At 40.2% G+C, this 121,896-nt stretch overlaps 11 protein-coding genes across 28 annotated transcripts in view; 6 read left to right on the top strand and 5 right to left on the bottom strand.

The window, feature by feature from the left end:
- Positions 1 to 8,623: 8,623 nt before the first annotated feature.
- LOC115027195 (5'-nucleotidase-like) lies at positions 8,624 to 15,911 on the top strand. The gene is made up of 9 exons (XM_029460335.1): positions 8,624 to 9,176; positions 9,334 to 9,556; positions 9,729 to 9,917; positions 10,554 to 10,751; positions 11,054 to 11,208; positions 11,588 to 11,696; positions 11,807 to 11,956; positions 12,395 to 12,595; positions 13,921 to 15,911. Exons 1-9 carry the CDS (start codon positions 8,742 to 8,744, stop codon positions 14,076 to 14,078), a joined length of 1,818 nt encoding a protein of 605 aa, XP_029316195.1. The 5' UTR covers positions 8,624 to 8,741; the 3' UTR covers positions 14,079 to 15,911.
- On the bottom strand, positions 15,304 to 32,418 carry snx14 (sorting nexin 14). 13 transcript variants are annotated; one of them, XR_003834365.1, is made up of 32 exons: positions 31,997 to 32,397; positions 31,649 to 31,832; positions 31,393 to 31,513; positions 31,055 to 31,128; positions 30,542 to 30,620; positions 30,409 to 30,452; positions 30,218 to 30,305; positions 30,043 to 30,127; positions 29,803 to 29,959; positions 29,536 to 29,611; positions 29,248 to 29,292; positions 29,047 to 29,127; positions 28,707 to 28,821; positions 25,998 to 26,153; positions 25,770 to 25,894; positions 25,033 to 25,091; positions 24,449 to 24,475; positions 23,438 to 23,584; positions 22,619 to 22,751; positions 21,764 to 21,950; positions 21,330 to 21,413; positions 20,977 to 21,077; positions 19,242 to 19,353; positions 19,013 to 19,053; positions 18,669 to 18,788; positions 17,978 to 18,101; positions 17,233 to 17,397; positions 17,040 to 17,135; positions 16,821 to 16,912; positions 16,461 to 16,517; positions 15,933 to 15,996; positions 15,304 to 15,652 (listed from the first exon to the last, which is right to left on the bottom strand). XR_003834365.1 is itself a non-coding variant. In XM_029460326.1 (32 exons), coding segments are annotated over exons 1-31 (3,039 nt in total). In that variant the 5' UTR covers positions 31,998 to 32,398; the 3' UTR covers positions 15,304 to 15,655; positions 15,933 to 15,955. The 13 variants fall into 13 exon arrangements, 11 of the variants coding, with proteins under 11 accessions (XP_029316186.1, XP_029316188.1, XP_029316183.1 ...); XR_003834364.1 differs by having other exon boundaries at positions 15,304 to 15,655; positions 31,997 to 32,396; XM_029460326.1 differs by having other exon boundaries at positions 15,304 to 15,655; positions 15,933 to 16,018; positions 31,997 to 32,398.
- A 1,005-nt stretch (positions 32,419 to 33,423) lies between these two features.
- On the bottom strand, positions 33,424 to 42,034 carry LOC115027196 (heterogeneous nuclear ribonucleoprotein Q-like). 3 transcript variants are annotated; one of them, XM_029460337.1, is made up of 12 exons: positions 41,853 to 42,034; positions 39,936 to 40,095; positions 38,814 to 38,932; positions 38,447 to 38,554; positions 38,060 to 38,173; positions 37,590 to 37,766; positions 37,167 to 37,302; positions 36,517 to 36,722; positions 36,269 to 36,418; positions 36,062 to 36,183; positions 35,621 to 35,946; positions 33,424 to 34,940 (listed from the first exon to the last, which is right to left on the bottom strand). In XM_029460337.1, the coding sequence occupies exons 2-12, from the start codon at positions 40,081 to 40,083 to the stop codon at positions 34,912 to 34,914; spliced, it is 1,635 nt and encodes a 544-aa protein (XP_029316197.1). In that variant the 5' UTR covers positions 40,084 to 40,095; positions 41,853 to 42,034; the 3' UTR covers positions 33,424 to 34,911. The 3 variants fall into 3 exon arrangements, with proteins under 3 accessions (XP_029316197.1, XP_029316198.1, XP_029316199.1); XM_029460338.1 differs by lacking the exon at positions 41,853 to 42,034 and adding an exon at positions 40,646 to 41,737; XM_029460339.1 differs by lacking the exon at positions 39,936 to 40,095 and having other exon boundaries at positions 41,853 to 42,033.
- Positions 40,611 to 48,763, top strand: cga (glycoprotein hormones, alpha polypeptide). Of its 2 annotated transcripts, none has more exons than XM_029460341.1 (4): positions 40,611 to 40,737; positions 46,956 to 47,067; positions 47,217 to 47,401; positions 48,485 to 48,763. In XM_029460341.1, the coding sequence occupies exons 2-4, from the start codon at positions 46,974 to 46,976 to the stop codon at positions 48,557 to 48,559; spliced, it is 354 nt and encodes a 117-aa protein (XP_029316201.1). In that variant the 5' UTR covers positions 40,611 to 40,737; positions 46,956 to 46,973; the 3' UTR covers positions 48,560 to 48,763. The 2 variants fall into 2 exon arrangements, with proteins under 2 accessions (XP_029316201.1, XP_029316200.1); XM_029460340.1 differs by having other exon boundaries at positions 47,217 to 47,407.
- A 1,017-nt stretch (positions 48,764 to 49,780) lies between these two features.
- On the top strand, positions 49,781 to 61,646 carry znf292a (zinc finger protein 292a). The gene is given in 9 exon segments (XM_029460701.1): positions 49,781 to 49,963; positions 52,048 to 52,202; positions 52,884 to 52,962; positions 53,278 to 53,413; positions 53,557 to 53,759; positions 54,120 to 54,256; positions 54,693 to 54,834; positions 54,983 to 60,775; positions 60,777 to 61,646. Coding segments are annotated over 9 exon segments (7,125 nt in total). The 5' UTR covers positions 49,781 to 49,813; the 3' UTR covers positions 61,107 to 61,646.
- An 819-nt stretch (positions 61,647 to 62,465) lies between these two features.
- On the top strand, positions 62,466 to 68,900 carry orc3 (origin recognition complex, subunit 3). Of its 2 annotated transcripts, none has more exons than XM_029460820.1 (20): positions 62,466 to 62,680; positions 62,826 to 62,877; positions 62,961 to 63,058; positions 63,465 to 63,603; positions 63,802 to 63,906; positions 64,017 to 64,183; positions 64,261 to 64,400; positions 64,660 to 64,819; positions 65,528 to 65,641; positions 65,766 to 65,899; positions 66,174 to 66,237; positions 66,331 to 66,447; positions 66,563 to 66,642; positions 67,047 to 67,180; positions 67,347 to 67,438; positions 67,552 to 67,649; positions 67,755 to 67,896; positions 67,982 to 68,098; positions 68,354 to 68,433; positions 68,644 to 68,900. In XM_029460820.1, the coding sequence occupies exons 1-20, from the start codon at positions 62,657 to 62,659 to the stop codon at positions 68,747 to 68,749; spliced, it is 2,163 nt and encodes a 720-aa protein (XP_029316680.1). In that variant the 5' UTR covers positions 62,466 to 62,656; the 3' UTR covers positions 68,750 to 68,900. The 2 variants fall into 2 exon arrangements, with proteins under 2 accessions (XP_029316680.1, XP_029316679.1); XM_029460819.1 differs by having other exon boundaries at positions 62,469 to 62,680; positions 67,344 to 67,438.
- Positions 68,901 to 69,330: 430 nt separating this feature from the next.
- On the bottom strand, positions 69,331 to 72,118 carry akirin2 (akirin 2). The gene is made up of 6 exons (XM_029460822.1): positions 71,944 to 72,118; positions 71,447 to 71,620; positions 71,089 to 71,232; positions 70,822 to 70,971; positions 70,117 to 70,188; positions 69,331 to 69,958 (listed from the first exon to the last, which is right to left on the bottom strand). Exons 2-6 carry the CDS (start codon positions 71,616 to 71,618, stop codon positions 69,948 to 69,950), a joined length of 549 nt encoding a protein of 182 aa, XP_029316682.1. The 5' UTR covers positions 71,619 to 71,620; positions 71,944 to 72,118; the 3' UTR covers positions 69,331 to 69,947.
- A 1,029-nt stretch (positions 72,119 to 73,147) lies between these two features.
- cnr1 (cannabinoid receptor 1) lies at positions 73,148 to 76,854 on the bottom strand. The gene is made up of 2 exons (XM_029460682.1): positions 76,520 to 76,854; positions 73,148 to 75,573 (listed from the first exon to the last, which is right to left on the bottom strand). Exon 2 carries the CDS (start codon positions 75,495 to 75,497, stop codon positions 74,076 to 74,078), a length of 1,422 nt encoding a protein of 473 aa, XP_029316542.1. The 5' UTR covers positions 75,498 to 75,573; positions 76,520 to 76,854; the 3' UTR covers positions 73,148 to 74,075.
- An 18,491-nt stretch (positions 76,855 to 95,345) lies between these two features.
- On the top strand, positions 95,346 to 98,853 carry LOC115027408 (peptidase M20 domain-containing protein 2-like). The gene is made up of 7 exons (XM_029460733.1): positions 95,346 to 95,868; positions 96,504 to 96,652; positions 96,753 to 96,895; positions 97,344 to 97,498; positions 97,844 to 97,970; positions 98,114 to 98,221; positions 98,391 to 98,853. The coding sequence occupies exons 1-7, from the start codon at positions 95,470 to 95,472 to the stop codon at positions 98,561 to 98,563; spliced, it is 1,254 nt and encodes a 417-aa protein (XP_029316593.1). The 5' UTR covers positions 95,346 to 95,469; the 3' UTR covers positions 98,564 to 98,853.
- Positions 98,854 to 100,797: 1,944 nt separating this feature from the next.
- On the bottom strand, positions 100,798 to 115,854 carry LOC115027278 (gamma-aminobutyric acid receptor subunit rho-1-like). The gene is made up of 10 exons (XM_029460505.1): positions 115,476 to 115,854; positions 107,852 to 107,902; positions 107,644 to 107,750; positions 106,712 to 106,779; positions 106,156 to 106,379; positions 105,385 to 105,467; positions 104,659 to 104,799; positions 104,094 to 104,246; positions 103,035 to 103,231; positions 100,798 to 101,857 (listed from the first exon to the last, which is right to left on the bottom strand). Exons 1-10 carry the CDS (start codon positions 115,580 to 115,582, stop codon positions 101,555 to 101,557), a joined length of 1,434 nt encoding a protein of 477 aa, XP_029316365.1. The 5' UTR covers positions 115,583 to 115,854; the 3' UTR covers positions 100,798 to 101,554.
- Positions 115,855 to 119,785: 3,931 nt separating this feature from the next.
- The window catches only part of tonsl (tonsoku-like, DNA repair protein), a 12,833-nt gene continuing 10,722 nt past the window's right edge, over positions 119,786 to 121,896 (top strand). Inside the window, exons 1-5 of one of the 2 annotated variants that reach the window (XM_029460627.1) lie at positions 119,786 to 119,866; positions 120,114 to 120,229; positions 120,347 to 120,442; positions 121,313 to 121,455; positions 121,627 to 121,810. In XM_029460627.1, the coding sequence (XP_029316487.1) occupies positions 120,205 to 120,229; positions 120,347 to 120,442; positions 121,313 to 121,455; positions 121,627 to 121,810 (448 nt within the window). In that variant the 5' untranslated portion in view covers positions 119,786 to 119,866; positions 120,114 to 120,204. Of the gene's footprint in view, positions 119,867 to 119,926; positions 120,230 to 120,346; positions 120,443 to 121,312; positions 121,456 to 121,626; positions 121,811 to 121,896 lie in introns of those variants that run through there. The other variant, XM_029460626.1, reaches the window with a different exon arrangement.

The following is a 121,896-nucleotide window of genomic DNA, read 5'->3' as shown; positions in this document are numbered from 1 at the left end:
CATATACGTGGGTAATTTCATTCTATGTTCCTCATCTGTTGTTTTGCACTTGAATTCCCGTGCAGGCAGAAACAAACAACAGCTATTTCTCTGTATCCGAGCTCAGTAGAGATTATCGCGAGGCAGTGCTCAGTGCAACACACCCTCCTGTGAGTTCATGATCGTACCCCTTGGCTGACCATGACCACCCGGTACAGCTAATGCATGAGAACTGGTCACAACACGACCACCATTACCACCGTTTACACAAAAACACATGCCCTTTTCTGTCATCCCAATCTGATACTTTGTTTTGTTTTCTGGTTGTAGTTTTCTATTTGAAAAGGCTGCAGTTTGAGTGACCCAGTTCAGGGGCAGCAGCAGCAGTACAGGGCAATTTTTAGTGACTCTGTCTCCGTTATCTCCCCTCATCTCTAAACACATTGCAGCACAGCACAGTAGCGGCTACATCCAATCTCATACTGGCCCTGAAAGTCCTATTTTTAGTCGGGTAATAAGGTATCCAGCAAGCCTTAAAGTCGATACATTGTACCACATACAAGCACAGGGCGATGTGGATTTCTTTAAAGCTTTTTCTTTACAATGCGATGAATGATACATGAATGGATACCCAAAGAGTTCCCTAGATAGTTTGATGAAAAATTTCTTATTGTTTTACAATACAATGTTGCTGAGAAATCTTTTTTTCTGAGTAATTTGACATAAATAAGAAATAATAATTAGAGCTTTCGACATCTTACTTGTATTTTATTTCATTTGATTTAGCTGAACTATAAGTTCTTTGCAGAGGTTTTTATCTTAAATACTGGAAAAGGCAATGTTGATTTTGGCATGAGTTCATCATTGTTCAAATAAAAAGTGTGTTGAGATTAAGCTTCTTGGCAAGTAGTTCTTGCCAAGAAGCTTCCACAGGAGAATAGTTGGTGGTGAATATCAGCTGTAGGTCTGCAGTACAAGATGTCTGAGATTTGAAAAGTACATTGTGTTCCAGGTTAAATTCCACATCAAAAAGAAAACTTTGTATGTTTCACGTTGAAACCTGCAAATATACTTATAAACATAACTGACTAATGACATTGACTTATTATCTTCTTGTTTGTATGATAGTTAACTTGTTAGAAAACAATTGCTCCAACAGAAAGAGCAACATTAGTATTTATTTCTGTTTCTGTTCATATTGAGATTTAATATTCACTCTTATTTTAGCTCTGCTTTTGTCTCCACCAAGTCCTGAGACAAATATCTGAATTTTTAGCTGCTAAATGCTCAAATATGTTCACCAGCTAGTCCCTAACTTTGTCTGAGAAGTTTTGATCCATATTTGGTTGGAAATTTTGCTGTTAAAATACTACATTCTCACTTTATAAAGTTGATATGGTGAATGTGTTAGCACTCTCCTATTTACACATCAAACAGACACAAAGCATGTATATGTATGCAGTTGTGTTTCTGGCCACCCGACGAAGGGAAGTCCAATATTCATTCCCTTTTAGCTCTGTTTTTGGTCACCACCAGCTATATGGCTCTTAAGCTTCTAAATGTTCCTCTATGTTCACCAGCTCGTCACTAACTGTCTGTCAGCTGTTTGGTTCTAGGCAGGTAGCGAGTAGTGGGTTGAACTAAGAGCTGAAAGATGCTAAAACAATAAAAGAGCTGAAAGATGCTAAAACTCACAGAAGAGTTGAGAGAAACTGCAGTCAGCTGATAAATATCTGTAGGTTTGTCACTCTTGGGGAAATATTTCACATTATACGAGATCATTTTACCTGTTGTTCATATACAAATATGGCTAGTGCAGCTTTAAACTGACAGTAACAAATTATAAAGATAAAGTTACATCAGCAAGTAGATGGTGTCTCTACAAAGACTTAAGACACTTTTCAACACTCTTTTTCCGACTAATGTTTAATCAAGAGAACTTTTAACACATTTTTGGGGGTGACCTTTTAGTTATTGGTAATCTATTTCCATCCTTAACTGACAGCTGTAGCGACTGAGACCAAATGGGGCAAACCCAAATGAGGGCAGATCCCTTGTTGTTATGAGAGTCAACCCTCCCTCTCCACGTACCCAAAGCCATCGCTGTAGGGATGGTTGCTTCTTATCCTAATGTTTATGAGATGAGACACGGGAGAAATGACCAAGCTGAGCAGCTAGGTCAGCCATGTTTGGAACCTGGATTCTAAAAGTATCTCCTGTGTACAGCTGTGTCGCTGTAGGAAGTCAGCATTTAAAAAGCATTGAGTCTGTGTATGCAGAAGCCGTTTCAGGTTTGTCATCATAGTAAGAGCTGAAACACATCTGAAGACTGCATAATGATACACTTCAGAAAAACGAGCAGAAAACTTCTCAGATTTCTAAAATGTCAGTTAATAATGAACTTTAATGTATTACGCTTCCCTACGTTAAGAATATACTTCCTCATATAATATGTTCTTATTGTACGATAACAATGAATATACAGTACAGTTAAGCTCCTTGATATTTAACCAAGAATGTTAAAATACAGCTTCACTGACAAAGTTCAAAGTGTTAAACTGTTTCCTCCAAAACATGATACACTTGATGATATATTGATATAGATAAAACTACTGTAGTTCTGTCACCCCATATAAGGGGCAGATGAGGTGGTTTGGCACACGTAAACTTTGAAAAGAGATGTTAAAAAAAAACAGGTCGATAAGTAGGAGTAGTTCAAAAGAAAAGTGGCATTTATTAAGAAAAGGTTTACTGAAACAAAGGACAAATATGAAACCCATGTATTTAAAAAATAAATAAAAAATACATTAAACTGACAGAACCGATTACCAAGCTTACCAAGCAAACCAAAACTGCAACCTTCAGTAAGCTGCCAACGCCTTTCTTCTCTTTACTCCAGTGAAAGCATTTTTAAATTCTCAGCCTCACCTAACTGGAATATACCATATGTAAGCAAAGGGTGAGCAAAACCTGAGCAAACATCCAAATCACACAGAATAATGACCATACCATTAATACAAGATCGTTATGTTACTGTGGACATGACAATTTATCTTTGGGCTCCCATCCAAACCAATGAGCACATCAAATATCATATAATGTCATTTACTTCAGTATCATCTCACCTATATTCCTACATCTTAACAGTGCCCAGCCCCCTCCTGCTAAGAGGACATAATTAGGCACACCTGTGAGCACTTCCCTTGATTAAGCAGCTGAGCAGCTACCCAATTCAGGCAGAACAACAACAACAACAATCCTGTGAACCCATTAAACAAACTAACTAAACCAGGTTGTTTTCATTTATACACCCAATTGATAATGATGTCTCAACTAAACTGAAACATTGGACTGAAATGAACAATTAAGCAGAAACAAATTTATTTTGAATTTTGGGCAACAGGGCTGATTACTCGACTAACATGTAAATCATTTGAGTCAGAATCAGTTGGATCAGGGCTACATTAGCCGCTACTAGCACACCACACCCGAGTTGCATCGTGGGTAATGTAGGCGCCAGGTTTTGACAATGAAGACGAATGCATAGAATAACAATGATGATATCGCTGGTTCTGCTGCATCAATGTTTATCCTTTTTTTTAATTGTCCATCTAGAGTCAAAGTTATACTAAATCAGTGGAGCATCTTTTAAAATGCTGCTTACAAATGAATGCATGGTAATGATGATCCAATAATACACAACTACTTTTATTTTCTATACTTAAATACAGTTGCCAGTAATACTTCTGTTCTACTTGAGTGAAATTTGAATGTAATGGAGTAGGCCAACATTTTACTGCAGTGCAGGATCTGAATATTTCCTCCAACACTGTTGAGTACAATGAGAGAATCAAATATAGGACACATGTGGAGTTGCAGCCTGGTCTGATGGCATATGGTGCCTTCTGTGTCGCCAATCAGCCCTTGGAGGCCCCCCTGCTAAAAAATGTATCGGGAGAGATATGGATTGGAGGCTTTTTGGGGTTCTTACTTTCCAAATCTGGTTGAAGGAGCTGTTGCCACCATGTAGCGGACTGTGACACTTTCTGAAGGGCTAGTGCCCCATTTTTGGGAGACCCTCGCTATGAATATTGTGTGGGTCACTCAAGGGCTGCTTACTTCTAGATCATTTCAGCCCAGAGCTACCAGGAAGGAGAGGGAGGAGTGTATACTTAAATGCACTATATAGAGCAGAATTATATTCCCTGGAGGAAAACGTGAGAGGAAATGAGCTGAGTGGCGATGATGACTGATTAGTAACAGGCTTGTTTTACTGCGGTCAGACTCATTTTGGCTTTAGAGGAAGTGGCCGAGTCCATTTGGAGACTGCATTGTCAGATGGGAGACTGACTGCAGGCAGTCATGAGTTTTAGTAGCACTTTTAAGGGCTGGAACTGGTCCACACTTTGAGGAGTGAGAAAGAAGAAGCGTAGAATTGATTTATTAAGCCTTGACAATGATGCTGCAGTGATATCATTGTGTTAGTCACTGAAGTTTTGTTGCATAATGCATATCATTCACAGCATGCAGCTGCAGTATCACAGATGGCCTCATTTGAACATTTAAAGGAAGATTACCCAGCGGTATATCTTGCAAACATTGTAATTGACTCTGTGATATGAGGAGAATAGGACTTGAGATTGATTTACTGCGTGTGTGTGTGTGTGTGTGTGTGTTTACGTATATACTGTACGTGTAAGTTTTGTGTGCAGAAAGAGAAAGAGGGTGATAGCGAGACGAGACACCAGCCTATTTCTGAGTGGGCGGACAAGTGCTAATAGTACATATCAGTGCTGTTATGGGTGATGGCTCGTGGAGTGTGAAAAAGAGAGGTTATTGGGGATACAGGAACAAGCATCACTTAAATTCATCACCCTGTTAGCAATATGTGTATAATCTTGGAGAAACATTATGTAGTGTATGTCAGTGTAAATGTTAGAAATGCAGAGTTGTGGTCGCAACTGCTGCTTCATTTAAAGAACGGCGTGCAAGAGAGTGCATCAACAGATGATTTATTGGTTAAACACTTATCACTTCACTACCCATGAAGACTTATATCAAGGACATTAGAAAGGTAACCCACTGTATCACAGCTGCGCTTGCTCAACATTTACTCGACATGAAAGATTGTGCAGTAAAGTGCTTTTAGTGCCCCAAAGGAGCACAACACAGGAGAGAGAAGAGGACAGGGGGATTCAGCGTTCCTCAAAGGCTGGAGAAACCCAATATCACTGTGTGTGTTTACACTTTAGCTTCACAAGTACAACGCCATCTGTCTAACTGTATCAACTCCTGAAGCAGATTTCATCGAGTTGATCTGCACTTTGCGGTGGAATGTAACTAAGTAACATTTACCCAAGTGCTGTACTTAAGCATACTTCTGCAGTAGTTGTAATTTACGTGGGTATTTCCATTTTATAAAACTTCTCTACACTTTAGAGGGAAGTATTGTCATTTTCACTCCACTGTATTTATATAACAACTAAAGTTACAGTTACTATTACTACTATTTGTATGTTTTTTTTAAATAACACATTTCATATTGCTCTAATTTCTTTGACTATATATTGTTTCTGTTTCTTGTCATCAGTCTATTGGAGTTATTTATGCATTTAAAGCCTGGCTGCAAACTCAATTTAAAGAAAAATGTGAAAATCAGCTTTAAAAACAAAAATGTTTTTTGAAGAAGGAATACCCACAATGCAATATGTGTACCTTTATATAATGTATGCATGAGTTTAAACATGGCTAAGAGCTATGTCTGGCTGGTATTTCTGATCTGCCGCAGTGAACACTGGAGGATACTTACTCAGCGTTTCTGCAAAGGCCAATGAGATTTATTAATGATTTAAAGCACAAACCTTTTGGCAATGATGCATGCGTCATTCGTTCATGCTTGGGTGTTCTTCTATTGAGTTATTTTCAGTTTTCATCGCTCAATGGGTTTTTTTATACTATTGTGTCTAGTTTTATTGATGTTGATTTCGCTGTCCGGCCGCTGAGAACTGTCTCTTTTTGTTTCTCACGCTGTCTCTCACACATAAGACATTTTCTGCTGCTCAGGGGTCCAAATAGTCTGCACATGTACAGCAGTTTAAGGAAAACTGAAATGAAATGACAGAAATTATTTTTGTTATTCGAATTGTTACAAGGGAAATTGTGTTTTAGAAAGGCTGCCACAAATTTAAAAAATAGTCTTCAAAGACCAATCACACCTATTGTTCCCCCCCCCCCCAAAACTACAACATTAAATCATAATAAAGATCCTTGTTGTTTCTGAGGCTTCTTTACCATTTATTATGAGGTTAAGTTAAAGTTAAAGTTAAAAGTTAAAGCCTTTTATTGTCATTATACAAAAAGTACAACGAGTGCCACTCTGTCTCAGTGTGCAAAAAATACAAAGACATACATAACATTAAAAACACGGCAGTAGGACAGACAACATAAGCAATCATACGGGGGAATAAATAGTTAAAAATATTGATTAAAAATAGTTTATACTTTTTAAAAGTGCAATCAGAGTGAGTATATGTGTGAAGGTGGTTATGGTTATGTTGTGTTATGTTATGGTTAGGTTAGGTTTACAGTGGTGGCATTGATGAGGATAATTCAACCATTATTGAGTTATTGGCCTATACTATTAGGTTGTTTATCTTTTAATGTATTTGATTTATGAAAACAATATTTGGGAGCCACAATGCTATTTTTTGAGTAACCACTGATTACCCTTAGTGTTTTAGTCCCAGTCTCTCCACTAAGTGGTGCTGCTGGGTGAGGAGCTGTATTCAACAGAGCAGACAAATCAGTGCGGCCACTTTTACTCCTTACATATAGTAGAGTGGTGATTCCTTCATTCATGAAAAAGAGGAAATACAACAACAACCCCTCAATAAATGCTGGAGAGTTGCAAATAACCAATATTTTGTATCAGAGCAATTATTATGATTTTGTGGAAAGTATTTGCATTTTTTCTTTTCTTAAAATTAAGTTTTCTCTTGAGATGAATTCCAGCAAAAATAAATATTCAATACATAAATTTAGGGATGATAGAAAAAGAAAACACTGAAGGTAAAAGTCTAAATTATGAGCAGCAAGGTTCAAATTATCACATCCTAAATCAACATTTTGACTTTCTTAGTCAATGTTATTCTGTAATTAAAGTTATTTGTCAGGAGTCGTGTCAAACATTCATGGCAAAGAGAAAAGATGCTGTCCAAGATTGAGATACTGGCTCCTACATAAACCTACTGAATGTGATTTACAGTGACAGTGAAGGGATTCTCAATGTGTCTTCTTCATCTGTATACAAATATGAAGGAATGTTGATATGCATCTCAAACCTGCTTAGTTTAGTAAGTCCACTTTACAACATCACTGAAAGGTTAGAACAGGGGTTCCCAAACTTTCTGTGGTCAAGGCACACCAAAGACCAAGCCAAAATCTCAAGGCACACAGTGTTCAAATCCGGGAAAAATCCCCTCTATAACACAAAGTATCACTGTTATCACTCTGTGAACATTTATTTAGCCTTGTCCTTGTAAGAAGCTATTCTCCTTCACACTAGCAGAGAGCCTTTGATGTGTCACACTCTAATATTTCCCACCATGCGCAAATGGCTAAAACGGCTTCACTTTGACAGATTTCTTTTTTTAATGATTGTTTTATTTATATTTAGGCCAAAGCATATAAGACCTATTGTTTCTATATTGTGAAATAAGTGTGTAGGACAAAGTACCGATAAAGTACAGTGTTTCCCTGCACTGCGCCCCCCCTGAAATTCAAGACGTTTTTAAAATATATATATATTCACAACTCACTTTTCACATTGAACAGGTGCTCTTTTATTAAATAAACTAAACGTTTATGTCATTTATCTAATGTATGTGCACGTTTCAGTTGCTTTGCATATTTACATTCTCTCCTCTGCTTTGCTTCGTGAACCCACACACGCGCGCGAACGCACACAATTACAGTCAGAGACACAGTCGAGAAAAGGTGAGGAGAGAACCTAGGCAGTATACCTAGGGGAAACACTGAAGTAAATAAAAGTTGCAAGTTGAAACTGTGACTAATCTTTCTCATAATGTTAACTGCTAGTTTAGTATCTCACGTTGGTGCTACTTTCTAATAAGGTACCCTTTATAAACTAATGGCTTTAGTTTAGTTTAGTTTAGTTTACTAATGTTTAGTTGCTATTATGAACAATATGTCAGTTTTATAGGAAACATTCAACGTGGACGTTTATATATTTTAAGTAGAAGTCAGACCTATGCTAAATGTGTCATATAAAGTTAGAGATTAGAGAGTATGTAACAGATAGTGTCCCATTATAACATATTAGGCTGGAAATCCGGGCTGAGTTGAGATAAGGGGGGAGGGTATTGCAATTTTTGTTAAAAGGAAAAGGGAAGGTCCACACAAAATATTAACAAACCTGGGGAGGGTCTTGCTTTCCTTTCTTTCTTGTTTTAGTCAAACACAAGGTTGAGACCCCCTCCCTGTCCTAATAAAGTCTCTAATAAAAACAGATTGGGGGGGGGGGGGGGGGGGGGGGGTTGTGGTATTTGTGTATGTTAGTAATCATTAATAAATGTAAATATTTGGTTTGCAACCTGGCAACCCACACGTTGTTTACTGCTGACCTATACAGCTGAAAATACGTATTTATCATTTATAAACAGCTTATAAACGATAGCACGTGCTTTAGCTTGTCAAATTTTCCAGACGGGAATTATGTAACATATTTTGACCGCAGTATTTTCATGTGTTACAACACATCCTACCTCAGATGTGCCCACGCCTTTTTGGATGTGCTTTACATTCTTGGTCCCTGGTGCGTTTTTACGCAAAACGGCACGATGAGCGGCTGGGTGTCTCGGTGCGCTCTCTTGACCTCGCTCTGTCTCTTTCTAAACTGTACGGGCTCAGCGTCGACTTTCGAGGTGACACTGCTTCACACCAACGACAACCATGCACGGATCGAGGAGACCAGCGAGGACTCGGGGAAGTGTCCAGCTGGGGGGCCCTGCTTCGCTGGGGTCGCCAGGAGGTTCACTAAAGTATCGGAGATCCGGAAAAAGGAGAAGAACGTGTTGTTTCTGGATGCTGGAGACCAGTTTCAGGGAAGTGTCTGGTTCAACTACTATAAAGGCGCCGAAGCAGCTCACTTCATGAACAAACTTGGTTATGATGCTATGGTAAATACTTGTGATTTTTAATGAAAACACACAGATGAATATGGTTGCTTTTTTTTGGGGGCGTTTTCTTAAGAGACATTGCTGCAGAACTGTAAAGTAAGTTTAGATTAAATAAATTAGTTAAAACATTAAAAATCTATGTTCTTTTGTATTTAAGGCTTTTGGAAACCATGAGTTTGACAATGGAGTGGAGGGTCTGATCAAGCCCTTCCTCCAAAATGTAAAATGCTCTGTGGTGAGTGCAAACATAAAACCTGACCAGACTCTGGCCGCAAATCTCAGCGGCTACTACCAGCCCTACACAGTCCTAAATGTGGGCTCAGAGAAAGTGGCCGTGGTGGGCTACACCACTGCAGAGACCCCCTTCTTATCCATGCCAGGTAAAAGCATAATCTGTTGTTTGATTGATGAAGTGTTTAATGTATTTTTGGCACATTGTTGCGTGCAGCAGCTCATGTGAGTTAAACGGTTGTTAGCTCAATCTGTTCTTATGCACTACAGAGGTTTCATTTACTTTAGTTCCAATTCCCCCCCCCCCCCCTTGTGTTTTAGGCCAACACCTAAAGTTTGAGGATGAGGTGGAGGCACTTCAGCTTCAGGTCGATAAGCTGGAAACCTTGGGCTATAATAAGATCATCGCCCTGGGTCACTCTGGCTTCGACATGGATCAAGACATCGCCAAGCGTGTGAGAGGCGTTGACGTCGTTATTGGAGGACACACCAACACATTCCTCTATACTGGTACTTTTCATCCTATTTTGTTCCATTTGGGTCTGAAGTTTACAACAGATCAACTATCTTGTATCTTTTAAAGGAATAATGTGTGACATTTCCAACTATTTTTAAACCTAGTGACATTTTTTAATCCAGTTACATTATTACCAGACACTTTTTAGATCTTGATCGTTTTTTTTAACATAAAATGGATTTTAGTCATCTGACTTCTGGAGCATGCAGCCCCTCTATACCGTGTCCTCTAAGAAACACTGATTTTAAACGGGTAACTGCTTTATATTGTGTGTTTTTACTCATCATGTCCGTTTGTTTTGGAGGGAGACCTCTGCGGCTCCAGGTAAAACCTCCTGAATGATGAACGATGAAGTAATCATATCTGGCAGAAGCTGACTGCAATCACAAACTTCTATGATCCGCGACGCCGCCGAACTCTGTCTTTTGTTATTGTTTTGATTGAAAGTCCCCGAGTGGCAGAAAATTATTATTTCTGTTTTTATTCAATTTAGCTGCAGAAGTCTGTCTTTTTTTTTTTTTTTTGCATTCATAGATACAACAAATAATTTAAAAACTACAAGATCAAAACATGGTTACCTTCACTGCAACAGGAAGTCAGAAACAGTGCACCGCAAACTTTCTTGGCAGGAAACCCCCCATCTACTGAAGTGCCGGCAGGTCCGTACCCTTTCGTGGTGAGGTCCAACGATGGGAGAAACGTGCCGGTGGTGCAGGCCTTTGCCTTTGGGAAGTACCTTGGATACTTGAAAGTTACCTTTGACAAGGATGGGAATGTGGTAAAAGCTGTTGGAAACCCAATCCTAATGGACAGCAGCATACCTCAAGGTAGACCCCAATGGCAGTCTGACTGTTAGTAATTACACGTGGCCCATGTTTGACTTTTCAAAACAAGATTTAATCATGTTAATCTTGATGTGACGTGAAGTGATTTGAATCGCCATGTCTGCAAGTCAATATCTAATGTTAAATGTTAGAATAATTGTGGTATTAACTGCGATGTGTACACAGGTGTTGAAACTAAAGCTTCAACTACTACGTGTAGATTATTCATGAGAAAAATCCAAATGCATTTCGATGACTCCTGTCTCATGTTTTCATAAAGCGTGTTTTCATGTTGTACCTCTCAGACCCAGAAGTCCTTGCCGACATTGAGAAGTGGAAGAAAGACTTGGCTCAGTATTCCGTACAGTATGTCGGACAGACCATGGTCTATCTCAATGGGACGTTTCAAGAGTGTCGATTTCGCGAGTGTAACCTTGGAAACCTAATCTGTGATGCTATGGTAATAATTGCAGGCAAACGTTTAGTTCATTTTAAAATTAATTTGCAGTATATAGACAGCCTTAGTTGCTCCCTCACTCTGGTGTTCACTTTATTAACCACTGACACAAAAGAGAACACATTTTGTCGCATTTTTCCTCAAAGGTTAACCCCAAATTAGCGTGGTTGTAACCTCAGATCCTGCCTGTGCATGTTTAGCATTGGGTGGGAATTTGTGGAATTGAAAGGCCTGCAGGGATTTTGGGAGGGGAATGACATAAATACAACATCTTTAGGCGCAGTGACACGGCGTCAATCATCACAACCACAGAAGAGCAACTCTTTCCAAGACATGGCGTTTGACTCCTGTATAACATTTCTGTCTCTTTCCTCATTGCCAGATTAATCACAATATAAAGTATTCAAGTGAGCTGCAGTGGAACCACGTGGGCATATGTATGCTGAACAGTGGGGCCATACGGACAGCTATAGACGAGCACTACAACAATGGTACTTTCATTCTACACAATTACTGAGTACTTCATTACAAAGGCCACTTTGCACTGGCTGCAGTTGTAGTTTATTTATTATAATGTACCTGTATTTTAACTACCTTTTAGGTTCCATAACCATGGAGGAGATCCTCACTGTCTTACCATTTGGAGGAACCTTTGACTTGGTCCAGATAAAGGGATCGACAGTGAAGAAGGCGTTTGAATACTCCATTCACAGATATGGAGGCATGTCCGGAGAGTTTCTTCAAGTCTCAGGTTTGTCTTTTGGCCCCTGTGCTCCTCCACCGACACCTGTTTCATCCACAGTCTCCTAGAATAATGTTAGCTGTTACTTTCTCTCGTCACATTTTCATTTGACATTTTGGTAAATAGACTTATTAGCTTTCTTGCCGAGAGTTGGATGAGAAGTTCGATACCACTCTAATGTTACTCTCACAATTTGCATACCAGTGACACCAGGGTTCAACTTTTGTTAGCCTGGGACAGAGCCAGGCTAGCTGTTTCCACATTTCCCGTAGCTTCATTTTCCACGGAAAGAGATGAGATGAGTTCTCCCTTTCACAAAAACAACCAGAGTAATGTCAACTGTGGAAACTCTACCCGGCAAAAGAGCCTCGTTGACGAAGGAGTTAAAGAATACTGTCTGTTGCCACTTTAACTAACATTTCCTCATTTTCTCTTGGTCATTTCCAGGTATTCACGTTCAGTATGACCTCTCCAAACCAGTGAACCAGCGTGTAGTGTCCGTGTCCATGCTCTGCACTGAGTGTCGTGTGCCCAAGTATGAACCGTTAGACCTGGAGAAGACGTACACTGTGGTCATGCCTTCATACATGGTGGGCGGAGGCGATGGCTTTACCATGATCAAGGACGAGTTACTGAAGCATAACACAGGTGGGCGGCAGAGGTGGTTCAGTGTGTGTGAGATAAGATGAGCATTTACTTTAAACTAAATGTTGTTCATATGATACATTTGAGTAGTTGAACTGTATAAAGGCAGCCAGATTACAATTCGATTCAATGCTTAACAGGAAAAAATATATTAGCGAAGCAAAGAGAGGGCAATTACTTTTAAACCTTTAGAAGTCTCTGAATGGACTCTGTGGAAGAAGATTTGGAGCATAACATAACATTTAAACATCTGTTTGTGTTTTGGATGATTTATATGTTCATGCGTACCAGATGTGTACAGTTGCCTGGGAAACATTTGGAGAATAAAATAGACTCTAGCAGCGTCAGAATAAGCCAGAGTTGACCTCTGATCTTTCACTGTTTTACTGCAAAAAGCTGGTTCTCAGATTAAAATGTGGCACCTCATGTCAAATTCAAATGTCTATGCAAAAACATAGGAAAAGTCCGTTTCAAAAACAGATCAACAAGCGGACGCAAAATAAAGAGGGGAAGCCGATTAGCGCAAAACCAGGATGCAGGATGTTGCCTTGGGAGGAGCGCCAAGCTTGAAATGTGTCGCACTGAAGCAATTTCCACTCCAAACATGGTTCTAAAGATTGCGATGACGATTAGTTGGTTTATCACATTTGCTCAAATGTAAAAGTCACTACGACGCATTGCAAACATGTTTAATTTGTCCAACACTTTGATTTATGACTAAATATTTGTGAAAATGAGGTTCTGATCAGCCTTAGCTGTACTTGCTGTTGATTGCAAATGTTAGCATGCTGATGTTAGCATGCTGATGTTAGCATTAGCTCAAATCAGAACTGTGCCTAAATACAGACTCACAGAGCCGTTGGCTGTAGACTTAGTTTTGTTTTTTGTGCAGATTTTCTTTCTAATCAATAATAAATAACAATATATATGTTTGCATTGGCTACTATCCCATTCATCTAGACTATTTTAAGTCTGTATTTCTCTCGCTTAAAATGAATGCAAGGACATTATGACTGCAGCTGTCCTAAGCAAGGCATGGCAGGCTGCAGTTTATCCATCAGTAATCACGTCTTGGTAAAGAGTCCCTGTTCTCTCGTTTGAAGAGGTCAGCTCTTGGTGAGCTTATTTAAACTCCTTCTGGAGGGAATGTTTTATCTAAATTAGATGCATATTTTTAAAATTGCTCTGCAGCTGTCTCTCACAGATCTTATAGCGCTGTACAAATAGAGAACAGGTGGCTTTAAGCATGGAGATACAATTTTATAAGGAACATATCATAAAATACCAATCAAATACTAACTATGTCGTCATTTTCCCGCCTCTTGCAGGTGACATGGACATTTCTGTTTTATCCAAATACATCTCGGACATGAAGCGTGTGTACCCTGCAGTGGAAGGCCGGATCACGTTCAGGGATTCGGCTTTCTTTACAGGCCACAGCCTTGGTTTAGTGCTGCTGGGTTTATGTCTGTCCCTGACGCTCTGATGCCTGTAAACACTGTCTGGATAAACTGAAGGGCTGCTTGTAAACTCCCCAGGGACTCGGTTGACTGCCTTTCCATCTCGTTTCTTCAAGGATAACTAGAAGACAACAGGATTGTAGATTCAGTCAACGATTTAATCGGCTGATTTTAAGGAGTGGAGAGAACAGAAGTTCTGTATTATAACATCGTTCACACGTGTGCGAGACGGTATAACTTAATGAAGAACGTGAATATGAAAGTGGTAAATATATATTGGATATTACTAATGTTGTTGATTTAAAAGTGCATGTAAGTACGTTTTTCTTGTGAATCTAAAGGAACTGAATTGTTATGAACGTCTAAAATAAGATGCTTCACTATATAGTATGAAAGAGCCCAAAGACTACAAGGCAGCTTCTTAGTGAGTAAATAAACAGGAAGGGGAGCCTGTCTGGCTGCTACTGTATATCTGCCTCCCTTCACTGAACAGATTGGAGCAAAACCAGCCAAAGCATCAAAGTGTTCATGCACCTGAATGTGAACATACGTATTGTCTGATGTATTCCAGTTTTGTAGACTGTCTTCCATCTTAAACTCAGGTCAATTTCATTTGACACCACTTCTATAGATTTCTTTTTAAAACAGCTCTGTGACTTCTCAACTAATCTAATTATTATGAAGAATTATTGCTGTTTGTCCATCATCCAGTTACAGAAACAAAGGTATTGCTACAGAAGATATATTGGCGATATGGTCTGTAAAGAGGCAGTTTTTCATGTGTTCTTATGACCATTACCTGTTTGAGCCTCTCCCCGTATGCACTATGCAGAGAAAAAACACCCAGAACTGATAGAATCAAATATTTGTACAAATTGAACACCGCTGTTCTGGTTTTTGTCATTGCTTCCTTTGTTTATAAAATACTTTTGTAAGCCTGTTAGAATAAATTGAAAAGGGAAATGGAAGGCATTTTCTACATTATTCATGTAGTCTTGATTGACAAATGGCAATGTTTTTAAATTATTAGTTTGAATTATGTATTAAAATATGTTTTTGGATTGTTTCAAATAACAATTAGCAACAAAGTCCCTCCTGAATATTTAGAAATTGTCCTGCAGACCTTAGTTTCATTACTTACTCACTACTTATTCAAGTTGCCAAGCCTGAAGTGAAGTGTTGTTCATTTACTTTTACACTGTAGCTAATGTTTTATCTTGCATTTTACATGAAAAATAACTTTAGAACATATTCGTCTCATCTTTTTTATTTTTATGATTCCACTGTGAACACTTTTCAAGCTCGAGGTGTTACAGGTTATAATGTGGAGTTCACAAATGTGACAATACCATTTTTCAATTCATATGATTTATTTAGCAAAGTAAGCTAAATGACACACACAGCAGGAGAATCCTCTTCTTGCTGTGGCATGTATCCAGGTCAGATACTGTACGTGTGATCTACATGTTCATGAAACCGAACTAACACAAGTCTGTGAAGCTGTTTCGTCTGGTTTAATGCTGAGAAACAATGTCAGCTAATGTCCAGTAAAGTGTTCATCTTACATCCATGGAGCCATCACAGAGGTCTCTTTCTGTACCTGCTGAGGAAACAAAAGCACAGCATGAGCACTGAAATAGACATTTTGATCCATTATATACAGCATATATTTATCAGTTAGAGTTACAGATGATATGTAGGTATGTAATTATTGACATTTGATTTGAAGATGTAAATATAAAACAAAGCATGTTATTATTACACAATGATTATATTGCTCTGTGAAAAAATGTATCTTATTAATGAAAATATCTTTTACTGTAAATTAAAAGAATTTCAATGTTCAAAAGATTAAGGAACTCTGTATCACCAATTCTTACAATGTCATAGGTTGCAAACTTTTTCACATGCCTGGTATCACTGCAGCCAATCTTAGCTCTGTAACTGTCAAGAAGAATCCAAAACACTGAAATGTTAAATTGAGATATTACGACATAAAACCAAGATAATTACAGGCACACTTGAGAGCGTACAATAGAAGTGATTAACTGCAGTGAGTTCCAATCACTTAAACGCAGTTTTAACGACTTTGGCATATTCATTATTAGTAAGCATCATTTTGAATTATAATCATATTCTCCTAAAGAAAATACAGCAATTTAAAATGTTACTTTTTGGCGTCATACGGTATCGCCACATCTACTTTTAGCGATTATTTGTCAGAAATGATACAATCATAGGGTTGTACTTGTTAATTAATGCCAGGTGGAATAATAACCTTTACAGATATGATACAGATACTATAATAAATACATTTATGCAGCCCTGCAAAGGATAAACCTGTATAGATAATGTCTGGATGTTCAGACTCTACAGTTCTTTAGAAACCAAGGCAAGCATCTGTTTACCTTGTTTAGCTCGGGGAACAGCTCTTGAATGGCGATGTCCAACAGCACATATGTCAGCTGAGAAAGTCAAAAGCAGGAGGAAGATGAAAAGCATTTAATACAAACCTCAAACACATTTTAAAAACAAGGAAATATGCAAATGCTGAACTCCAGGAAAAGTTGACACTGCAATCAAATTACACCAAACACTTGTGGTTTGACACATTCCTTGTTAGTGTGTGCAACACCCGGGTAAGAGTTTAGATATATGTTTTCCAGCAGTGAAGTGCAAACGTGCTGGGACAGGGATTGTGTTCTACATGCTGTCTGTGTGTGTCTGTGTGTGTATGTGTGTGTCCTAAAATGGACTTGAATCTATACCTGTTTGTTGAGAACTGGCTGTTGCAGTCCATCGAAGAGGAGACGTACTCCTTCATACTTGGCCTCCTCTCCGATACATTTCCCCAGAAAGTCTAAAGATAAGTGGCTTATGAATTTCTTATGAATCCACATTTTCACATTTGTCTTGTAAGTGGAAATCCTGGTCATTAAGTTGTTCTACAAATTACAAAACACTTTGTGGAAGAGCTTAATGAATACCTGGAATGTAGGCCATCATCTCCTCAAATGTCTTCTTCGCCCTCCTCTGCTTGTCTTGAGCCGAGCGCGGCAGACTGCTCTCACAGAAAACTGTGTCTGGAAGGAGAAAGATTATGCACGTCATTCCATCACATTAAATTAGCACGTTTAAAGGAAGAGTTCAACATTCTAGGAAGTACACACGTTCTCTTACCTCTAAGCAAGGTGATGAGCGAGACCAGCCGGTGCTCCTGGACCACCTGGTTCAGTTTGCACTGAAGGTAGTAATCTGTGTAGGCTTCCAGTGTGTTCTTCACCAGGATCCTGCCGGCCATCAGCAGGTGGTGCAGCCAGTCGGGGATGTGGAAGACGACTCGGCCTGACAACCATGAAGAAGAAGAAGGAGAGAGTGAGTATGTAATGGGCTGTACGTCAGGGGTCCAGGGGTGAACACCATCAGGTGGAGGGAACACCCCTACTTCAGTACATACACTACAGTTCTGCAGCAATGCCTTGTTATGCTCTTTTTCTAGCACCTTTTTATTCACTTTATTTTATTCATTGTATTACTGTAAAGCCATTTGTGACTTTGTTTTTGAGCGTCACTAGATTTAAACTGAATACTATTTAAATACAATAACTGCATTTCTTCATAATCACAATGCAGATGTCCCATAAAGTTAATGGTGGTACTTTTACTTGCAGCTAGCATTGAAATGCTATGAAATATTACATTCGATCATTTTGTGTCATTATGCCGATGTCACTTCAACATGTGGACAGGGGGCTTTTGGGATCGAAATATCAGAGCTCCTGTCACGATCTCCTGAGCTACAGCAAGAAAAACAGAAATCCCAATACACAACTTCATCGACTGATAAATCATCAAACCTATCAAATAATTGAAACGGATGCATTGAACATATTGCAATAAACAAACTCCACGAGAACTCTCTTACCCAAAAACATCAAGTAGTCATACAGCCCTTCAACATTGATAATTTCCATGAAATAATTCTGATTGTGTCTCTTCTCCGTCATCTCTGATCGGTTGGCGTTGTTTTTGAAGAGATCGTTGAAGAGCTAGAAGAGAGATATTTAAATCAGACTGAAGCCTATTTAAAGCCGTAACATATTTTCTGTGAGTGACTGACGACTCTGCTGAGGTAAATATGTAATGAAAAGAAAAATGAACAATGAAAATATTGCAACAAAAGTCTTCCTTTATCTTAAACTGTATGACAGAAGGTTAATTGCGTTCATCCCTGCATTTGAGGGAATGACACATTTGTTGTAGCGCTTTAGTTAAGTGTAAGTTCATATCAGTCAGCCAGAAACGGGATAAATTGTGTTTAAACAGGTCGAGACTTTTTGGAATCTCACCGATTCAGCCTCTGGCAAGTTTTCATGTTAAATGCTCAGAGGATTTTTTTTGACCAAAATGATTGAGACCATCACTGCATCTCAGAGCAGATAACTATTTTAAACATTGACATGATCTCTAAAACATTTCATTGTAAAGCTCGATGCGATGGTGGGGTTTTGCGCATCAGACGCAAACTGTATTCAAAGTTGTACAGTAATTCCTTGCGGAAAGAGAGAAAGAGAGTTAGTATGAACTTTGGAAGTTATGAAACTTGAATCCTCAACCTTTTTATCATTTTCTGAGGTTGGGCTCAGGATAGTGAGCTCAGGGCGGCTGGGTTTGGGTTTGGGAGATTCACAGGAGTTGAAGAAGGACTGGATGAAAGGCTCCAGATGCTGCCCTTTCTGACAGAGAACGCACAGGACACACTCTGTATAAGTTACATTGACAGTATTATTTATCTTACAGGTGTACTTGTCATACAACAATGTTTAATAGACTGTTAAGGATGTAAGAAATACACAAATTTGATGCGATGTAACATTTGTATTGTAGAAAGATGAGACATAAACCAGACCACACACACACACACATATACACACACCACTACCAGGAAGGCATTTCTTACCTCTTTTATCAGTTTGCTGGGAACTGACTTAATGATTTTCCCTGTGAAACAAAAATACTTTATCTCAGTGATGTACGGCTCTGTCACATGTTGCCTTTGTCTGAAACACAAATATATTTTCGCTGCAACCCAAGGTCAAGGCTGTTCAAACATTTTCACAGTGTGTTTGACATTTTCTGCTGTTCAAACATAATCCATCTCACTGGTCTTTGTCACAGTCATACTGTACCCAGGTTCACGTCAGGTAACATCTTGTCCAGGAACTGAGACTCCATACTATGAGGGGACAGGAAGTCGGCGAGAAGCTGACTGTTGCTCAGCTCCGGGTGCTGCAGAAGTTTCTGCAAAGAAACCACATGTAAAAACATTAGAAGCAACGCTGAGTAAAAGCAGGTACAGTATATTACTCGGGTTGCTGTGTGGAGACATTCAATCAAAGATGAAGTTTTTCAAGGACCATGCATGTGGTGTTTTGTATGTTTTATAGCCTAGAGTTTCTATCATTGTTGTTGACTATTTTACACAGAATATAATAGGTTTTTTTAATACATTTCTAGCAATCAAAAAAGCCTTTTCTGTCCATTGATTTCAGCATGCTGTAAAAATCTACATGCAGAGAGTTATTTTGAGGTTCATCTATCACAGTGAACTGTTTGCCTGCTCTTCAGCCATGCTGGCGGCATGTCTCTAGGGATGGCAATGTCGGCTGGCAGTCTCAACAACTACAGGATGGATTGCTATTAAAGTCTGTCCAGACATTATTGTCCCCCTCAGGGTGAATTGTAATTACTTTGGCAATCGGTTCTCTATTAATGTCTAGGGCCACTGTGAGGTCAAAACTTTCATTTGTCCAATACTTTGGTTAATGACAAAACGCTGGACACTCCCATCAGCCTCAGATTTAACTTGTGTGTTGTGCCAATTAGCATGCTAACACGCTAAGCTAAGATTCTAAACACTGCTAGACATCAGCATTATAATTGTAAATTAGCATGCTGACATTAGCACTTAGCTCAAAGCACCACTGTGCCTAAGTGCAGCCTCACAGAGCTGCTAGCATGTCTGCAGAGTCTGTGTCTGTTATCATCTTGTGGTGATGCTGCACCTCCGAGCAGGGACCATTTTTGAAATCCTAATTTGTTTGTCAAGGACGCTCCAGTTCCAACACATCTGGGATTTGTTGTTGTTTCTGACTTTGAGCATTTTTCTGCATAAATATTTCACAGCCAAGTCTCAAATCTTGGGGGACCTTGACTGCTCTGCTAAAAGAAAAAGGTGGACCCTGATCACAACTAAGAGGCTGAATTGTGTTTTTAAAAGCTGCAGCTGCCCTTGTGCCAGATGAGATACAGTGCCTGTTGTTCTTCAGAATTTCATAATCGCTTTTAAAAGGTTATTTTCTGAAACTGGAACTCGTGTGTTCCTGGAACAAATGCTCCAAAATTGAGTTGAAATCTAATCTTGATGTCTGGTCACTTGAGTGCTGCCTGTTAAAGCCAGCTGCAGTGAGTGGAGAGATTTGTCTGGAGCACTGCGTGTGTTTGTGGGTGTGATACGCGTGGGTGTGGGTGTGAATACGTGTGTTTGTGGGTGTGAATACGTGTGTTTGTGGGTGTGATACGCGTGGGTGTGGGTCTGAATATGTGTGTTTGTGGGTGTGATACGCGTCGGTGTGGGTGTGGGTGTGGGTCTGAATATGTGTGTTTGTGGGTGTGATACGCGTCGGTGTGGGTGTGAATACGTGTCCTCACATAACCTTCACTATCACATTCCAGACAACAAGTACTGTAATGACGAAAATGTCTCTGATCAAAAGGTTAATCATCATTAACATCTGTGGAGCCCCCTTTCACAGCTGTGTGTTTATATACTTTCCAGCTATATATCATCATCTACCATCTATTGAGTATACAAGTCTAATAAAATTCAGTGAGACATAGTGTCCCATCTTCTCAGACATGTACCTGAAGGTACTCCTGGAACTCCTCCCGCTTTGATGTGAGGAACTCGTAATTCTTGGGGCCGATGATTCTCTTCGAAGGCAACTGTGCATCTGGAAATGAACCTGCAAAAATATCAAATTAAAATAAATATTAAGAAGAAGCTTCCTTTTACTTTGAGCAAAATAACAGTTGCACGGTTTCCAAAACGAGTCCCTAAATTATGCAGGCCATTTAACTCGCTTGACTCCTAAAATTAAGGTTTATTTGCAAGTAATGTTCTGTGAAACCTCTGGAATCTGTGAGAAAATGCTTTCCATATGACAATACATGAAAAAAGGACAGTGCACAGGGCCCTCGTGTGCAAACAACCTTACCATGAAACTCAGTAAGCTTCGATTCAAGGACATAGAACTCCAGATATCTTCTGTACACAGACCAGTGCTCAGTCTCATGTCCCACTGCAGACAAACACGAACTGGGGAAAACAAGCAGTAACATTAATCATTCAGGCAGGCAGTGAGAGGTAACTCTTAGCTTCTGCACTATCACTTATAAGACTGTGTGACTGTGTTTAGCACCAGGATGTCACTCGGGGGTAATCTATGAGGTCTCAGTTATTGTCTGTCATAGTACTATGTTTTCCATTAAAGGAACAGTTGGATATGTTGGGAAGCATGCATATTTGCTTTTGTGCTGAGAGTTAGATGAGAGGATTGATACGACCCTTATGTCAAGTTTAGCATGAAGACTGTAAACAAATAGGACACAGCTAGCCTGGCTCTGTGTTATCAGGTCTGCTATGTCTCACCTGCCTTCCGGTCATTGCGCTCTACATCGATACAGAACACAGGTATCCTCTCCCTCTTCACATCATCGTCATAGAAATCAATGTACGGGATAGTGATGTTCCAGGCCGAGAGGTTTCGGGGGGTGCTGGGGGTGGAGGCTGCCTCCATGGGCGAGTCATCCTCCAGCACCATCATAGCTTCCTCCACCTTGAATGGAAGGAAGTGAGAGATGTCAAGGTCAAGAAGAGTAAGCGTCTGCAGAAGAAATAGGTCATGGTCAAAACTGCTGTCCATCAGCTATGGAGGACACATTTGTACATAATGTTGATTTTCCTACACACAATGTTAAAACAGTTAAACAAGCTTCAGTGGAGCTCTGGACAACTAGATATACTTCATGTATTTGATTATGTGTAGTGTAGAAACAGGTTTCATCAAACTAAACCAAAGGTGAACTGAGAACAATAAAGTTCAACTGGCCTCTACTAGCACAATCACTTTCTAGGAATCCTGCAAATGTCTTGGGGATCCAGATGGCAGTCGTCCAAGACTAAAACCTCTGATATCATCTAAAACGTAAAACTCTGGAGTTAACACATGGGAGGCTGATTTGTTGAACAGTGTGGCTTTCCTTTCCTTAACTCACCAACGCCGCCAAGTGGTAACTGTAGTCATGGTGTAGACGAGTGCTTTAGTTTGAATTTGACATTATCTATTGTTATTTTGAAGTATTGCTTTAAAGTGTACATGAATAAAAGAAACCTGTAAAAATGAGGAGCACACACATGTGTGTTTAAATCTAGACTCTAAAGGAAACTACTTAAGCATGTAAGCATTATAACATACAAATGAAATCATCTACAAATGAGCCTCACCATATCGTCCTCTCCCTCCACCAGCCCATAGGATGGCAGCATGGCTCCCTCCATGGTTGTGCTCTTGAACACTCCTTTGATCTTACTGCCAATGCGGCTGATCCCAAAGGACTCGCCCCTCTTTGACGTGCTCCTGCAGGCCAAACGGGGAGCTTATTAAACAATGCGTAATGGAGGAGATGCGCATGGCTTCAGCAAAAAAGCATGCCGCTTAAGAGAAGTGTCAGGGAAGGAACTGTGGACGACAGTAAGGGAAGCCATGAGCAGCGTACTGCATCGGTATCATCACGTACAATGGGGAGACAAAGCTAAGGTAGCCAAAGCCAAAATGTCACATCACAGCCATCCCACAATGAAATGCCTGGTTTGTTGTTAAAGCGCTGCAAAGCCAAAAGCAAACACGGACACACAGCAGTGACTTCATGAACAGATGTCTAGTTCTACACATTTTAATGATCGCAAAAATGCTGTATAATCAGTTACCGGTCAACCAGAAAAGACACACAACATCAAAGGTGCTCTGTGTGACTGTCTGTAAGATTAGGTGAAATAGAAATCCCCATATGGCACATGGTGATATACCCAGTACATGAGAAACTGAACAATGAAAAGTCACTGCATTGTCAATAACAACAGTTGAGTCTTCAGTCTAAACAACACAACGACGTTGGAGAAAGGGCACATGACAAATAAAAACAGGATCCCATGCATGAGTCCCACCATGCAGGCGTTTGGCTGGGACTGGGGTCACGTATGGGGAGGTGGACAGCATGACATCACACTGAGCGACCGGAGACACACAGATGGACCCTGACTTACTTGGGTGATGAGTGGCGGTGGGATAGCGAGCCGTATGGGAAAGTTGTGAACGTGGACTGGGCATGGAGGGAGTTAAAAGATGCAGGTGAAGAGCTGCCAGATGCGGTGAACAGTGAGGACGGGGACTCGGGGCTCCAGTCCCAGGAACTATAAGCAGAACAGGGTCAAGTCCCCACGGGCATGAGGAGGGAGAGGGCCGTGGATCATACCAGGGCAGGCAGTGAATCATAGAATCAGAGTGGATATACAGTCACAGACACAGCACTGTGGTGGCAATACATATATGGAGTAACAGGCGGATAGACAGGCAGAGTGGAAGGGGGGTTACTGAATTGCAGACATGGAGGGAGTTGAAACTCGGAGTTGGTCAGCGTTTACGAATGGAGTGCAAGTGAGAGCTATTATCTTCTATCTCATCTATCTCATTTGAGTGGCATAATTCATGCTGCTTTGAAAACTGCGTTCATAACAAGATTACTTTTTTTAACCAGGTAAAAAAATGGAAACATAAAGTCAACCAACATCCTTCCTGAAGTTCCCCTGATTTTTAATTCTGTCATTTAGGATGCGAGCAAAGTTAGAAAATCATTAAGAATAAAGCCTAAATGTTCCAAAACTAAGATCTCATGTTGCATGTGTTCAGCACTATCACTCTTGATAAGATTGATTAACATATGATTAGTGATGAGTCATGCTATGATTAACATGATTAGCTGCTAATGGTCATTTTTCTCTGTCTCCTCTCATTAGCATTTACAGCCCAGTCAACAGATACAAACAATTATGTATGGGTGAAATTAGATTAGCAAAATAATTATATATCATTATCATATTATCAACTAGTGTATATTAAACTGAAGCCCTGATTGCAGCGGACCCAGAGGGAATTTGTCAAAAAAGGTAGCACATGTTTCCAGTCAGGCAAGAATGATATGTCGTTTGTAGCTTGCGTGCAGCAGCACTGCTCAGCCAGCCACTGTTCTTATCAGCACACTGATGCCTTATACTCACCGAATGTCATCCAAACTGAGGCTATTTCTGGAACAATATGCACAAGGAGTTAGTGGCAGGGCCCCGTGGCCACATACACACCGCACCCTGTCATGTAATAGAAACATGACAGCTGATCCCTGGGCTCAGGCCACTTTACTTCTTTTTGAAGTTTCATTATATCACAAGTGAAAAAAACTATTTTTTAATGCTGATTTACGGCTTATTTTAGGCTGCATTAAGACACCAATTAAAGTGAATTGATATTTATATTTGATGCAGCTGGCACATACTATATTCTGCCTTCACACTGTAGTGGTTAGTGGGATACAGAGAGTCGTGAATTTCTTTTTTTAAGTTGGATAAATGATCAGTGGAATTCAAATTCAAAAGGAACTTGGGTTGCATGTGGGGTCAGACACATCAATCACTTTCTGCCTAAAATAAATAAAGTACAAGTGAAGCCCTCTGTGTTTTAACTAGATTATCAAAAGTCACGTGTGTCTTCTGTCAAATACTAACTGATGACTTAATATACTGATAAACATTACGGTCAAGGTTATATTGTTACGCAAAAGCACAAGAATTGGTAAAGTGAAGCCTACCTGCTCATCCTGGAGTTCCTGGCAGGGGACTCTGCCCCTCTCAGAAGCTGGCGGAAGTACTGGAGAAAATAAAGATATGCACGTCAACGCAGCATTTGCAAATTCTTGAACAGTATACAAGCAACATTCTGCTGTTATGTATTGAGTGACCTTTTTATGCCTTTATAATAATCATGACCGCACTGTTTATTTTGGAGCAGGAACAGGAGTGGCAACAAAATATCAAATAATATAATTATTTTGTGGACACACTATTCATGCAGGGCAGTGGCCTGCTGTGGACAATGGCTGAGCACTGGTCCAACCAGCTGTATTTAATGAAACAGCCTCTGAAGGGTGAAATTCGGCTTGGCGGCTTGGCATAATGCCAGTGTCGGCTCATTGGCCAGTTGCACGCTTGGTATTGATGACGCGGCCGACAGTGGTTGGTGGCTGAGACATCGGAAGAGGATAGCGCAAGAGGGTCAGTGAATTCCAAATCAACTCTAAAGCAGCATTTGGAAGATGTAGTTCTGTTTAATCTGACACAAACACAATTCTAATGGTAGATATTAACATTGAGTCTGTGCTAAAACAACCATATTTTGAAAGAACTGTATTTAGAAATCATAGCATGATGGACAGATGCAAAACAGATATGAAAGAGGGGATTCATTAATTGGGTTGAGCCTCTGGCGTGTGTTGTCAAGCAGAGTGACAGTGAGTTGATTGATTTATTTTGTGGTGTAGACGCTAACCTCATCACTGTGACAGAACATGGGGGTGAAAACATTCTCCAGGAGGGACAGGACGTGCTCATAGGCTTCAAACAAACACCTCATGGTCTGCAGTTTCACCACCTCTGCATACGGGCCCTCTGCAACTGGGAAGTTCAACACAAAATGATGTTAATAGCATAAACACTTTTCCAAGTGGGTAATTATATGCCCTTCTTTGAGAAATTGTAATTTCAGCGATTGACATACTGTTGCGTATTTCTTCCACTATGAAGGGGTCGAAGCGGATCTTGTCAACGCTCTCGTCCAAACAGTACGTCTCATAGATCTTCTTCACCTCCTCGTGAAGCATCATTTTCTGTGTGCCAGACAGCTCTGGGCACAGTATCCTGTCGTTGAATTCCTCTGAGAAGTTAAAAGAGTTAGACATACTGAGTTTTGCTGATGCTTTCCAACTGACTGTGTGTGGTGAGAGGTGAGCGGTGAGAAGTGAGTGGTGAGTGGTGAGCGGTGAGTGGTGAGCGGTGAGGTGAGAGGTGAGAGGTGAGCGGTGAGAGGTGAGAGGTGAGAGGTGAGTGGTGAGAGGTGAGTGGTGAGAGGTGAGAGGTGAGAGGTGAGAGGTGAGTGGTGAGAGGTGAGAGGTGAGAAGTGAGAGGTGAGAGGTGAGAGGTGAGTGGTGAGTGGTGAGAGGTGAGAGGTGAGAGGTGAGTGGTGAGAGGTGAGTGGTGAGTGGTGAGAGGTGAGAGGTGAGAGGTGAGAGGTGAGAGGTGAGAGGTGAGAGGTGAGAGGTGAGCGGTTGAGAGGTGAGAGGGGTGAGAGGTGAGTGGTGAGAGGAGAGTGGTGAGAGGATGAGTGAGAGGTGAGAGGAGAGTGGTGAGAGGTGAGAGGTGAGAGGTGAGAGGTGAGAGGTGAGCGGTGAGAGGTGAGAGGTGAGAAGTGAGAAGAGTGGTGAGAGGTGAGAAGTGAGAGGTGAGAAGTGAGAAGAGTGGTGAGAGGTGAGAGGTGAGTGGTGAGAGGTGAGAGGTGAGAGGTGAGAGGTGAGAGGTGAGGTGAGAGGTGAGAGGTGAGAGGTGAGTGGTGAGAGGTGAGAGGGTGAGAGGTGAGAAGTGAGAGGTGAGAGGTGAGAGGTGAGTGGTGAGAGGTGAGAGGTGAGAAGTGAGAAGAGTGGTGAGAGGTGAGAGGTGAGTGGTGAGAGGTGAGAGGTGAGAGGTGAGAGGTGAGAAGTGAGAAGAGTGGTGAGAGGTGAGAGGTGAGTGGTGAGAGGTGAGAGGTGAGAGGTGAGAGGTGAGCGGTGAGAGGTGAGAAGTGAGAGGTGAGAGGTGAGTGGTGAGAGGTGAGAGGTGAGAGGTGAGAGGTGAGTGGTGAGAGGTGAGAGGTGAGAAGTGAGAAGAGTGGTGAGAGGTGAGAGGTGAGAGGTGAGCGGTGAGAGGTGAGAAGTGAGAGGTGAGAGGTGAGAAGTGAGAGGTGAGAAGTGAGAGGTGAGAAGTGAGAGGTGAGAAGTGAGAAGTGAGAGGTGAGAGGTGAGAGGTGAGAAGTGAGAGGTGAGACGTGAAAGGTGAGAGGTGAGAGGTGAGCGGTGAGAGGTGAGAGGTGAGAGGTGAGAAGTGAGAGGTGAGTGGTGAGAGGTGAGAAGTGAGAGGTGAGAGGTGAGAAGTGAGAGGTGAGTGGTGAGAGGTGAGAGGTGAGAGGTGAGAAGTGAGAGGTGAGTGGTGAGAGGAGAGAGGTGAGAGGTGAGCGGTGAGAGGTGAGAGGTGAGAAGTGAGAGGTGAGTGGTGAGCGGTGAGAGGTGAGAGGTGAGAGGTGAGAGGTGAGAGGTGAGAAGTGAGAGGTGAGAGGTGAGAGGTGAGTGGTGAGAGGAGAGAGGTGAGAGGTGAGAAGTGAGAGGTGAGAGGTGAGAGGTGAGAGGTGAGTGGTGAGAGGTGAGAAGTGAGAGGTGAGAGGTGAGAGGTGAGAGGTGAGAAGTGAGAGGTGAGAGGTGAGAGGTGAGAGGTGAGAGGTGAGAGGTGAGAAGTGAGAGGTGAGAGGTGAGAGGAGAGAGGTGAGAGGTGAGAGGTGAGAGGTGAGAAGTGAGAGGTGAGAGGTGAGAAGTGAGAGGTGAGTGGTGAGAGGTGAGAAGTGAGAGGAGGGCTACAGTAGGGTTGCTTCTATTACATTTCTCTGCTATAGAGTCAAATTACTGTGTAAGTAATAAAACCGAAAAAGGAGAAACGGAATACTTTATTCTTATAACTTATTTTGAAGAGCATTTAGAATGTAAAATTTTGAATTTAAAACCAGAATTTCAGGTGATGTTTGTCCCAGTGGTGGTGTCTTGACTGGCTGATAGCTAGGTCACACCGTGCATGTAAAGGCCGTGACACACAAAGCCTATCGGCCATCGGTCAATATCTGTCGGCCTTTATTTTTGCCGTGTGCATTGTCGACACACTTCGGCCCTGCCCCGATGTTGAATCAGCAGCGGGAACCTTTAGCAAAATAAATCACTCTGATTGGCTGCAAATCAGTGCACGACAAGAGAAACAGATGTGGGGAAAACAAACAAAGGACTAAAGCCAAGAGGGCACACACAGAGGCTCTTTTTTTTATCTCACCTGATCATTCAATACTTGGATATTTTCACAGCGACATGAATGAAGCCACATGTGATGAAGCTAAGTGGCGAGCAAAAGTGGTGTGAAAATGGTCGGCAAACGCTGCCTTGTTTTAATGTGTGTATCTTAACAACGACCGCCATCAGCTGTTATGGAGTTATTTCCTCTCACGCAGGCGCAGATCATAAGCACTCATTTGCTGTTGGCTGTAGTCTTTGCGGTGTGTTCAAATGCGACTTTTTCGCCAAGACGCAGGCAACGTGAGGCGACAGAGTTGCACTTGTTGCACTTGTTCTTTAATGTCTGTTTGGTGTGTCACTGCCAATGTATCTGTTGAAACCATCTGAAAGGTTCGGGACACGCTTACCGACTGCAAGGCAGAACTGGAGCACATGAACAGCTCCTTCTTGCTTCAGGAAGTTCATAAAACGAAAGAGAAGGTCTTGCTGTTCTCTGATTTCCTTTAACTCGAGCTTCAATACCTGAACGAGAGAGAGCAGTGGTCACAGTTAACAAAGGCAGCGCTCTTTCAACAGTTAAAAAAATATGTTCTTCCAACTTCTTGTGAAGCTTGGTGTAATCTGGTATACTGAGCTAAAACACACAGCAAACTGTGATAACAGTATCACAGGATAACATTCAGTACAAACAGTATCTGGTGGTTTGTTGGGGAGGTGGGACTTATAGGTGTGGATCTGAGGACTCACAGAGGCCTTTTTGTTGCGAATATCAGAGTACTTCTGCAGGAAAGGAACCAACGTTGAAGAGGGCTCTGTGGCTTCTTCAGGCTAGAGGGACAGAAGTAGATTCTTATTAACCCATGAATTACATACACACTGTGCATCAATATGTTAAAATACACAGAATGTAAATGGAACTGCCTGAGCATGTATACAGCATATACTTACAGGAGAGTTGTCGATGAATATCAAAAGTAAATGATTCACTGTGTCCTGAAAAAAAACAGCAGTCAGTGAGTTCAGAAAACTCACGTAGAACACGGTGGCACTTTAAATGTTATGAAAAATACACATCTTTGTCCACCAGTTGCCTGCTCTTGGTAAATAACTGACATGCTTACGAAATACAAATCAAATATAGTCTTAGACTGACAAATTGTAGCAACAGAGGGCTTCAAGTGACAAGTTTTGGATTCAGAAAATCCATAATTTGTCCCTTAACGTGTCTACACTCACAGGATCAGCCAAGTAGTCCATTGAAGGAAGGAAGACAGAACCAGCCAAGACTTCTCTTATCAGGAGAGTAAGAGATCTGAGAGGAGCGAAGAGATAAGGCAGCAAGAAATAAGAAAATGAGAGAGTAAAGAATGATCCTTTTCTAATTGTGTATGTCAATACTGTCAGACTTTCTCTTTAGGAGACAATTAAGCACCCTGATGCTGTGATGATTTGTGCCACACAATATATGGAACCTCTTCCTTTATTGTCACAGCACTAAGTTACCTGCAGTCTGTAGCCTTGGGTGGCAGGATGTAGGGGAAGAGCATCTCAGTCAGCTTCCTGAGGTAGAGGAGCTCATCTCTGCGACTGCGAAGGGCTACATGGAGGTCAGGACCGTATTCCTCCAGGGCAGCTTGTTGAAGATACTCTGCGTTCTTTACTACAGAGGAGAGAGGTCTGGTGTTTGCTTTTTCATGGTGAGCACAAAGATAAGACTCAGTGAGGGATGCATGTCTGCAATACCTTTCTGTCTTGCTTTGCTTATTATTTCAATGTGCTTCATGGAAACTTTAAGTAGCTTTTGTGTGATGAGGGACGCCACGTCCACCTGAGAGGAAAACAATTTATTATAATAATAATTCATGTGTGGTCAATCAGCATCCCAGTAGTTGAACTCCAAACCGTCTTAATTTTTCACCTTCTGGGTTCGGCGGACCAACACAGCTGCAAAGAAGCGCAAAGTCACTCTCAGCTCGTCAACAAACGCCTCATCATCCGTGATGTCTCTGTAAAGAAACACTGTACCGTCACTTCTGTCACTACATACAAGACATTGTACCTTCTCACATTGTTTTACGACATACCAAAGATACAAAAGAAATGGCTTACCTGTACCAAGGATACACAAAGTTTTCCAGAACCAGCTCCAGAATCTTGAAATACAACAAAACTGGACGATGAGATCATTTGGTGTATTTATTTAATAATAACTTTTAAAATGTTTAATCCATGCATATAATACCTCTGAAAGAGAAGCATCAACCTTAGAGGGAACTTTCAGATCAAGCCATGGTTGATAGTTTTCCAGTAATAAAGTTGGTCTATCCGTAAATTGAAAAATATCACAGTGTTAGAGAGAAAATCTAAATAATCCTTTCTGACCACTAGAGTGCAGTGTAACATCTTCTATAACACTGAATGTATGTTGATAATGTTAAAGCGGAATTATAGAGTCTCTCTTCAATTAATCCAGATGACCCTTGTCTCCAGTTTACCTTACCGTTCGCTTCCAAATGAATCACTTTGTTTGATTTTCACCGTATTTTACTAGCACAAGTTAACCCCAGATATCTGATAGCATAGTGACAGTAATATGCATAGTCACAGGAAATGGCCGGGTCTATGGAGAGCCCTCGTGTCTGGCAGCATTAACAGTTATCCTTATCAGCATAACTACTGTTGACGCAAATGATAAGGTCATAATACAGCCACTTCCTCAAATACCACTGCACCACAATATAACCATGTATCTCACCTGTGCCTTTTGCATTTGATTTTTCCACAAACAGCACAGCTGTGGCCCAGTGGAAACAGCTCCTGTTGGTATGACTGCAAGAGAAAGTTAACAAACTGACGTTTAACAGCTTTTGATTAAGTGCCTTAATCATAGGGAATTGTGTGTACAATCAATTAAACATCAATTCATATATCGATAATAATTAAGTTATTATAATGAAGTAGTAATAATCCTAGATGTGTAAAAGCAACACAAATATTGTCAAATTGTAATAATAAAGACACTAGGGCACAACTACTCTGTTATTGTGTCCGTATCAGACAACTCTATTCAGTATTTCTTGCTTTTTGAGGTACCTTGGTTTTTAGTTTGATGGAGACTAAGATGTTGGGCAGTAGAGACTCAGGCCCCGAAGAGCAGTAGAAAGTGACTACTCCAGCCAGGAAGGACCAAAACACCATCACAATGTGAATATATCTGTCAAAACAGAAGAAACATACAGCCATTAACTGGGTAAAACCATTTTAGCATAAAAAGGGAATAGATATCAGGGATGTGATAGCTATATGAAGTAACAATGATGGGTAATTACTAGTTAGTAGACCTACTTACTTGTTTAAAAGCACAGTGGACAGCAACAGGAACAGCAGCAGAAAGCAGAAGACTGGGTACTGTCGGCCCAGCTCTCTGAACCGGTCCAGCTTCACCCTGCTTCTAATTTTCTGCAGAAAAGTCCTGATGCATCCCATTTTAGTTGCTTTAGGGAGGCAGTTCACGTGAAACCTAATGCATATCACTGTAAAATAAAGAAGACACCGTGGAGCGACTGTCTAAATAACGGCGTGCTGCAGCGACACATGCCAGCGTCACATTAAAACCATGTCATTTTGTGCTACTTCTTCATTTTTAGTCTACATACAAAGCAGGTTGTATATGTTATTTATCGACTCCAGCACTTACTGTAAGGGTACGGTGGACATTAAGGGCCATTTTTCATTGTAGTCCAGGAGCGACACCATCATGAATTTGTAGAATAAATGCGCAGGTTACCCGTTTATAGGATCAGCGTAGGAGAGCCGAGGACGGTGCCGTACACAGCTGTAAACCACAGCAGGATTAGAGCTAATTACACAGCATCATGTGTACAGACGGTCCTATAACTCCGATGCTGTTTGCCTAATGGCTGCGCTGCTTTAGCTGTCATTTCTGTCCAGAGGGGCAACGCTTGAAGACTGAAGACGCGTGATGTCACCTCCGCTGCGCTCACAGCAGCCGCGTGTCATACTGGCTAACATTTTTATATATATATTTTTATATATATATATTTAATTATATCAGCTAACACATTACATTACTTCAAATAAATAAGGCAGAATGCATGACTAGGTGTCCCAGTTTAACAGACGGATCCAAGGTGGGAGTGGTCTTCTTCAAATGATGTTGATTTTTTCATTTTGTTAGCTATGAAACGGACGGGACGTGCATTAGCTGTTAATAACTTACCTTGACATTTTACCCGAAAACTATACAGAAACTGAAAATCAATTTTTTGATAAGCTCACGTGAACTAATTAACGCTAATTTAGTTCAGCTGTACTGTTACTATAGTTATGTGGTTAATGTTAGCGTTAAGTAGATTGTGCTTGATGTGTAAAGATAGGCCATTAACATATTTTGGCGACACCAGACAGTAATTATGGCATGCACGGTATGTTACAAGCATGGCCTGATAGGCAAGTAAACAGTTTAGTAATTAGCCTAATGTAAATGAATTCCAAGTTGCTCTCCACTAATATAACAATTAAAGAGCAGCCATAAGAACCCCATCATTGTTTATGCAAGTCAACATGTAATAATTTACATTCATTGCCTTTGTGGTTTTCAGTTTTCTGAATAAACTATTCTTCCTGCTGTAATTTAGAAATGTCAAGGCAGTTAAAGCACAGATGTAATTAGTAGCAATATTCTATTTAGTTTCAGGACTCAGTATTGTGCATGATGGCTCAATGTTCTGATACATTTAAAAAAGGAAACATGTCTGCTCTGAAGTGTATATCGTTAAAAATATATATGTATATATAATTTAAAAAACGCATACTGGTCTGTTTATAAGTTAAAGCCTGATGTAATGTCATTGTGCTTTATATTTGATTATTGAATAGATTTCTCAGTGACATTTAAATCTTGTAATACTGGTCAATTTAAAACAAAAACATAGAAAACAGCTTGTTACTCAAAAGATACATCATTAACCGTTGAGATTAACATAGTAAACTAATTTCTTGACATTGCACAAAGAGACATTTAAATCACTGGCTAACCACCAGGAACGTAATAGCAGAGCATTTGCACCGCATGAAGCTTGTATCCAAAGACTAAGACACAGATAGAAATCAAAAACTTTATTACAAAAATAAGTTACACTCACCTCCATTTTACAGTATAAAACAATTTATTTGCAGGAATGCAAAAAACGTTGTTGGCCACCAACAATAGTTTAAAACTGCTAACATCTTTTTTTCAAAAGGTGGTTGTTATGATTTTATTGAGGGAGTTAACTGTATAGAAAACTGGGATTGAAGAGCAGTTTCCTTTTGCTATACCCGGGAAATAGAAATCCTTCACTGCAGTATCCCTTCTACCACTATGTGACTATGATCCCTCACCAAATCATATGAGGCTAACTTTAGACACACATGCTCACTGGCTGGGCAATATGGCAATTCAGTCATCCAACAAGATTTACTGAAAAAATCTTTTCCAAAGTTGCAGTCTTGGGAGCTGGGAAGGGATCATTCAAGATTAACATGATTTTATATGATGGATTGGATTAGGTTGTTTTACATGATTCTGAAGTTTGAAAATGTATTGGTATCAATATAAAAACAAACCCACTGGAATAATACAGTGGCACAAAAGGGACACTGCAGGGCTTTATTTTTGTTTTTTATTTTTTTTTTAATCAAAGGCAGTTGGATGCCTGTGATGTTGAAGCCTTTACAAAAGTAACATTTTATCCGAAAACTATACAACCAGTAACTACATACTCTGAAGAAGCAAGGCAGCTAATTCAGTTCAAAATAGGATAAAAGCAGGGCTTGTTCAGACTCATCATATGAGATTGTTTTGCATGCCCAGTTTGACTGTTTGCAGTGTCAGAGCTGCAGCTAAAATGACTATATTACATTAAGTACATTATTTTTGCACTGCAGCTCTTGTGCATATTTTGTATGAAAACAAGCCCTGCTTTCATCAATATAGTTTCCCTATTTACAGTACAGGCCGGGTAGTTTAGTCCTCTGTACTGAGGTAGTCAACCAACCCTTTAAAGACAAGTTCTGAAAAGAACCACTTTCCTGGAATGCCTGACTTATCCATGCCAGGTGGGTACACCCTAAAAACCTGCAAATGTTCTCTGTCAAACATCCAGATCAAACGATTAAGAACATGGATATTCCGACAATAAAATTGCGATTAGCACAAAAATATACAATAGCATCAAGCTCCTTTGAGCCACTTCAAACCCTAGAACTTAAAAGTGCAATTTCTTCAATAATTATTTAAAAATGGCATGTTTGGGGACAGGGAAGGGGTAGATTGTAAGGGCAATACATAGAGCCCTGTAAATCAGGGCTGGGTACAAGGGCTCGGGGCAAAGAGGCTGTGGCGAGTATTTAGAATCCTCCGGTCATCTTTTTAAGGTGGCAGTTTCATAAACAAATGAAAATAAAAAATAAAAACATAGGGGAGGGGAGATGCTTCTTCTGTAAGGCTGGAATATCATTGGACCTTTTTGTCGTGCTCTTTTTTGTTTCAACATCCATTGCAGCTTACGGTGTAACACCACACATCAAGTCAGTATCCACTGTGACAGGTCAGGACCGCCCTCGGCCCCGTTTCCCTGCTGGACCAATGAGAAGAAAGATAAAATTAGTACAGAATCTTGAAAAGAAAACCCAGATATCCATGTACACATTCCCCATCAATCAGCATTGTGACAGATTGATGAAACACCACAACAGTTTTGACTAAAAACAGCGTTTTGCCACTGGGCCGAGACTCAGCTGGCCTCCTTAAAGGTATAGTAAGTTGTGAATGACCTCTGTCTACTGGCAAACAAACTGACTGCTCTGAAAGAGGACACCTGTCAGGGATTAGTTATGAGGCCAATAAGCAGGTGTAACTTCAGTTTAAGTGCAGCCTTATAATTACTACCAACATCATTTTAAGACGATCAATACCTGCACTGTAGGTCACACTCAACTTAATTCCCCCTCTACAGCTGCTAATCTACAACACCCCTAGATTCATGTCATTCCTCTGAACTGGGTGTTTTGATATCTGACCCACAGACAGAAAAAGACACCAAGACTGAGCTCAGTAGATGTTTTTCCTGTGTGTTCAAGACTTCTAAAAAGCACAGACTCGAAATAAACCGAGCCACGTGGCAAATTTTCAGTAGTGCACAGTAATTATCTGAAACAGCAAAATCCAGCTTTATTAGTCACCAGTGTGACCAATTTGATTACAGCCACTTTGAAACCAACAGTATAACACACACACACACATAAAAGTTTAATTTACCTCTGCTTGTTCCAGGGCCCCCTCGCTGGGAGAAGCCCAGTCGGCCCCTTGGTGTGACACCACCGCGGCCCCTGGTCTGACTGGCACCGCCACGGACTCCTCCTCTCACCCCTCGTATTCTCCCAGACCGCTGGAAGTCATCATAGCCATAGTACGGGTCATCATAGCCACCCCGATAGTTGTGGTAGTCGTATCCATAGTAATCATAATAGTCTTCATAGCCATAATAGTCAGGAGGGTAGGAATAACCTCCCCGCCCACCTTGGCCTCTGCCTCTCGTGGGTGGTGGCATGTGGGGAGGCCCGTAATAATAGTATTCATCATACCTGAAAGATGATACAGACTTAACGTAAACATGGCATCCTGCTTTATATAAAAATGTAATTTGCTAACTGCATGACTTAAAGGGTCACAAGTTTGAGTTGCATTGTTCCCCCTTACATTTGTGTTTTAGCGGCTTGTCTCTGGGCTTTGCGCTCTTTTCTCTTCTGGTCAGGTGGCTTGGCAAAGACAATTTCAATGTCCTCTCCCTCGAGGTCTTTGCCGTTCAGATCAGCCAAAGCCTGTGAAATTGATCAAGATAATAAAATTATGTTTTCACTGCAATTACAACAAACTTAAGTTTAAACTCATGATGAATGTCCATACCTTCACAGCACCATCTCTTTCCTCGAAGTGGATGAAGGCATAGTCTTTCAATTTTTTCACTCGTTCCAGCTTGCCAAACTGACTGAAGGCCTTTTCAAGTATCTCCTCTGTAACAGTGCTCGCCAAGTTCCTCACAAACAGCACTTTTACCTGGTTATGGAAACAATGTTATAGTCTTTGCACAATAGGAAACAAATGCATTTTGGCTACACATTTGCTTACTAATGACCTCTGGCCCCGTGACTTACCTTGGCCATGACCTCTGGATCTGGGTCCTCGATGGGATCGGCCCACTCCACGGTGACCACATTTCCCCAAACCTTCACCTTGCCACTCATCAGCCGGCGGCGGGCCTGAGCTGCCGTCTTGTGGTCTTCATACTCGAGGAAGCAGAAGCCCCGATTCTTCTTCTTGTCGTCCGGCTGGTGGTACAATATGACATCATTTAGACCCTCTGTAGAAACAAGAAACAGGAGAGATGGAGAAAAGGTAGCAGGAGGTTAACTGGATTTCAACAGATATCCCTGTTACATCAATGGCCTACCAATAAACTAGTGACAAAAAGTCTGAACCAAACATGTCCGATTCAAAAACTAATTATGAAAATAGTTTAGTTGATATAGTGTAAACTAATTTATTTTCCTGTTCCTCATCAGTTACTTAACTTGAAAAAAAGAAAAAGTGTAATGTCAAATGAATTAATGAACTGTTAAGTGTCCAGTCAGATCTTAGCGGTAAACCATCATGGAAACGTGAGTCTCTCCAGCATAGTAATGAGGTCATCATTTGGACACAAACAGGACTAATGGAATATAGCTGTTAAAGTAATATTTCATATTTCAGTAATATGCAGTTTTCAGAATACTGAAAAACAAATCTAAGGCTGGTTCAGACTCACCTGTGACTTTCGCAAATTCTTCAACAATCTGCTCTTTTGTTTTACTCTTGGGAATGGAGCCAACAAACAGTCTATTATTGGCCACGGAGATGCACACGCCGATGTGTTTACCCGGTCGAATTTCATTGTTGTTGCACTGCGGAAGTATGAAGGACATTGTAAGTAGAGAATGAAAAGAAAAACAGCTTACTTGTACTAGACATGTAAGGTAAAGACAAGATATATATGGCATTTAGGAAAACGGTATCCAGTCAGCTCTTAGCGGTAAACTATCAGTGTAACCAAGGTTACTATAGAAGTACAAATAATTTCATCATTTGGACACCGAATGAAACCTGAATGCATGTGACTGTCTGGGTTTTAACGAAGAATTCCATCAGACCCTTTCTCTTATTACTCATAATGGCAGAAGAGTAAACGTACCAGTTTGACAGCCTGCTGTGCAGCTTCTTTAGTGCAGAAAGTGACAAAGGCGTAGCCTCTGTTCAGGCCACTGAGAGGATCCATCATGAGGCGCAAGTCCCAGATGGGGCCAGCTTTCTCAAACAGTGGAACCAACTCATCTTCAAAGAGGTCTCTGGGGATTTTGCCTACAAATATCTGCCAGTTCGAGAGGAAAGAACAATACGGTGTATGAGAGCAACTCTTTCACTAGACATGTAAGGTAAACACAAGAGCTATATGGCATTTAGGAAAAAGGTATCCAGTCAGCTCTTAGCGGTAAACTATCAGTGTAACCAAGGTTACTATCGAATTACAAATATTTTCATCATTTGGACACCGAATGAAACCTGAATGCACTTGACCCACAACTTACAAACAACTCAACAAAGTAAATAAAGGTGCATCATTGTTGAATCTTTATGCTCAATGATGGTAAAAATGTTTTTTACCTCTGTGCCGATGGTGGGCTGTGCCCCTGAGTGAGCAGACTCTGGTGGGGGGCCTCCATATTTCCTCTGGCCTGTTGTCACATCAAGTGTGTAGGCAGTCCTTTCCAGCAAAGCCTGACAATAAGAACATTGAAAAGAAATAAAGGTACAGTTTAATTGACAGTAACAGACATGGATAGATATAATTAAAGTTCCACAGTAGAAAAACACATTAAAAGCATGCACGCAACAAAAGAAAATCTCATTTGAATGCGTGTTATATTCACAAAGCTTCCTGGTTATAGATATTAACTATATTTTCACACTCAAAAGCATTGCATCAGCATCCACACTTTGTCACAAGCATTAAATCAGATGCAACTTTCTGAATCCAAGATTAGTTCTCACTTTTATTTTGGCTTCATCTGGTCCTTTATTGGTGTCCGACACTTTGGTCCCTTGTTTCTCTCTCTGTCTGTACGTCTTCATCACGCCACAAAGAAAGGCACTTTTGTTCTGGAAAAAAATAAAGACCACAACTAAGTACCATCAACAAATAATGATCTAAATAAAACATTAGGAAAACTTCAGATTCTTGGTTACAAACCAAATTAATCTGACTTGTAGTAAGACGAATGACAGCTTAGTTATTGTGCAACCACAAATGTAACGTGCCACTATACATCAGACTGCACAAGGACAATCGCTTCGTATGAAGGCACCAGAAGTGAAAGGTCCAAGTTATCTAAACACACCAACAGTTCCATATACATACCTGAACATGTGAGAGGTCGCTGTCCTTAAATTGCAAAAGGACTTGCAGAGCACCTTCCTCGTTGAATTCTTTCAGAGCCTCAATCGCTCGATCATCTAAGTCACTGTGTGACACCAAACCTGGAGGGGGGGGGGGGGGGGGGACAAGACAGAGAAACGATGACCTACTAACAAAAAAGACTGAGAAAGTTCTTATTACTACCTGGTCATTTAAGCACATAAATGTAAGTACTGAAAGGATCAAAGGGAAAGATTTGCATGCAAGTCATTTTGCATACCAAATATATTTTAAATGTTGTAATGGATAAATGATGATCACTACAATTAAAAGGGGAGGAGTGGGACCAGCCCTCATCTAGCGCTGTATTCAGTAATCAGGCTGCACTTTACTCTTCAACTAGCAAGTTTTTGCAGAACTAATCACAACAGATGTGAAAGTGCAACTCGATATGCCAGTGCCCCTCTATAATGTGGCTGAGAGTTTCTAATGAGCCAGTCTGCATTCTCCTCTATGGAGGGGCCGTCACCTGTCCCAGGCAGCCACACACCAGACAGCTGCTGCCATTGTTTCTGTCGCGGTCCTGTCTGGCTGAAAAGGCCACACCAGTACTTCTTTTTTTTTTTTTTTAATAATAGATCTGACCGACTAAACAAGTCCTAAAAAGACCCCCAAACTTTGTGACTGTAGCGCGCCCCATACTAACTGGTAAAGATCCAACCAAAGCAAGTTACCTAAGCTGTGACTGACATAATACTTAAAACCAGTTCGCCCCTCTGCAATAATTTTATACAGATAGAGAAACTTTATAGAAATGAATGGGAGACTGGACAGCCTCACCAAGACACCCCCAGGGAGAGGACATTCATTCGCCCTGACACCAGTGATCATGCAACGATGTTGGGAATGCAAATGCTGCAATCATTTACACATTTTCACATTAGTAATGTGTAATTTCATATTTTGTAGCACTGCAGTACCCATTTTGGTAGGAAACCACAAAAAGTTGCTTCATGATCCCAATACCCCCAGCCAAGAAGGTGATAAAATGACAGTACATGCAAGAAATTGATAAACATAATAAATTGCATATTTGTATATGCAAGTATATTCATTGTGCCTTACCTGCTATGTAAATTTCATCTAGTTTTTCAGCAACTTTCTGTGGTAAACCAGCTTCTAATAAAGTCTGGAAGTGCTCAGAATGGGTAACTGCAGCAGAGGTGTCCATTGGTTCTTCTGGACCATTTCCATTAATATGTTCTGTGGCCATGTCTCCAGAAATCTGTGTAAATGCAATGAGCCAAATTAATCCTGGGTCAAGGGCAAGACTTGGGATGTGTTCAGAAGAGTGCAAAGTCTTGGTTTCACCATTTATGATAATGGTTAGAGTGACTTTTAGATTAATTACCACACATTATCAATAGACAGGGGATGTCACTGTGTGAAAAACAAGTTATCATGGTTGTGTGGTCCTGTACAGTCTGGAGACTTTTCACCATCCTGACATAACACTTGCAGCTCTGAGCTTGCATGAAGGTAGAAGCCCAGAAACCTTTATTTCGGCAGTTGACAGATGTTTGAACATTGCACTCGACAGACAATGCACATACCAAATTCCATACATAAATCGATTGAATGACATCTTATAAAAAACGTAAGACGACTGCGTTTGTGTCCATGTGGCAGTATTTTCCATTCTGGTTTGTTATGGGTTAAAAAGTTTGGGCAATTGGTGCCAAGTTCACTTGCTAACGCCTGTATCACAACCCTCTTGGTCGCTGCTGGTGTAGACTCCTTGTCTGCTTTGGTCTCCAAATTACATGTTAACTTACCTTCTCACTGCTGACTGCAGCACAGGCTAGATAGCCGATACACGTGTTCCATCAGAGTGAGCCCCGGTTTCCGGTCGCTGACCAATGAGCAAGTATGAATCCTTTAGTATTTAGTTTCTTGACACTTTGGCAGCACATATTGTGACAAAGGTTAATACGTCAATTGTCACCTTAATGACCAACCCAACCATTTGTTCCCATTAGCTTATACCGACAGATACTAAGGCATGAATTTATGCAGACGTCAATCTAAGATCACATTACTATATCCGGCAACGCTGGATTGAGCAAAACGTGGACGGCAATCTTTTGTTTTGGCCTACCGTTAATTTAGCTATCGGTACCCTTGGCTAACATTAGCTTAAAGAGACCATGCAACCGATATCTTGTAGTGTCTTTAATCAACCTTATATTGTAAGCACGTGCTTTCTGCGTTTAAAAACATTTCTGCAACGTTTAAAGTAAATGTAAACCCCTCGTGTAAATAGATCTTGGATTTAGAATGTGTAACATTAACGAATCTGAGAAATAAAATAAAAATTAACCGACGATAACGATAACGTTAGATTTAGCGGGGAGGGACCGACTCGCACACGTTGAGGCAAGCTAGCTGGCGGGCTAGTTTGCACAGCTAATGTTACAGCAATCAAGCTAACTAGGGACCTTCATCGGGACAATAACATGATGCGCTATTGTGGATTTCTATGATTGCATCTGCATTCACAATTATATGTTAGAAGGCAAGGAACGTGTCATCTGGTATAGTAGTAACGCGGGATAGCAAAATATTGCTAAGGTAACTGGTTTTTACCAGCTAGCTGCTGTTAGCATACGACGACAATGAGCATGTCAATTCCATGATCTGTCAAAATAGGCTAGCTTAAGCTAGCATGCTAATTCAAATGGAATTTCAGTGAGGCCATTGTTACAACGTGAATTGTCGATACGGACTTCACCAATTAAAGTATGGCTTTTAAAATAATTAGATTCAACGCGGCCTTCAAAGCTAAAGGTTTAGCCTGCTGGATGCTTGGTTTGTCAACGTGCCGCCATGTAGGAAGAGTCCATTTTCAAAAAGCCGGTCTGGAGAACTCGTTCCCAACCACCACCAGTTTCCACATTGTTTCAAACAGCACTGCACGATTCAGACATTTTTAGCACTCAATTAAGCAACAATCACGTGACCAAATAGTAGCATTCGCCCTACCTGCCGCTGGATCACCAACGTGTATGGTGTTGATTATTTAGGAAGATAAATGTGATATTTAAAAGACAGAAAAAGTGTAAAACTCCCGGCACTGATCCGGCTTCAGTCATTCACTCTTGATGATGTAAAATGGCTGCCACGTTCACGCCTCGAGTTTTGTCTCGTCGATGGGGTTTCTTGGACATCCCTGCACGGGCTTGCCTTGTATGCATTTTACAGAAGAGCAGCAGGTCATTCAAAGCATCCATCATAATTACTGACGACGAGTAATTTCACGACAACAGTCCCGTTGATGTAACAGATACAAGTGTTGCCTTATCAAACAGCTAAACGCTTTGGTGCAGAAACATAACTTTGCACTTATAAACGTAAACAATAATGAAGTAAAACAAGGAAGTATAACAATAACATTAATTAGCCTGTTAATAATAATTTAGCCTACTAATAACCAACCCCAATCATATTAACAATATTATAATAAAAATAATAATAATATCATATTTTAAAGGCGATCAGTATTCTCAGACAAAAAAAAAATTAATTGCCAGTCCACATAAAGGCTATCTAAATCTAAAAGTAGATACTGTATGTGGGAGTACTTTATATCTTAGCATACAGTATTTTAGCAGAGTGCCTGAAGTAGTGAGGTAGATCCCACTTTCCACCACACTGTGTCACTCTTCTCATTGATTTAACACTCATCTGCAACATGAACAAAAGAACAGGGCTGAGTCGTGGATAGAAAACTGAGTATGTGGATAGAAAACGATATGATTATTTGTTTGATACAATATAAGGGGCAAGCGTTTGCACTACTGAAGAATTATGCAGAGTTATGTTATGCAAAACTATATTGCATTGTTTTTCCTTTACTGATTTTGTTAAAGATTCTCTGCAAAATGATAGGAAAGACATGTTGTATTTGTCATCATGCATGCATTACAAACTGGATCAGATTAAAAAGACACTTTTATCTTTAATTGTTGCAGAAAATCTATTTTGTCAACAATGTTATTTGTTTTCTCAATATCTTTCTATGGGTTGAAAGTGAGTAGTCAAATTCTACACTTTCTGCATTCACATATTTGAACAGTCCAAAGTTAATACATTGTTATTGGTAATTATCTGAGAATGACTGGTGTCAGGGGTCAGTGTTGATGCTTGAGGCTTTTAAATACAAATACAATGCAGTGACAATACAGTGCATGGTGTACAGTATATTTGAATTTGGCTATCTGCTTTTATCATCACAGACTGAATCATGGGCTTAATGTTTGGCTCATGGCTAAAATAATAAAACTTTAGCAGGTAACTGACTCCAACAACCCCCACAGGTATACAGCTGGATAATGATGGCTAGGAGATTTTGAGGAATAACTTACGCAGCTGTTGAGAAATAAAACGACGGAATGACTTCCTGGAACATTTTCTTTTTCACAACTTAACAAACACAAACACGTTGAAGGACACAAGACAAGAAAACAAAGAACAATGTCGACATGTAACACAAGGAATTAGAAAGAACAAATCAAAGGTAGAATATTATAAAAAGTACATTATGCAAACAAATACTTCCAGTTTAGTAAAAGCTTTGCATATAAGCGTTGTCTTCCTAATCATGTGCAGACTAACAGGTGGAGTTCATAATAATGTCTATATTGAATTTATGAGACTACAATAAGTGTATTGCTCATGCCAGCTGAAGACTCCTCAGAGAACAAACCTTTAACAAAGCACAGACAGACCAAGTAAAAAACAATTCAGCTTTAAAACTAATATGCAGCAGGTTCCAAGACTGTAGAAGAGGTCGTCTGCAGTAGGTGGGATCCTGAACTAAAACAAATAAAAGCCAAATGAAGATCCAGTTTCTGAAGTCATAATTATATGGAATCATGTTCATAGAGATATAGGTATTAGATGATCAGGTAAAAAGAGCTCCAGGATATCATTTTTATAACTTTTGACATATTACAATGAAAATGTAATATGAGTTTGAGAACTGAAGAGGTCTTTATTGACATAAATATTGCCTTTAACCCATGCTAAATATAGTCTTTCATAATAAACTGATAAAGTGCGTGTTTTTTGTTTCATTAATTTGACCATCTTAGATGCATGCTTATGATAACATTATGGTGTTATGTGTATCTGTCTCTAACAATGTCTGCTTTGTTTTGAGTGATAAACAGTAACTACAGTATAAGACCTTCTGATGACCATGCAGAGCCACTATTTTATGGCTATTGAATGAGATAAAGGGACGTGATTGTCCCGACCGATCTCTCATGCCACGGTGTGGAGAGAGTGTGCCAAGCAAAATAATCTGGATCTGCAATCCTGAACAATTTAGCAAAAAACCTCTGTTCCTCCCTCTCAGTGTTTTGTATTCCCCGCTTGCAGAGGATAAGTGTGTATTCCAGCATGCATGTGAAATGACTTAGATAAATTGCTGCGGTGATATATCCTATCAAAATGGTGCTTTACTTTCGTGATTGAGTCTGGAGTACAACATTTAAAAATGTGCTAATAATAATAATTTGCATCTTCTATTGATGTCTGTTTTAAATTTATGATACTTAGCAAAAGCCACGCATACATGGCATCTTCTTGTTAGTTTATCAGACGAAGTATACTTTAAATATACCAAAGTCAGCCTGCTGTGACTCTCCACTTAAAACTCCTTCTTTTGATGAATATTTCTGGGCAGCCCTCAGTTTTGGGAATAAGCCAGGATCGTAAATACGCTCAGACTTGATGGGTTACAACCATCATTCTCTTTAATGCTACACTAAATATTCTCATTAGCTTCATAGCCAAGGAAAGACATAACCTCACAGTGTCACCCGTGCTCTCTCCATACAGCAACAGGGACAGCGTCGACACCGGAGCCCTTGAGAATATTGATTCACTCAGTGTGTAGGGTACACAATTTATATTACACTTTTCCACATCCCTGTGGTTCTCATCCTCATCCATCCAGATCAATGTAGGATAAAAAGAGGGTCTGAGCTACCTGCAGAACATAAAACAACTCAGCACCACTCCTTGCTTTATAAATCAGGAGGCTGTGAGATCAAAATTGATCCTCTGTGCCTTTATTCTTAGCTGATTTTTTGTCAATGAACTGCGGTGGGGCTTTAATGTACAACAGCTCTCCTTTCAGCTGTCTTAAATATTTCATAACATCTCATAGCTTGTATCTTAAGCATACTAACCCGCGTCAACTCATTCATCGGTCCACTCCATGTTGAGTTCAAGCATTTATTTTAGACACGGCTGCAAAGAAACCCAAGAGTGAAGTTATATAACAATATATGATAGGATTTCAAAGTTGCCAGATCTTGAGCAATGTGATATTAGACATGTTTATCAGTGGATGTTTGAGATTCTGTTTTTTAATGCTTACACATTTATTGTTCAGTAGGATAGGCTAATGTACTCAAATAATGTTGCGAGTGTGTCAATTATATTTGATTTTACAGGACATTTTGTTTGATGTCAATACAATTACATGCACCATAAAGCAAAAGCAATAGATCCCAATGCAACACCCAGTGATATTAGTCTTATCAGCAGGAATGACATTTAGTAGCACTTATAAAAGGGTTTACAAAACAATGTTATAAATGCTGTGATAAGCCAGAAAAAGAGGCTTTAAACATCGTCCGTGAATTGAAACGTCTCGTCATCCACACTTATTGAATTACGAGTCTTAGGCCAAGGATTTATCACCAGCACAACCGAGGACACAGGACATGGGTACTTAAGTAAACAGACTTATGAAACACAAAGTAAATTCATATTCATCCTTGACATTTCAGATGTTGGAGGCGGACAGATGGATATTTCTTAGAAACTATCAGATATCTCTCCATTTATTCATAACTTCTTCCATCCATCAATTCCTCCAGTTTTCAAGAAGCCACAGCAGTCAATGATGGGGGGGGGGGGGGACACACACCAAAATAAATGATTGCTGTAATGTTTTATTGAAGTTTATTCAATTTACATTCATATATGACAAAACAAATCTACAAATCCTCACAAGCTGCAACTTCAGGATATTTGCTTTTTTTGCTTAAAAAAACGAATTGATAAAATAAATGATTTGTCAATTATCAAAATAGTTTTGTCGACTTATCGCTTAATGGAATATTTAGTTCAGCTCCGAACTAATTTAAAGATTCCGATGTTGATTTTTTTAACTTTGAAACTCTCAAATCAATTATTTCCTTAATTTCAGCCATACGGTGCTGATACACATCAGAACCTTCTCCTGCATGTTTATCTGGAGCTTCATTACAATTCTATGTACACTTATTTCATTAGACTTTACAATGTTTGTTTGTTTTGGTTGCACTAATGCATGTTTGAAAATGCAAGGAAAATACAGACCGTGTCATTTTCAAGGGATAGACAACTAAAGTCTACAGTTTTAAATATTGAAGACTATTAAACATTTGTGAATCTATTCTTTTGGAACACTGAAGAGACAAATGGATCCAATAACTATTTCAAAAAGTCTGTGACACCGTGAGTGAGGACAAAAGGGACATTTCAGAATCACACTTTTACATTCTTAGAATAAAAAAACACCTTTAGGCCACTTACAGTCTAAAAATGGTCTTTCTGCAGTGAATGGAAATGCCGAATGAAACATAGAACTATTGACCCTTCCTTTGCTGTGACATGACAAATAATAACAACCCCCAGTTGCCAAGTAACACAAACCCAGGGATTAAGTGCAGCATCCATAGTCAGAATGGAAGGATGATGGAAGTATGTTTTGACTTTCCACGATTTGTTCTTATCAGTTTGTCCTTTAAAGGGATTATGAGAAAGGTAGCAAAGTGACCAGTGAGTCAGTGAGATCATTGATAAGGTTGGTAGGTTTCACCTATTCCAGGAAGTGGCCACAGACTGAGGCACACGGGTATAAAACCACATAAAAGGAAGCAGAAGTCCTGAGTAAAAAGCCATCCGGCACAATGAAGGGGAAACTTTCTCTCAACATGGTAATACTCTATCTCTATCTCTGACTTACTCATGCTTCGATCAACAGATTTTGGATTGACCATTTGCTTTTGTGTCTTGTGTCATTAGGTTACTGCTGCAACCACGATGCGCTCCGTGAAGTCAGCTGGATTGTCTCTTCTTCTGTTGTCTTTTCTTCTGTTCATAGCCGATTCTTACCCCAACCTTGACCTATCAAACGGTAAGATTTCTTTATAATACAAGTACTAATGTGTGCTTTTGTTTAGCCTCTCTCTATTTACAAAGATTGTACACTGTGCTTTTAATCTCAAGTGTCACTTGCACTGGATCACAAGCTGTCCATGATCAATAGTATCGTCTTTTCTCCAGTGGGCTGTGAGGAGTGCGCACTAAGAAGGAACATTCATTTACCAGGGGACCATTCAGTCTACCAGTGCATGGGCTGCTGCTTCTCCAGAACGTTTCCAACACCTCTGAGGGCCATGAATACAATGAAGAACCCAAAGAACTTCACCTCGGAGGCAACATGCTGCGTCGCAAGGCACAGCTACGAGGTACAGGTAAAGACAAAATATATGTCAGGCAAACTTTTCTTTGAATACCGTGTATATTTACTTTACATTGTAGAGGTTAGTAGGAAACTAGAGCCTTATGCTGACTCAATATTTCCCCAAATCTCCAGATAAAAAGCACAATGCTCCATTTTGTAAATAGTCTAGAATTATATTGTTAAAGTTTTAGTTTAAGTTCTATTTCTACAGATCTATTTTAATATTTAAGTGGATTTGGTCATATTAGGTCAGCAGTAGTGAAACTAAGTACATTGGCTTAATTAAATAATAAATGTTATACTACTTTATAGTTCTACTCCATTGCAATTCTTACAAAAATGTTATATAGCATAACGGACACACTTGCAACACATTGTTAAAGATTAAACCAGGGGCTCTCAACCGTTCTGGCCTACAGAAGAACAGTATCTACGTGGGGCTCTTTGCCATTTTTCAGATATATGTTAATTATTTGCAGTTCCACCAAAGAGAAATTTCCTGTTTCATTTAAGTGACGGTTCGAGGTCCAAAGAGGTCAAATGATCAAATATTTAACAAAAGAACCAAGATGTGAATACAGATTTGTGTAGAAATTCTTTGTGTGTGAAGAAAGTGTTTTTTCTTCTCTCCATTAATCATCTCACGACCCCCCCAACCCCTAAATTGGGAACCATCTAATAATGTAATATATAATCAGTCACAGGGGCCATTGTTCTGCAGAATGAGCACTTTTAGTTTTCGATTCTTTACAGGATAGATCCACAATTTTTGACGTCTGACGTCTTCAAACTGTCCATACTGGACAGATCCCTGCACAATGCGATTACAATGAACGTTTAGATCTGTACCAGAAGTACCATGCGGTGGAAATGCGGCTTTAGCTATACTTAGAACTTTACCTGCAGTTATTTGACTTGTAATGGAGTCATTTTTACATTGCAATATTGTTAGTTTTCCTTAAATAAAGGATATTCTTTACCAATGTTTGGTTAAAACTACACTGCTCACACTGCTAAAAAGAGCATTTGATCACATATATATGTAGACTGATGTGTGTGTTTTTCTCCTCACCTGTGCCTCTTTCAGATAGAGTGGGCCGGCATAAAGGTGAGAAACCATACAGAGTGCCACTGCAACACCTGCTATTATCACAAGATATGAAGATAAACCTGGAGACCATTCTGCAGTGCTTAGTACTTAGCAACAAATGATGTTTCTTTTCATTTGCACAAGCTCTTTAAATGTATGTCCATGTGTTGCCAGATAACGTTTTTGTAGCAATTCTGTGTCTGTGTGATAAGCCTAGATTTGCATTGATGTATGCATGTATATGTTTTAAAGATTTTAAAGCAAGTAAAATGTGCAACCCAGACGTTGCATTTTCATAAATGTGTCTTACACTGAAATGAATGGAATTGTGTTGTGTTTATTGGGGGCAATTTAGTGTGTTACAAAACGTTGAGTTGCTTTTGACCAATGTGTCTGCAAAATTAATATAATGTAATGAATAGTAACATTGGTAACTGTCTGAAAGTGCAAACTTTGAGGAGGATCTCCACAATTTCATGATAACTTAACAAACTTCATTGTGTAATATGATGAAAAACTCCAGAGAAGCTTCATAAATTTGAATGATTTTGAAATGAAATGCTTAATTAATTTATAGTGTATCTGGATGGAGATGTGTAGAACAGTAAGGTAAACCAATGAGTTTATTTGGCAAAATAAATGTAGCCACATTTTGAGGGTAATATAAAACTTCAAGAAGTTATAGTAAGTACTGTACAATAACCAGTGATATTTCAGCATCACTCTTTTTAAGTTTTCTTATGGTCCTCATAATTTAAGAACATAATCATAACTCTTTTACGCCACTTATAGAGCAACATGTTAAGATACATGTTGCCTTTTAGGCCAGGTGTTTAAACACCCATGTAAGTGAACATGTGCCCTGCTGAAGTCACACTGAGCTGACCCTGAACTCTGACTACACTGCAGGGACAAGAAAGACAAGAATATCATGTCTCGGGGATATAGGAGGTTGATTAAAATGTTTGTGGAAATATAACAGATTTTGCCTTCATGTTGGAGGTTGTTTGTCTAATGATGCTCAGAGCCTGGAGGTCATAGCTGACCTGCAGTAGCCTATCTTTGCATGGATGGTAACAGCATAGAGTCTTCAGGGGAATCCAGGGGTCCAGTCATACTGATTAGCTGATGAGCAAACATTTCACGTCCTCTCTGTGTGCAGAGTGTGATTTTGTGTCATAGTAAGGCCATGGATGCATTGTTGACATCAGGGGGTGTGTGTATGTGGAGCACACTCTGTGCTCTCCCTTCCCCCTCTGCGTGCGCGTGCGCGTGCGAGTCTGGCAGCGTAACATCTGTGCGTACGCGGTCGTGATTGTTGTGAAGATGGCGGAGGGGGAGACAGAGAAGGAATATGACACACGGAAAGCTGTCGAGGAGCTCCGAGAGCGGTTCCAGGGTCTGACCACAGCTTTGAAAGAGAGTTTGCAGTCTCCGTTGGAAGCCTCCCTGCATTTCTGCCAGGAGTTTTGCCAGGTTAGCCCGTTCTCCTGCTGCTCATCCCGGGCAGCCTGCAGCCCCTCTGGCTTCCTGGCCGAGGATGCGCGTCTACGTTTGCTACAACAATGTAGCTAAGGAGCTAGCTGCCTATGCCTGGCATTTCAAGATGGGGAAAAAAAAAACTCCTCCGTGGTTTTCAGCTATTCTCCCAATGATGTTTGTCTGTGGCATGAACCTATTTGCAAAGTTTGACTATACATGCGGCATGAAGTCACACCAATGTGTGCGCGCCGTGCACGTATTACTCGTATTTTCCAGGCCAGATAGCTAATAGCAGATGAATGCTGCTAGCTGGTATGCAGGGTCCCCCTGTCCTGTGCAGTGGTCATGCTGTGCAAAAAACGGGTAGCTACGTTAGCGAGATTTTACAGGGCGATTGCATTGATATGCACTGAATTATACTGTTGTGTTCCCCGTAGAAAATATAATTATAACGTTATAACACTGCATCTTCATGCTGGTTTGGGGTTTAACTTGGTGTAAAAATGGGTTACTTTTGTGAAGCTGTTTTATTGTACGGAAAGATCAATGATTTTTTTCCAAGGTGCTAGCCCAGGCCTTTTGCACTAATTAATCCCGCTAACCACGTCAGCGGAGATGTTTATTACAGTCATATAGCCAGCATCAGCGAAAGATGTTAAATGGATGTCAATGTTATAGCAACCGATCAGCCTGCAGCTGGCTGACACAGTGATTTAAAAGGGAAAGTGTGGCAGTGGTCACTGACTCCATTACACATCCTCCTCATCAATTTGCCCTGACCACGAAAATATCATGCGATGTCTTCATTTATCTTATATCCTTCTGATACTGCAAGGATTACTTACATTGCACCAAATTAGTTTTGCTTATTGGTTTGTTTCTATCCCACATTAACCGTCAGTTAAGGAATGCATTCAACTTAAAAGTTATTTGAGCAAAAAGGGGACGAGCCTCGGGCTGCATGCTGTAGTTGTGTGCCATGATGGAGATTTAACTCGTAAGAGTAAAACTGCAGGAATAATGGAGTCATTCAGGATGAAATGGATCTGTATGAATATTTCCTTGTGGAAGAAATGGAGGGAGTTTTCATTGATGAAGGTTAGGCGTTATTTGAGCTGGGTGACAGGAAAAAAAAGGGAGGATAAAAAAGTTTTTTTTTTTGCTGAGCCACACATAATTGGTGCTTTGTTATTTTAGTGTCGACATCTTGGCTGAATTATTTAATCAGTATATAATAACATGTATTTTTTTCATCCTTGAAGTTGATAGTTTCTGAGAGAATGACTTTTTTCTTTATCTAACAGTTCGCTGTGGCTTTTAAAAATCAAAGCAAACCATAAAGTTAAAAGTTTGTTTTTTGGTTTTTACATTGAATCTAAAATTGCTAACAGTCTTGAGGAATGAGATCTTTTTTTCTCACTAAACATGTTTAATTTTGATTCTGTCATGATTGATTGCATGAAGCCTACAGCTTGTCTTTTATCACCAAGGCCAAAGTTTTTCTTGGCTTATCTCATGGTTAATTGGGCATCACTGAGCATCATTTTCCTATAGGTAATTACATGTATACAACTGCTGAACTAAAGAAAGTTTACATAAATCTTATCAAGGACAAAGATCGTTGGGCTTAAAAATAAGCAAAATAAAACTGAAACCCTAACTATTATTTTTTATTATTTTTATTTTTATTATCAGTTTTAAGATAAATTGATTATTTTCGGAGTTTATAAAATGTCAGATAATAGTGAAAATGGCAATCACAGTTTACCAGTGTGAAAGGTAATTTCTCAAAATTAGTTGTTTTTCATCGGCTGTTGCAAAAGAAATATCATTTACAAATAATGATTTGTAAACAACAATCCTTCGTGCATTAGAGGAGCTAGAAAAAGAGAATGTTCTTAATTGTTTTGCTTGATGAAGGACTAATTGCTTAAGCGTTAAAGAAGTATATTAGGGATTTATACACATTGTGTTTGTTTTTACACATTTTTTAAGCTCAGTATTCTATACTAGGATGCCTTAAAAAAAAATCTATCAATAGTATTAATCTAAAAGTAGTATTTCTTTATGTTTTCCAGGTCCTTGTGGAACATGCCGGCCGTTGGAAAACTGATGAAGATCCTCTGCCTTTGCTGGAGGTCTACACTGTGGCCATCCTCAGCTTTGCTAAGGCTGCCTCCTGTCTCTCCTCCGAATGTGAAAATGTGCCACTCCTACTTGAAAAGTTAGCACTGTGAGTATAAAACTCGGGTGTCACTGGAAATAAGATTTCCCAAAATCCTGTATTCCTTCTCACAGTATCGACCATATATATGTACTTGACCTGTAATATGTGTTCAAATTACATGTTGGATAAAGCATCTTCATTAAGTCTTAACTCTTTACTCTGCTAGTCACACAATGTGCTCTTGAAGTAGCTATGAAGGCAAAGTCCTTGAGGCTGTAATCGTAATAGAAATGTAGGCTACCTCATGGGGAGCTTCGACATGTTTGGGATGAGCTGCAGATTATACTTTGCACATGGAGATGCAGGGAACACAACAAAAAAATGAAGAAAGTCAGTGGCAACAATTATAAATGTCAAGGATGTAACCTTTTTATTATTGATCAGAATGACTGATCTGGCCACACTGAGCTGTTTATCATTACTACCATAGGAAAAACAACAGGGACTATTTAAAAACACCGACACGTACACCGATATTGATCCATGTAACTAGAGTGTCTCCATGCTGCTGATTTACACCCCTATTTGTCCTGTTTGTCATCTTTATTATTTCCAAAATGCCACACTGACTTTACCGCACCACACTTTGTGAATAGTTATTCTTGTATGGCTACCCTTAATTTGTATAGTGTGTGCACATCCTTGACCTAAATATGGCTTTAACAAATGACCGTGTTGGATTCACAGGAGCTGTGCGGAGCTGCTGCTCTTACTGCCCCAGCATGTCCCTGGTGCCTTATGGGAGGAGTTTCAGTCCTCCATGAAGGTCAGTTTTCCTAGGGACTTTTTCTAAAGGCTTATCTTTGCAGTGATAAGCAGTGAAACGTTGTTTAGTCATTTGAATGCATTCGGTTTAACTCATCATTGGAAAAGTAATAAAAACACACGTTTGGATCTGTGGGAAATGTGACGTTCACTGCTGCTTTTGAAAAAATGTAAACTGTTAAACGGTGACACATTCCCTACAGTAACATTGTCATAACAATTATTTTCGACTCTTGACTGTCTAACATTAGGTATGAATCACTCACTGACGTTTTGGTAATTATGTTAATACATTTTTATGTATCTTCTGTTGCAGTTGGCACACAGCCTTTTGCAAGAAAGTGGGAGCACACAGCTTTGCCTGCTCTCAGTTCTAGCGCAACAGGATGGCGTCTGGTCCAACACTACACTAAGCAGCATCATGTCCAATCAAATCCCTCAAACTGAGCAAGGTTAGTTCTCACTGGGTTTGAAGATGCAACACGCTGACTTGTTCAGCTGTAATTGCATGTAATTACAATTGTTCACTGTGGGTATTAAAATGTTCTGCATCTCATCTGCAGTTTCCTGACCTTTCTTTCCTTTTGTTTCTTAGTTCATGAGTATCTTGAGTTGGAAGGTGCTGCACTTCTAAACATGAGAATAAAGCACCTAATTAAAGTGGAAAGTGTTGATAAAGCTGCTGTTCTCGCAAAGATGTGCTCAGAGTATCCGGGATATGAAGGAAAAGGAAACTTCAAGCAAACCTACTTGCTTTGCATCTGCATGAGTAAAGGTCAGGAGCAGCTCATGGAAGAGGTAAGAAACAACACACAGCAACACAGTTCCTTATACACACACTTTACATTTAACACTTGAACAAGTGCTCGAACAACTGATCAGTGATGTTATATCTTTAACCCAGTAAATCTCAGCAAACACATAGTTTTAGGCTATTTTTTAAGTCTTAATGATTTTTGTGTACCATGATCTTTAAAACAAATGGACAATCGGACTAAAGATGGACTGTTATCCAAAACTGAACAGAAATTGAATCCAACAAGCAAAACCCAGCTATCACTCAGTAATTAATTTCCCAACAGTGTTGTCAAATGTGGCCTGATAGAATAATTGATTTATTTCATTTAAATTGTCTGTTTCTCTCTTTCTTTCGAATAGATTGCATCAATAGACTGTAAAGATGCTCTTGAAATGATCTGCAACTTGGAGTCAGAGGGAGATGAGAAAGGAGCGCTCTGCTTATGTTCTGCCTTTCTCAAGCGACAGCTACTTCAAGGAGATGTTTATTGTGCCTGGTAAGTGTTGCTGTTTGTTTCAGCTAAATACCCTTAGAGCACTTACAAAATTAAACTCAGGAATACAGTGGTCGTGGAACAAATATATTATGCAATTGACTTGTATCCAACCTGAAGCAATCTCTGTAATAATCATTTGCACAAAGAGATCCTCACTGACTGTTGAGCATAGTGCAGAAGTTGACTGTGTTTGAAGGTCCATGTCTCTTAATAGCTTAGTTTCTTGAGGGAATAGAGGCCAACTGCGAATGAAGGACTCACTCTCTTTGATACAGCCACAGTTGAACTTCAAACTATGCAGTACACTTTTAGATTTGTGGTCATCTGTAATCCGAATACATGTACTTTTTCATTTCAAATAGAATAATCGAATTGTGAGTCAACAATGAAATAATCGTTAGTTGTTTTTAAGAGTTGTGTTTGTGATGTTTTGCAGGGAACTCACACTGTTCTGGAGTAAGCTACTCATGCGCTTAGAGTCGTCAGCTGATGCTTTCCTTGGTCACAGCAAAGAGATGGCTCTCCTCTGTAGAAGCGTCTGTCATATTCTGTTTCTAATCAAAGTAATCCAAAACGAGGTAAGAGAAATAGTTTAGACATTTGTTGCTGTTTGCTGAACCATTGCACATAACCGTTCACACCTAGAAAGAGTCATATGATAGTGCATCTGTTAAAGGGGCTTTAAAATAAAAACCTTGGCATTTATGTTGCTTTTTATGTCCGTAGGTTGGAGAGGTGGGGCTTCCAGTGTGTGTGGAAATGTGCATTCAAGCTCTCAAAATGACATCCAGTGACCATAAAGATAGCAAGTCCACCATCTGCAAAACTATTTCCTGCCTCTTGCCAACTGATCTAGAGGTTAAGCGTGCATGCCAGCTGACCGAGTTCCTCCTCCAGCCTACTGTTGACTCGTATTATGCTGTGGAGTCATTGTACAACGAACCTGACCAAAAGCCTGAGGAGGATGGGAGTCTACCAGTGCCCAATTCCTTACGCTGCGAGTTACTGCTGGCCTTCAAGACACAGTGGCCTTTTGATCCAGAGTTCTGGGACTGGAAAACGCTGAAACGCAACTGCTTGGCACTGATGGGAGATGAGGCAGCTATTGTGTCATCTATTGACACACTCAATGACACAGACGAACAGGAGGTGGACAGTGCACTTGGCAAACTCCCTGAATACAGAGACCTGGAGGATTTTCTGCTAACCACTACAAATGAACTCAATGAAATCACGGATGAAAGAGAAAAAAACAGAGAGGCTAAAAAACTTCGAGAGCAGGGCTTTGTGTCTGCCCGGTTCAGAAATTGGCGAGCCTACATGCAGTATTGTGTTTTGTGTGACAAGGAGTTCTTGGGTCACAGAATTGTTCGCCATGCACAGAAGCACTTCAAAGATGGAGTGTATCTTTGTCCAATATGTGCTGACAGTTTTGAAACTAGGGAGATTTTAGAGCCCCATGTAGCATCACATGTAAAGCAATCGTGCAAAGAGAGACTAGCTGCAATGAAAGCTGCTAGGAAGGTAACCAAACCACCTCAGTCTCCTAAAAGTCCATCAACAAATTCAAAAGTTGCTACCAAGGTGAGCATTAGTCCTGTTAAAATAGAATCTGAAATTGGTGACCAATTGGCATCTCCTGTTAAGATAGAACAAACTACATCTGACACACACATAAGTCAAGACTGTTTCTGTCCGGTCAAAAACTGCTCCAAGGCTTTCAAGTTTTTCCGCAACCTCATGGCTCACGTCAGATCTCACAAGGACGACGAAGAGGCCATGAGGTTTTTAGAGATACAAAAACAAAAAGTGGTATGCCAGTACTGCAGACGGCAGTTTGTTAATGTCAGACATCTTAATGATCATTTGCAGATGCACTGTGGCAGCAAACCATACATCTGCATACAGTTGGATTGCAAGGCCAACTTTAACTCCAATTCTGAGCTTCTCATGCATAGAAAAACACATCCTGAATTTAAGGCCCAGTGCATGTTCCCCAACTGTGGCCAAGTTTTCAGTGAGGCCTACCTGTTGTATGATCACGAGGCTCAGCATTACCTTACCTACACCTGCCAAACAGATAACTGTGGCAAAATATTCTACTCGCAGTCTCAATTCTTGTCTCACCAAGTGAATCATAGTACAAATAATGCAGTAAGCAGTTTCCCCATCACAAATCAAAACGCTCCTGAGACTCCAAAAGTAGAAGCACCACCCGAGAGCACCCCGAGCAAAGAAGACACCTGTTCTGCAGTTGTCAGTATTGAAAGGATTAATACAGACGTATATATGAAGGAGGCATCGAAGGCAGACGCATCACCATGCAGATCACCAGAGCTTGCTAAAGAACTTGTTCCTGTGAGAGTGAAACACTCGATTGAAAGCATGCTGAATTCTGCCGGATTTCCTGAAATGAAAGATGCAGAGAAATGCTACACTCCGCTGACAAACACCACTCCAGTTCCAGCTGATGTTGAACCAGCACCGGAGGCTCCTCAAGCACACCATAATACAGCTGAGCAAAGTGAGATCCCTGCAGGAAATCATGTATCAAGTGCAACAAACCCTGTGGCAAGTCAACAGGGAGAGGGGCTTAATAATGTACAAGGCAATGAACCTCCTAAAGCGAATCCACAAATAATTTCTCCCAGTCAAATCAAGACCGAAATTCCTTGTTCGCTGCAAGGATATCCTTCAGGCTCGCCTGCTGTAACTGCTGGCAATGAGGAGAACCTGCATTGCTGCCCATATAGTGAGTGCACAAGGGCATACAGTACCAACAAAAGTCTGTCTAGGCATGTAAAGAAGCAACATCCTGAAATATTTGAAGATTGGAAATTGGCAAAGAAATACAACAAAGTGGCCAAAATTACATCAAAAAGGGCACCAAGTGGGCCAGCTTCACCTAATCAGTTTCAGAACCAGGGGAGCAAGCCGTCAAATCAGCCAGGAATACTATGCAACAAACCTGGGATGCAGCAAATGGATTACCCAATGGGATCTTCAACCTCACCTACCCAGTGTTATCCTGGATCAATGGAGCCTGTGCCTATCACTCCAATGGTGAATCCTACACTCTATCCATCCTGGGGAAGTCCAAATAATCCCAGCGGAATGATACAGTCAGACATGTCCCAGTCATGGTCTTCACCTCCGGTGAATAGCAATCCAGAAGCCTTCAACATGAATGAGTACCCCTCTCGGAGCTATCCTCAATGGCAGGCAGACACTTATCAAACCACAGCGTCTCTTCCGTCTGATAGAGATCCTTCAATGGCAGCTATACATGGTACCTCTATGTCACAGGCTCCTTCAGTTTCAAGTTTGATGTCTCAGTATGTGTCCAGTTCTCTGATGCTTGACAATGGAGGGCAAATGCATAATGGAGGGAATCAGTATGGACTAATGCATCCAGAGGGCAGTGGAGACAGTGCCGATGGGGGAAAAGGCAGTGCAAGTATGACAAGCCAGTTGGATAGTGGGAACAGTATCTCAACAATCGATAGCCTCGCTGAAGGAAGTTACCACACTCCATATGCCCAGAGTGAAAACTCTTGTCTTACTCAAGGCTCGTCAGACATAAAATGTCTGAGCCCAGAGGCCCAACCTGCATTACAAGCTACAAATGAAATAATTAAAACAGAGAATGTGTCCACTCCTTGTTATGAACAGATGGACAACTCCGTGGACGGCATGCTCAGCCCCAACAGTGTCGTTCACACAGATTTCCCTTATGAAGCAGACTCTCCTAGTGCCGAGAGTGAGCCTGTTCTCTCAGAAGAAAAGGCTGGAGACCCTGACTTGCAGAAAGGAAAACGTGGTAGGTTGAGCAAGCGAACCAAATGGCCAGCCATCATTAAGGATGGCAAAGTCATCTGCAGGAGATGCTTCAGAGAGTTCACAAGCACCAAGTCTCTCGGAGGTCACTTGTCTAAACGCTCACAGTGCAGGCCTGTAGATGAAATTGACCTAACAGCTGATCTGCCATCATCTTTTCTCGATTTTCTCAATGACCCCCATATCCTTGATACTAATGCACCAGCATTCAACATGTCAAATGGTGATTTCTCACAGGAATCTTGTAGCTTGACCACTTTGACTTCGCCCATGGTGTTGAAACAGGAGCCCCATTATACAAATATAATGGACTATTCAAACTCCACATCTGTTCCCCCTGAAAACCAGCAACAGAAGGCAGGAGAGTTGGCTAATCCAGCCCTCGCTGTACTACATCAGGAGGATCACTTGATGGAAATTTCACATGCCTTTCAAAGGTTGGATTTGATTGAGGCTGCACAAGGGAGGATGCGGAGTGCTTTGTCGTTAGAACAAAATGTCAGTCATTGTGATACCCATGACATTGGAAAAAGTAAAATACTGAGTAAAAGTGATGACAAGCCGTCTGAAAAGATGCCCAAACCTTTTAAATGTGATCAGGATGAGTGTGAGTACTCATTCATGACAAAGGAGGCATTATTCAAACACTTGAGTAAAATGCACGATTACTCTAATGAGATGATAGAAGAGCTTAAAAAAACCCCATCCAAACTGTCTCCATATCCGTGTCAGATTTGCCCCAAAACATTCACGAGAACGACAGGTTTGAGAATACACTATGAAAAAGTCCATCGATTGTCAAAGGCAGAAATGCAGAAGCTAAGGATCAGTGCTCGAAACAGGCGGGCATTTAGACTGAACAAAGATGATGTGTATATTGCCCGTGCCACTACTGATGCCAATTCTAGTCGCCCGGCACAATCTGCAGTTGTATTACCTGCTATAAAACAAGAACCACTTGACATTGCAATTGCACCTCAAACAGACGATGAGAACAATCCACAAGTTCCTCAAATCACTTCACCTGGAGATGGCGTTAAACAGGGATTCATGCCTGAGGTATCAATTGTCGCACAACTTCCACCACCTCAAAATTATATGACTGATATGTCGTTCTGTGAGGTGGCACCATCAGTTCATGATGCAGCCCCAGAGCAACCTGAAGTAGCTGTTGTAAACAAGAGTCCAGATGCAAAATCCAGTGTACAAGAGAAACTCAGTCCGGCTGGCAAAGCAAAGAAGCAGCAAGGACGATCAGATGCATCAAAGGAGCCCATGTCCAGCCCTTCTACTGCATCTGCTTCATCCTCCCCAGAGAAACCCAGCAGCTCCAAAAGCACACCAACAAAGGATGAATCCCAGAGGAAAGAAAAACATCAGAAAAGGTTGAGCCTCAAAATGTGCGATACAGACAACGCCTACAGTCCATATAGACCATATCGCTGTGTTCATGAAGGATGCACTGCAGCGTTCACCATCCAGCAGAATTTGATTCTCCATTACAGGGCCATGCATCAGGCGTCCCTGCCCCCCAGCAAACCTGAACCTGAAACTGAGAAGACAAGTGCTGAAAATGGACAGGAGAGCCATCAGAGCATAGACCAAGACGATGAAGTGAGGTGTCAAGTGAAAAACTGTTCAAGGGTGTTCATGGGAATCACGAGGTTAGTGCAGCATTACCTCTTACTTCACAAGTTTTCTCGTGACAAAGCCACCGCCATGATGGCCAGCATGACCATAGGGACTTTCAACTGTGACCGGCCAGAGTGCGCACTCCCCTTCAGCTCTGTTGAAAAGTACATTGAGCACATTAAGAATTACCACAAGGAAATCGCCATCTCTGAGTGCGGCGCGGTTGATCAAACTTTCAGGTGCGAGTATGTGGAATGCGACCGCATTTACAGTACAAAATCAAACCTCCTCCGCCACCTGATAAAAAAGCACGGATATGTTTATGATCCTAAAACAAGTGACGGACGACGGACGAAATCAATGGGGCTCTTCCCGGGGGCTAACGGGAAAGAGAATGTTGAAAACAAATTCAAACTGAAGAAGAAAAACACAAAAAAGAAAGATGGGAAGTCCATTGAACACTGGACTAGTTTTGGAAAGCCTACACTAAAATCACACGATGAGGCTTCAGCCATGTGCACCAAGAAGTCCGCCCTGCAGTACCCATGCATGATAATAGGCTGCGATGCAGTGGAGCGGGCTGAAAGAAGTATATTTAAGCATTACACCACTCATGGCCTCACAGAAAGATACATTGAAGACCACAGGAGCCAGTTCATTTTCTGCAAAAAGTACTCACGCGCCAGATTTAAAGATTCAAGCAAATCAGAGGGCGCGTCAACCTCATCTTCTGAGGAGACGGAGCCAGATGACGGCGAAAAGTCCAGTGACCAGAAAATAGATGAGCTGGTGGATCGAATAGGCCAAGAAGACAGCAAGCTGTCAAACGATGATAGTGCAGAATCTCAAGCTTCCACTGGGACAGAAGGAGGAACTAAAAGAGGCCGTCCCAAAAAGCCTGCACATCCTACACCAGCTTGTCCGGAAAGGATGCAGACCCTTAGGAATCGTTCGACTGTTAACAGTTCAAGAGAGAACTCAAATCCTGGTACTCCTACAGCCCAAGAACAACGTGACGACGGGGTTATGCCAGGGTCTTTCAAGCCTTTAGGGACTTGAAGACTCTTTCCTTAAGTTCTTGGAAACCTCAGAGTCAACCCACTCTTCCAAACGCAAACTAAATGAAAAATCTAGTGCTGAACTGCCGTCCAAAAGACAACAAACTCACAAACAGAAATCTGCAATGAAAGGTAAAATCGATGAATTCAGAGGCTGTGAAAAGCTAGTAGACTTCAGAAATCCCCTTAATCTCAAATCAGTGAGCAATGTAAAGATTGTCATGGATAAAACCTTTTCAGACGGTGCTGATCTTTTGCTAAAGCAGCTACAAGACATGAGGCCCATAGTTAAAATAAAAAAGTGGCTTTATAGCGGATCATAGCCCGAAATTATGTTTTCAACTCGATCTCACTCAGGATTTGAGAAGTTATGCTGCAGAATGGTTTGTTTGTAATGCATCAGATTTCCAACTGTTAACAGTAATGGTCACAGTTAACGAAGAAATGGCCTATTTTGTACTTAATGAAAAAATGTCTTGGATGATTTTAAGTATGTATGTTAGTTATAATAACCAGGTAATCTATAGGGCATAGATTTTAGAATCATGTTTGTATTTATGCTTAGTACTGAAGATGTTTTTTTTTTCTTATGCTAAATGGAGACTTTTAAAGAAAAACTATGTTTTTATATATCCCTATGGGATTTTAAATTCTGTTTGTATTTATTTCATCCTTTTTCAACACTAGTAGACCTATCTGTAATATTTACATGTCTTCCACAAAGTGTTCAATAAAATGTTACTGTTTCTTTTTATAAAATATTGTCTGCAGATCTTTTTTTGTGTTTTTTTTTCTTTCTGACACCTTACTTGTTTAAGTAGATTCATGCAAAGTTGTTCATATGGAAAACACAAATAATGGCCAGCATGTCATATCTCTAGTGGACCATTATTGAATGTCTGACAGAACATTACAGTGAGGTCACGGAAAATCTTTTCTTAGCACACAAATTACACATTTACTGGACCACCAGAAATCTATACAATAAAATGCTTGTAAGTCAAAAAGATGTCTGACATGGGTGAAGTTTTAGGGTTACCTTTGGACAAAAGTGTCAGCTAAATGAACTGTAATGTAATAAGAATAGACATACAACAGTATACAATATGCACAATGCTAACTAAATGTTATAAAGCGCTAAAGTCCTGGCCAGGTCCCTGTTTTTAGTAGACCTATGTAATAATGTTCATTAACACTTGACAGCTAAATATTAAACATTCCATATAAATAACAATACATACAAATCCAACTTAACATACTGTTATAAATGTTTAAAACTAATAATATTACTTACTTTTACTGTTACTTATACTACTATTGTATATTTATTATACTTTTATTAGTAGCATTAGGGAGCATCATCTCTGCATGCTTTTTCCTCTATGAATATGAATATTAAAGACTGCAACAGGAAAAGGGCTTGGCCCTGCAGAGGGCTTTTATCTACATCATCTACTACATCCATGGCAGAGAGGCCACAACAGGGAAACCAGTGGTGTTGCAAAGGGTCGGGGTTGTTCAAGATCAGCTGTTTCAAAACAAACTCACCGACATTAAAACTAGGGGGAGGAATAAACTTAGTTAAACTAAACTGAGGTTACAAACTTTAAGGTCATTTGTCATTTTGAAGTAGGTTATTACGTCAGCTTTAATAATTCCCGATAACGTAACACATTGAAGACAGTGGGTGTAACCATTTGTTAGCTGAACACAACCGTTTCCGTAAACGTCACTTTGGCGGGAAGTAGTAACTCGTTTGTTAAATACAGCACAAGCAGCATTTTAAAAAATGTGTTGACTTTTATCCAGACAGCAGCACAAGTCAGCTATATATGTAATTATAAAACAGCCGTTACGTGTCGCTAATGCTAAGATGTCTACTTCATCTGTATCCAAGGTAACGTAATATTCTGACGTTGTTACGTTGCATGGCTTCATGAACCTCATGAAACTAGCTTGGCAGTCATGGCAAAGTTTAGTTTCTTTGTTTATGTTCATAGTTAACTGCCACTGTTTATAACTTATGGCCGCTGATATTTCAGGGCTGCTTCGTTTTCAAGCCAAGTGCCAAGAAGAAAAAGACACTCAGTTTGGGTGAGTTATGTTAATTGTTGATAGTAGAGTATCCTCATTGTAGCTGTCTAACGTCACACTCACTTGATGCCATTTCTCCACAGAGGATCATTTCATCCATGGCTGTGAAGGTACTGAGAACAGTGAAATGCGATTCAAACTTTGTCAGGATCTATGGGACACAATTAAAACGGACACAGAGGTAAGAGCATTTAACGTGTTGCACATCCAACAGAACTTGCAATGAAAAGTTGGCATCCATTATTTGGTAAATGTATATACATTATAAGCATTACACTGAGCACATATGAGATGTTTTGGGTAGAGCTGCAACAATTAGTTGACTAATGGATTAGTCTACTGAATGAATAAAACTATTTTTCATAATTCAATCAATTTTTCCGATTAATCTAAATAATTGTTGGCCCAAAACAGTGTCGATGACATATCACCCCAATTGTACAACCTCAACTGTGCATTATTTTTGACCAAAACCCTCCTAAAGGAGATGGTTAACAAGGGCCTTAAAATATTAGCCCCAAACAGGGTCTTATAAAAAATATATGGATTTGGATTTGGTAAGAAAATAGCTATTTTTTTGCTGTAAGGTTTTACAGGATGAACTCAACAGGAACATCTTGGACAGCTTGCTGGACTTCACGAGGAAGTGCTCTTCCACTCGCCAACACAGTGACTGGGCATCACAGATGAGGGCCAGTGAGATTCCCACAGCGGCTCTTGTGCTCGGTATGTTGTTGACGAGTCAGGTAACATATGACATTTGCTGATTTGATTATTCATACGACAGGCAATTTAGAATATAATGGAAACAAATAATTTCCACTCTCTGTATCTATTGGTATTCCTTTTGAGGGGTTCTTCAGGCCCATCTAACATAGACATGTTTTTTTCTGCTTTCCTTTTCTTTTGATATCCTCCATATAGGTGTGAATGTCCCGGACCACGATATGACCTTCCAGGGTCTGTCTGAACTGCTCCAGCAGTCCGTCACTCCTCATGTGGCCTCAGTGCAGGCCAAAGAGTGCGGAGGTAAGAGACCCAGAAGATCGCTTTGCCTTTTGATTTGGAAGAAACTTATCTCTTTGTATCTTTTAGAATAGTAATGGTACTGATCTTTTATATTGTTTTTATCATTTCAGCATTGAAGCATTTGATGAAGAGGGTCCTGGAGAGATTAATGGGCGCTGTTGTGACTGTTGACGATGAGGAGGAAGAGGAGGAGGTTGAGCAGACCAGTGCTCAGCTCCACAATAGCGTGCACTGCTCCCTCAGTACACTCTGTGATTGGTACAATACAAAATCAAAGGTAGGACCATAAAGCATATCTAGTGTACATGATCTTACATTTGCAAATCTGTTTGATCACTTTTCCCTGTATTTCAGAAATCCTACACTGGTACTCCTGGAAAAAAGCGTAGCTCTCCTGTCAAAGACGATCCACAGCAGCCTCCCCTTGTAATTATTTTCAAAGATTTGGAGGCTTTCAACCCAAGAGTTCTTCAGGACTTCATACTCATCTGCAGGTGGGAAAGTTTGAGCTGCACAACTGAACTGTTTCCTCGTAATTTATTATTGCATCACCCGCCTCCTGTTTACGGTATTACAGTAAAACGATCATCATTTGTAAAAACAAGCCTGCTTTTGTATCCTCCTTCCTTTACACCTAAACTAGTGTTCTAGCAAGTGAACCACTGAAGAAAAAGTTCATCCATCACCTTGTTAAGAATACCTTGTCGTCTGTTGATACAGTTTGGATGTTAAAACGTGTTCTCTATTCCCCAGCCGGTACATTGAACGTCTTCCGCTGATGTTCATCTTTGGTATCGCCACATCACCCAGCACCATCCAACACATGCTGCCCCACTCGGTGTCCTCCCTGCTTTGCATCGAGCTCTTCCAGTCCCTCTCCTGTACACAGCATCTGGCCACAGTCATAGACAAGGTAGTTTTTCACTCTCACATACAGTACAGACAGAAAGAATACAAATAAAGGTATTCAGTAAATATGGTGGACAGTCATGATATGAGCTTCCAGAACTGAAAGCCTTTTTTGAATCTTCCATTCAACTTTGTACTATTGAAGAGTTCAAATCTGTCCTATGAGATACTCATGCAGGATATTTGAAATACTTGGTATTGCACAATTTTTAATCCTGAAGATTTAACAAGTTGTACTGTTTTTTTTTTTAATGTTTTGTCTTACTTCTACATTTTGGTAAATAAACTTGTGTGCAGGTGTTTTTTGCTTCTTTAACTTCATGAAACACAAAGTCTACATTTTTGCTGCTGTTCTGCATTATTGAGTTTTCATTAAGACAAATTCAACAGCCTTTTTATAGACTTGCGTTAAATTGAAATCTTGTTTGTATCATTGATGATGATCATCTCTTAATGTGACAGATTCGGCTACCCAGGTACATACAGGCGATGGACAACAATAACATGATCACTTGTACCATATAATATCCATAACAATGATTAACTTTGTGAAGCTTATACTCTTCATTTAGTTGAGGCTTTGTAAAGGAAGTATGGGTTCAACACTATTCTCATTTTTGGGATCGAAATTTGTAGTGTTTGTTCAAATTGAATTGCAATTTTGAATTAAATCCCAGAAAGATAATTGTATTTTTTTTGTCTACGTTTCCAGTTTATCCTGACAACGCACTTCCCCTTCAAGCTCAATGGTAAAGTGATGCAGGTGATGATCAGCATTTTCCTCTACCACGATTTCTCAGTGAGAAACTTCATCAAGGGTGTTCAGGTACAGCGTAGCTTTTATCTAATATGTATCTTATCGGTGTATCTTCCGTTCGTACCGGTTGTCTGTAACTCTAATTCAGATACGTGCATGTGGTAAACGGTCTTTCTGCTCTTTCTTGGTGCAGCTGGCCCTGCTGGAGCACTTTCACTCTCAGCCTCTCAGTGTGCTGTGCTGTAAGAATAAGGAGGCTCTGCTCAATGTGATGCAGCTTGGTCACCAAGACTTGGAGAGGATCAGGCAGCTGCCATCGTTCAAGAGGTACACACACACACACACACACACACACACACACACACACATATACACACGCAACATTTGGTTTTCATGTGTGCAATAACTTGTTAGTGGATTTAACAGACAAAACATTAAACTGTGTAAATGCATCATTTAGTTTGTCTGTAAGCACACAGGTAGCTTAAGTTTTTTTTTTATATATAAATGTGTTAGTAGCTTGTTATATGGTTTGGTTTACCTTTTTATTTTTTAATGTACAACTTATTTAAATCGAGTCTAACTTGTATGTTTTCCCCAGGTATATAGAGAAGCAGGAACCTCAGGAACAAGTGAATCTGTCAACAGATGATGCTCATATAAAGGTACATTCTTTGTTTTTATCTCTGCACCTGAGGCATTACCTACTAATGTACGCACATACCAGGACAGAATCTAATGCGTTTGTGTTTTTTTAGGAGGTTTGTCAGAGGCTAATAAAAGACCTCCACAAATATCACAAAAACTATTATCCCATCTTGAGATGTCTCCACACTCTGACCTCCTCTTTGCCTCGATACCCTCTCGGAAAACAGGCAAGAAATGACTGCTTTATAATTGAACAGAACAAAACTTCCTCGTTGTGTTGAGGTAACGGTGTCCGCTCTTTTCAAACTGGCACAGTAACACTGAATTATCTGTGTGTTACAGATTAGAGAGCTCCATTTAATCTGCCTGGAGAAGAACGTATGGGAGAATGAAGAATACCAGTCAGCCATGAGGCTGCTGAAGTAAGTTTGGATATTTAACCTGTATGTCAACCACAAGGACCAACACAAGGTCTTCATTGTAAGCTGTAGGCACTTTGATCCAAGTCCTCCAGTTTGGATGTGTTGTCATAACCATTTGTAGTGTGTGTGTGTGTGTGTGTGTGTGTGTGTGTGTGTGTGTGTGTGTGTGTGTGTGTGTGTGTGTGTGTGTGTGTGTGTGTGTGTGTTCCTTTCTAGCCAACTTTCTTTACACATTTCTTTCACTAGATGGCAACATATTCAATGATATTTGGATGATTACTGCTCCTCCTGGTGGTCAATTAGCCATTTATATACAGTACAACAGGACTGAGCCTTTTGTTGTCTGACACAGGCTTTTTAATGTAGAAGCATTTCTTGTAAACCTGCTAACCCTAACCCTCCAGGATGCTGGCCAAAGATGAGCTGATCACTTTGCTACAGAAGTGTGTGGAGATTCTGCAGCTCGCCAAGTCCAAGAATATGACGAGCGCTCTCGTCCAGCTGGAAGATGTGCTCGCCAAATTTAAGCAGTTGGACGGTAAGTAGTAAAAATGAAGTAGAGCATCCACATGACTTTATTCTTTTTTTTTTTTTTTTTAATAGATACTTACTTTCCCCTCATAGTGTCTTTTCTGAAATAATAATAACTGTAGGGTGTGAATATGCAACACTATTTGAAAGACTTGTCTTGTTCTTCACAGTAGTAGCTGCAGAACCTCCCCCCAGTGTGGAAGACTGTATCACCTCTCCAGTGAAAAATCTTCAAAAGAAAACCGATCTGTTCCAGCTGCAGAAGGTTTTTATGGTTTTATGAAGAATGTTATCTTCACCGCATTTCTGTAAAAGAGATTCTCCACCTTGCTGATGTGTTTGATCCATAAATTGTCTGGTTATTGTCACGTATTGTAGGCGCTGCTGGAGATGAACGAGTCTCGGAGGTCCAAGAAACTGAGTCCGTTTGAGATTCTGCGAAATGAAGCTATTGAGTTTATCGACGGCTTAGTGAAGTAAGACGTGTTACCTTCTCGCGCTGCTGAAAATTTAACAATTTTTTTTATATCGCATAAATAGGTAGAAACGTCTTCTTTGACTAACTTCTCTCTCCCACCCAGGAGTCACCTGTCTCCCCCTGAGTCTCAGACACTGAATGAGGTTTGCTACTACACTTCTTCTGCCACTGTGAGACGCCACCTGAACGCAACACCTCGCACCTCCATTCAGACCGCACTCAACAGCCCTTACTATTATCTTCAGGTACATCTTAATCTCGTCATCTGTGTAACTATCTTAACATGAAAGTACTCGTGCCTTCATTGGAGCCTCTTGGCTTTTCTTTCAGAATGACCGCCTGAAGACTGAGGATGGGACTGTCTCTAATGCAGCTCCTGATATCTGCATCGTGTACAAACTCCACCTGGAGTGCGGCAGGCTGATAAACCTCTTCGACTGGCTGGAAGTGAGTTTACATACGGAATAGTTTGGCTAATAATTCAACTACATCGTCAACCAATGTCTTTTAAGGAAAAAGTTCAAATGATGCTTATACAAAATATAAATCCAAACAATAACGGCACCTTTGCCCTACAAACTTAGGAAGTTTGTTTTTCAGCCTCTATTGATCCTGAGGATCAATGTGTCACGGTATTGATCTGAAAATCAAATATCTCACTGGATACGTACCTGGATGTAGACTGTGTTGTTTTGTTTTCAGGCCTATGCCACTGTGGTTTCTGCTGCTGAGGGCAACAATCCAGATTTTGACAATTTCGGGAAAGTGGATGATGTCAAACAGTATCCTTCCGTAACTTTTTCTACCAACATGTTTATCCCTCATCATGCTATCCCACTATTATTATACTTGCGGTGAATTTGACAAAAAAATAACAAGTTAGTTCTTTCGATAAGTTTCTTGACTGATGATTTATTGTATGTGATTTTTACTTTTGTCCAGAGTACAATCCACAATTGAGAAATGTTGTTCCTCAGCTTGTTCTCTTCTAGCGCTCGTTTCATCAGAGCTGTGTCCGAGCTCGAATTTCTGGGCTTCATTAAGTCCACCAGGCAGAAGACTGACCACGTGGCTCGGATCACCTGGGGAGGCTGCTGACCCAACTCTCAAAAAGAAACCACATGCACACTTCTGTACATGTGTGGCTGCAGTCTCCCTTTATTTAAGATCTTATCAAACTTGACTTGGATTTATATTTTGTACTGCATTTTTCCCTCCAATAAAATATATGCCAGTAGTTTTCTGATAACCATGGTGCCATACATGCTTATTTATAGCAGTGGATTAAGCTAAATGTAACTATCTGGAGATGTTGAAATCATATCAGCTGCTGGATGTTCCACAAAATGTAGTTTTTAGTATCAGTGATAGTCTTGAAACTTAACTTGGTGTGGTTGAGCCAATATGTTGCTATAATGAAGGCATAGGATAGTTAGACAAGCCAATGGTCAAGACTTCTTTTTCATAAAATGTGATAAACACAATTTTAAGGGATAGACACTTTGGAGGATTCATAGTTGACAGGGTTTGGAGCAATCCTTCACTAAGGATTGTCTTTAGGAAAAACTTCTGACAATTGAGAAAATCCAGATTTCTTCTTGTAATACTTCACTTGAGTCAATATTTATATTTAAAAAGCTAAAGATATCAATCAAAACGTATAACATGTACCAAAACAATTCAACTCTTAAAAGTTTTTTTTATTGTTTTTTCCATGGAGTACATTGGTTTCAAAGTGATACCATCAAAATAAATAAAAACACTGGTAGGGAGAACAAAAACAAAAAACAATCGAATTAGCCCACTTTATGCTCAATTTAAAAAGCAATGAACAGAGGACAAACCGCAAACATATTGACTCTGTTCTGCTGTGTTTCTTCCACTTCCTCTCAGATTGACCAGCAAACCTTAAGTAAAACTCTTGCACTGCTTTATCATATTTACATGTAACAAACAGAAAAACAAGTGACATAGCCTGGAATGCTGGGAATCATTACAAAAGTGAGATAACTGTAGATACACGTACAGCAGGAGGAACATAGGCCACTGGTAGAGATAGGGTCCATTAATTTACATAAGGAAGCACCTAGTTGCTAGCAACAGAGTGGTAACAACTGACAACAGCTTCATATAAACCTTTGCCCAAAGACAGAAATATGGCACAGTAAGAAAAGTTTCATTTAAACTAGCTAAACTGAATCTCTTACAATGATGAGCTTTTTTTTCTTCTTCTTGAGATATCACATGATAGCTTGCAGCAAGAGAAGGCCGTCTTGCAAAGATTTCTGGGCCACACTCAGGAAACATCTGGAGATTAAATAAAATACAGAAACCAGACTTGTTACTTTAAACAAAAACAAAAAAAAACGGTGGAGCTCAAACCAAGATCCAACACATTCTCACATACAGTATTGCCAGTGAGACAGGTATGTGGAAATAATTTAAGATGAAATGAAATAACTCACAGCTTGCAGGTTGCTCCCCGAATCGTCGCATTAACTGATCATGTGTGAACTTCACAAAGGTGTCATATTGTTCTGAAATGTACAGGACAGGAAAATAGGATTACTATTGTACAACTGAATGTGAAGCCTTATGTGCATTATTGTAATTTCCCCAGAGACTTGTCTTTTACCTATGGTACAGATCACACACACTTGTTGCAAATAGTACTCATTTTATTTACTGTGGTCCAGAATAAATACATTCCCATATTCAAATCTGGCTTTGTGAAGTAAAAAAACCAAAAAAACATTTGCCTGTTACAGCGTCACAATTTTGAGGATTTGTTTACTTGGTTCACTTTATACGCAGTGAATTTAATAACTCTTAGTTTTGACAGCTGGACAGACAATTAAAGAACTTTAAAACGTGACGGATGGTTCTGGTAATTTAGGCAATTATAATTTGACAGATTAAATTATTAATGTAATATATATTTTATAATGATAAACATCATACGTATAATAGTGCTGCAAAGATAAGTCTATTGATCAATTGACCAACAAAAACGTTGCTCATCAACTTCCAGCAGAAATGCCACACAGTTGCTAGTTTCCACTTTGCAAATGTGAATTTAGATATTTAGATTGAATTTAGATACCTTTAAGTTTTGGAATGTTGATTTATTCGTGTTGTCCAGAGTCATAATTTGCTCAATATGTACAAACCTGCCAGTTTTGAAGTCATGGTCTCCTCATACTCCTCCCGCACCTTCTCTTCCTTTTCTTTAAGCAGGCGTTCACAGATCATTCCAACTTGTCTGAGGGTGAATAATGGCTGTTCTTTTCTAGTAGGTGAAATGCCTCCAGAGGACGTCCCTGTACAAATCAAATAAAAAACCTATCAATCAGGGCATATGTTGTATTTCTGTCTTGGTACATGTCTCAGCAATTCTGGAGCAGTCTCTCCTGTCAGCAGTGTGCTACTCAACCAACCTGACATGCTGGAAACATTCATGGTAGACGACTGGGATGGGGACTCTGGAGAATAGCAGCACTCTGACTGTTGGTAGACTCCATCTAGATGCTTCCTCTTTTGAATGCGTTTGTACTCCTGCTTGATGCTGTTGAGGATTTGTTCTAGTGGGACAAAAGAAAGTAAAAAAAAGACGGAGAGGGGTCTTTTAGTGAAGACAAAACAGCTGTCATGCTAAGAGTCCACAACTTAACTTTAACATTGATAAGCATATTTGTTTTCTGGTTCATTCTAGTGCAGTTCAACGTGTTGCTAATGACTCTCAAGCCCCTGGCCGGTCACCAAGCAGGCCAACTTGGCCAACATTAGTAACATTACCTGCACTAAGCCTTGAAGACGATTCGCCGAAAGGCGATGGCTCCATTCTAAGATACTTCCTAGGGGATGAGGACGATGGGGACACAGGGATACATCTTCGTCTTTTAGGAGATGTAGGACTCATCAGAGGATCGAAATCCATGGTCCTCTTCAGGGTGGCTCCACACGCCATGACTTCAGTTTGTTAAAAGGGGGTGCAAAATACCGAAACAGGACAATAATGAAGTGATAACATCAGTTATTTCAGATAACTGCCAACCATGACTATTGTTTAACACAACTTGCAAATAACAATGTGAATTGTCTGCTAAAACCGGTTTCCTTCGCTTAGGAATACATGCTAAACATACTGCGCGGCTTTAAATATTGGCTAGCAAGCTAACGCTAGCTGTGCTTGCTAGCCAATAATCAAAAAGAAAACAAAGCTAACGTTAGCTTTGGCTATCATTCGTAGAACATTGCGCTCTGGTGTACATTTGAATAAAACCGTTTGTTACCTTTAGGGGTAAAAGTCGGTCTGTCCAACTGCAATCAACAACTCGTGTTGTTCTAAAAGTTGTTTCCCAAAAGTTGAGGTGACGATCAGCCGGCTGCGGGCCAACTGTCTGCTGTTAGACAGGGGAGCTAGCTAACGCAACTTAGCTGCTTGTTTTTTTGATATGAGGCTGTCGGCTTCTCCGGTTCGTGACGTCACGTGCGAACTGCGCTACAATGCATTCTGGGTCATGTAGTGGAAGAGTAAAAGATGAGAAATGAAAAGTTGATGTTATCCTAAGTATAGCTTACAACTTGCGAAATTCACGTTTTGAAATTAATTTGGTTACATTATTCCCTTATCGTACCATTCGATGAACAACAACTCCGTTCATCAGTATGATCAGTACATGGGAAATAATAGACAATAGGTGGCTGGTGTCTCTTGTATCTCCACAGGAGGGCAGTGTTACACAAACAAACACAGAGCAGTAGGCTAAGACCATAGACTGTATTTAAGGCTAAGACTTAAAAGTATGCCTACTTCTGAGTAGCTTTTCTTAAGTTTCTACTTTCTTGTTGTGAGAAATATTTTCATCTCTTAAGGCCCAAAAAGGTCCTTAAGTTAAATAATTGTACAAAACAGGGTTGAACTGCACATTATTCACGTCCACAGTAAGACTATAGCCTGTGTCGAGGGATCACAAGTTCATGTAGAAATAGTTTGGGGGTTCACAAGTAATTGCCATTACTTGTAGTTATATCTACACTATATATTTTGCCTACTGTGACTGCTGCACATGCATAATGTATCCCAACAGTGTAATATGAATAGATGATAGATAGATACTTTATTTGCTACTATATGCTACTGTTAATACTGTTCATACTGTATATATCTTAGCATATTCATATCTAGCCCTTACTGTTTATTCTATTTATACAGCACCACTACACATTTGTACATTACTCTGCATTTTACTGCTTTTTTTCATTTCTGGTTAGATGCTAAACCACACTTATTCTTTTCTCAGTATCACTCAATACAATTTAATCAACTTTATTCTAATTTAATCTAATTTAATCTAATCAAATAAGTCAAAAAGGTATGCCCCACATCTTTAAACACACACTTACACCATTAGCAGCAGGTGCAGATGTGATGGTTTGCTGAGATTTCATTGTTTTATTGTGAAAAAGACACCAGGTATGTTGACAAAATTATGATAAAAATAGACAAATGTCATATATTTATTGAACTCATGTCCTTGCGTATACACAGTTATGAGACACAATTGTACAATGGATGCCTCACACAAATACCAGTGTAGCTTCTCACAAACTGCTGTAATTGTTTCATAAACACATGTGTTATAAGCAACAATGTAACATTCCCAAATCACGACAGACTAAAGTTTTGATTTGATCAAAAAGCCGTTCATATTTCAAAGTACGACTCACCATTTTACTTTGCAAAGTACAAGTAAAAAAAATACAATAAATAAAGTAAAACAACATTAGAATGCCAAACTGTACAATATCATGGTCTTACAAAATCATCAACAGCTGATTTCAAATCACTAATAGGATGCTAATTTTACTTACAAGCAGTGTGCTGTCATTCAAAACTGACATGTTGCATGAAGGTAGACACAGTTTCACCTTGCATCATTGCCACAATAGTGCTATGAAGTAGGGTGAAAAAGAAAGAACAAAAGAGAACTCCATACTTGTCTACCTTAAAGCTGAAATCTGTAACTTTATGCACATTCAAACTACAGCAAAGGTGACAGAGCAGAGTGTTGTAACGGTTGTTGCAGAAAAAAAAGTTTTCGTAAATACAACTATATTGTTTACTGAATGAAATGAGATAAAATTGGCATTGTCATTTAGACTTGTGCAACTTAACAAACCATTTCTCAATAACAGATAATGCACAGTTCTTAAGAGTATAATCACACTCCACCATACAGTTGGATAATATATAAATATTACTCATTTCAGCTTTAAAACAAAAGCAACAGAAACTTGTTCTTTAGTTTTGTATCTAAGTCTTTTATTTGGCACATTTCACAGTAACAGAGCAGTTCACTAGGAGGGTCGGGGCTATTCTACAATAACTTCACAGTTGTACCAGAGCAGGGCAGCTTGTCTTTTACACTGGCTCTGCTGTAGAAGACTCAGTCACTCCAGAAACAGTAACCTGGGCTACTTTTACTCGAGTCTTTCCACAGTCGGCTCCATATTTCCCCGCCCTGCCTGCTGCTGTGCCTCTTACACTCCTGCTGTTCCAGTCACTCTCAGCGCTGTTGTCCAGAGGCTGCGTTGCTACCCGGCACATATGGCAGATGTTGAGGAAAGCCCTGCGCAGGTCCTTGCTCCTCATGGCGTAGATCACAGGATTCACGGTTGAGTTGAGCAGGGTGAGCATGCTGCAAAATGCAAACACAGTCTTGATGAAGTCGTTCACCTTCCCAAAGAGGTCGTAAACCATGATGGCTAGAAGTGGGCCCCAGCAGATGATGAGGGCCACCAGGATCAGAACCAGGGTTTTAGCCAGGCGGAGATCCATCCGTGCCTGCTCGGGCCTCACCGTCTGCACTTTAGTCCCCTCTGCAGTGTAGACAATCACACTCCTCTGGGAGCTGCGGCTCAGCATGCGGACAGCATGGTGGTGGGACTTCCAGAGGATGAACATGTAGGCGTAGATGATGAACAGGACCAAGATAATTGTCATCCCGATCCAGAACATAAGGTACTTCTGGTCGATTAGAGGGAAAATGTCCGAGCAGACAGAGTTGAGACGCTTGCAGTTCCACCCCAGCAGCGGCAGCAGTGAGAAGACAATGGAGATGGTCCACATCACACTGAAGGCAATGACTGCTTTAGTCTTTGTGACGATGCGTTTGTACGCCATGGGCCTGTGGATGGAGATGTAGCGGTCTATGGCAGTGAGAAACAGACTGCCCACAGAGGCGGTGAAGGAGGCGATGACCCCGGCCAGCTTGAAGAGGAAAATATTGGGGCTGTCCTTCCTGTGGAGGACGTGGAAATCCAGGAAGCTATAGACAAAAATTATGCTGCCTATCAGATCAGCCACAGCTAGGCTGCCTATGAAGTGGTAGGAAGGCCGAGACCGAAGCGTCTGGGAGTGTAGGATCACACACAGCACCATGAGGTTCTCCAGCACAGTAAATGTACCCAGGGTGAGTGCCAGGATGGCGACTGCGAGCTGCTGACCGGGAGTCAGAATCATAAAACACTCCATGTTGTCCACAAAGTCCTCCCCACACTGTACCGCCCCTCCGCTGTCCACAGAGGTGCCATTACTCAGCAGAAAGTCTGACACATTTGTGGGGAAAATGGGAGCAAGGCCGCTGTAAATGACCTCTTTATTTCCAGGAAATGAGTTGCTAATCGAGGCGGAGTGAGGCTTCTCAAAGTGGAATCGGTTCTTGATTAGAGTCGAGTCAATGGAGGTGTCATCGTAGCTGGCGTCGTTGGAGCCGAGATACTGGACACCTGCTGTTAATGTACTCATTGTGGTGCCTGCTATCCTGTGCAAAGCCAACTTCATGGCTGAGTTGTGGATGTAGAGATGCTTAATGGAGAGGAGTGTGGTGTAACAGCTTTATATCCATGCAAAAGGACATCTATGAAAAAAAAAGGAGATTTTTTTCCATGAAGAACGCAATCATTTCTTTAAAAATTAATAAATATATCTTATTAGATTCAATTCTTAAAACATTTGAATACACAGAGAACCATCAATGATTAATATAGTGGGAAAAGGAATTTGTTTCGACATCACCTTGGCCAATAATAAATATTTCAATTCTTATTTCTGTATGCAGCACTTAAATTGGTTTGGCTTATTTGAAGCTAATGTACTTGCAAGATTCTTACTGTACGGAGTTGTATCCTCATGATTGCTTGCATTTATTGTAAATCGCTTTGGACAAAAGAGACAGCTAAATGTAATGTAATGTAATGAGATATTGGGTATCAGCCAGCTGACTCCAGAGCAGATGCATCCCAGACAATAGTGGGAAACTGAACAGTTGATGACAAACCTGTGCAGCCTCAGGGGAAATCATTGCATTAAGTATGTAGGACAGTCAGGCTTTCTTATTCATTAAAGCAGGTCATTAAGCATTAAGTCCGTTTCTTTTTTCTCTCTCTCTCTCAATAATTATGGGATTAATTAGGCATCTAGGGAGAAACAAGATCAAGACTGCACATATCTGTCCAATGATCCGTTTACATTTTGATGCCAGTAATGATGATATTAATTATTAACAATTAAGTTTCAATTAAGGTTTTTTAATAAGACATATGTCAACAGCAGAAACAGTGTTGGCTAACAATTAAACATGACTCGGCCGTTGCGCATGAAATACGTTATAAGATTCTTTTTTGTTTTATGTTGTGTCTAAAAACAGCTTGGATCAAAGCTTTGCTAATATCTTGGGGGAATAATACTAATAAGAACAAACTAAGCACGTTTGAAGAAATTTAAAATAACACAGAAAATAAAACTATCACGATCAAATAAAGAAAGAACACCAAGAAAAGAAAAACGAAATAAAAAAAACGTACCTTGATTTTCTCAGCACAAACATCTTGCCTCGATCAATAAGGCAAACAAAAAAAAAAAAAACTAAACTAAACTGGGAGTAAACCAGTCGCTTGTCTTCGCTCTCTTCACCAACAGTGGCAGCAACTCCACAAAGAACTGAGAGCCAGTGTGAAACTACAAATGTTGTTGTTTTGATTATATGCCGGAGGGAATTATCGTGGGTTGCCTCCCCAGATACTGTCAATGTCAAATACAGTGAAGCCGGACGGGCAGTCAGCCGGTGGAGAGAGTCAGTGTGTGCTGTGGGAGCGGGCGGTGTTAAGGCTCCTTTTTGTGCGCCTGCTGGTCACGTGCTCCGAGGTGTTTGAGCGCAGTAGGAAGTTCATCTCTGAGCATCATCCACACCTATTTATACAAGAGTAAAACAGCTGCTGCAGGCAACACATGAAACACAGCATTCAACCGATGTGTTTCATTGTTCAGTGTCCCAATAATAAAAATATCAACTATGTTTTCTGGCTCGTTTTCTGACCTGATTATATGTGGAAAAGTATTGATGGTAACCAATCAGTTGCAACAATTATCATTATGCTTGCATGAAGACACATATATTATGACATTCACAGTCAAATAAATGTACAGTATTCAATCCCACACAGAAACATGATTAATGTTTTGGGTCAATAAGATGTGAGTTTCATCTAATTTATTTATTTATAAGGACATCACACATGAATCAACATTTCTGTAAATGTGCCAGTGTTAGCCAGCTGGTTAGTTTTCAACTGCATTTTGGTGAGATGTTTTAAAAACAGATTAAGAAATGCAGTTAAATTCTCTGTTAGATCTTGTATGAACAAATAACAGAAATACAAACTAATTTATTTGGGGTGTTGGGGAGGCAGGGCCGTGAAATAATGCATAATTCTTTCTTATAAAATTAGAAAGGAAAAAGTACTTTAATGCAAATATGATACAAAAGTGTTTTTTTTAGCTGTAAAATGAAAAATCACTAATCTTGCAATAAATTCAGATTATTGATATTATACAAATATCCCCTTTTGAAAAGTGGTGGAAACTAACTAAGTACATTTACTGTAACCTTTAAGGTATTTTGCTATATTTTCATTTGATGCAACTTTATTCTACTCCACTACATCTACGTGACAGCTATAGTTACTAGTTACATCACACATCAATCATTTACATACAAATTATATCATTAAGTAGTTTAAAATAACTTGACAACATTAACATGCTGCTTAAATGTTAATACATCAGTAATAATACACCAGTAATATGAAACATACAATATCACTCTGGAAAGAGTCATTCTGTAAAATACTTTTACTTGATACTTAAAGTACATTTTGTTGCTGATACTTTTACATGCAGCACTTTTACTTGTAACACACGCTTGTTTTAATATAGTAAACAATGTGAACACTTCTTCCATTAATGCTTTTGCAATAGGAACTCTCATGCTGATAGTAAAATTAAAAATAGGCAGCATACAGTGTAATTCTTCAGCAATTTCAAAGCCACAGCCGGTAAAAGTCCATCTGAATGTATTTATTTACTGCAGTTAGGGGTCACATGCACACACTATTAGGAGTCCTTTTCCTGTTCTGTGCAGCTGTGCAATTATTTCCACTATGCACTCCCAGCAGAGCTATCTCCCAAATTACATGTATCTTGTTGTAGAAAATGCATGACATTTGGCGATGCAACATCATGGGAAAACAATGAAAGACTGTGCACATGATGCCAGTGCTTCCAGTTTTGGCAGAACAGAAGAGGCTGAGGAGTCATCCAACTAATTACTGAACACTTGTTATGCTGCGTTTGAAACCGATTCAAGCGGCTATTGATCACTTGTGGCAGAACAGTATATCCAATATGAAGATAGTTTCACACACAGACGGTGTAAATGAAACATCTTGTTAATGGCTGCTGATTGTGAAATTTAATTTAGATATCTGTAAAGAAACTTCTGTTTCATTGCTCATTGGAGTTGTCCATTTGTTCAGGATAAAGTTGTATGTGGTTTGGCTTCAAAGCAGCATCTATTATCTCACAAAGCAGGGGGGAGGGTATTGCAAATCCACATCCATCATAATAATTATCATCAATATTTCAGTGTCACCAAAGCGTCAGTGAGCGAGGGAGTGATTTCAAAGACAAAGCTCTCTGCCATGACAAAAGGCTTCAGTGGGACTGTAACAGTGATTTATAGAAGTTCAATTTTCCTAAATCCCCTTTCAGTGTGTGGGCCGTGCAGTTATGGGAGGCTGCTGCTATTGTTTCACGTCCATCTTTCTTTGGTGGTGAATATTGCAAGTGATTTACAGCGATTGGTTTTTCTGCGGTATTCACAAAAAGCCCCATAATGCATCTCATTTACTATTGATTCTTCTCCATTTACAGTCCGTTGATATGTGAGTGGCTGCCTTCATTATGAAATCATTACCTTCTGTCCACACAGTCAGACAATCAGAGTACATTTCTATCAGATTTTCTTTAAGCTACAGCACAAGACCATCCTGAGGGACAAGTTATTTATTTTGTGATATCAGAGAGCGAGAAGCATTTTACACACACAGCATGTTACCAGACCAGACTCTAAAGCAGGCTGTCTCTGATGTGTTTGTGTCGAAGGGCTGGAAGATGGGAGGGAGGGAGGGAGGACGAGTGAGGAGGAAAATATGCAAAAATAGAGAAGGGGAGGAGGTTGTGGCTGAACACTGACAGCTCTTAACTGTTTCCTAATCTGCCACTTCTATATTATGTTCCTCCCCAGCTGGAGGCACTTCATACTTTAGACAGCAGAATGAAACGGAGATCAATTCAAACCGTTTTAGCAAATAGAAAAAGACTCAAATATAATATATATATATATCATCAGCTGTCCTCATTAATCATTTCCTAAATCAACGATAGCCTACGTATCAATTTGGCTTCATTAGGCAAATGAAAGGTGTTTGTTTAATTGAGCAAAGACTCCCCCACCCATGAAATAAACAGGGTGTTAGTAAAGTGCATTATTTATCATCATGTTTTCTGTCCTTCATCAGATTTTCAGGACAGACCTTCCTCGCAGGGAATATTTACTCAGTCTGTGTTTTTATATATAATAAACACAGACTAAGTAAATATAAATTACCAATGTAATTCAAAGCACTTCTTTTATTTCTGATAAACAATCTGACTGAAGTTGATCAGCTGCAATGCATAAATGTCCGTTGCAGAAGTGACAGACTAACAGCGTTATGGTCAGTGGGTAGAATCTCCTTCATGCACCATTAAGTCATATAAGACCTTTTGTTTTATCTCAGCAGAACACAGTGGTAATCACAAAGATTTAGCAGGTGGTTCAGTGAGTGCTCACTTGCGTAAACACTATGCAAATGAACGCTACAGGCACAGATGAATTACTCAGGCAGCAGAGCTTCAAATCACAGCTCGGATGATTTGTTTCTCTCAGTGTTGTTTCTCATGATTTTCAGAAGGAAGAGTGATTCGCTACCTAGTAGACCAGAGTAACCCACAACCCAGAACAGAAAGAGCATGATCTGGAAACGTCACGCAGTGCCATTGGCTGATTCAGAGCCAAAGAATAATTCATTTCCCCTACACCCAGCTGCAGAGCTGCAGAGACTGACGAGGACCCCAAATGGACCTGACTGCAATGAGACCAACAGTCACCTGTAATCACATGGCCCTTATCTGTCAGCAGGAAGAGAAATTGAATTTATTTTTAGCCGTTCACCTCCTCGTTCTTACTTTGTGATAACATTCAGTGTTTGCAGCGCTTTAACACAAGCAGTGCAATAACTGATCCTTTGGACGCTTGGTGGCAAGCCGTAAACACAACACAGGCATTTTTATTACGTTTTGAGAAGATGTTTTGACATCCAGCAGATAAGGATACATACACTTTCATTTGGAGTCATGTTTATGACCTTTTTAAGTCCAACATTCACTCTCCTTTTAGCTCTAAGGTCCCCACAACATCCTGAGAGAAATATGTGGCTCTTCACCTGCTGAATGCTCCACTATGTTCACCAGCTTGTCTCTAACTTTGGCTGCCATTTGTTGCTGGGCAGGTTTTTACAGATTTTTCACTGAAAACAGCTGCCGGCTGCAGCCCGAACATAACGGCATGAGGGCGGTGTAAGGTGAACCAATACAGTAAAGTTCCAAAACCCATAAGTATGAGCTGAAAGATGCTAAAACACTATTGTCATGTGGTCAAATTTAATTTATAAAATATTGATTATCGCTGCTTTAAATCATTACTACATAAAGTATTTAAAATGCAACTATATGGAGAAATACAGTAACAATACTTTATTCACATAATACTGAATGAGGAAGGTTAAAGGGACATTAGTACTAAACATTACTAGCATCCAGCATCAATATAAATAAACACAACTAATAAATTACAAGATTTATTCTACAAAAATGGAAAACATATGTGTTTCAGACTTATAAACTACACTATGGGAAGATATTTTAAGAAGGTGAAACTTCCTCTGAAGCCGATCTATGTGGCAACGCTCATATTTTGCTTCATATTCAGGTATCACAGTTTGAGCCTGATTCCAATCCAGCACATCCATGAAAACATTTCATACCTACCACCTATACTTATCCATTCTCATTCTGCTCGCTCTATGTCGTTTATTCTCCCATTACTGGTAAATGCATCCAGCAAAGAATTTCAGAGTGCGGTCACATCCCAGGGGAAGTTCTTTCATCACAGCGATATTTTGTCAGCTTTTAGCTTCATCACAAGATGAAGAGGCGCCACCACAAATGAGCTGACATTATAGAACAAAGACTTTAAAATTGGTTTGAGATTTGCTGTCGTGTGTGTGTCTTGGTCAGTGCAGTGAGTCATAACACAAGAACATACATTGCATTTTTTTTAAATCTTGCTCACTGCTTTTACTGCAGGGAAGAATTTACATGCAAGGTACATGTTTGTCACATAAAAGGTTGCAAAAAATATGCCTCTGTTCTGGTGCATTTGCTTCCATATTGCAGGCAAAGCGATATATTTCAAGCCTAAGAGTACACAGTGTCCATCAGTCTAAATGTATTTGTGGTAAGCAGTAAAGAGCAGTTTGACTTGGTTGGTCTTAGTTGATGTTGGCAAGTGTTTTGCATTCAATTGCACATGAAGCATTAGTGTTGACTGTTGGTCAGATGTGGGTTGTGTGTGAACTCATCAGCGTTAAGAGAACAAAATTTGACTCATGAAAGGAAAAAAAAGCTCCATCTGATGCTGATAAAAGTTTTTCTTCTGTCCTTTTCATATTTGTCATTCTCCCTTGAACCTTCTAATAATGTCTTCCCACTTTCATGTATAAAAGCGTGTCTGGCAAATAGATAAATTTAGATTTCTTATGCACTCAATTATGTGAAAACACTTTGATCTAACAGTGTTATTCAAGCACAGTCCTCATGGCAATACAGCAAAGCCACAGGAGGTTGAACAAAGTCCCAGGATCAGGATGGCAATGTCACATATACTGTATGCCAAGACCTTCTTCATAAAAGGCTGAGGTCAGAGATGAACATTAGCAGCAGGTGACATTTCAACTCCCGAAGACATTCAGCTGCTGTGACACTGCATGCTGTGAAGTCTTGAGCAAGTCAAATACACCCATGTCAGGAAAGTCTCCGGTGCGCCATGTTGTGCCTGAGGTTATTGCACGGGTAAAGCTTTCACATGCAAACGGCACGATGGTTACTTGTGTATTATTGTCATGTTCGCACATCCTGGTGCATTGCAGGGTCAACAGTTGGAGATTTGCTGATAATCACCAAATCATGATATGTGTTCATCACGAAAGTGTCTGTAAAGGAGCCGGTTTTGAAAAGTAATAGCACATGAAGACAGATTGGATTATAATCCTTGTCAGGTAGAGAGCTCATATCTACCCCTCCCATAGCGATCACAGCCATCTGGACTGGAAAATAGATTGATGGCTACAGAGCATAAACAACTCTGCTGGCAGCAAGCCACCAGCCAGCATGCTGAACTTGGCGATCAGAGACGATTGCTTCACTTTATACCTATAACTCCCCACTTCTTATCACTTCACAGCTTGTGGCCTAATTGACTTCAGGCTCACACGTATGTGGGATGAACTTCGTATCATCTGTGGATATTACTCACTCAGGCAGTATCGCAGAACAAGTATCAGTGTTGAATATAAAGTGAAGAAACTCTTGTACATGTTTTAGAAGTCCTTTTTTATTTTTTATTGACCTTTTCACTATTCTCCTTTAGCTCTAAGGTATAATTTTGTCTGAGGTGACTTTTGCCAAATGGAATCAATATTATTCAGGCTACTTAACTACTTATTACCTTATTCTTTTTCCCTTCACTGATTTGTTTGTTGCTTTTTGTATGTATTCCTCATCCAACCCTCAAGTAATAACAGTGAAGCCCTGCGGAAAATTAACATTCTGTGTCTAGACAAGAACAATTATCAATCTTATTTCTGATACGCTACAAACTGAGATGATTTTAAAAGCTGCACCGTGTCTTTGTAAGCATTTTAAGTGCATCACCATGGAGACACTGCTGCGCCTCAACTGCACAAGGTCACCTGGCTCGTACCATTGTGTGTGTGTGTGTGTGTGTGTGTGTGTGTGTGTGTGTGTGTGTGTGTGTGTGTGTGTGTGTGTGTGTTGAACTGTGCAGAGACTCTGAGACAGCACAAAAGAAGTAAACCACATTTGGTTTGATGACAGCGTATTTAAAAGGCAGTGAATGAATGTGTTGTGTTTGGGTTCTGTTATTATTTGGGTGTATCAACACTTTGTTGTGATTCTTCAGGTTAGATTGCTTTTTTTGTGCTTATTGGTGTTGTGTACAAGTACATTTTCTAGGGATACATGAGAATATCGGATCAAAATATTATGTTTGCTATTGTATCGGTCTGTGTGTCTACATTAAAAAGGGTCGCTACTCAAGGTCATGGTGACTCACTACTTTAAAAACGCACAGAACATAACACAATACCTCAGTATGAAAACTGTTAAAGATATCTATATATAAAACATGTAGAGCAGTGGTTAGCATTCATATTGTTCTCCATTTCAGAGGACATTTACACTTAAAAGATAATGCGGGTTATAATCTACATTTGTTATTGTCAACAAATCCCACGACACCCCCCCCCCCCCCCCCACAATGCATTCAACCTTCTCTAGTACTCTCCAGTTTATCTGTGGCTCCCATCTCTAAGCCTTGTTTGTTCCTACTTTCATTTTTTAAGCCGCTATGTTTTAAAACTAACAATGGATCCAATTAGTGTAATATGACAAAACCACGGAGAATTATCATACTTACATACTCAGCACCTCTTTAGTATCTTTCTGCTTATTGTTTTTCCTGCACACAGCTTTACTGTTTTGGTTCTAAACCCACTTTACACTACATGCTTAAATCAGCAGACGGATACAGTTAGCAACATGATGCAGCATTTAGCAGCTAAAGACTCAGATATTTTAAGACCAAAACAGATCTAAATGGAGGGTGAATATTAAACTTACATTCACCAGGTGGACAAAACTTCTAATTTCGAACCCAAGTGGCCAAAAAGAAACCCAACTGGTTTAAAGAAACGTTGAATTTAGCAAACATTATGCAAACAGGATTAATTGTGTTTTTGTTGAGGATTATTTGCAGCCACAGATTTGGTGCTCAAGTGAGTATTTATAGCATCAGGATGGTGTATGTGAAACTCAATCATAATAAACTACGGTACCCATGTTCGTCATAATGAAGGAACACGGTGAACACAGTGTTGTGTGTTTAATAGCTCTTTAGCACAGAACAATAAACGAAATCAGCTACACATCAATACTTGTTAGTGATCAATTCATTGTTGGTTTAGTTGGACTTTAATGATATTTGTTGACAATAAGGAACATGTCAAATATTGTTTGTTTTAAGTCACAGCACAAAACATGTCTCCCACATATAAATACACTGAAGTCCTGTTGTGTCTGCTGGTTGTTAGGAGACGTGTTGTATCGGTTTCGGATCAGCGGTTTAACACAGTTTTGAGTTCACACAGGTTCAACCCTCATCAGTCTCTCTCAAATACATGTTTGTGGATGAGGTCAAAGGTCATGACCACCAGAGTCAGGAGTGTATTGTTAAGTTTTGATTGATTGATGACTTGTCACGCAACAACACCTGTTCCTACAATTTATCTATTTCACTTTCTAATGAGTCCCAAATTCAGATTCACTGAATGTGACACTTTCTGTACATTTCACAGTTTGATTTGCCAAGTGTGTGTGTGTGTGTGTGTGTGTGTGTGTGTGTGTGTGTGTGTGTGTGTGTGTGTGTGTGTGTGTGTGTATGTGTATGTGTATGTGTATGTGTGTGTGTGTGTGTGTGTGTGTGTGTGCGTATGTGTATGTGTGTGTGTGTGTGTTAATGTGTGAGAGAGTTAGTGTTCGGAGGTCTGTGGCGTCAGAGAAGGTGTCTAAATGATGTCTTTGATGTATGAGCTCAGGGAGCTTGGGACAGACAGCCTAACTTTATATTATTAAAGCCGACAGGTTTTTGTTATAATCATTAGAAGAAGTAAATGTATTAGCAGCGATTTGTTTTTCATCTTGACATTGAGGTGTCATTACAGCCATCTGGTTCTGTTCTAGAAAGCAGTGGCGGGCCGTGAGGGCCAACAAGGCCTTCTCTGCTGGCCTAAACATCATCAGAATATACATTTAATTTATATATATTCTTTCCACAAATATGTATTAAATTATTCCCCATAGTCTATTTTATTCATTTCATAGCTTTCCTCTTGGTTGCGCTGCTTCCAGCCTCAGATGTTAGAGCTTTTATCCAATCATATTTCAGCCACAATGTGTTGCCAGGGTCCAAGAAATCTGCCCTTAGGCCTTCTGTATCAACAGTGCGGGCGCCTGTAGCTTAAAGTGAACGGAGACAAAACTGTGGCGTTAACCAATCAGATGTCGAGTTGGCGACACCGGGGCCAGCTAGCAGGCATACGATAACGTCAGCACGTCCACATCTTTTGATTGGATATGCACTATTGAGAGGCAGAGCTATGCAGAGCTAGCAAACTTCGAACAAGCTAATTTGTGTAGATTTCTACAAGCTGGTTTTTTTCAACCCACAATGGCTGAAGGAGGAGAAGAGATCGATTTGGTCGCAGATATAATTACAACGCCACTTTGAAGACGAACCTTTCAAGAAAAGCTAGACATCGTGAGAAGAGAACGGCCAACCCCGACGCTAGCGAGCCGATCACAGGCGGGAAAAGGGTTTGTCCGCCACTTTCAAATCACTAACTACGAGCGGTACCCCCGGCTCACAGCCTCCGAGAGGCACTGCACATTGTACTGCTGGGAATGCCTGCTATTTACAACTAAATGTTTCGGAAATATTAATATAACTCTGTTGTTAGGGTGATGCAACGCCCGGTTATACTGTGTTTCTGTCTAAATGTATAGTTTCTAGAGCCATGGCGTCATAATGATGGTATTAAGATGTGGAATAATTCAGGTAGGACTGTGTAGGACATCACTGAAGGCTTAGGTGTGAAATGCACGGCCCGCCACTGCTAGAAAGCTAACATTAACATGGTTAACAAAATAAAAGCATAGTTTGTCTTTCATTTCCATAAAATATCAGATGCATATTTATTTTATCTACACAAAAGCTTCAAAAGATGGTAGTAATTGTATTTGTGTTTAGTGTGACTTTGCACTTCCGCTAACATCAACGATGCTTCTATTTGTATCAAAATGACATTTTATTCATTCCCAGAGAGTTTATTGTGTTAGTAAAATACAAACCAACAGAGATGGCAGCAGCATGACCTCCAAAAGAACGACATTTCAGTCGTGAGAAATGGCCTCAGTGGTGTTGAAAAGAGATAAATACAGGGAGTTGGAAGCAGAGTGGCAGGAGGTTGGATGTAGTGGTTGAATGAGAGCTGGCATTTGAAAGCATCACTTTTTTGTTCTTTAAGTTGTTTCACCTTTAAGCTGAAAGCAAACAAGAAATGTGAGACAGCCTCCTAAAGATGCAAAAACGCCGGCAATAGAAGAAGCAAAACAAACCAAGCCACACAAGGCTGTTCGTTCCGCACCAGAATACAAAGAGCTTGATTTTTCTATTCAACAAGCTGTGACAGACTCAGATTGAGAGGTTTATCCTGAGGGTGGCGTTTCACTGTGGGATCATTAAAATCAAAAGGATTCATCTCGCTGGGAGCATGAATGAGATGCAAGGTAGATTTCTCACTAAGGATGGTAATAGAGGAAAAGTAATTTACTGTGAGTCATGTAAATAGTTCATCCCCACATGTTGATATTTCTTGTGGCCTACAAGTTAAAACTGTGGTCCGTTGGTAGCGCACAAATAACCACAAATAACCACAAATAACCACAAATAACCACAAATAACCATCTTTCAAGATTTCAATACAAGATGAAATAACCACCTTTAGTCCTTTCTGCTAGAAATATAACATTAGAATTTACACATTACGAAAATAAATGAGGATTCACCTTCTGAGGACCATGAATATCCAAAATGCAAAATGTTACAGAAATAGAGCTTTAAAATGTTTGCAATTAACCAAAGTTTTGGTCAAGGGGCAATATGGTAAATGGCAAATGGACTGCATTTCTTTACGTGCTGATAAATAAAAATATGATATCACTGTGGGGATAAATAAAAGAATACGCTGAAATATTTACCAATCATTCATGAATATCTTTGCCAGGTTTCATGTGAATTTGCAGGTTTGCAGTTGTTCATTTATTTATCATTCTGCCGTGCAACAAACAAGTGGACAAATGGACCAATAGAAGCTACAGTGCATCTTTGAAAACAATAAAAGGCAATCCAGTTGTCATGAATGTGCATTTAAGACAATAACACAAAACATTACAAATGTTACACACATACTAACACAACATCACATCTAAAAGGATTGCTTGGGCGAATATAATTTCCTGATGCTTTCATGTTTAATGAGGGAAAACAAAAATAAATGAGATAAAAAAGGATCTGAAAGTTAAATCAGCAAAGAAGAAAATAGATACAAAGCTGAGGGATTTCACTGGACACGTTTTGTCTTTGTGTTTATTTATTTTCAAATCAAGCTGTTATTACGCTATTTTTTGGAAGAATAATCGGTGATTACCCAAAAGCGGGAAAACAATTTTCACAATAGGCTCCATATCTGACACTGCTACTTCCCATTTTAATCAGGCTGTGAACGGCGTCCCATTGTGAGTACGTTTTCACATCCTGTTTGATTGTCTAATTGTTTAAGGCTGAGTCTATGAAAGCAATAAAGTGGCTGTTGAGCGAGTCTCTGTGTAAATGACGGCTGCAGTAATTTACACTTTACAGTGTAGCTATAATTATAACAGTCGAAATCTACTGTATATATTCAATTTATAAATACTTACATCATGTTTGTAAACTGCTTTACCAGTGGTGTAGAGTGCATAATGATTAGGATTAATAATTACATTGATTTCTAACATGGTGTGTTTAATCTCCATCAAATGTAATATCAAAACAAATGGAACATTCTTGTGAGGAGGATTAGCTTTTTGTGAAACTATCTTCTACAAAATCTAATCAGACAAAAGCAATTTCAAGAGCGAACACTATCTATGTGGTGTAATTCATGCATGCAAAGATTTCACTTCTCAGCTTCAGAAATACGACATGAGGGCCTGCAAGCAGCATGGTAGAAGCAGAATATATTAAAAAATTATGAGTTAAATCAAATCCTTGTAGAGTGAAATTAATCAAATGTTCAACTGTTGTACTCACTCAAATGCAAATCACACCACTGAGCCAAGCAGAGGCGAGTTTGATCGATGAGATTCAGGTCGAAACATTAAACATGTGTACTGTCGTCTCAAAGTGAGATGAGTCTCAAATATTAATATTGTGCTTTCCAATATAGATATTACCACCAAGACATGAGAGTGGGATCAATCTTTCATCTAACTTTCAGCAAGAAAGAAAAAAGTGTATTCCTTTAGCCCACTGTTTAATACGAAAGATTATCCCAAAGGATTTTTTTAAAGCATTAATACACTGCAAGTGTCTGAAGCTGCTTTCATTGAACCCTGCAACAAGAGCGACCATCGGAAAAACAACATGCCACTGCATCTGTTGTATTACAATAAATCCAGTTGTGTCAGCTGGGGTTTCATTTTGTGAATGCTTAAGTGTCATTCACGCACAACAGGTCACAAGAGTCTGAAAGGAATACTAAGCATGTTCATTATTCAGGAGTAGCTATGAATCCGAAAGAGCCGTGGCAATCACATTAGCCGATAAACACAGAGGACAAGGAAGACGCCTACGAGTTCTCGTGGGAGAGCTTCCAATTAACACTCAAGCTTTCTCCCTGACATGATGGCTGGATGAGTATGTGAAGAGATGGAAGGACAGGCAGAGAGAGAGAGAGAGAGAGAGAGAGAGAGAGAGAGAGAGAGAGAGAGAGAGAGAGAGAGAGAGAGAGAGAGAGAGAGAGAGAGAGAGAGAAGGCATTCATTTCTGTAAGTGATATAGCCTGTATGTACCCTGTGAGACTTACGGTACAAAATGAATGCAGAGAGCACACTGTGAATCTTTTGTGAACTATTTGTGTGTCTTTTCTTCTTTCTTTGGCTCTTTAGCCTCGCTTCTAGCAGCGTGGCTTTAGTGATGACATTTTTCAATGGATTGCCATGACATTTTGTACACACATTCATAGTGCCCAGAGGATGAATACTAATTACTTTTTTATTTTTTGTATTGTTCATATGATTTGCTTTATACTTGATTGTTCGTCTAGCACCATCATCAGGTTGACATTTGTGGTTTTTAAGTGACAACTATTGGAAGTATTGTCGTTACATTTTAAACATACATGAATGTGTTACCACCCCTCAGGTTTGGTTTATGACCAGATACCTGCAAAACAAAGCACTTATTAGCAAATGTTAATATGCTGACACTCTAAAATCAAATGATGAACATTACTTGCTAAGCATTAGCTCAAAGCATCGCTGCTAGCATGGCTGTAGTGTAGACTCTTAGTGTTACTCTGTCAAGATTTAAAAACACAGGCAATCACTGTAACAATATTACAAATGAAGCCTATTCAAACCATTTGTCATTTTGATTATGCTATGTGCACTGACTGATATATTTCACAGAAAATAATTATAAGAAATTGTACTTTTTGTAATTTTGCACTTTTAGTCTTCTTGTGAGCAAACTGCCCAGAGTCCAGGCTCCTTATTTATCTGCCTGTATCTAATCAGCAGCAGCTCCTCTTGTGTTTTGAGGAGGCAGGTCTATTCTGACGCAGCAGTTTCCCTCCAGCCGCTTTGAAAAGGTTGAAAAAAACAGATATTTCTCTTTTGTTGTCTCAGACCTTTTCACTATAACAGACAAACACTGATTCCTAATTGATCCCTTTATCCTCTCCGCAGAACTTTGTCTCCCCTGCCGTCTGGCATCACCCCAGTCTTAAACGGTTTTTGCTCGTGGCAATTATCAGATCTGGGGATCCTCTGAAGAGAATGAGGTATTTCTTCCCTCAAAACTGAAATGTATTCTTCCCCCTCAGGAACTCACCGACTGCAGACTGCAAATTAAGCTGACAGTGTACCAAGGAGAGTACCGACATTTCGAAAGGTGTGGACTGTCTCTGAGCTCAGCAGTTGTTTCAACAAGTCTGCTCCTTCACTACAGCTTCCTCTTACTTACTGATGTGAAAAGAGGTGTAAGCTACAAGAAAACTTTTAAATAGGTCTATTAGCTTTATTATTGTTGTGAACAATCATACACTGAAATATTTGTGGTAAACATAAAAGACCATCCAGCACAACAACTCAGTAAGAGTTCAAATCGGCACTTCAGCTCCACTTTGCACACGCCCTGCTGACTACTCGTACTCCCACTGTTCAACACGCTGCCCACAAAGGGTGATGTTATGGGGGCAGACAGCAGCCTTTTCAGCGCTGTCAAACAAAGAAAAGGGCACTGCTACGGCAGGGCTGCCTCTGATGCAGCGAGGGCAGCATGTGCGCACAGACAAGAAAATATTCGACTCAGTCTGAAGACAGGGTGAAATGTGTTTTGTTCAAGGTTTTGGATTTTGGTGAGATATTTTCAATTTGCACGGTGATGTTGTTTCTGCAATGTCTGTATATAACATCTCTTTTCCCAAATCACCCCTGTTGTATTTTGTGCTCCTTACTATTACACAGCCATAATGGCTTTCCCTGCCTGCGTAAATTATCGAGTTCTTCTTCTCTCCATCACAAACAAATCACGTCCTGTCTGTTGCAAACACAACCGAGAAGAGAAAATGTCTCACTATCTGTGTGTCAGGGGATTTCTTTTTTTTTTTCTACAAGAGTGTTAGGGACAGCAAGCAGTGATAAAGTGTATCAATTCAACCAGTGATTCAAAGACACCATGCAAATGTGGATTATGACTCTTTAAGAAGCCACTGTGGGATAGAATTCACACACAGTGACAGAGCAAAAACATTTTTTTTGTGGGTTTATAATATTTAGAGAGCAGACTGAAGCTACGTTCCATCATGAACCAACACAAAAAAGAGAACAAATGTTGTTTAGTGCCATCCCACCCCCACTCCACCGCCCGAAGACGCAGGATGACTTGATAAACCGAGGTGTTAATGTATTCCAGCTCGGAGAACGCAGACGCACACTGTGAGCACTGATGTGACATTAATGACAGAAACGGGACTGTCAAGTTGCACATGCTCCCACACACACATGCACACTCATATTCCTGAGGCCCCTCGGGTAATACTTTCCAGCTTGCTGTGCGATATCGAAGGTTGCAGGCTGAATTTCCGGGGGACTCCTCTAAGGGTGCATTTTGTTTGATAGTGATGCTGACAGGACAGAGCAAGCACGACTGACACGTTGTCAGTTTCCTTCAGTCATCTGGAACCTCATGTTTAAAATCAAGCTCATCAAAGTCTTGTCAGGTTTCATATTTGTCTGTTGGAAAGAAAAGGAATGAATATAGTTCAGGCTAATATAGAAGCTGATTCATGCCAGAATAGACAGATATGGATAAAGAGATTAAAAAGTCAAAATTGTCATTATAACATGATATAGTTTGAATCTGCCGATCATATCATCCCGAAAGGAATGGAACAGACGATTGAATACATTAACATTTCTAAAACACAGCAGCATAGTTTGCAAAATGGTGAGCTGCGATATAAAGTAAACCGTGATTTATAGCACATTACATACAACAGTTGTTCCCAACCTGGATTTTTTTGACACACACAAGGAGCCGCGAGATGAGTCAGAGGGGCTGCGAGATGAATGAGAGAGAATATATATATTCACACACACAATTGTTGCTGTTTTTTGTCAATTACTGGCCTCTAAATGCATAATGCAACCAGTGATAAGGAGTTGCAAAGAGATATTTGCTTTGTATTAAAATATTCTACAAGGTTAAAGCCCACAAAGGTTTTGTTACACCTGTATCTGGACTACACACTTTTTGGCAGCTGCTACATGTATTCCAGGAAGAAGGGACTCAGAAGGGCTTATTACTACTTCTATGATGACCTTAAATTATATCAAATATATACGGTCCTTGGAAAACACATCTCAAAGATCCTAAAAGTAAAGAATGATGTAACACAACAGTCACTTAATACCACCTCTAATCTGCCATTTTATGGGCAATGGCAAAAGAATCCAAAGTAACAAAAGATTAGCTTGATGCTGGGTTGTTATGCCATGATGCCCAATATCAGACTATCAATACGAGGTTGAAGTACAAACGGATAACTCTTTTACTGATTTGGGCATCCATAGTTGTTATGGATCAGAGGCACACACATATTAATACGTGGGCCACACGCTGTGCTGTGGCCACACACACACACACACACACACCCAAGCAAAGTCTGTTGTTGGTTTCATCTCTCATTTTAGTGACATGCTGTCATCAGGAGCACATCCATTCATTGCAGCTGTCAAACCAGCCTTCCTTTGGGGCGTCCTGCTGTTGTGACGCATATATCACAACTCAAACATCGCTCCAGCTGGGTGTGATAACTAGAGGTTCATCCTTAAATATCTACGCAGCTTGAAATATTGAACGCTTGTTAACGTATGTATCATGTGCTCAGAGTGTCATGGGAGTTTGTATTTGTTGCATCACTCGGTGGGTGCAATCACTTTTACGTGTGTATCTAGTGCAGTTGGTTTTCTTCCTCCTCTGAGCTGATGGGCGTTTTATCGGTGTGATGTTTGAAACAATTCTCTCGTAAAAAAAATAGTCTTGAATCGACATTCGCACAAAAAAAATCTACATTTTTGTGGAAGCACTGGCCAATACGTGAGGCCAAAAACATGTGTAATCATGTGAAATTAAACACATGCTCACGGGGCAAATCCCTGAATAAGACAATGGAGTGACACATGGATGCCCCCCTTCGATGTCACTTAATTGATACACAATGGAGAGTGCCGGCGTCATCGGCGGGGCGTAAAGTAAGCTGACAGACAGGCCTTGTCAGATGTCAGCTTGCTGAGCGCTGTTCAACATGTCTCCTCCTGTGACTGACAACCGCCCCCAATTAACCTCAAGCTCAAATACAGACAGAAAACACATACAAGTACACCTGCTCTCTGTCTCTCTCTCTCTCTCACACACACACACACACACACACACACACACACACACACACACACACACAACACACTCGCCGGATGTGTGACGGCTGTAGAGCTTCGTCTTTATTCATTCAGAGCTAATTGACCTTGTTTAATAGGGCTCATTCTCAGCAGGGGATAGCATTGTTTGCTTGCTGCATGTGTACAGTCATCTGAGTAGCTACAGGCAATAAATACATTAATACATTAATGAAATACCCATATAATTCTAATAGAACATTGTCACGATTTTTCTATTCATTCCTAATTCATTCAAATGTTCAAGGTAATATGTGAAATGCAGAAGAATACTGATTTATTTTCACTGCTAATCAAATGCAGAATCATGTGCAGACATAGCCTTCTACCAAAGTATGTCACTCTGGGTCCCTCTAGTGTGGTAAGAGACAGATGGGAGAAGGACTTTAATCCCAGCCTCCATTTACTGGCATTCAATACAGCAAAGCAGTCCGGCCTGATGGGTGGCTTGTGATTCATCTTGACAAAACAAGACAAAGTGGAGAAGCATCATCTTCATATATGATTGACGTGCAAACACATGCATTGGTTTGTTTACGGTCAAGTTTCTGGAACTTTTAAGTGTTATGAACAGGCAATTTGATTTTGTGTATTATGATTTGATTGCCTCCCCAATTTCCTGTTACAGTTTTAAATGTATTTTTAATATTTAGTTTTATGAAAGCCATAATAGGCCACTGTTTCAAACAGTTGGACTGAGTGGGATTCTGAATCAGCAGATAGCGATCCAACTTCAAAGAGAACAATTCAGATGCTAATAAGAGAGAAAGTTTCCCTATTTCTGGTTTGCATTATGTCGACATTACGCATTAAAGAGGTAAAAGACAAGACAAGATTTACAAAAGCACAGGCAAAGATATTTTCTGTGGTCATAAAATGTAAATAAAGGTATTTCAGCACTAATCTCATACTGTCTATCTGAAAATGTATTACCTGTGGTTCTTTTTTTGGTTTAATTGAAGTAGAAACAGGAGCACAGCAGATCACCACTATTAGCAGGTTGAAGTGCTTTGTTCACTACACCTACAGGAGTGAGTGGGAGATGAGTGTTTATATGTGTATGCCTACCTTGCATAAACATACACTATTTGCTTATTTACAAGTTATAGTCTAGTATTACCTTTCAAAAGATAAGATATAAAACCACATATTGGGAGTGTGCCACCATATCCCAGGGCAATGTGGATTTGCAGGAGATTTGAAAACAATGAAAGGAGCTGTAGACCAACACCACTAGCGATAATGGTACACAAAGAAATACTAATAATTTGGGTCAATCCAGTACTAGTACCCAGTACTGGGTCAATATAGCATTGACCCAGTACTGGGTAAAGTTCAACCATTAGAATAACATAAACTTAAAAACAGATGGGTAATTCTGACCCAGTTTTAATTATATTATGTATGCGATTACTCTGACCCAGTAACAATGTCATATTTACACATTCTGTTGGGTCACACGTTAAACAAATAACACTGGTTATTTGTACCCAGTGTCATTTTTTACATCTCTGTACTGGGTTATCAATTAAAATATATATTTTTAAATGTACATATTTCCCACTGGGATTAATAAATGACTCTATCCATCTACCTATATTAGCTCCACTTTACCAGCTGCAACATTAGTGATGCTTACATATAGATTATGAATGTACATTAATTCAATATATGTATTTTTGCATAATGAGTCATTTAACTTGATGTACTTTGCTCATATGTTGATGGTAATATTTATGTGCTTTTACTTAATTAAGATTTTTAAATGCAGGAATTTTACTTGTAAAGAAGTTTTACACTGTGTAGCCTATTTCTACTTCAATACAATAATACTTATTTCACCACTGATTACACGACTGCTGTATTAGACTACATTACTTTTAGCAAGGTGTACCTAATAAACTGGCAACTGAGTGTATGTTGACCTATGAAAAATAAGATTTCAAATTAAACTTCACGAGGATAAAACTACTTCCGGCTCTAATCACTGAGCGTCTAATGGTGCAACAATCTCAGCGGATTGTTGGATTTCTCTGCACAACACTTTAGTCAAGTCACAGGCAGAGTGCACTAGAGTCAACCATTGATCCGAAGCAGACTTGTGGTCATTTATGTCTGCCCCCCCCCCCTCCCCCCACTGCACAGTGTGCTGAGATAAGAATCCGGACAGTCCGGCCACATGGAGAAACGACAGCAGATGAAAGACGCCCTGCAGCGCTGCATAGACCAGCATAAAGACGAGCTGCACAGTTTGAGTAGGGACATTTGGAGTCGACCTGAACTCGCAGGAGACGAGACATACGCGCACGATAGGCTGGTCCGCTTCTTCTCTCAGGACCAGGCATGGACGGTAGAAAGTCACTACAAACTACCGACCGCATTCCGGGCCAGATGGGATCCGGTCGGTGTCGGGGAGGGAGAGCCGGGGCTGAACGTGGGGTTTCTGTGCGAGTACGACGCGCTTCCGGATATCGGACATGCGTGCGGGCACAACCTCATAGCAGAGGTGGGAGCTGCCGCCGCTATGGGGCTCAAAGCTGCTTTAGAAAACCAGACTGGACTCCCTGAACCAGTGAAGGTAACCATTTAGGTTAGGTTTAATTGAGGAGTCAAAATTCGAGAGCTCACTTAAAAGTCCTTAAGTTAACTCTGATAATTCTCCTTTTCACAAGGTGTGACTCAGTTCCTTCAACCAATAAAAGACAAATTCCATTTCATATCCTGATTGACAAGGGCTTAGGTTTTGTTACAACATTTTAGGGGGGACACATTAATTAAGATTTCTTCTGCACCAATTTGTGCATTTTCTGCATCAATGTACGGTGGAAATATCCTGCTATGTCCTGCTTAAACCGTGGATTCATCTTCTTTCTGTTTTATGACGGATTGCACCCATTGCTTTTGAGGTTGCATACTGCCACCACCTACTTTACCTGAGGCATTGTTGCATCCATGAGTCACATTCTAGAAGTGTGTCAAAATAAAAGTCCTCTGCTACTTTCATGTTTTTATGGCAAAGATGCACATGCTTGTTTAAAACAACATAAATAAACATGTATATATGTACAGATGAATGTGTATTCATTACAGACGATTTGGCAAAAAAACAATCTGTTTTATTTGTATTTATTCAGACTAACTCGAGGTTGACTTACAAAGGACTTCCACAGTTGACACATGAGCTCATACTGAATGAAACCATTTGTATATCAGATAACAGTTCTGGGAACTCCTGCAGAGGAGGCTATAGGAGGAAAGATTGACCTGATCAAGGCAGGAGTCTTCGCTGACGTCGACCTCGTCTTCATGGCTCACCCAGCTCAGCAAAATGCTTCGTTCCTGCCCTGTGTCGCACTCGATGAGTAAGTTCCTGTTCACAGCAATTATGTATTTAAAACTTGCTTTGTGTCCTTTAACCTCTACTTCAGAAAACCCTTAACCCGCTATCTTGATGTTGCACAGGTTGATCGTGAAGTACCATGGGAAGGCATCTCATGCTTCTGCATACCCTTGGGAGGGAGTGAATGCCCTGGATGCTGCGGTGCTGGCCTACAACGGCCTCTCTGCACTCAGACAGCAACTCAAACCAGAGTGGAGGCTTCATGGTGAGGAGCAGGTAGAAACTGTGATCAGCTGAGGTTCAAGGTCTTACCTCAAAGTCAGTTTACCACTGCTTACCTGTCCGCTGTCACTAAGCCGACATGGATGAGAAGTCCTGTGTACTCAGACAAAATGGAAATTTAAACATCTACAAGTCCGTGACAATCAGGCAAACTTCATCTGCTGAGGAAGATCGTGTGATATGTGAGATGACTGTTTTAATTTTGATGGACTTGCACTGAAGTGCGTTCTCAAGGTTACATTTGCACATCCATTCAACAAGGATAGCAAGAGGTACACCAGAGATACCAGATAGTCAGTCAGGCAATTTCTCCAAGTATCAGTAACATATTTTCATTCGCCTTTTCAAACGTATGAGGGATGTTTTATCTCGACTGGAAATATGGACGCATCCCTTCTTATCCTTCATTGTGTCCATTTTCTCCACTACAGGCATCATCAAACATGGAGGGGTGAAGCCCAACATTATCCCTGCCTACACAGAGTTAGAGTTTTATCTGCGCACGCCGCTGGTTAAGGATCTTTGTGACCTGAAGGCCAAAGCTGAGGCTTGCTTCAGGGCAGCTGCTGTTGCCACCGGCTGCCAAGTAAGCTTACCTAAAAATGTTGTCTTCCATTTGCGTCCCTCTGGCACAGATGTAAGAACAAACAGTGTCGATATAACTGAGAAATGCATCGTTGGAGTTGACTGCCGTTATATAACGTTGGCCTTTTAACATATCCCTGTTATTATGCTCTGAGTTTTGTTCTACTGTTACATAATTCACTGATATCTTTAGGCTGCTTTTCTCCTACGTCTGCACTTGCTTTAGGCAAGTTTAACCCGCATCACAGAGCATGCACGTGGCTCCATATTTTGTTGATGTATGAGAGTAATCTCTATTGTTGTACGCTGCATTTTATAAATGAGGGTATACTTGCGTTTCCTTCAGGTGGAGATAATCTGCTCAAACAATGGCTACTATAACATTCTGCCTAATGCCACACTGGCAAACCTGTATGAAAATAACGGAAAAGCTTTGGGGATTCAGTTTCCAGACGAGCCAGCAAACTTCTCCGGTATGTAAAAATACAAAGTCATAGAAACGGACATAATTATCTCTTTCTTTACCTGGTTTGTGCAGAAGAAATGTAAAAGCAGAACAGCGATCTAGTGAACTGAATCAACAAATAATCAAAGTGTATTTATAATTATCTGGCAGGTTCGACAGACTTTGGCAACGTATCATTCATAGTTCCCGGTATCCATCCTTTCTTCTACATCTGCACCGACGCGTTTAACCACACTGAGGAATACACCGAAGCAGCAGGTACGGCAGCAGCGTGTGAATATTGGGAGCAGATGTTGTTTCTTGGATTGCATTCAATCGGACGATTTTCAGCGATCATCGTCTTTCCAGGTCACTCGGTTTGTCTGTTTTAGTTTCTATTTGCTTAGATGCTTTAGTTTGCTCCTCCGCTCTTTTTTCCCTTTGCCAGGAGCTGAAAAGGCCCAGTTGTTCACCCTGAGGACAGCCAAAGCCCTGGCTATGACAGCTGTGGATGTAGTGTGCTGCCCTGATCTGCTGAGGCAAGTGAGGGAGGACTTCAGCCTGGCCAAACTCAAACAGGAGAAGTTACTAGAAGACCGCTCCATGAATTCAATGACTTAAATAATAATTACAGAACCGGGTTAATCAGGGTTGTGTTGGGCTTTAACAAAAATCCAACAGTTTGTATGGTTACCGTTGAAGGATTCAGCTGTAAAATAACTAATAATAACATTAATATTGACTTTATTAAGGACACAAAGAGAAGAACCATAGCATACTAATAAAAACAGACTATTTATACAAAAAATACAGTTGATACATAGCAATACAAAAGCAGCTTCATCATATTAAAAAGACAGAAATCATCAAACTTCAGCCACAAACAAACTACAGCTCGGTGCAGTAAATACTCTTAAATAGCCTCCGAGTATCTGAAATGGCACCTTCATTAGGTTGGACGAGCTCATTCCCACGAGACTAGAACTGGTGTTACTGATGGTGATTGCAGAGGTTCAATACCAACATGGGAAACACTTTTAAAATTTAGGTTACGTGGTGCCAGGAACTGGAAAAGGTGACCTTTGCACATTTGAAATGATAAAAACGAAAATAAGTACACCACTATTTTAAATAGAATCTAAATGTGGCTTATGTGAAACTAAGAAGTGATTAACATCCTAGTTATTGTTTTAAGTTTTAAAATGGCTCTTTATGTGTAGCATCGGCTCTGTTGGTCGGTCGGTCGACCACTTTGGTCCAGACTGAAATATTTCAACAACTATTGGCCTTAAACTTCAAACTTTGGTTGATGACTAACTACCTGCGCAACTAATCCATTTACATTAACCTCCAGATGTAATTCGCATTTAGTGCTAATTAACAAACAAAGGTTAGCATGCTAAACTTAGATGTGTTAGCATTTAGCTCAAACTACCTCTGTGACTAATTAGTCTCACAGTCGTTAGCATGTCGTTAGCAGACTTGGTTTAGTTTTGATTTTAAATGACTTTGATTATGATATAGGTATTTATTGTGTTGGAAGTATGATGTCGCCCATTCACCTGGACTCTTTCATCTTTGCTATATCAAGAAGCACAATTGAAATGAGGATAAAACTTTGTTGATTGTGTGTGTTGATACTGTAAACAATCGTACCAACAGTATTTATAGATAATTTAATGTCTACTCGATCTGAGCAGAAAGTGATTGTTTTGAGTTCTGCATCTTGAGGCAGTCCCCTTTTCACTCCTGTAGAGTTCTGGGCATGCTTTCACCAGCAGCACACAGGTCGATTTTAAAACCTCGATACTTCCCTTGAGTGGTCACATATGAGGTGGAAAATCAGGTTCTGAACATCTCTTTGAATTTATGCTGCAGTGACCTGATGGTGCACGGAGTTTGAATTGTCAACTTTCCCTTTGGGATGTTACTTGAATAAAAAAGAAGTAAAATAAACTATATATATATATATTCTATAAATAGAATATATATATATGCAGTGTGTGTATATATCTATATATGATATATATATAATATATATATCTATATATTATATATATGATATATATATATAATATATATAGTATATCTATATAATATACACACATATATATATATATATATATATATATATATATATATATATAATTATAGAATTTGTCTCATGATCATGCGGTTGATATGATTAGGTATGAAAGCTCATCAGCAATATGAGACCTGTGCTATAGAGAGAAGAGAGACCCTGCTGCTGGTGGCAATCCAAATTCTAATAACTGTGAAAGCTTATCCTCCAGCACTGTTTAAATATACTGTAAAAGAGAGCAGGGAAATTGGATAAGAATTTGTGACCGAGACTTTAGAAGTTGTACCAGAAAAATGTTGCCAAATGCTTTAACTGTGTCTGTTTTTTTGTGTTTTTAGAATAGAATAAAACAAATATTCAGCCATGCATCTAAATCCATTTACATTTGTACATAAAATGTACAACATTGTGATTGTGTTGTTCAGCACCTATAAGCTCTGCCAAAAAATATTCACCTTTTTCAGAAAAACAAAACATTTATTTAACATTGTTCCCATAAATAACATTTTTCCAGAGTTTTATTTTAAAATCTGAATGTTTGGTCATTAAATTGTCATAAACCACCTAAATATATTTTCAATATATCTTTTGAATAACAAATTATGAATTTGTTTAAAGCTGAGAAAGACGATATAACTAGCAACTAACAGGTCACAGTGAACCTCAAAGCCTCACAACACCAAACAGAAGAGATGAGCTTCAGTTGTATTAAAAAAAAAGAAAGAAATAAGGACAATACCATAATCCGTGTTTGGGATTAACTAAACATATATTTTTTACATTTGTGTTTTTAATAGACTGCATTATTTTGCTTTTTTTTTTTTACTAAACTTTGTCAAATAACACAAATGCAACGCAGTAAGTAGCTTGACAGCAAAATAATTGCATCGATACAAAGATCACAAGAAAATGTAACACATACTGAATCTTACTAACGTGCTGAAAAGAAAGATCGAACTTTAAGAAAAGTCAGATTATCAGGGTTTTTTTTTGTTTAAAGAAATAGTTAAACATTTTGGGAAACGGCGCTCATTTGTTTTTTCAGCCAAGATACGATTGTGTTCATTGATTGTCGAGTCTCGTTCAAATGCAAAAAGAGAAGGAATCTGTCCAAACGCTTGTAATGTCAGTAATCTGTTTTCAGTCACTGCATCGAGAACTGAAATGAGTTTAAACTGCACAGTGACACGGGTCCATATTTGTGCGTCTCTCTGTGCAGTAAGTTCTCAGGTGACAACAATATCCAAACGTCTATAGTTACAACATGAAACCACAAAGATTTGACGGAGAGAAAATAACAACTGTCCTGTTTGTCAGTGGCTGATTTATAAACTCTTCAGTTTTAAGTGGCTGGGTCGAGAAGGCAATGATCACCAATCTGTCAATGGTCCCCATGCATCATAAGAGAAGTCTTCTCTGAAAAGCATCAAATGCAATGTTATTTCCCTGCTCTTTCACAAACGAGCCAAGCTCCTGGAGTCTTATCATCGACAACTCTCACAGAGGATCTATTTCTGCATCCCGGGGGGTTACGAGTAGATGGACCAATAGATGATGTTAAAGAGGATGTATGCTCCAGGAAACGCAACCCTCGAGTACTTGTCTATGGCGTGGGTGTCTATCCAAACGTTCACGTAGCCTCTGGATGGCTTCACCTGGCCTGTGATCTGCGGGTCATTCAGTGACACCTGGGCCAACATTCGATCCTGGCGACCGCCGTTCTCTGGCATCCCGTAATTCCCCGTGGTGTTGACATCCATGGACCCGTAGCCAGTGATCTGGGGATCGATCATCATGTCATCCGGGTTGCCAATGCCGCATGTACACGGCAGCTAGAGAGGTACGAAGGGAAAAAAGTCACTTTGAAGTCTGTTTATTGTAAAAGTCGTAAACTAAAACAAGAATATAAATACATTAGTTTGTTAAATATTATTTTCTTTGCACACTCAGGGACTTTAAATAACTTTGGCATGAAACATTTATAGAATGAAGGATGTTTGTGCTGGAAATGTTCCTCGGGGTACGTGGGCAATTTGGCTCCATATGCTGCAGCATTTGGCAGATGAAGAATAGCAATATAGTACACAAGCTGCAGTCTCAGAAATAATATGCCATAGCCCCGAGTGCAGCTTAAAGTGAGCCAATTGAGAAAATATTTATCTGTTTATTGGAAATGCACATAAAGTATTAATTAATGTTTCTACCCGTTAAGAAATATTTTAATGTGTAAAATATTTAAAAACAAAATCAGGTCAGCCTTGTCCCGTGTTAAAGAGAGCTATAAATATGTCTGTGTCATTTCACTTCATCTGTCTCCTTGCTTTATCTGAAGCTATTAGAGCAACTAGAATTTAATCAGTAGACCATTTTAACATTTAGGAAATTCAAATCAGCCCGTTGAGAGCTTTAAAATCATATAAGCTTTATGGTAAATGTGGGTTTGATTAGATTTTTGAGTAGACTATTAAGTATTTTATTTAACTTTTTACAACCCAGGGGACACTACTGCTATGTGCAGTGGAACGTTACATGCATATGAACCTATAAGTATTATAATAATATAATTTAGACTTGTTTGGTCAAGGTGGTCATGTTTAAAAAGAACATCCTGAAAGAAAAACATAAAAAAGTTTGTTGCACAGTCAAACTATCTTAATTAATCATTTATGAAAGCATCAGAGCTTCCTGCTGCTTCCATAATTTTACTTGCAAAACCCCCCCCCCCAAAAAAACAAAATTAAGAGATTGAGTTAGTTACACATTCATTATTTACACCCTGTATGAAAAGAAACGTGATTTCCTCACTCGTAAAGAATAAAGTGTGTTTTTTTACTGGTATTTATCTTTATTGTTTATTTGTTAAGCGCTGTTTCTTTAAGTGCAGAAAGATTGTTACACTGGTTTGGTAATGTTAAACTGTCCAAGTGAATCATTAAAAGATAAACATTTGATAGGTTAACTGTGTTTTTAACTGCAGGCGATGAACAACCACAGAGAAATAATACTTACTCTCTCCCTCAGCTTCCTCTCTTTCCTCTCCTGTACGGTGGAGAGGTAGTTGACCGCCGCGTACTCTATCACCGACAGGAAGACAAAGACAAAACTGACCCAGAGGTAAATGTCCACTGCCTTGATGTAGGAGACCCGCGGCATGGAGGCGTTGACCCCGGTGATGATAGTGGACATGGTAAGCACTGTGGTGATGCCTGGAGTGAAACACAGAAACAGTTTAGTCACATCAGAGTGCTTATTAACTGTATCACTGGGCTGGGAAGTTCAAACCAAATGCTAAATATCCTAGAAAGGGCTACATTATACACTAATATCTTTTTCATTCTGTGCTGCCGTAATACATTTTTATCATCGAAGGAAATTTAGCAGTTTTACGAGTTTTGTGCCGGACTGTACGAGGTTGAACCTGGAGGATAACAAAATTCCCACGAGCTCAACTTGTGCTCGTTTCACATTCACACAGTTCAAGGTCCTCTGTGGGATTCATTCTTCCAAAGCTCGATTTTCACAAATGTATCCCAATATCACCAACAGTTGAGACAAATGTCCCGCTGCAATCTAACCCATACGTTCTATTCTTGTCCACTAACTGTCAAGAATACTTTCAATAACTATAAATGTCTCATATTTCCTTATTAGATATTCTGTTATGTAGCAGTTAGATATTCTGGCTTCACTTCTTCACTGATAGTCTACTAAAGCTCCCTCCAGCACTCAGTGATATCACGTCCTTTCTGAAGTTAGAGAGGACTAAATATTCAATAAGAGCTAATTATGATAAGTTCTATAATAAGTGCCAATCTTTTCTCTCTTCAACCTCTGTTCCCTGACTGATTTGATTATTATTATTATTATTATTATTATTATTATTATTATTATTATTATTATTATTTACTGTCAGGGTTAAACTAACATTGTTTTTTCTTTTTATGCACCATATTTCTTCATATTTTTTTTAAATAAAAAGCCAAAAACAAGCTTATTTCCAAAAATCTTTTTTGTAGAGCTCCGTTTCTTTGCTAAGGCCGAGCCCTGTGAGAGGAACTCTTATCCTACCGAGTGGCACCCTGGCGGGGACGGCCCTGCGGTCGATCCAGAAGGACACCCAGGACAGCATGACCATCAGAGTAGCAGGGAAGTAGGTCTGCAGCAGGAAGAAGAAGATGTGGCGCCGCAGGGTGAAGTGGATGTACAGACGATTGTACCAGCCTGGGAAGAAGAAATATCACCATTATATTGTCATATGTTAGCTGCAGATACACCGTGCGAAGCAGAGGTTACACGCTATTCTGACGGGAAGAGATGGGAGGTAGAAAGTGACGTGGTTATAAGAAGGCTGCAGAGGCTTTCACAGTGGCTTTCCAGCAAGAAGTTGGCAGTAGTTTGATTTATTTCGTTTCACTGTAAGGATTAAATATTAGTGCATTCTTCTTGGTGTCAAAATAAATGTAAGGAAGACTCGATCCTCTCGTTGGAAAAGGCTTATAAGATGAGATTCATTAAAATCGTAATTCAATTGTGCTCCAGTTTGTACATACACGATGTACACATTTGGCTCATTTGCATAATCGGTTCAGTTTACTGTATGTATTAGAAGTGCTTGTGTTGTGGATTACAGTACCTGTGCTGCTGTAGAAAGCCAGCTTGGTGGTAGTGTGAAATTTCTGGATGAGGAACTGGGACAGAGATATTCTTTCGTCCGTGTTCAGGGATTCGTTGCCTTTCTTCCAGTACAACATCAGGTCGTCATCTGTATACGCATCTGGAGGGGAAAGAAGTAGAAGAGGAAACATTTGTAACAAACCGAATCAGGACAGATTGAGTATGAACAATGTGAACAAAATGTGTGACGATTTAATAAGACAAGACCGCAACTCTAAAGCCCCACTAGCAGTCCCGAGAGACTGCAGTGTTCATCACACACTCTTAATGTCCCGACTTTTAGAGCATTACTAGTAGAGGAGCTAAGGGGGTGATGCGAGGGTCTTGGCATATCATGGCACGATTTCATGAGATATCTGATGAGCAAACTTGACATTTTGGCCTGAGGAGAGCTCAAGAGGAAAAGCTCATAGTGTCCAAAATGGAAATGAAAAAGAGGTGTGATGTGCTCAGTAAATGTTTCTTGAAAATGAGTGAAACGTGTGGCACGTTGATGGCACTAGAAGAAAGGTCAGAGATGTTGGAATCCATACTCTGAGAAACTATGAATATTAGTTAGTTTTTGAGATACTTTGTCATAGAGGAAACTTTGACCTGATGGTGGTGCGAATGGACGAATTGTAACAGCGGAAAAAGCGGTTGTGTTGCTGAAATATTTGTTATATTTGTGGGTGAATCCACTCACAGCTCTCGATCTCCAGCGAGCAGGTTTGGGTGTCCAGAGGGAAGCGGCTGAGGTCCATGTTGCACATGGCAGTAACAGTGACTCTGCAGGGGAAACAGCAGGAACCCAAATCATAACTTTAACTTCTTCAGTGTGTATCAAGGTTGCCATGTTAGTCAACCAAAACCAAAACAAATAGCTAATAGCTAATCTGTTTTTAAAATGTTATTTTTTCCAGTTTATATTATCTTCCTGCAGTGTTGTCTTGCTTTTCCCCTCTTCTCTCCCATGTTCCCATCAATGAGCCTAATTCCACTCTGTCTTTGTACCTGCAGGGAAGTGACAAAAGCATTTGGCATTCTCCTCTGATATCTCGACACATTCATCTGCTACACTGATTACAAATGATCAAATGGACACAGAAATGTTATTCTACAAAATGCAGCACCTGCTGTGAAAATCATCAAAGTAAATCAGTCAACCTTTATCATTTCTAAAGATGCAACGTGAGCTTTGAGTTTTGGTGTTATTTTTTGAGTAGGAGGCAGTGCTTAGTTTTTTAATGTGCGTGGGGTAAAAAGCTTTTATTGAGATATTTTTCCTTTTTTTTTATAGTACAGGAAAATAAACTTTTTCTTTGACCACTGTTTTTCTTTTTCAGTGATGAATGACCAACATTTTTGTCTTAAATGTCTTTCTTTTTTGTAAATATACAGACAGCTGGTTTTATTTTGTAAATAATAATAATAATAAGTAAATTGGCTAAGTTAAGGCTCCAGACGATGAGTTCACCTGAGACTGTAGAGGACGTTGCCGTCCGGGTAAACCCTCAGCATGACGTTTTCGGTTGTGGTGTCGTGGATGAATGAGCGCTTGGAGTGGACGAAGAACATGTCGGGAACCCAAATCTTCTTCACCAGGCGACTGTCAAAGGTCATGCTCTGGTTGTTGGTGCTCGGGAACGACAGCCGCTCGTCCTTCCAGTAGTGACGCAGGTACAGCGTCATGGTAAAGTCCTACAGGAAGAAAAGAAACTGGTGCTCAAATGCTTTACTTACTATACAACCATGTAAAAATACTTGGTGGCATTGCTAACTAACTCATAGACTTCTGAAATGTGACCAATAACAACTGTGTCAACTAGAACATGCTTTAGTTCAGATAAGTAGGAACCACTGGTTTAATCTTTAACAATACATTCTGTTTTATTATCATGTTCTTAATGTTAAATCTTCCACATCTTAGTAACTCTAGCTTTCAGATGAATGGAGTGAAGTAAACTATACAATAATTTCCTCTAAGATGTAGCGGAGTAGAAGTGGAGAGAAGCATATTAATTCATACTCACCATATCCACCTCTGAGATGGTGTCCAGACTTTCGACCTGAACGTCCACTCCAACAGGAATTGGAGGACCTGAAAGAAAACGGACTCAGAATCTTGTTGAGCTCTGCCTTCATTTTGCATGTGACATTGGGTAAAACAGTCAAGGTGACCATAACAGAGACCCCGTTTGAACATTTTGTTTTGGAAATCACGTTTCCAAAACAAAACAATGACTCACACAAACATAGAGCAGCTGCTTTGCGCCGCGACATGTGACGCTTGTGACCCTTTTTCAGCCTTTCTACTCGGCATCATCGTCCTCCATATACTCAAATGCAATTAGGTCACAAGAATGGATCAAAGTCGATGTAGCGGTGGATGAAATCCTTTCAATTTCCAGCTGAGACACACAGCAAAAGGATTCGGCGAGGGCCACTTGCTGTGTTATCAGCAGCAGATTGTTGTGTGATTAAACGTATGCGTTGTGTGATAAAAACAGCTCATGTTTCTCTATTCAAAGCCATATGGCGGATTATTTTTGTAGTTAAATACAGCTATCGGGCTTGTGGTTATTTGCCTTAAATGACGATTAAAAAGATAAAGACAGCTAAAAGGATTATAAATATATATTATATTACTATCTTCTAGTTAAAAAACAAAAGCCTGCGGGCTTTACTGACAGTAAATCCTTTTTAATATACAGTGATGTTGCAAAAGACGAGTATTAACACTCGTGCGATGTAAAGAACCGAGCTGCAATTGGAAACTCCGGCACAGCTTTGCATCGACGGTGTCATTAAGATCTGAAAGAGCTTAATGCTAATAGGACTGTTCCTGCACAGATCTTATCCAGCTCAGCATGCAGCCTCTACAGCACACAGTATGTCTAAGCTATACGAATACAACCCTTTTATTTAAAAGCTCCTAAATGTGAAGCAACATTATTTTTCTGACCTCCAAAGGCCGGCCTCATGGTGAAGTCATGGTCGTCTATTCTCAGGAGTTGCTCAGATTTTGTCATCAGAGTTTTTGTCATGTCTGGACTCCGCTTGTAAATTGGGCTGTAAAAGAAAACAAAAAGATTGAAGAAGTGGTTACAATGAGCTACGGGGATACGTTGTGCGTTACTTTAATGTTTTAATTCCAATTCTTGAAAACTCACTTTCCGGTTTTTTGACCTCCACCCCCATCCATGCTGGTCTCTCTTCGCGACCTAAAAAGTGAACAATGGTAACGCATAAATAAATGAGAACATCTGTTAAATGTGGCAGCAGTTTATTATATATTATAAATAGTAGAGATGAGATTGCTTTTATTGTTGAATCAAGTTGTCTCTTTAGCTTTCTTTACAAGGTATCAGCTGCAATATATCGGCAACAGTTAGTCAAATGACATTTTAGTCATTTCTTAAGCAAAAAAGCCAAATATTTGCTTGTTCCAGCTTCTTAAATAAAGGGATTTGATGCTTTTCTGTGTCGCATGTGATAGTAAACTGAATATCTTTGGGTTTTGGACTGTCGCTCAAACCAAGACATCTGAAGACGTCACATTGGACTGTGGGACGTTATAATGTGCCTTTTTCTTCTATCGACATTTTATTGGCAAAATGATTAATCAAGTAATCAAGAGAATAATCCATGAGATTAATTAATTATTTGTTTCCCTAGTTGTAAAGTGTTTAAGTCATTCTTTCAGTACAATGCCAAACATTTGCTTTTTCCAGCTTCTGTGATGGTTTCGATCTCATATGACGACAAACTGAATATCTTTGGGTTTTGGGCTGTCGGTTTAAAAAAACAACAAGCCAATAAAACATGTCAACTAGAACTGAATACATAACTACTAGGGAGGAATCTTTCTGTGTGGGCGCCTCAGTTATGGTACACGCTGGAGAGGAAGAAGCGGCAGCAGCAATAGTGCTGTCGTTCTTTTGTTTTTTCTGTATGCTTCCCTAAGAAGATGTAGTACATCCGGTTCAGCGCACATTTTATCCACAAATCACACAAAGGGCAAGAGAGCCTTTCTCATCACATCCAATTTAGAGGAAGCCAGCTCTTCTCTGGAGTCACCTTCCAAGAGGCTGCCTCTTCATACTTTTAGCCTTTTCAGACCACGAACAGAGAGAGAGGAAAAAAAAGATTTCCAAAAACCTTAAAATGGATTATTAGAGTAGAGCATGCTGTGACAGACAGGGACAAATCCCTATGACAACCACAGACATGCATTAGGAAATACCACAGAAGAAGAGAGAGAGGGGGGGGGGGAGAGATGAGAACTGCACGATAAGACAAAAAAATGCAAAATGAAACGGTAAGAAGAAGGTTTCTCTCGCCAGCTGCAGAGCTCTGATGGGCAATGTGTGCTACTCGTGAGCGTCCATCCAGCAGCTGGTTTCTAATCCTCTTGGCAGAAAGGCCTCTCCAATCCCCCTCTCTGCCTGCCTACGCCACACACCAGGCCGCCTGTTTGCACGCTGTTTCTGCTCTGCGGCCACTGACCTGCATTCAAGAAACACTGCAGGGGCAGCATCGGGGTCAATGGGGCAGATTCCTGCAGAGGTCATTTTAGACATTCATGTACGCAGAGAGCAGAAGAACTGTTAAAAAAAAGTTAATTAATGTCTACAGCCTTACTGGGTAGACGAGAACGAGATGAATAGGGTGTAATGTCTTACTTTAATGTATTTTTAGACTTAACTTACAACATAAATCATTGACATAGACAGTGGTGGAATGTTTCTAAGTACAATTTTTAGGTACTTTTTAAGTATTTCCATTTTATGCTACACTAGATTTATTTGAAAACTTTAGTTACTTTGCAGATTCAGATTATGAATACAACATATAAATCAACAACAAATTGTGATGTATTATTAAGCTACCCTGCACTACAGTATCTATCTAGTAATATCTAAAAACGATCTCCATCTTTACGGCAACATTAGTGACCTTTACTTGTACACTGTGGTATCCCTACTTTTACTTAAGTAAGTTCTTCAACCACTGCATGACAGACCTTTGGAAACAATGGATTTGGATTCTGGTGTTTTCGCTGCTATTTGTTGCTAAATATGTAGCTAGCTAGTTACGGCAGTATTATTTATAATATAGTATAATTTAGATGAGTTACTATTATAGTTTGCATGCTTTAGATCATAGTTGCTCCCCGCCCCCCCATAGTGCGGCCCCGCGGGCCCTGAAAAACATTTTGTGCGGCCCCTTTCCATAGCATACGTTTAATACACTACTCGGCTAATGCGTCAAACTGCGCCCCCTGAACAAGCGACTGTAAGGTTAAGGCCCTGTCACACTTATCCGTATGGCAGAAACGTATACTGGCGTATATGAATATTAGCTCAAAATTAGTCCAAATACGTCCAACCTTTCCACAGCGGTTTTTGTAGCTGAAGTATACATAACGAATACATAACAAATTATTATATATATGTCAAACCTATTGATAGCGTATCACTTACTTATATAAAACGTATCAGAGCGTCTGGCCAACGGAGCTGGAAAAGTTACATCTGGTTCACGTCATGCTGATGCCGGAGAACAGAATGTACTCTTGTCGCAGCCTCTCAGCATCCTCCATGCTCTCTGATGATGGGTTGATGTATTCATCAAGACGTGCTGTGAAGAAGTGAGGATGAGCTCCTCACAGGGACCCTATATACTATATTCAAACCCCAATACGCTCCCAAAACGCTTCTACTGTAGAAACACGTTTAATAAGTCGTCAGGGATAAGCGTAACATAGGTTACGAATAGGGTATCCACTCGTTATCAATAAATTGTCTGTAGGATTCACCGTCAGCCGACGTAGCCTATATCTAACGTACCTCTACCGTATTCACGTAGGTATTTACGTACTATATTTACGTAAGTATTCACGTACGTATTCCGTATTCACGTATGTCTAACGCAGGGGTCTGCAACCTGCGGCTCAGGAGCCACACGCGGCTCTTTTGACCCCTCTGAAGTGGCTCCCTGTAGCTTTGACAAAAGAAAACATGGAACATGTATTTTTTTGTTGCACAGTGGACAATCTTTCAAAGGGAACACCTCTTATCTTGGAGTTCGAGGTGATATTGTGACACTGAAATAAAATATATTCTTTAATATTTCGTCAACTAACAAATGCGTCACATTCTCCTGTGTCTAACGGCGCGGTGCCTTCCCCTGCAGGTGGCTTATCTTGAGTTGCAGACCCCCCCCCCGCCTAACTCGGTATGCTAACCATGGATAAAACCAAAAAAAGATAAGTTTCGGAGGAAAGTTGTTTAATTCTGCGCGGACAGATACATTTGCTTTCCCTGACAACAATGCTGGCTGACCTGTGTGCTTGATATGTGGCGAGAAATGAGCAAACAACAGACAATGTGATGTTGAAAGACATTTTGTGGGACATTTGTGAGGCTGGTGTCTGTTTAAAATCCAAAGAAATGATCACCACCTCCATGTGGATGAAAACACACTGAAACGCACATAATTAAATACAAACTGGCCTCTTTAAAAGTTTACTCTTTTTAAGATATTAGGCTGCAGCTGTAGGTCTGTTAAAAAGATTTTTATTCATTTAATTTTTTATTGTTTTTATATTATATTCATTTTATTTTATTTTATTCAACACATATGGGGAGGACCCAAATAGGCCTGCATAGTTCTGTGTTTAATTTATTTCAAAGTAGGCCTAAACATGCCACTGTATTTGTTCCTTCTCTTCAAAAGAGTTTGGTGTTTTCCTTTTATTGTTATTCTGTAATTTCATAAATGCAACAAATATAGTATAACTATATATTAAATCTATAAGCTGTGTTATCAAATATGTTTTGCGGCTGCATATCTTATGAAGCACACGTCGGGTACGTCCTGTAATTTTGAACATGCTCAAAACATCAGCGTTCAACAACGCACCCCAGCGTAACACAGTGAGCTCTTAACGAATACTACTTATGCCTTCCCTTATATCAACGTAAAGCAGCGTGTTGCTGATATTTTGTATAAGTTATGCATTCGTTGGGTATTCGTCTGATACTTTTTGTATAAGTAAGTGATACTCTATCAATAAGTTAGACATGCGTATCTGTAAACGTTCACTTTTCCGATCCGATCCGATGAAAAGTTGGACGTATTTCGATTTTCATATACGCCAGCATACGTTTCTGCCATACGGATATGTGTGACAGGGCCTTTAGGAATGACAACATGTTGAAAGCTAACGCTAAAGCATGACTAGTGGCACCTCGCGAGTGTCGCAGGATCTACGATCCGTCATTAAAACTAGTGCTGTTAGCTAAAGTCAACGACTTCAGTGGAAAACTCAGCAGTTTAATGTAAAGTGAGATGAAAAGCCACAACGCAAAAGAAACGCTGTGTGGTCGATGAGAGAAGGAGGTTTCAGGAAAGAGGGATCAACTCTTACTTCATCAGGGGACAGATAAAGTGATCTGCCTTCAGGTGAATTCGATGCGCAAGGAATTTAATGTTAAACATCATTATGAGACCGATCGCCAATCCACAAGTGTAAGGTTGAACAGTTTGAAAGAGTGTCATCCGCCCGACAGTCAGCGCTCACAAATCTGGTGAAAATTGTAGCTGTAACAGAGACAAGCTATGTGGTATCTCCCCAAATTGCTAAGAGCAGTAAGCCGTTCAGTGATGGAGAGTTTGTGCAGGACCGCTTGTTGAAAGTGGCATTGTATATCTGGATATGCTGGCTCGCTAAATTGGCACTTTGAGAACCCATGATTTAGATGTTTATGTGGAGGTGTAAAAGAAAAAAAAAAAGTAAGAAGGAAATCAGAAAAACAAGCAGGATGATTTATTTTTTTTATATCGTCAAAACGTGTTTTTCTGACCGCAACAAACCATCCAACATCCAACAAAATGATCCTTTAAACCTCATGAGGGTTTTCTCTTCAGATGTTTTCCTGTGTGGGACTCTGCTGTCCTACACTTATCCCCCTCTCTGCTTCCTCCTCGAGGCAGCGAGTGAAAGGAAAATGTAAGTAATGTAGTGAAAACTCCCACAACACACGCCAGCAGCATCCAGCCGCTTTCGCAATTTCACACTCAAAGAGAGGAGGAGTGGTGCGATGAGAAACGAGGAGAAGAAAGGTTCGACTTCTGCATAAGTATATGAGATTTCCCCCTCTCCCATTCTGGAAGAGGAATGAGAGATTTACATTTGATTTGTATTCTCAGACTGTGTGTGTGTGTGTGTGTGTCAGCTGAGACAAGACATGATGTGAGAGGACTTTTAACTAGGGGGAAAGAAACAGATTTGATAACAAGGCGACAATAGTGTTTAGAGATTGCAACGCAACTTTGAGCCACTTTGAGCTTTCCGTCTTTTGAAGATTTTCCACAGATGATTACGACTGTGCCTCTCTTATACTTAATGATCTTCATAATCACATCAGGGCTGAGATGATCACTTTAAATGACTGGGATTTCATGGAGGATTGTTTAGATTTAAAAAGAGCTGGAATAGTTTGACATGTATTTGATAAAATCAGATTTGCACCGTCATGTAATCTGACGGTTTGTGAACCAGCAGGTGTGTGATGTCAAACACTTGTATTTCTTAGATGAGAATCTTAATAGCAGACTGCTCTTTGACGTCTCCTCTGATCTATAAATAACAACAGTTACAGCATGATAAGTGATACTGTATCTAAAGGCAGAGGGATTATATGATTCGACAGGGTTTGATGAATATATTAAGTGGATGCAAATCATTCACCGCTGATAGCATTATGAGGCATACGCCGCTGTACTTTGCCTGCTTGGGAAAATCTTATCATCTTCACCAGAGATTAATGCAAAGACACTTTCTCACTTGAGGACCTCAGGATGTAGTTAAGCTCTTTGCTGATATTTCTACAAGAGAATATTTGATTTTGTAGATGTAAATGGTGGGAAAAAGTCCATCATGCTGGTAATTAATGGGAATTGTTTGGACACAACTGTATAAGAGGCAAATGAATAAAGGCAAATGTTCTCATGTTGCTCTCAGCAGGAGTCCGGAGCAATCTAAAAGGTGTTAACTTTGTCCTTGGGCTGAAAAGATTAATTAGATCATTAGATAGTGGATTTACAGTAAGAATCAGCAACTATTTTCTAAAATGTCAAGATTTGTTGCTTTTCTTTATATTTTGTGACAGTAAATTGAATATCTTTGGACTGTTTATCAAAAAAAAACATCAACTTGGGCTTTAAGAAGACGTGATGTGCAATTTTCCACAATCTCCTGACATTTTAATGAAAATAATGATTAGTTGCAGGCCTAGTGAGTTATCTCTCTGCTCACAGCACTCGACAGGTGTTCAAAGCCATCTGAGGGTGTTACTTTAAGTTCATTCTGGCAATTTTGCTCTGCATGTAAACATTCATCTTTTTTAAATACCTTGCAGCTGTTTTTTATGCTTCAGAATGTGCTCCAAATGTAACTGACTCACTGAAATAATGATCAAATTTGCATTTCTGCTTATTGTTTTGTTTTGTTGCGTAAGTCCAATTTCTTCCACTGCAGCTCGACAAACTGTTCCCTGCACAGCCGAGATAAAACATTTCATATACTTATTAGAGCCAAAACGATTGGTCAATTGACCACAAAATACGACTAGTTTGATAGTCAATAAATCTTTTCAGTCATTTTTAAGAAGAAATGACAAAACAAAATCCCTGGTTCTTATTTCTTAGATGTGAATATTTGCTATTTTTGTTGTGTCTTATATGAAAGTAAACTGAATTTCTTTGGGTTTTGGACTAAACAAGACATTGGCACTGGGAACTTATGAAGGGCATGTTTTATAAACCAAATGATTAATCGAGAAAACAATCATCAGATTAATCAACTGTAAAAACAAGTGTTGCTTGCTGTCCTACCTTGAATATAATGATCATTCAAAATTAAAATTCTAAATATTTATGCATATATTACATTTTGCAATGTATCATTCAGCTCTCTAAATACCAATATCTACAAAAATAAATCAATCTCATAAAGTGTCTTCATGCTTCATTATGTGCTCCAAATTTACCTGAATCATTAAAATAATCATCAAATTTGATGATCAGAATCTAGTTATCATTTCTAATATGAGTGAAAAAAGACTAAGACCCCAACAGCTTGTTTTGTAGTTTAAACGTGACATTTCTTCAATCACAGGTATGTCAGACTGCCCCTCCACATACTGATCCCTGCACTTAACAGCAAATAAAACTTCAAATAAACAAATCCCGTCCGATGTTAAAGCCAATTCTATCAATTCTATGTAGAAATGAGGATGCTTTAACGATTCCCTGATCTACTCCAGTCCCCGATAAAAACATCTAATCCGTTGGAGGCATTAACAAGGCAGCAATTAGCCTAAATAATAACCTGGAAGTGACATTGGCTACAACTGCTGCCAGTGGGGAAAACAGTCATTAACTGGCCTGCAGCAGTTGTGGGGCAAGAGAGCAAAGCATTCACTAGTAGTGCATAAATAGATGTGGGGATTTAGGTCTCCCTCTCTCTCTCTCTCCGCTCTCCAATCTGCTGTCTGAATAAGTCTGTTTACTGAGGGGGAGGGAGCGGCACAGGTGACACAGGAAACACTGGACAACATCGTGTAAACATACAAAAAACATCTAGAAGAACATGATGAAGCCCTGATGGGGAAAATAGTTGTTTGCATTAAAAGCTTAATTTAAAAAACATATATATACAACCATACATCCTGTTGAGACAATAACAACATGCATTCCAGTGTGTCTATGTGTGTCCTTTGACATTACCTGCTCTGTTTGTAGGACTCCAATTTGTGACCCCTCGACTGGGTGATCCTCCCAGCGGCACCGGCGAGCCAAACACAAAAGAGCACAAGAGCAGCATCCACCTGCATGGTTCACATTCCCCAGAGGACGGACCTCTCCTGTCAGTCAGAATCTACTCCCCTCAAGGGTTCGGAGCACTCTGCCTTGCTGAGACATTCCCTTCTCCAGCGCTGGAGCTGATAAGAGGGAGGAAAATCAGTAACAGCAGCAGCTACACTGAGCTATTCTACGGCCTGAGTGGAAAACATCCTACGGTGCTTAATCTCCACAGTGGGAAAAGCAATTTTGACTAAACCCATAAATCCTTGAGCGTCAGATGGTACAGATTTGATCCCTCCAGCGGCGGATGTGCCTGCCTCTCTGTGCTCTGCTGTGCTCAGATATCCTGCACTCTGATGTGCTCTACTCCACTTTGCACCGCCCAGAAACACCAATTCTCACAATGATGCGGCGCGCTCATTTGTGAGGTCAACGGTTTAGAGATGCAGACTCACAGAGGCTGAGAGGAAGCTCTGTGTCTGATGTGAAAGGCTCCTCAGCTCCTTCTGATGAAGGAGTCTCGTGCCTGGCATTTTAACAATCTCTGGCAAAAAAAATGAAAGAATTAGCATTTCTGTTTGTTGCTGTTTGCAGGATTTTCGGTATTGTTAAATGTAAACCGACAGTGAATGTAGGGTTTTATAATTGCGGAGTTATTTTTCCTCGCTGTTTGCTATGTTTACTGTTTTTTCTCAGGGGACTCAGATTTGGGAATATTTTTAGATGCTCTAAAAAATAATTACACAGGTGGATGTGTTGGCGAATCCAGCAGAAATAAGGCCAACTTTAGCAAGTTTATTTTACACATGAGACCAGAAATCTACATAATGTAGGGGATACAAAATCTGTTAGATCATTGATTTTGTCCACAGTTGTGGCAATCTTATCATCACATCCTTTTAAAAAACAAAAATAATGTGTGTGATTTTCAGCGACGCACTAGAGGCTGCACCACTATTTGTCTGTCAAGGCGTGCTGTCCATCTGAATAAGCAAATCAAAAAACGTCTCGGCAAAGACGTCACCAGCCATGTGTCCCCCCCCTCCTTTTTTTTGTTTTAGCATACTGAACAGTTGGATTATAAGATCATGAATTTGGGTTATCTCCATGGACGTCAATCTGAAAATTGGTGTAAGTAACGTTAGGCATTGTTTGTGTTTCAGATTTGTGGGTCCTTCTTTAGTAGCAGTACTTCTGCTGACTGACTAAAAATAACAGCTAAATGCACCAACTAAGAAACTATTCATGATTTATACACTGATCTTTTAGTTTTTGTACTGGATTTACAGTGAGCCTTCTATAATGGTGTTCATGTCACGGTTCGGTGAAGGTGAGGACCCAAATGCAGTACAATGGATGATGATTTTAACCACAAAGAGAGCTTTATTAACAAAAGCTAATAAACATACAGAAATACAAAGTAACAAAACAACACAAACCGAACACGAACGGGTAGATACGGGCAGATACGGGCCGGTAACAAACACGTAACATGAATAACAATCCGACAAAGAACACTGAGACAGACAGGGATATATACACAGACACTAAATGAGGGCACTAGACACAGCTGGGAGAGAAAGGCAAATACACAGGAGGAAACTAATGAAGGGAACGAGAAACACCTGGGGAGAAAGGCAGAAAACACAAGGGCAGGAAGTAATACCAGACATGACACAAGGGGAAGGGAACATTTCAAAATAAAACAGGAAACAGAAACCAAGATCATGACATAACCTCCCCCTCAAGGGACGGATCCCAGACGTCACAAAAATCCAACAGGGTGGGTGGAGGAGTGCCGGAGGAGGGTCTATTGCCCGTAGGAGGCGGGGCAGGAGACCGCTCTGGAGGACGGTGAGGCGGACGGAGAGCCTGGGTTGGATGCGGCTGGAGCCACCCAGGAGGCCGGCGGGGAGGCTGTGCAGGATGCGGGTGCAGCCGCTCCGGAGGCTGGCGGGGAGGCCGGCGGGAGGCCGGCGGGCTGGCCGGCGGGGAGGCCGGGCAGGATGCGGGCAGAGCCGCTCAGGAGGCCGGCGGGGAGGCCGGGCAGGATGCGGGCAGGATGCGGGCAGAGCCGCTCAGGAGGCCGGGCTGGAGTCCAACGGAGTAGTCGCTCGGGAGGCCGGAGTCACTGGGGTCTCGACAGTCGGGGGGAACACGGGGATCTCGAGCGTCAACGAGGACACGGGGGTCTCGGGAGTCAACGGGGACACGGGGGTCTCGGGAGTCAAGGGGAGTGAAGGGGTATCGGGAATAGATGTGAGCACAGGGGTCTCGGGAAGAGATGGGAGCACAGGGGTCTCGGGAAGAGATGGGAGCACAGGGGTCTCGGAAGGAGAGGGGCTCACAGGGGCTGGTGTATCGAGGGACAGAGGGAGCACAGGGGCTGGGGCATTGAGGGACAGAGGGAGCACAGGGTCTGGGGTAATCGAGGGACAGAGGGAGCACAGGGGCTGGGGTAATCGAGGGACAGAGAGAGCACAGGGGCTGGGGTATCGAGGGACAGAGGGAGCCCAGGGGCTGGGGTATCGAGGGACAGAGGGAGCCCAGGGGCTGGGGTATCGAGGGACAGAGGGAGCACAGGGGCTGGGGTATCGAGGGACAGAGGGAGCACAGGGACTGGGGTATCAAGGGACAGAGGGAGCACAGGGGCTGGGGTCTCGAGGGGTAGCTGGGGAACAGCTGGGGTCTCGATGGGAAGCTGGGGAACAGCTGGGGCGGATGTCAGCAGAGATCCGGCAGCGGGAACTGGAGTCTGTGGAGGTCCGGCAGGTGGGGTCTGCGGAGGTCCGGCAGCGGGAACTGAAGTCTGCGGAGGTCCGGCAGCGGGAACTGAAGTCTGCGGAGGTCCGGCAGCGGGAACTGAAGTCTGCGGAGGTCCGGCAGCGGGAAGCTGAAGTCTGCGGAGTTCCGGCAGCGGGAACTGAAGTCTGCGGAGGTCCGGCAGCGGGAACCTGAAGTCTGCGGAGGTCTGGCAGCGGGAACTGAAGTCTGCGGAGGTCCGGCAGCGGGAACTGAAGGCTGTTGCGGCCCGGCAGCAGAAATTGGAGGCTGCCGAGACCAGGCAGCAGGAACTGGGTTCTCATAATTAACTTATTACATCTTACTCACTACATCATATGGTCATGTTTTTCATTTACTAAGTCACAGTTATTATTAGAGCCCGACTGATGCTGGATTTTTAAAGGTTACAAGATTTTGTAAAGAGATAAAAACTTGCCTCCTTGAGATGAAAGATATGTATTTCCCTTAGACATGTGCAGGCTTTTGTACTTGTGACCAAAATCTGCTTTGATGTAGAATCACAGCTTTACAGGGTTAAGAGAAAAGGTTTCTGTCACCACTAGTTGGCAGCAGAAACCAGATTAGCAGCAGTTACACTACATGTAATACAAAAATATGAGAATGATAATTCGGCTGGTATTTATTTTTTTAATATTTAAATACAACAAATAACGTTTCTTCTGCAGAAAATAATATTTAATGCAAAAAATGTATTGACCTATTATTAGCATTTACAATTTTGAATGGTAGCCTTAGTAACATTTTCTGAAGAAGATGCAGCGTGCAGATGTTTCAGTTTGTCTTCGACATCGTTCTAGTTCAAGTTCTAGCACACATGCATGACGTTTCATAGAAGAAGAAGAAGAAGAAGAAGAAGAAGAAGAAGAAGAAGAAGAAGAAGAAGAGCAATATGTATAAAGCCCATATATAAACCAATACAAATATATATATTTATCACATTGGGTTTAGATGTGGTTGATCATTTCCTTCAAAACAGTCTCAGGAAATAAAGGGACTATTACCCATACATATATAAAGAGCTCTTACCTCTACTACCTTTTGGCCTGACATGACTTGGCCCACAAGCAGTAGAGTCAGCATCACCATGAGATCCTGCTCTGTTTGTCACTTCTGCGTCTGTTGTTCTACTCACGAGACATTAATATAAGCATATATTTTTGTACTGTAGCTTTATGTGTAGGATTTAAGAGTATAAACAATCGCTAGTCTAAAAGTAGCAAAAAAGCACAAGGTTACTCCTGAACCAACCCTTCACTTGTTTCTATGTATGTCACGCTCTGTTGTTAGCCAATGAACGGTAGCCAGCGGGGTATGTTTGCCCTGAGTTTAGTCTGTCAGACAAATGCACTCCTTTTCTCCTTTTACAGAAACGTCCACAAATCATATAGGTTATGTTTAATTCCTCAGTTATAGCAGATGATCAGTGTTGTGCGCAAGACAAACGACAGACACGACCTTTTAATCCTATTGAGCGAGGCGGGATTTGTGACTGAGAGGCAAACATCAGGGTAAAAAAAACCCAATATCATATAGTGAAGTCATTGGCTCGCGCAGTACTGGCGGGGCATTGTAAAGTTTACTGAAAGCATTAAGTAAAATCATGTCTACTGAAATTATTACTATGTAGCGCTATTTGATGAGATAGTAAACACGATCAGATGCGTAAATGACAACAAGGACATTAATGGACAAAGACACGTATAGGTGAAAATGAAGTGAAAAGGTGGTTTGATTTGTTTATTTATGTATTGGCAGTTGGTTCGTCCAGTTAGCGCTGAGCTAAAGTGAAGCGCGCTGCATTGTCATTTACTCCCAGCTGTATGTTAGCTAGCTGTTACCGATCAACATGAGCCATTCACGGGAGATCAAACGTAAGTATTGCTTCACTTGTGCGGTGTTTACAAGTGAGAAGGCGTTTTTATTAACCACATTTGTTTCGATTGTTTACACTGTTGATATGTAAAACCTTAATGTGAAATATTCTGCAGAGCTGCTGAAAGCAAAAAGCAAAGTGCAGCACAGCAGAAACTTAAAAGAGGAAGCAAACATCTGCAATCAGCTAGGAGAGCTTCTGTCCAGAAATGGTAAGTGTTTACTGTTGAATGAAGAGATGTGTATAGGAATCTGTGGGAATGGCATTTATCTCATATTCCAACACATATTATACACAAATACACAAATATAGAGTTTAAGATGAACAGTTCAAATATAATACATTTATGTTATTTATTGGTCTGATATAGGTTTTAGTTATTGTTATTGCTAGATGTGTGCATTGTATACACATTCAGGGACAAGAGATGGAAATCGGCATTGTGCGCTGTATTTATTGTACACTGCCCCTGTTTTTAAATAAACCAATATATGAATGAATCATATTTGATACAGTGATAAGAACATAACATAGACATTTACAAGGCCCCAGAATAGAAGTGTCAGACCAAAATCAAACAGTTGATAGCAGTGATATGTCTAAAGATGCATATTATACAGTTACTCATCATTTTGTGAAGTATACAGATGGAGGTGACTAACTAACCAACTCGGCCTGTGTGTATTTACAAAATATACATGAATTTATTCACAATAATTGCATACAATAAGTGGCATTCTGGTGAGTTTTAAGTAGTTTTGAGCAATCATCATTGCAGTTAATTTGAAGCTTCACAGTCCTACACACCACTGTCTTCTTCTTCTGCTGCTGCCTCCTTATAGATTCAACCCCTCTCAGTGTAGAGTTACCCCAGAGTTACTAGCTGTTTAATCAATCCAGTTATCCTTCAAAACACCATAAAAACCCTTCTGCTGTCTCCAAAATCTCTACTCTTGTAGCGGTAAACAGGTTTCCCTGTTGATCACGAAAACATGTCTAATGAGTAATGGGAAGTGCAATTTCTGAGTCCTAATCTAAATGTACTCATCCATCCTTGTTTCTGTTCTTTTGTGCATCTCAGGTGATTATAAGGCTGCGATTAGGGAGCACCAGCAGGAGTTGTCTCTCTCTGAGGTGCTAAGCGATGTGATTGGACGAGCTGTGGCCAATCGTAAGATAGGAGAATGCTACGCAGAGATGGGAAATATTCAGGCTGCTTTGAAAGTGAGTAGATCTGCTTTAACAAAAACAAAACAATGTGGCCATTAAACCAATAAAAACCTAAAACGTCAGTACTACAATGATACAAACGTAGGGGACAACACGCAGGCTCATATTACAACCGTACAGCGACCTTAAGAAGGCTTGTTACAGGGTTTATGTATTTTTCTTTAGCACCAGAGATGTCACCTGGACCTGGCTCGCTCTGTCAGAGATCATGCTGAGGAGCAAAGAGCGCTGGCCACTATTGGTCGAACCTACCTCTTCAGTTATGAATCGGACCAATCGAGGAACAGTTTGGAGCAAGCAGAGGAGGCCTTCAGGAAGAGCCTGTCCATTGTGGATGACCGTCTAGAAGGTCTGCACTGTTTCTATGTGCTTGTTTGTATCCTCAAGGATTTTATGGAGCGTATTAAGCTATCTAATAGTATGTAGTTTTTGTAG

The sequence above is a fragment of the Cottoperca gobio genome, chromosome 22 (assembly GCF_900634415.1).
Source record: "Cottoperca gobio chromosome 22, fCotGob3.1, whole genome shotgun sequence".
NCBI lineage: Eukaryota > Metazoa > Chordata > Actinopteri > Perciformes > Bovichtidae > Cottoperca > Cottoperca gobio.
The sequence above is the reverse complement of the archived record's forward strand: the minus strand, read 5'-3'. Positions and strand labels throughout refer to the sequence as shown.

Excerpts from the sequence above, each read along its gene's own strand:
- LOC115027408 (XM_029460733.1), top strand. The coding sequence starts at position 95,470 with ATGGAGAAACGACAGCAGATGAAAGACGCCCTGCAGCGCTGCATAGAC. Across the intron at positions 96,653-96,752 it reads CCCTGTGTCGCACTCGATGA|GTTGATCGTGAAGTACCATG; the intron begins GTAAGTTCCTGT and ends GATGTTGCACAG. Across the intron at positions 96,896-97,343 it reads ACCAGAGTGGAGGCTTCATG|GCATCATCAAACATGGAGGG; the intron begins GTGAGGAGCAGG and ends TCTCCACTACAG.
- LOC115027278 (XM_029460505.1), bottom strand. The coding sequence starts at position 115,582 with ATGCAGGTGGATGCTGCTCTTGTGCTCTTTTGTGTTTGGCTCGCCGGT. Across the intron at positions 106,380-106,711 it reads CCATCTCAGAGGTGGATATG|GACTTTACCATGACGCTGTA; the intron begins GTGAGTATGAAT and ends TTCTTCCTGTAG. Across the intron at positions 104,247-104,658 it reads GGCTTTCTACAGCAGCACAG|GCTGGTACAATCGTCTGTAC; the intron begins GTACTGTAATCC and ends TCTTCTTCCCAG.
- LOC115027195 (XM_029460335.1), top strand. The coding sequence starts at position 8,742 with ATGTGTTACAACACATCCTACCTCAGATGTGCCCACGCCTTTTTGGAT. Across the intron at positions 11,957-12,394 it reads AGAGTTTCTTCAAGTCTCAG|GTATTCACGTTCAGTATGAC; the intron begins GTTTGTCTTTTG and ends GGTCATTTCCAG. Across the intron at positions 12,596-13,920 it reads GTTACTGAAGCATAACACAG|GTGACATGGACATTTCTGTT; the intron begins GTGGGCGGCAGA and ends CGCCTCTTGCAG.
- orc3 (XM_029460819.1), top strand. The coding sequence starts at position 62,657 with ATGTCTACTTCATCTGTATCCAAG. Across the intron at positions 63,604-63,801 it reads CACAGCGGCTCTTGTGCTCG|GTGTGAATGTCCCGGACCAC; the intron begins GTATGTTGTTGA and ends TCCTCCATATAG. Across the intron at positions 67,181-67,343 it reads CAAATTTAAGCAGTTGGACG|TAGTAGCTGCAGAACCTCCC; the intron begins GTAAGTAGTAAA and ends TGTTCTTCACAG.
- LOC115027196 (XM_029460337.1), bottom strand. The coding sequence starts at position 40,083 with ATGGCCACAGAACATATTAATGGAAATGGTCCAGAAGAACCAATGGAC. Across the intron at positions 37,303-37,589 it reads CACAGCAGGCTGTCAAACTG|TGCAACAACAATGAAATTCG; the intron begins GTACGTTTACTC and ends ATACTTCCGCAG. Across the intron at positions 36,184-36,268 it reads AAAGAGATGGTGCTGTGAAG|GCTTTGGCTGATCTGAACGG; the intron begins GTATGGACATTC and ends TCAATTTCACAG.
- snx14 (XM_029460323.1), bottom strand. Across the intron at positions 21,078-21,329 it reads GAAGCTTACTGAGTTTCATG|GTTCATTTCCAGATGCACAG; the intron begins GTAAGGTTGTTT and ends ATATTTTTGCAG. Across the intron at positions 16,913-17,039 it reads GATGATGGCCTACATTCCAG|ACTTTCTGGGGAAATGTATC; the intron begins GTATTCATTAAG and ends ACTTATCTTTAG.
- cga (XM_029460340.1), top strand. The coding sequence starts at position 46,974 with ATGCGCTCCGTGAAGTCAGCTGGATTGTCTCTTCTTCTGTTGTCTTTT. Across the intron at positions 47,068-47,216 it reads CAACCTTGACCTATCAAACG|TGGGCTGTGAGGAGTGCGCA; the intron begins GTAAGATTTCTT and ends TCTTTTCTCCAG. Across the intron at positions 47,408-48,484 it reads GGCACAGCTACGAGGTACAG|ATAGAGTGGGCCGGCATAAA; the intron begins GTAAAGACAAAA and ends TGCCTCTTTCAG.
- akirin2 (XM_029460822.1), bottom strand. The coding sequence starts at position 71,618 with ATGGCGTGTGGAGCCACCCTGAAGAGGACCATGGATTTCGATCCTCTG. Across the intron at positions 71,233-71,446 it reads GTCTTCAAGGCTTAGTGCAG|AACAAATCCTCAACAGCATC; the intron begins GTAATGTTACTA and ends TTGTCCCACTAG. Across the intron at positions 70,189-70,821 it reads CATGACTTCAAAACTGGCAG|AACAATATGACACCTTTGTG; the intron begins GTTTGTACATAT and ends TGTACATTTCAG.
- cnr1 (XM_029460682.1), bottom strand. The coding sequence starts at position 75,497 with ATGAAGTTGGCTTTGCACAGGATAGCAGGCACCACAATGAGTACATTA.